Source organism: Bos grunniens, chromosome 7, assembly GCF_055505025.1.
Source record: "Bos grunniens cultivar Pamir isolate PY7600 chromosome 7, Bosgru_T2T1.0, whole genome shotgun sequence".
NCBI lineage: Eukaryota > Metazoa > Chordata > Mammalia > Artiodactyla > Bovidae > Bos > Bos grunniens.
In genome coordinates this window covers 16,710,069-16,818,837 of record NC_141171.1, presented here as the reverse complement: position 1 = coordinate 16,818,837, position 108,769 = coordinate 16,710,069, and the positions used below count along the sequence as shown (strand labels likewise).

Below are 108,769 nucleotides of genomic sequence, written 5' to 3'. Positions count from 1 at the left end.
TAATGTACTTCCCTGGTGGTCTAGATGTTAAGATCTGTTTGTGAATGCAGGGGACACGGGTTCAATCCCTGGCCCAGAAACTAAGAGCCCACATGCCACTGGACAACTAAGCCCACACACCACAACTGTTGAGCCCGAGTGCAGCAACTACTGAAACCCACACGCCCTAGAGCCCACGCTCCATAACAAGAGAAGCCACAGCAATGAGAAGCCCACGCACCGCAACTAGAGAGTAGCCCCCACTCGCCGCAACTAGAGAAAGCCTGCACGTAGCAACAAAGTCCTAGCACAGCCAAAAATAAAGTTATCTTTAAAAAAAAGAATTTCAAGATGGCAACCGCAAAGCGTGAAACAGCATGTGCTACCCCATGGATCAGATGTTGCCCCAGCTGGCTGCCTACATCTTGCGCCACCTGCAGCCAGCAGACCTCCCCGTGCAGCCAGGACTCCCTCGCTCTCTGTGCCCAGATGGGGAGAAACCTGCTCACAGCTGGTGTTCTCATCACCTGGAGGAATACAGTCCAGGTCTCTCTATGAAAACTCACACAGCATGCCCTTGCTGGCAGACGTAATTGGTACAATAAAAGGCAAGCTGGGTGGCGACAAACTTCTAAGGGCAGAATTCTGGTTTCCCTCCTGACAAGGTCTGGGTGTTGCAGGCACATGACTTGCCCTTTCTGGGGTCCCAACCCAAGGACCCCAAGGAGGGTCTTCCCTGCTGTGGTCACATGGAAAAGGGAGTGCGTCAGCCCCATCTGAGCCAGGACAAAGTTTGCTCCCCTCCCCCCATCACTTACCTCAAATCCCCCCTTACCCACGCTCCCACAGCTGAGTTAGGGGTCCCCACTGGACTCCTGGTCCTGAGACGGGGGGTAGTAGGACCTGCCACTGATGCCTCTGTGCCTACAGCTTGCTTATCTCAATATCCTTCTAACCATTCTTATATTCAATCCACACATATCCATCAGGTCAAACACTGCAGGACCACCCACACACAAGCAAAAAGCACAATATAGTCCATCCATATGATGGAATATTGTTGTTCTTCAGTTGCTCAGTCATGTCTGGCTCTTTGCGACCCCATGGACTGCAGCACACCAGGCTCCTCTGTCCTCCACTATCTCCTGGAGTTTGCTCATGTTCATGTCCACTGAGTGGGTGATGCAATCAAACCATCTCATCTCTGCTGCCCCCCTTCTCTTTTTGCCTTAGTCTTTCCCAGCATTCAGCCGTAAAAGGGAATGGGTCTCTGAGACACCTGAGACAACATGGATGAACCCAGAGAATATGATGATTGGAGAAAGAAGCCAGACGCAAAAGGCCACACAGTGTGTGATTCCATTGATAAGAAATGTCCGGAACAGGCAGATCCACAGAAAGTAGGTCAGTTATTGCCAGGGGCCTGGTGGGGTGGAGTGGGAATGAGACCTACTGCTTGCTGGGCATAGGGCTTCCTTTTGGGGTGAAGAAAATGTTTTGGAACTAGATGGAGGTGGTGGTTGCCGCAACCTTGTGAATACAGGGAAATCCACTGAGTTGTTCAATTTAAAATGGAGGGTTTTCTGGGACTTCCTAGCTCTTCAGTAGTTAGGACTCTGTTTTCATTGCCAAGGGCATGGGTTTCATCCCTGGTGGGGAAACTCAGATCCCACAAGCCACGCAACATGGCAAATAAAACAGAGTAAGGCAAAATAAAACTAAAATAAGGCAGAATAAAATAGGCTCAGCGGATAAAGAATACACCTGCAATGTAAGAGACACAGGAGACGCAGGTTCACTCTCTGGGTCGGGAAGATACCATGGAGAAGGAAATGGCAACCCACTCCAGTATTCTCGCCTGAAAAATCCCATCAACAGAAGAGCCTCCTGGGTTCATGGTGTCACAGAGTCAGACATGACTGAGTACATGAGCATCTTTTCACGTGACCATTGCCCATCTGTATGTCTTCTTTGGAAGCCTCTGTTTATTCTTAACAGGTAATGTTCACCATTCAAAGCATGCAATGTCCAAAGATGATTGAATGAAAACTCCCCCTCTCTCTGCTTTCCTTGCCACCCGGCTTTCCTCTCTTGAGCTGCCTGTGTGCGCAGGCACTTTCCAGTCAACTATGTGTTGATGTTGCATTTTAAATAGGTGGGTGGCCAAGCCACCAGGTCTGTGTTTTAAACCCACCAAAATGCTGAGAGGGGCGTGTTTTACTGCTTGTAGAGTGTCCTGCATTTCAGAAACTGCAAGCTTATTTAACAAGTGTTTTCAGCTTCATCCATGCTGTAGCATGTATCAGAACTTCATTCCTTTTGAAAGCTGAGTAATATTCCATCATACGGATGGATCACATTGTGTTTATCCACTCACCTGTTGATGGACACTTGCTTCTACCTTTGGGTGAAGAGGACTAATGCTGCTCTGAACATGGGTCTGCAAATACCTCTGGTTCCACTGGGTTTTGGTTTTTTTTTTGGTCTCTTTTTCCCTTTTCCCCTCTCCACCTCCCCTTCCTGGATCATGGTAACAAAAGAGGGATTGATAATGGTCCTTAAGATGGAAGAGACAGACCCTAGCATGATAAGGCCCAAGAAATATGCCAAAATCGCCCCGTTGTGACTTTCATTAGCCCCACACAATTTTGCCTTCATAGGTTCTATCCCCCATGGAAAAAGGAAAAAAAATATATGTTTTACAACACTGTTGGCATAAATATGACTGAAATTCCAGCTAGATTATATATTTTTTCTTCTTATTTTAAAAGAAAGCAAAACCTTTGCAAAAAGCCCCCAAGTATGGTAGGCCCTAGTCACCTGAGAGGAAGGTCACCCCTGCTAAGAGGTCAAGACTGGTTCTTTTTTCTTTTTTTCCTTTTGTTTACCCTGGAAGTGTATTTGGTTTTGGGTGGGGGTGGTTGTGTTTTTGTTTGTTTTTGTCCACACGGCATGCAGGATCTTAGTTCCCTGACCAGGGATGGAACCCACGCCCCCTGCACTGGGAGCATGGAGTCTTAACTGCTGGACCGTCTTGGAAGTCCCAGGGAAGTCCCAGGGACCATTTGGGAAGTCCCAGGGACCATTTGAGAAATCCCAGTTCTCGTTCTTTGAAAGGTCTGATTGCCTTATAAGCTCTGCATCTGCTACTTGACTGTTCCACCCACAGTCTACATGGAATCTGATTGGTGCAAATAATCATGAGAAGAGAAATGAGGTTCCAAAGAGAGAGGATGAAGGACCCTAAGGACCACTGGAGATGCTAGAAGCCCCTCCCGATCAACTACCTGCTGAGGGCCCTGCACAGCACAGCCAAAGGCTCCGCCCTGCACAGTGCCTGGAAGCTGACAGCCAGGTGTGCCCCTGCCCCCAACCTGCACCATAAAAGACAGGCTTCCGTGACCCGGAGTCCTGAGCGTTCTGACCCCTGGCTCTTCCACAGGTCCATCTGCTGGTCCCCCTGTTTGGGATGCTGTGGTCTCCTAGCGACCACAGTGGCCTCAGGATCTCTCCACAAAACAGAGCTGATCGGATGGCTCACACGGCACCCCGCCATGCCCTCTTTAAAACTCCCCAGTGCACCTACTTAGGCAACCCTCGTGATCTGGTCCCCACCTATCCTCTCCAGCCAGGCTCTCCTGCTCCCCCTGACATTTCCATGATCTGTCTCCAACCCCTGCTGGCACTGTCCCCACAGCAAGCTTTCCTGTCTAGCCGCTCCTTTATTTATTTATCTTGTTTTGGTTGAACCCGGTCTTTGTTGCGGCACTCAGGATCGCTAGTTGCAGCATCCGAACTCTTAGTCGTGGCGTGTGGCATCTAGTTCCCTGACCAAGGATCAACCCAGCACCCCCTGCGTTGGGAGTAGGGAGTCTTAGCCACTGGACCCCCAGGGAAGTCTCTAACTGCCCTTTATGGCTTCTTTCAAACACCTTCGACTTCCCCATCCCAGCCCTTGAGTGGATCAACTTCTGGAGGCCTTTGCTTCCTTGATAGAGAAGGGAATGATAGTGCCAGTTTCACAGATTTTAAGGAGGATTCAAATGCTACCTTACCGACAGCCCTTGCTTTTCACATCACCCAGCCTGGCCATGGCCGCCGGGTGGGGGTCTACACTGTGACCTGGGCCTGGGGCTTGGCCCTAACTCTCCAGCTAGATTCTCTCTGTAGACGTGGTTGATGTGGGTGCTTCCTGCCTGCCTGCGAGCTGTGGGCGCCTGTCTGTAGAGGACTAATGATAGCATCCGCCTTGGGGGCTTGTGGGCTGGCGCCAGATCAGAAGCTGCTTCCTGGAGCCTAGCGCGCTGTCTGGAACAGGGGAGGCGTGCCGTCAGTGCCAGCAGCTATTATTATTTCTGGGGAAGGAGAACAGGAGATGGAGAGGAGAGTCAGCCGGGTAGAGGGGGAGCAGAAGTGGGAAGAAGGCCAGACAGAAGGCAAACAGATGGCGCAGGTCCGTGGGCAGCAGGAGCTGGGCGTGGAATCTTAGATCCCGGGCCAGGGATGGAACTAGTGTCCCCTGCATTGCAAGGTGGCTTCTTAACCACTGGACCAGCAGGGACATTAAGAAACGTGTAAGTGCCCAGTACAGGACGATTAACTGTAGGCATTGAGCTGGCTGTATACCAGAGTTCTAGAATTCATGTATCTTGCTTATCTACACCCAGCCCCTGGCAACCACCCTTCTCTTTGTTAAGCCGTAACATTTTGGGTAATTTGTTGCAGAGCAGTAGATGAATAATACACAGAGTCCTTTCTGTGATCATCTTAGCGCCAACTCACCCTTCCTGGGGTCTCAGTGCACACAGGACGCAGTATGGGTTTTCTGGATGCTCCCCTCAGAGGGTGACTCCCCGGCGTCTTGGTCCCTGTTCCCTGGCTTCACCGTGGACCGCGCCGGTCGGCCTTAACACACACTCACCTGACAGCACTGGGAAAGTTTCCAGGCAGCCTGGGGTTTGCCTACCACCTGGGGGAACTGACTGTCTTAGTCAGCTGGGGCAGCTGTAACAAAATACCACCCACTGGTTGGCTTAGACAACAGACCACGATTTGCTGGTTTGCTTTGTAGGAACACGTAGATCAGGCACAATCACCAGTGACACACCAAGTTACAAGACAAGGCAGGCGACCCTGTAACCGAGGTCTACTCAAGGAGCTGAAATCACAAAGATCCCTTCCCTTTTACCTTTTCTGCCTTTGTTAACCTTATGCCTGGGCTACAGAAGACCTAAACAGACTTTTCTCCAAAGAAAACAAACAGATGCACATGAAAAGATGCTCAATATCGCTATTAAAGAAATGCAAAACAAAGCCACAATGAGGTACCACCTCATACTGGTCAGAATGGCCATCATTAGAAAGTCTACAAATAATAAATGCTGGAGAGGATGTGGAGAAAAAGTAGGTACAAATCTAAACGTTAGTAGGATTGTAAATCAGTGCAGTTACTATGGAAAAACTATAGAGATTCCTTAAGAAAACTAAAAATAGAGTAGCCATATATCCAGCAATCCCCATCCTGGGCATATATCCAGAAAAGACAAAAGCTCTAATTTGAAAATACACATGCATCCCAATGTTCAGAGCAGTACTATTTACAATAGCCAAGACATGGAAACAAGCTAAGTGCCCATCAACAGGTGAATGGAAAAAGAAGATATGTATAATAAGTAATGGAATATTAGTCATAAAAAGAGTGGGAATAATACCATTTGCAGCAACATGGATGGACCTGGAGAATAGCTTACTAAGTGAAGTAAGTCAGACAGAGAAAGACAAATACCATATGATACTACATATGTGGGATCTAAAAAACAGTACAAATGAACTTATTTACAAAACTGAAACAGACTCATCGACATAGAAAACAAACTTAACTTACCAAAGGGGATGCTGCTGCTGCCAAGTCGCTTCAGTCGTGTCCGACTCTGTGTGACCCCATAGACGGAAGCCCACCAGGCTCTGCCGTCCCTGGGATTCTCCAGGCAAGAACACTGGAGTGGGTTGCCATTTCCTTCTCCAATGCATGAAAGTGAAAAGTGAAAGGGAAGTCGCTCAGTCGTGTCCGACTCTTCGCAACCCCATGGACTGCAGTCTTCCAGGCTCCTCTGTCCATGGGATTTTCCAGGCAAGAGCACTGGGTGGGGGGATAAATTGGAAGTATTGACTTAATAGATACATACCACTATATAAAAACGGCTTCCCAGGTGGAGCTAGTGGTAGAGAATCTACCTGCCAATGCAAGAATTGTAAGAGATGTGGGTTCAATCCCTGGGTTGGAAAGATCCCCTGGAGAAGGAAATGGCACCCTACTCCAGTATTCTTTTTTTTTTTTTTTTCCATACACATAATGCTACTCCAGTATTCTTGCCTGGAAAATTCCATGGAGAGAGGAGCCTGGTGGGCTATAGTCCATGGGGTTACAAAGAGTCAGACACAACTGAGCATCTGAGAACATATATAGAATAAGTAAACAACAAGGGCCTACTGTATAGCACAGGGAACTATATTCAGTGTCTTGTACCAAACTATAATGGAAAAGAATTGTTAAAAAATAATTATATATATATGTATATAGTCGAATGAACTAACACAATATTGTAAATCAACTATCAGTTCTCAGATGCTCAGTTATATCCGAGTCTGTGACCCCATGGATTGTAGCCCATCAGGCTCCTCTGTTCATGGGATTTTCTAGGCAAGAATCCTGGACTGGGTTGCCATGCCTTCCTCCAGGGGGTCTTCCTGACCCAGGGCTTGAACCAGGATCTTTTATGTCTCCTGCATTGTCAGGCAGGTTCTTTACCTCTAGCACCACCTGGGAAACCCTCGCAGGTACATAGCACCTGCTAAAGCACCTGTGGCAAAACAGATGTAGGTAAAGGGTGTATGAGTGTTCATTATACTATTCTTGCAACTTTTTTGCAGCTTTGAATATTTTCAAAATGAAAAGGTAGGGAAAACATAAACCACCCTCACTCTACCCCATATGTACCTCCAGCTGTCATCATTTCACTTTCTAAGCACTGCAAAGATTCCTCAGAGGCATCTCTGTTCTCCTTCTCTATGTGCCTATTAAACATTTAATAACGGACTCTCCAAACATGCCAGAAAGTTCTCGATCTGTAGCGTTTGTCAATTCCTACGGCATAAATACCCCCACCAGGGCCAATTTCAGGCTACTAATGTGGTGCATTAGAGGCAGAATTGGTGGGGACTTCCCTGGTGGTCCAGTGGCAAAGACTCGGTGCTCCCAATGCTGGAAGCCCAGGTTCGATCCCAGATCAGGGAACTAGATCCCACATGTCGCAATGAAGACCTGGCTCAGCCAAATTAAATAAATAAAAATAAATAGGAAAAAGAATCCCTAACTCAGTGACCGAGATGAAGTGGACCTGTGACTTGTCTCCCATTTCCCTGTGTGGCACCCTGCAAATAAACCATTACTTTAGACAAAAAAAGACAGAATTAGTAAGAGGTATAGCATATCTAACATGGTATTTCCAGCCTACAGAAGAGACATATGTAAATAACTTCAGTAGCATAGACAGGGGCATAATAAGAAGTGTTGAGTTTTGAGAATTTATTACCATTATTTTAATATAATCCAGTTGATTGTAAGTTTATACAATCAATTTTAAAATAATGACTGTGTTTAATAACTAGCTCCAAAATTCCTAAAAATTTGACAATTGGCTCTTGCCAGGCAGTCCAAGCTGGTTCCAGCACACCTCTGTAAAAAAACGAAAGCTCAGCCAATTGAAATCTGGCTTCCACAGCCACCATTCAACCAAAATCTTCTAGTTTCTCTCCTCAGGGACCTCCATATTACAAAGTACAAGGGCCAATGGATACCATTCTGACCTGGTGTGCCTGGCCTGAGTTCTCTACTGCATTCAGCACCGCTTACTCCACCTGTCTTCTCCAAGCGACTCCAGGTCCTCTTATGACCTGTTGACCAGTCCTGCCCAGTCTCTTTTAAGGGCTCTTCTTCCTCCATCTGACTACAGGGTTTTGATGTGCCCACCTGACATATTCTCTCTGGGTGCCCTTGTCTAACTCCATGATTTCAACTACAACTAAGAAACCCTTAGACCTTCTTCTCAGCAGCAAACCTGTATATCCCAACCTCTTAACTAGTTTCAGTTCAGTTCAGTTGCTCAGTCGTGTCCGACTCTTTACGACCCCATGAATCGCAGCACGCCAGGCCTCCCTGTCCATCACCAACTCCCGGAGTGTTGTGTTTAACAACTCCCGGAGTTCACTCAAACTCATGTCCATGGAGTCGGTGATGCCATCCAGCCATCTCATCCTCTGTCGTCCCCTTTTCCTCCTGCCTCCAATCCCTCCCAGCGTCTGAGACTTTTCCAATGAGTCAACTCTTCGCATGAGTTTCAACTTTAGCATCATTCCTTCCAAAGAACACCCAGGGCTGATCTCCTTTAGAATGGACTGGTTGGATCTCCTTGCAGTCCAAGGGACTCTCAAGAGTCTTCTCCAACACCACAGTTCAAAAGCATCAATTCTTCGGCGCTCAGCTTTCTTCACAGTCCAACTCTCACATCCATACATGGCATTTCCAACAAAGCCAGAGTGGAAGCCCTCAACACTTCTTATCACCTCCAGGTGGCGCTCCTGAGGGACAGAGAACGCAGATGTGTCCAACTCTGAAGCCAGGGAGTGTATGCTGCCTCCCTTCCAAGTCCCATAGACCTTATCACAGTTTTAGTAATGGCAAAGGTTTCAATAGGGCAAAGGCAACATACATTATTAACTCTCCCCATGGTACCAGCGAGTACACCATGTGAAATGCTGGGCTGAATGAAACACAAACTGGAATCAAGACTGCCAGGAGAAATATCAACAGCCTTAGATATCTAGATGATACCTAATGGCAAAAAGCAAAGAGGAACTAAACAGCCTCTTCATGAAGGTGAAGGAAGAGAGTGAAAAAAACTGGCTTAAATTCAACACTCAAAATCTAAGATCATGGCATCCAGTCCTATCAATTCATGGCAAATAGATGGGGGAAAAGTGGAAACAGTGACTGATCTTTTCTAGGTCTCCAAAATCACTGCGGATGGTGACTGCAGCCATGAAATTAAAAGATGCTTGCTCCTTGGAAAAAAGGCTATGACACCCCTGTGCTGTGCCTAGTCAATCAGTTGTGTCCAACTGTTTGAGACCCCATGGACTGTAGCCCACCAAGCTCCTCTGTCCATGGGAATTCTCCAGGCAAGAGTACTGGACTGGGTTGCTGTGCCCTCTTTCAGGGGATTTTCCCAAGCCAGGGATTGAACCCAGGTCTCCTGTATTGCAGGTGGATTCTTTACCAACTGAGCTACCAAGGAAGCCTAGACAGCGTATTAAAAAGCAGAGACATTTTCCCCACAGAGGTCCATATAGTCAAAGCTATGGTTTTTCCAATAGTCATGTACAGATGTGAGAGTTGGACTATAAAGAAGGTTGTGCGCCAAAGAATTGATGCTTTTGAATTGTGTTGCAGGAGAACTCTTGAGAGTCCCTTGGACAGCATGGAGATCAAACCAGTCAGTCCTAAAGGAAATCAACCCTAAATATTCATTGGAAGGACTGATGCTGAAGCTGAAGCTCCAATATTTTGGCCACTTGACGCTAAGAGCTGACTCACTGGAAAAGACCCTCGTGGTGGGAAAAGTTGAGTGCAAGAGAAGGGGGCCGACAGAGGATTAGATGGTTGGATAGCATTATCAACAAATGGACAGGAGTTGGAGCAAACTCTGGGAAATAGTGAAGGGCAGGGAAGCCTGGCGTGCTGCAGCCCATAGGGTTAGGAAGAGTCGGATATGACTGAGAGGTTGAACAACAACGCTACCAACACACCATCTCTTCCCAGCTGCACGACCATGTCCAGGTACCGCCACTTGGTGGATTCTCTAAATGGAAAATAGCATCTGGGTGCTGATGTGACAGAGGCATGACCTTCTTCCGGTCCAGGTGTATCAATTTACACTAAATGGATGGAGGGAAGAGTGGCTCACACTCAGCCAGGTCTCAGCTTCCCGTTCCTTTTCTGGACCAAAACCAACAGGTGCCTCCCGAAAGTGCTGTACAAATGTGGGCTCATTCGCTCTTGCTCTTGAAGCAACTCACTTGCTCGTCTGTTAGTCAGTGTCAGTCACTGTCAGTGAGTCAGAGTCAGTGGCAAAGGGCAGGCCCATCGGTCAATCAGTCAGAACCCAGTTGAATCGGTTCTTATGGTAGGTCGCTCTGTACCGGTCTTTCCGGCCACGCGAACCCTGGGTTGTCTGTAGGAAAATCTTCGCTCGTGACAGACTCCACATCCTCAGGCTCCGCCTCTTCGCTTTCTTATCCAACCATAGGTCTCTGCCACACAGGAGTACACGCCCCCCAGGTCACATCCAGTCACAGGCCCCGCTCTTCCGAAACTCTGCCCTATCAGAGGCCTAGCTCTCCAGGACTCTCCCGCCCTCTGTGAGGCCACGCCCCCATTATGGACCTCCCTCCACGGCCCCTCCTTCCTTAGGAGTCCTGTCCAATGATACGCCCTTCCTTTCACAAACCCCGCCCCCAGGTCTTGCTTTTCCCAGGCCCAGACCCTACCAGGCAGACGCGGCGGATGACGGTATCGAGTCGCGCCCCGAGAAGGTCACACGGGATCCTCCAGCATGGCGGCGGCGGCGCTGCGGGCAGGCTGGTGCCGCTGCCCGCGGGTGAGCAGATATGCGGGGCCAGGAGGGCGGGACTAGGGAGCTCCGGACTGGCGACCTCCAGGATCTCGTTGTCCCGAGTTCTTTGACCTCTTTGCCCCCTTCCCTGGACTCCGCGAGAGACTCAGAGTTTGGTCACTGGGTCAGCCGAGGCTGGGGCGGGGGCCCGGTAACGTGGGGCCTGGAGCTAGGCCTGAGGGCGGGGGAGCCGAGACTGTCCGGCCGGGGGCAGTAATGCATGGAGCCGCCGGGGGCAGTAATGTATGATCGCCCCTCATTTCTGGCTGACCCCACGTGTACCGAAGAGTGAATGGTGACCGTGGCGCTCCATGGAGAAGCAGTGGCGAGGAAAAGGCAGAAAACCGTGACAGTCACGGCTCGGCTTAATACGCTTCGTCCGCAACCGGGAGCACTTTCCGTCTCTCCTCCTAATCCTCTGAAAGTACGGGAGGTAGTTGTCGCCCTGGCTGAGAATCTGGGCTCACAGATGCCTTGGGGGTCAAGGCGTATAAAGTGCATTGGGACAATAGTACTCACGTTGCTACTATTTGATGCTATCTCAACAGGTTAGGAAACTGGGAGCTCAGTCGTGCTAAGCAAGCTGCCCACAGTCTCAGAGCTAGCAGGGTGGTTGACCTGGCCCAAAGCTCAGGTCAGGAAGGAAAGTTATCTCACAGGAATCTGAGTGTCAGGAGAAACAAGGTGTTTCTGACTCAGGGCAGAGCTTTTCTTCTGGACTGATTGTCTTTTGAGTCAGGGTTTGAAGGCTGCGTGTACAGGTGTTTGATTTGGGCACAAGACAAAAGAGGAGCCACCTTCGGGTTCCGTCCTCCTGTGGGGTTTTCCTTCCCAATTAGAGAGTGATCCGCTTCAACTTCAGACTGCTGCTGACGTCGGTGGCTCTAGGATCAATGGCTGTAGGCATTTAAAAGAAGAAAACAACAAAGCAATTAAAACAAAAGTTTCGATAACTCACAGGAGTTACTCTTGAGTAGCTATAGGAGATCATGGCATCTGTGTAAGTCTGTATGTTGCTTAGAGTTCCTGGAGACAGGAAGCATGGAACAGGATGAGGAGAGGCGCAGGGATTGTAGAAATGGAAATGTGATTTTGTCAGGTCATTGACATCCATGTTACTGGCTCCATGCTGGGTGCTAGGATGCAGCATTGAACAGGACCTACATGGAGCTTCCCTCCTGGAGCTTAAGTTCATCATTTGGTCAGAGAAGAAATGCCTTTCACATGAGGTTAGCAGCATCTCTCTGCCCAGGTGACTCCCGTAAGTTGCTCTGCTCACATCCCAAGCCTGGATCAGGACATCGTAGGTTTATTGCAGGGTCGTGCCTGGGACAGTAAGTTATCAGTGTGTGCCTCTGAAAGCCCAGGCCTCTGGTCCTCCGAGGCCGCAGAAGTAGAGAAGGCTGGTTGCTACCAGCATCAAGGCTCCGCATGCCCATTCTCAGACTAAGGCCTTAAATCAGACTGGCACATTTAGCCTTTAGCGTTCTTCCACCATAGGTTGGCATAGGACCCATCTGGTTTCCCCTAGGTTCAGAGTCGGGACGGTACATGTAGGCCCTGCAGGTACAGTTCCAAGATTTTCTCTTTCTACCAGATTCCACTGGCTTCTCAGAATTTGAGAAGATGGTCGAGCATCAAGCATGCAGGTGGGATGGGATAAAAATCGTCAGATGAGTCTTAGCAATCTTTGCTCTTTTAGGTGGCCTATTTCATTCCTTCCTCATCACCCTCTGGTCTAAACGGATCTTTATCTCTTCTCCTTCGATTAGAGATGTGTTGGCAGCGGAGTCCATCTACTGTCCAGCCACAATCTAGTGCCACTGCCCCATGGTTCCTACCAGCTGCCCCGGCCTAGTGGAGAGCTGACCCTGGTGAGTGACTCAAGATGTGAGCCAGCTGGCTGGAAGGGGACATGTGAGGGTCAGGCATAGGTGACAGAAGAGGCCTGCAGGATGCTGCCCACACTGCTGGGGCCTCTGATGGGCAGGCCTTCTGGAGTCACAGAGCCCAGTGGGCCTGGTGCTTTTGGTATCTGGAAGTGCTCAGCACACTGTGGGTGGGGCTCCTGCCTCCCAGAGTGGACTGGGATCCCTGTAGCGGAGCTGAAATGCACCACCTACTGGGTCGTACGTCTGGGTCCTTCAAGCAAAGCTGGGCCTTGCTTCTGGGAGACGGCCCCATGGGCATTTGCATTCATAGAGTCACACATCTTCTGGAGCTGGGTTTCCCCAGGCTAGACCATCCTTACCTTTATTTTTTTTATTGTATTTATTTATAAAACTTTTACATTTATATTTTTATACAAAATTTCTGTAATTTTGTTTTTATGTAATTTTATTTATATAATGTTTTTATATTTTTATAAAATTTATATATATAATTTGCATAATTTTATTTATAGCTGTCCTGGGTCTTGGTTGCTATGCTTGGGGCTTTCTCTGGTTGCAGCGAGTGGGGGCTACTCTCCAGTTGCCGTGCGCGGGCTTCTCGTTGTGTCGGCTTTTCTCGTTGCAGAGCATAGCCTCTAGGGCTCGGAGGCTGCGGTAATTGTGGCACCAGGGTTTAGTTGCCCCACAGCAGGTGGGATCTTCCTGGATCAGGGATCGAATCCATGTCCCCTGCATTGGCAGGTGGATTCTAAACCACTGGAGCACCAGGGAAGCCCCGATATCTCTCTTACTCTTGACGTTGTTTGTCAGAAACAGCATTTTCTAGAGCTTTTGCCCTCCCCGTCACTCCTCCTCAACCATGCTTCTGCTGGTGTTTCACCGCCATGGGGAGGAAAGCCCCAAACCTCACACTGACTCCACTTCCACATCCTTGAGCAGCTCACACCCTCCCTTCCTTTTGAGTCTCAGCACAGCCCTCTAGTTACCTGTGCCAGCCTGTCTCCCCAGCCGTGTCCTGGGGCTGTTGTAGGTGTGGGACGTCTTTCCCATTAGTTGTCCACATCTCTGATCTGCCCTGCCCCCCACTACCACCCAGTCCCCAGTCCTGGGGTGAATGGTGGGGCTGCTGTGAGCTGATGCAGTCCCTGACACTCTTGGAACCTGGATTTCCCCTAGCGAAGGGCTGGCCGGGACCCATCTGGACCAGACAGCTGCCTGCCAGCACCAGGCCTGGCCACCCCACCTCTGGGGCAGCACCCAGATTTTCTGCCTCTTTTGCTGGGGCTTGATAGCAGCCAGGGGGGCTGTTGCCCCGAAACTGGTAGGGTGAGTCCCCAGGCCTGGTGGGGACCCCGCACACCCTCAGAAGTGGGAGCAACCAAGCACACGTGGCCATGTCCCCGTGACCTGAGTCACTCGCTCACAATCATTTCTGAAGCTTTCTCTTTCCTGAGCCTGTGAAGGAGGAGAAGCCAGGATCTAAACCCAGCTGTGTCTGACCCCAAAGCCCATGAATTGGGCAGGGCAGTGCATGGAGTGGGGCCGCATGTGGGATCTTCCTGGACCAGGGATCAAACCCATGTCCCCTGCACTGGCAGGCAGATTCTTATCTTCTGTGCCACCAGGGAAGTGGTGGCTTCATTTCTTTTTATTGCTGAATAATGTCTTGTTGTCTGGGTGCCCCACAGTTTATCACCTAATAGTTTTTTAGTGTGCCTCTTCTACTCTTCTGCAAAGAGAGAGCTCTTCATTGTTAAACCTGTATCAACAGAAAATAGAAAATTAAAAAAAAAAAAACATCCTTTGTCTCTTTCTACATTCTTTCTAGTCCAAATCCTATTCCTCTGGAAGCAGAAAAGGCTTTCTCTCTGGCTTGCTCGATAACATCAAACAGGAATTAGCCAAAAACAAAGAAATGAAAGAAAGTATAAAAAAGTTCCGAGATGAGGCCAAGAAGCTGGAAGAGTCAGATGCACTCCAGGAAGCCAGGAGGAAATACGTGAGTCCCCTTCGCGACTCGTCTCTGAACAGACTTATTGGCCAACCCAGTATGTTAATCACTGATTAACCTCTCTCACCTCTTACTTGCTCCCTGGAGCCAGGAATTCCTGTAGCACAGTGCCCTGGCTGTCAGGGTCCCTGATGATGGGGAGTAAGGGGGCCGGGGGAGCCACTCAGCCTGTCAGGTCTGTGGTGAGCCTGCAGCATCCTCTGCACACAGACCAGCACATGGGGGGCTTTCTGGACCTCCTGCGTCAGACTCTGCATTGTGGGGGAGGCTCAAGAGAGGGGGACATGTGTATACTTACGGCTGACTCGCACTGCTCTACAGGAGAAACCAACACAACATTGTAAAGCAGCCATCTCCAATTAAAAATAAATAAAAAAGGAAAAAAAAAAGAAGAATCTGCATCTCCATAGATCTCTCAGGCACTAGGTTTGAGATGTGTACTCCGGAGGACCTCTGAGTGAAATGGGTAGAAAGTGGGTTCCAGGGCTAGTGTAATTGTTACATGGTCATTTGGCCAAAAACTTGAATTTTTCCATTAGAGCGTACGGAAACACCCAAACAACTTTCAGCTGCCTGTGAATGGGCCTGTAGCCCTTTATCTGTCTGCCCGCGAGGGCTCTGTGAGCCCTGCCATCTCCCCTGTGGGCGGCTGAGCCTAGAGTGTGGGCGCTTGCCCCGGATGCCCCAGGTCCCTCGATGTTTTGCTGTGTTGACCCCCGATCCCGGGCTGCTGGCGCAGTGAGGCCTGTTCCCTCCGAGTCTCCGCTAAACTCTCTGTGGGGGATTCCACCCTATGGGAGAGCGCCCTTCCTTGTCATGAAGGAAGAGGAGTGGGCTGAGGGGCCACCTGGGGGCAGAGGAGGCTGAGGTTGAGGCAGGGTGCCTGGGTGGGGGCAGAGTGGGAACAGCACCCCACCACCACCGCCCTCAACATATCACTGATGAGCAGGTAGAAGAGTTCACCTGCTGCCACCCAGAGAGAGATTCGGGGCCTGGGGCTTTGTGCTCAGGAGGGTCCCTGTCCAGGATTCATGCCAGGCTGAGGGGCAGCCAGGGACCCTGGGCAGAAGGGAGGGACCCGTTGGGCAGGCTGAGGGGGAGGGGCAAGAGAAACAGAGGTGTCTGGGGAGGAAGGGACTGCTGAGAAAATGCTGCTTTGGACTGTGCATCACAACACAGAGACACAATGTCCTTCCCCCTAGAGAACCATTGAATCGGAAACCCTGCGGACAAGCGAGGTGATCAGGAAGAAGCTGGGGGAGATCACAGGCACCGTCAAGGAGGTAATGGCCTCAGGGCTCCCAGGGCCTCTTACCCGAGGCTGCAGGGCCTGTTTGTTCCCACCTCTGGCAGAGGAGTTGGGGGGCGGGGGCGGTGCTGGGAGCCTCAGGAGGAACTGGCAGCCAGCACTGTGTAGGCTGGGGTGGTGAGCAGCCTGTTCACTCCAGAAGCTTTCCAGAGTCCAGGATGCCCTCAGGAAGGAGGGCGACGTCAGACCAGCCCACTGGCCTGTAGTTCACTGGCCTGCTTAAGTTAGAAGCCTCTGTGCTACAATCAGGAGGGTCAAATGAGGATGTTTTTCTTCCCTCCTTAGGATAGGAGGGGAGTACTTTGCCTCCAAGGGTGGAGGTGGGAGTGACTTTCCTGGAGGGCTTTCTTCTTTGTTGCTTCTCTTTGGTTTTTCTGTTCTCCTGGGCTGGAGAGAGGGACCTGCCTGCTAAGTCACTTCAGTCTTGTGACCCATGGACTGTAGCCCTCTGTCCAGGCTCCCTGTCCATGGGATTCTCCAGGCAAGAATACTGGAGTGGGTGGCCATGCCCTTTTCCAGGGGATCCTTCCAACCCAGGGATCGAACTCGAGTCTCCTGCATCTCCAGGAGAGAGGGGCAGGGCTTTGAGGCCAGCCCAGCTCCATGTACACCTCCTCACCTTCTTCCTGCCTCCCTGCCACCTGTGGGTGCCACTCCTATGTATCCTGGGAGAACTGGGGCTCCTGTCTGCTCCGTGCCTGCAGCCCCAGGCCCAGTGCCCCAGAGGTCATAGGCACCCTTCTCGAGCATGCACATACCCGTCACAGCTCCATCAGCCAGACAAACTCAGGCTGCCTGCTCCCACCCCTCTTTGGCCTGGTTGACCCTTAGCCCTGGGGGAGCTCCTGCCAGCCCCCAGCCTGTGCCACATTGACACCTCCCCTTTCTCTGTCTCAGTAGAGTCTTGACGAAGTCAGTAAAAGTGACCTTGGCCGGAAAATCAAGGAAGGTGTGGAAGAAGCAGCCAAGACCGCCAAGCAGTCTGCCGAGTCAGTGTCCAAAGGCGGGGAGAGGCTTGGCCGGACTGCTGCCTTCAAAGCCCTCTCCCAGGTAAGCTGGGCTGCGCTCGTGCCTGTGGGCACTCTAGACTCTGTCCTGCTCCCAGCCCCCAGGAGCCGAGTTCCCATCTCTGGGCTCAGCCCCTCCCAGCTGGGTGGTCTTGGGCAAATTGTGGCCCCTAGGGAGCTACGGGTTACCAGACCAAGAGCTCCAGCCCGTAGTCAGTGGCTGACACCCTTAGGTCTGGCCCAGAACCCCGAGACTATCACTCCCGGTCACTTGAGGTCCTGAATTCCTTCTGTGAAGACCTTACCTCACACTGGGCCCTCTGCTGGCCACAGGGCCACAGGAGAGAAGGTCTGAGTTGCTGCTCTCAAAGGATCGCAGGGCAGGCATGGGGACAGGGAAGGGGCAGGCAGTCCTGAGTAACAACAGGAGCATCCGGGGGCTGCTCCAGGCCAGGGGAGCAGGCATAGCCAGCTCGGGGCACCGGGGCAAACTGGCTGTGACCAGAGCCACTGCAGGGGCCTGGGGGTCACACGGAAGAGTTCAGGTTTTATCCTGAAAGCACAGCCGCCAGCGAGGACTCGGGCAGCGGCTCAGAGGTGGCTGGAGAGTGTCTGGGGTGTTGGGGCCGGGAGGGAAATGGGTTCCAGAGGTTTGGGAAGTCGGGATCCACAGACTGGGTCAGCCTGGATAGGGGTCATGGGGCAGGGGCCACTCAGGATGCCCCTCCAGTTGCTGGTTTCTCCCCAGCTGAAGGGAGGTTTCCAGGGAGACGGGGAATCGACCTCAGAATGTGAGGGTCGTCTGGGGGCTGCTCTTAGAGCAGGGGTTGGTGGGGATCGGGGGGAGTCAGGGGCAGAAGTCAGATAGCCAGGGTCTTCTCCCGGCAGCGAGCGTCTGCCTCCCCCCCGAGGCTCCGACAAATCCTTGGCCTGAACCTGCAAGGCAGGTGACCTTGAGACCTGGAGCTAGGGTGGGTGTACAGCTTCTGGTCGGGGGTCGCCCAACTCCCACATGCCCGGCTGTGCTCTGCAGGGCGTGGAGTCTGTCAAGAAGGAGATCGATGAGAGTGTCCTGGGACAGACCGGGCCCTATCGGCGACCCGAGCGGCTCCGGAAAAGGAAGGAGTTTGCTGGAGAGAAATTCAAGGAAGAGAAAGTGTTTGAGGCCAATGAGTAGGTACCAGACCGGTCAGGGGCCTTCCTGCCCCTTCTCCACCTCCCTTTTTAGCCACCTGCAGTGTTGTCTGTCTCTGAGGACCACACAGGGTTCCGACCCGAGTCTGCTTGTGGGGTTTCTTTCTCCCCAGGGTTCCCTGGCTCCCTGAGAGAATGGAGGTGGGGAGGGATGGGCAGGGGAAATGAGAAGGCAGGAGGCCGGGAGGTGAGGCCAGGGTCATCACACTATCTGACTGGTCCCTCTCCCCGTGGGAGCGGCCCCCGCACTGCGCTCACTGGCTTCCCTGGTCTTCCCCAGAGAGGCACTGGGGGTCGTGCTGCACAAGGATTCCAAGTGGTACCAGCAGTGGAAGGACTTCAGGGACAACAATGTGGTATTCAATCGTGAGTGTCCCCATCTCAGAATGGCCCAACGGCAGGGCGGTGAGAGACACTCACTGAGCGCTCCCCGGGGGCGGACACCACACAGAGGAGGAGGCTGGGGTCTGAGGGGGCCAGGCACTGCAGCAGAGTCACCCAGCGTGTGAGCAGTGGAGTGTGGGCCTCAGGAGGCCCGAGGGGAAGCACCCAGTACATCTTGGGCGGCAGGGGCTCTGCCGTCGGGGCTGGGTCACCATCTTGACTAGAGCCAGCGTGGCTGTGGGGCAGGCAGGTATGAGTGTCCCCCACCCCCCCATCCCCACCCTGATGGTGCAGCTGTGGATTTGGCCCTTACACACCCCGCCTCACAAGCCAGGAACCAGCTCAAGGCCCAGCATGCTCTGCCCACTCTGGGGCACCTGGCTTCCCTCGCACTGACAGGGAGCCCTGTCCGTCATCCCATGGTGATTCCCAGAAGCCTGTGTTTCCTTTGCAGTGAAAGCAGCTGCCAATGGAGGTGGCCCCCCCACGGTTCACACAGCCCCCCAAGCTCATGGTGGCAGGGTCTCCACACCCCCACCCTGAGGTTGACCCACAGGCCCTGGTCTCTTGAGGAAGAAGCAGCCTCGGAGAGGCCCCCTCAGTTACCCAGTCTGCTCGGGGAGGGGGCTGTGATGGAGTGGGGGTGTCTTTCTGGAAGGGCCCTGACCCTACCCGCCACCTGCCACAGGGTTCTTTGAGATGAAGATGAAGTATGACGAGAGCGACAACGCCTTCATCCGGGCATCCCGTGTGCTAACAGACAAGATCACGGACTTGCTGGGTGAGTGGGCTGCCCCAAGACCATCCCCTCACCCTGAGCCAGCAAGGGGGCAGAGTCTCAGGCCCTCATTGCCCTGCCGGCTCGGCCATCCCAGGGGGCCTGTTCTCGAAGACAGAGATGTCAGAGGTGCTCACAGAGATCCTGCGTGTGGACCCCGCCTTTGACAAGGACCGCTTCCTGCAGCAGTGCGAGAACGACATCATCCCCAACGTCCTGGAGGTGGGTGTGCACCTGGCTAGGTGTTCTGCCTTTTCCCTGCCACGTCCCTGCCCCTCCATGGCCACAAGCCCTGGCTAGAGCCTGGGAGTCCTGCAGCCCAGTGCATACAGAGGCCTGTGGCGTGGCCTAGTGGGACTGCAGGGAGCGTCCCCCCACCTCCTGCCCCCCAGTCCTCTGTAAACATCTGATCCCTCCTCCTGGGGCCCTTCTCCCTCCTCCGTGTTCTCAGCTTCCTCAGGACACTCAGGGCAGGGCTGGGAGGAGGTGAAAAGGTAGCATCTCCCAAAAGCAGCAGCCCGAGCCCAGGCAGGATCCTCTGGGGTGAAGTCATCTCAGCCCCCACCCCCACCATGCTCTGTGGTTCCCCCACAGCGTCCCCCACCCCCCAGGACCCTCACCACATCCTGTTCCTGTGGCAGCTTCTCTCCTTGCACCCTGAGAGCCCTCCCCCACACTCCCCCTCTGCCCCCGCTCTGCCCCGTCCCTCCTGGGCCAGGCCATCTAGAGCTTTGTCCCCAGGGCAGGCAGGCTGCCCCTGCATGGCCACCTTGGCTCAGTTTCCAAGCTGGGACCAGACCTCCGACCACTGCCACCTTCCCCTTCCTGCAGACCCTGGGGACCCACTCTGGGCTGCCCCACTGTTAGCTGTGGGAGCTCCCCTCCCACTGCCCCAGCCTGGCCAGGTCTCCCCTCCCCAGACTTGGACCCCAGGGTGGGGCTGGGAGGCTGCAAGGAAAGGGTCTCCCTGGAGAACATTCTCCAGCAGTATCTCCCTGCCTCCAAAGCCCACTCATTCTCATACTTGATTTTTTGTCTTTCCCTTTTTAGGCCATGATTTCTGGGGAACTCGACATTCTCAAAGACTGGTGCTATGAAGCTGTGAGTGCTTGCTGGCTTTTTTTTTTTTCCTGTTTAGGCCTAAGAAGAAATAACAATTTGGAGGAGATCTGCTTGGGTGGCTCCATCCAGGAAGAGCTCGATGGGGATGGGGGTGTCGGGGCTGGGGGTGGCTGCAGGCTGGGGATCCAGGGGTCAGGGAAGTGGGTGGAAAGGGATACTGGAGAACCCTGGGGTGCATCAGATGTTCACTCTGTGCATGGGGGTCACAGGTGCTGGCCAGCAAGTGGGGTGTGAGGCCCCATGGCCCCCCTTCCCAAGGCCAGGGTTACATCACTGGGCTCATCCCTTGGGAATCAAGAGGGTGCTTTGGGGACACCAAAGCAGAGCTCCCACACAGGTGGCATTGGATGGATTCATTAGCTGTTTTTCTCATCACGAGATCCTCAAACATAGATCCAAGCAGACATTGATATATTTCTGCGTGGGTAAGAGCTGCGTGTCTTAAGGAGGCCTAGCTGGAGCTCCAACTCCAGGTCCCAGGCCACAGGAAGGGCTGGGCTGCGTGGTGACGGGTCAGGCGGCCTTGGGAGCACCCCATCTGCCCCGTCCCTTCCTGGCAGCCTGCTTGGCCCCACGGGGCCACCTTGCCCCATCCTTCTGGCTCCCTGACCTGTGTCTTCTGGGAGTTTGTTTTTCTTCACCCCCAGCTTCTTGATACTAAATAATCCAGAATCTCTTTTGGCTGATTCTCTGCTGTACCCAGCTCACGAACAAGTTGGGAAAAGCAGAGGAGAAGATGTCAGGTTTTCTTTTTAAATACTCCCCTGCACGGTGACTAATCCAGCAGGCGTTTATGAGTGGGTTGGTTTTTTTTTTTTTTTTAACTTTGGGACTGTTAAGATGTGACTGGTTATCTCTACCCGCGAGCTGCTGCTGGTGCCCCTAGAAACACAGCTGAAGTTGAAGCCACTCACCCCAGGGCGTTCTGAGAATGTCATCTTTAAGAAAGCACACCAGAACTCAGATTGGCACCTTTTTTTTTCTTTTCATTTGGTGGGTCCGTTAGTTGCATAAAAAGTGGGTGCTGTTGGAATGTCTTCCATTGAGATGCGAGATTGCCATATCCCAGGCTTGGGAGCAGGCACAAGAGGGCTATGGTGTCTTTGCCCCCATAGGAGAAACAGGCTGCCTGCGGCCGAAAGCCACCCACAGGCGCTGGTCAGGGAGAAGCAGGCAGACCCAGGCAGCTCACCTCAGCGCAGCCGTGGGGCAGGATGAATCCTAGAAAAAAGCGTTTGGTTCCAGGCCAGGATCCACAGGAGAATGTTCTGCATCAGCCAGAGAGGCCTCAACTTACCTCTCTGGGAGCATGTTCCTGTTTGCGTTCCAGGAGCATTCCCGACCTCACTGATTAATACCGCTTTCAATAGTGGTGATACGGTGTTGTCTTGGTAATGAGAGGGAAGTGTGTGACTCGCGCCAGCAAGAGGGTGGCACCAGCCTGCCTGATCCTGGCATCTGTCACTCCTGGCGCGAGAGCCCTTTTTGGGAGGTACACAAGCTGAAAGCTTGAAACCCTGCCTGTGAGCCCACTACTGGCCTGGGGTGTGTGGTGCCCCCGGCTCCTAGGTGCCTTGGCATGGCTTGCTCGAGGGTAACCGGTCCCATGGGCATGTTCGGCTTCTTGTTGCAGACCTACAGCCAACTGGCCCACCCAATCCAGCAGGCCAAGGCTCTGGGCCTCCAGTTCCACTCCCGCATCCTGGACATTGACCACATCGATGTGAGTGCCTCTTCCAGGGTGGGGGGGAGGGGCAGGGGTGCTTCTCTGAATTGTGCTCAGCTGGGAAGGGTGAGTTCCTTGTCCCTGGAGGAGTAGGGTCGCTTTCACTGAAGGGTTTCCATAGTCCTGGAGTTGGGAATTCTCAAGCAAGTGGTGGCCCAGGGGTGCTGCTGCCCAGATCCAGGGACTCCTGAGGCCAGGACTCTCACTGAGAAAGGTGGGGGCTCTTTTGGGACCACTCAGGCCCCCACTGGTCTCTCTGCCACGACTCTGTGGGGAGCCCACACCCATATGGAAGACGGGTGGCTCTGAGAGGCCTCTGTGTGTCCACAAAGCTTCAGTCCAGGGATCCTGTCCGATTCTGCTTACAGTTGGGAAGTTCCCACTGGAAACAGACCAGTGGGAGGCGGTAGGCCTGGGGTGCTGAAGCTCGGGTCTGCCCCTGGATGGGGGCTGCAAGGAAGGCACCAGGGACCACTCTCTGAGGCCCATCCACCTTGTCCCCACCCCCTGCAGCTGGCCATGGGCAAGATGATGGAGCAGGGGCCAGTGCTGATCATCACCTTCCAGGCCCAGATGGTGATGGTGATCAAGAACCCCAAAGGCGAAGTGGTCGAGGGTGACCCGGTAAGTGGGCAGGAAGGGAGGGGCAGGGCACACACTGAGTTCCCTGCAGTGCAGGGCACCAGGACGGCATGTTGCTCTGGGCCTGGTGGAGGTCAGAGGGCCACTGGTCTGTCTGGTTTGACCAAGTCCTGAGTCCCAGCCTCTGCCCCAGCCTTTACTCTGGATCCCAGACCCAGGCCAACACCCCAGACCCGCTCCCTGCTCCCTCCCAGCCCTGACCTGGCTGCAGCATCACCCTGCCCTCCTTCTGGTGTGGGTACCGGGTGCTCCCTGCCTCCAGCCCTCACCCTTCCCGGGTTCCGCAGGACAAGGTACTGCGAATGCTGTATGTGTGGGCTCTCTGCCGAGACCAGGACGAGCTGAACCCCTATGCAGCCTGGCGGCTCCTGGACATCTCAGCCTCCAGCACAGAGCAGGTCCTCTGAGCATGGCGGCCATGCCCGGGCCCTCCAGGGCTGACCCTCACTGTGGACATGCAGGGAACTGGCGTCCACCTGCAGCAGCCAGAGCTCTGGGGACAGGACTGTCAGCTCTGCCCCTGCTCTGCCAGGCCAGCTGCAACACCGGCTGGATGGGGCGGGGAGGGTAGGGGGCTGCATCGGCCCCCTGGTGGCTGCTGGCCTGCGGGCCTCAAACCAGGCACTCCCTCCCAGGACTGAGCAGTGGGGCCTGGGCCCACTGGCCACATCAGCCAGGCCATTTTAGCTCCTTTTTTTTTTTTTTAAACAGTGCCCTTGTTATCCTGTATATAAGTGGAGATTTGGAAATAATAAATCACCAAAGTGCAAGAGAACAATTTGGGTTGTCCAGGGTGTCTGTCACTGGGGTGGGGGAGCTGGGACTGAGGAGGAGGTGGCCAGCCCAGTGGTGATGAGGAGGCGGTCATGGTGACTAAAGAAGCTGCAACAGAAGAGGGGGTGGCTTTACCTGGGCAAGACCCTGCCCACCCTAGCTATGTGTGGGGGTGAGGGGGGACAATGACAAGGAAAGCTATGGAGGTTTTCGGTGACCTGGGTGGGGTCTCTTGAAGGTTGGGGTCCCTGGGGCCAGGGGACCTTTAGCGCTGGAATGAGTTTTGGGGGCACTGGGATCCTCCAAACAGGGAAACTGAGAGGTCAGTTGCAGAGGAGAATGGGAGTGTGGGAGCTGAAGTCGGGCTGGGAGGTTTAGGAGTACTGGTTGGGGTGGGAGGGTGAAGTCCTTGGTGCTCACGGTTCTTTGGGGCTGGTGGTCTATGCCTCGAGCGGCTCGGGGCGGGGCCGGGTTTTCCCGGTGGGCGGGGCGGGGTCGCGGGCGCGAGCGCCGCTCCCTGCGCAGCCTCCGCCCCCCGCGGCGGCCCCGCCCCCCCGTCGCCATGGGAACAGCCGCGGCGGCCCGGCTCGCGCGCTGCTCGCCTGCCTCGGTCTCCGCGGCTCCAGGGGCGGGTGGGGTGGGCAGAGCCGGGGTCGCCGCCGCGGAGAGGCCAAGAGCGGACAGGGTGCGGGTCCCGGAAGACAGCGAGGCTGCCGGGCGTTGGGTCCCGGTCCCGGTTCAGGCCAGGGTGAGGGGCGCGGCGGGACGGGGGTGGTGGGGGAGGGGGGTCCCCGGGACGCAAGAACAAAGGGAGTGGGGCGGGGGAGCCGGGTCTAGCCCCCGCCACCTCCCCAGACCGCGCGTTCGCACCTGTTGTGCGCGGACCGGCCGGGTCGGGGTTTTCTCTCCTTGTTCATAGCGTCCCCACCTGCGAGCACGCCCGGAGTTGGGTGCTCGCGGGCCGGGCATGGGCGTAGCCCCGGGACTGAGGCGCAGGCGGGGGCTGGGGCTCCGCAGGGAGTGGGGGGGCGGCGGCGGGAGGGGACGATGCGGGGGCGAGGGAGGTCGCAGCTTCATCCCCGCATCCCGGGCGGGCCTCTCCTCCCCAGGGCGCGCGGCGATGTGAGCCATGAGCGCGACGTGGACGCTGTCCCCCGAGCCGCTGCCACCGTCTACGGGGCCCCCGGTGGGTGCGGGCCTGGACGCGGAGCAGCGCACCGTGTTCGCCTTCGTGCTGTGCCTGCTCGTGGTGCTGGTGCTGCTGATGGTGCGCTGCGTGCGTATCCTGCTCGACCCCTACAGCCGCATGCCCGCCTCGTCCTGGACCGACCACAAGGAGGCGCTCGAGCGCGGGCAGTTCGACTACGCGCTGGTCTGAGCTGTGCGGCGCCCCTGGCCGGCCCTCGGCGGGGTCTCTCTCCCAGGGCAGATTTGACGAGGGGCGCCGCCAGGCCTGGACCGCGCTCGGGATCCTGCCCCGCGAGCCCGCAGCCCGAGTGGGGAGGGCATGAGAAGTCCAAGCCCTCCCCCCTCAGACCCCTCCCATCTTCCCTCCTGGCCAGGCCGGAGCCCCACTTCGTGCCTTTATCCTGCCCTGTCCCACCCCTCCGCCCCCAGCGTGTAGGTGTTTCTTTGCTGTTGTCCTGCCGCCTAGCAGCATGAGTGTCCTGTCCACTCCTGTATTCAGAGACCCCCGTATCCTTTCCCTTTCTCCTTGTTCTGTGACCATCCTCACTCCCCACCGCGCGCAACCCCGCCCGTAAGCGCTGAGCCCCTCCTCGGGCTCCGGCTTGCGAGGCAGGCTCTCCTGGGCTCACGGGGTGGGATACTGCAGACCAATATGCCCTGCGCGGCCTGCCCCGGAGACAGAGCCTGAAGAGCGACAATGGCTGCTGTATCCAGGATGGGTGGCTCCTTCCACGGGAGGAGAGGGCAGACAGGTTCCCTCGTGCCCCCAGCCCAGGCCCCAGTTCAGGTCAGCGCGCCCCTCCCTCTGTTACCACCTCCACCCTTCTTTGGCTCGCCTGCTACCTCCCCCTGATCCCTCTGCCACACCCCCTCCCCAGACCCTCCTCTGGCCTCTCACTCCTCCTTGCCTCTGAGCCCATGCTGTTAATAAAAGCTATTATTGAGCGCTTACTGCATGCCAAGCAGTGTGCTGAGGTAGAGACTCTGCACTTCGGCCTCTTGTATTTTCAGGATCTTGTTAGCATCGTCATTCTACAGGCCTGGGGACTCGGGTCCAGACAGGTTCAGTGACTTGCCAGAGCTAGAATCTGAACCCAGGGCTGACTTTTGCACACTCTTAAGAGCTGCCCAGGGCTGAGAAACACCCAGATGCATGCTCTGGGGAACTGAGGCTAACCGTCTCTAATTCCCCCCATTCTAGAAGGAGCCAGGACCACCCTTCCTTCCCTTAACTTGGGGCGACTTAGCCTGGTAGGGAGCTGGGATGGGGCACCCTCAGCCAGCCCTGGAGGTTGTCTCCGAGACCTGACGTGGCCTCCTGACACTGTGACCATACCTGCAGCCCCAGACCACTCTGACCTGATCCCTCCATCCCACCATCAACTTCAGAAACCTCAGGTCTGGTGTGGTGGGGCCGTGGTCACGGAGTGGGCTGGCTCCGTTCCACGACCCGCCTAGGAGAAGTGTTGTGCGCCCCGGGGGAGCCATGTGCAGTGTGTGTGGGGAGAAACTGAGCGTTGCTATAAAAGGAAGGTTGTGTGAATGCACAGGCTCCGTGAACAGAAATTTCGCCAGCTCTTAGAGGACTGGTAAGATCTGGGAGAAGGCGGTACTGTGGGAGGACACCTGGTGCCCCCGCCCAGCCCAAACCAGCCTGTCCCTGCCTCCGCACCTCCAGGGAGGCTGATGGAGGGGGCCGAGCAGGGAGAGAGGCCCGAGAGCACCCCTGGGAACATGAGGCCTTTGACAGCAGCTGGGAGCCCAGCCCCACCCTCTACCCAGCTCTGCTCCCTTCTCTGCTCCTCTGCTCCCCCTCCAGCTCTCCTTGCCTCCCCAAGGCCACCTCAGAGACTCACTCCCCTCCCTCCAACTTCCTGACACATGGGCAGCCCACCCCTCACCCTCCCCTAGCCGGGGACCTGACTCCCCCACCTCAGTCAGGCTCAGACCAAGACCCTCCAAACAATCACCAAGGGTTGCTTCACTGCCCACCGCACCCTCCTGCTTGGCATACCCCACTCAGACCCCAGGAACTCTAAGCTATGGTTCTCTAGCTCAGATTTTCCCTCCAGCATTTTGAGCCCTCTCCCACCTCTAACTCACAGGAGAAAGAGAGTCATTCAGGGGGGTTGACAAGAACTTTATTTACCGTTACAGGACAGGATACTGGGCTTTGGAAGGGATGAAGAACCAGTGGGGGAAATATTTGACGGCGGTGTTAGCCCAGCCAGTTCTATGGCTGAACCCCTCCTTGTACAGTTGGGCTTCGTCTATGAGACCCCCACTGTATCAAGCATGTTAAGGCCACTGCACATTGGCTCAGGGACCTTCCACCGTGGCAAGATCCTCATGACAATACAGGGCCAGACCAAGCAGGATTGAGAGTCTGGGGGCTCACCGAGGTCTGGCGTGTCCCCTGCCTGCCAGGCCTCTACCTTGCCACCTGGCGCAGAAGCTCCAAGGGTACCAGGAACGGGTTCAGGGGGCACACCCCAGCCGCTTGCCAAGAGGATATGGGCTGGCTGGAGCCAGCATTCTCAGGGGCCTGAGGGCTGGCCTGGCCAGTCTCCTCCTGACCCCTGGAACCTGCCCCGCTATCCTCAGTTCCCGACGCCAGGCCCCCACTGGCAAGGTCGCGCTGGGGGGCCGTCAGATGTCGGTACATACCCGACATGTGTTGAACCAGGGTGGCGCAGGGCAGACGGGACAACTCCTCAGGAAGCGCCATGAGCAGGTCAAGGACCACAGCGGACTCTGGTGAGGGATGGAAAGGGGATGAGTCGGGAGAGGGGTGCTGGCCACCAAAGAACCCACCCCCAGAGTGCCGGCCCTGCCCTCCTCACCAGCTGCGGAAAGCTCAGGGCCCTGGCCACCGCGGGAGACGGATGATAGGTACGTGTAGATCTTTTCGAAGTCCACAGAAAAGTCTCCCTCAGCAGACTGGCCAGCCAGGGACTCGGAGGATGCCTCAGGAGCAGGGCCTGGTGTCTTGGGAGTGGAGCCAGGAACCTCACCCCCTCCGGGGGCCTTGGGGGCGGGGCTGGAAGCCTCAGGACCCAGGTCCTCCTGTCCTCCAGGGGCTCTGAGGAGCAGTGGCTTTCCACAAGCCTGCGTGGGCTTGGAGGGCACTGAGTGCAGGAGGCTGACGGGCTCTGTGGCAGCGATGGCGAGCACCTGGCAGGCAGAGAAAGATCAGGGAAGGAAGGGCAGAAGTGTCCCCATGGGTTGCTCCCCTGCCCTGCAGGAGACAACCTTCAAATCCTCCCTCCCACCCTGAGGAAGGCTGAGAGGGTGGACATGGAGGCTAGGGTGACCAGTAACAGGCCAGAATCACAGAGCTGGCAAAGGGAAGGGATCCAGGTCCAGCGTAGACTCATATATACGATCCTGTCCTCCGGGACACCCCCATCCTGCCTGGGGGGGGATGGCTATACCTGTGAGAAAGCCACAGTAAGCGCCTCCTCCAGTGGGCCTGTTATCTTCTCAGCCAGATCCATCCACACCTGGGTGGAACAAGCAGAAGATACTTAGGGATCAATTCTCAGGAGTCCCCCATACCCTACCCCTCCCTGGAGCTCCCCTGTCCAGATTATCCCCCGGAACTCCCACCTCATTCCCCAGGGGCCAGCCCTGGGGAACCTTGCCCCATCTCACCTCGATGGGAGCTGGGGTCTGTGTTTCCCAACGCCTTGGACCCTTTGGGCCACCTGGATGTATCCTCTGAATGGCCTCCCGGGCCACTCGGCCCTTGAGCTGCCGGATAAAGTCCTGGATCTGCGAAGTAAGAAGAGGCCAAATGGACCTTCTAGAAGCCCAGGGCTAGGCAGTCCTGCCTGTTCCAGGGCTAGCCACTGCTCCCTAGCCTCCCACTGGCCAGGGGTTGAGGGTCATAGGGACTGTGCCCAGGGTTCTCGGGCCAAGGCCCTAGGCATGACCAGCTACCTGACAAAGATATAAGGCCCTGGCCGGTTCTGGCTCCTCCCCGCAGCCACAGCCCACATCCATGGTTAAGTACTATCCTAGTCACCTACCCGCTTCTTCCACTACGCTCTATTTCCCTGACTCTCACTTCTTGACTCCCATTTCAATCTCATTCATTCCCGTCCAGTCCCGCTGCGACCTGCCACCCATTCTGGGAAGTGAAGGAAAGTGTTCGTCGCTCAGTCGTTGCCGACTCTTAGCGACCCCATGGACTGCAGCCCTTCAGGCTCCTCTGTCCATGGAGTTCTCCGGGCAAGAATACTAGAGTGGGTAGCCATTCCCTTCTCCAGGGGATCTTCCCGACCCAGGGATCGAATCGGCACCGTCTGCATTGCAGGCAGATTTCTTCACCATTTGAGCCAGCAGGGAAGACCCATTCTGGGGCCTTCTTTCAAACTCGGAGCTCGCCCCGCCCCTAAATTTTGCCTTCGCTCCGCCTCTCAGACTTCGGCGACACGGCCTCCTCCTCGCCCCGCCCCTCGACTCACTCTGTCCCGCCCTCACCCCGCCCTCAGCTTCTCGCAGCCACACAAGGCCCAGCCTTGCACTAGTCCCGCCTTCTCCGGCGTTCTTCCGGTTCCTCAACCTCGGCCTCGTCCCCGCCTCACCCTCGACCGGCCCACTCCACGGCCCCGCCCCCAAGCCTCACTTTCGTTCAGCCCACCCTCAGGCCCCGCCCCTATGCCAGCCCCGGACACATCCTAGCCCCGCCTCCAGCCTTGCTCCCATCTCGGGACTCTTCTCACCTCCGTATTGCTCCGGCCCGGTAACTCTCGGGCCAGCTCGGCGGCGTCCAGCTCTGGTTGGCCCTGTCGCGCCTGCAGTAGTCGTAACAACTGCCGCTTCTCGCTGGCTCTCCAGGCCGCGGGGCCAGTCACCTCCACCAGATAGCGCCTCGGGATCGCTCGCCGCCGCTGCGGTGGCTTCATGCCGGTGAGCCGGGTGAGGGCCTCGGCGTCGTTCCGGAGTGTTTCCTTGGTGGGCGGGGTTACGGCGGCCTCTGGGTCCAAAAGACTCCGCGCGGAAGCAGACTTGGATGGGGGCGTGGCTCTGCGTTTGCAGGCCGTAAGGAACGGCCTACCCCGGAAGCGATGGGGACTGGTATCTAACTGAAGCTAAGGCAAACGAGACCCCACCGCCCGCATTCTCTCATTCGTGAACTGGAGCCGAGACCTTAGATCTCATCCCTTCCCTCCATTCCAGGAATAAGTCTTGTGAAACTCCTGTTATGTGCTTTGTAGCCAAGAACCTCAGCTGTGGGGTCGGATAGCCCAGATTGGTGATTTAAGTGATGTGGCCTTGCCGAGCCTGTTTCCTCAGCCGTAAAATGGAGCTAAAATCCCGCCTTTGTCTATGCTCTGAGGAGGGTGAGGTCAGGCAGGAGGGATTTAAGGACCTTAAGGCAAGACGGAGAGGAGCTTGGAGCAGAGACTTGAGCTCGAGGTCTTAGGAAGGGCAGGGTCCGGGCGGTGGGAGTGGAGCGCGGAGAGACTTTGAGAAGGCCGGTGAGCTGGCAGGTTTGGAGGAGGAGACGAGGCTATTTAAGCTGGTGGGATTGGGTGTTCCCTTTTGTTAGGGATAAAATGCCCGTGGGCGGTATCTGCACACGTGTATAAGGGCCTCAAAGCCCCGCCTCAAAGCCCCACCCCTCCAATCTGAACCTCTTCCTGCCCGGAATCCCCACCCCCGCTCCACGCACACGCGCACGCGCGGACTTCAGAAAGCCGCAGTCCAGACCAGAGGTTTATTTTGGGCCCAGGTGGGAGGGTGGGAGAAGCAAGGAGGGCGGGGCGCAGCGATCGTAGTCTCAACGAGTAACGTAGTCCCCCGAGGCGGGCCTGATACGAGGCCGTGGCTGGTTTGTCTTTGGACCCTGCTGGGGGCGCGCCATCTCTGGAAAGAGGCGACTCAGGCTGAGTGGGGAGAGGACACTAAGGCTGGTCACCCTCTTCTCAACCCATCGCCGGCCGCCCCATCATGGCTGGGTGAGAGAGGATGCTAAGTCTGAAACCCGAATTCTCTTTGCCTACTGCCTGTGTGAGGTGTTGAGAACCTTTCTTATGACACTAAAGCCGCAGTCGGCTACGGGTCACCCACTACCTGAGTTCGAATCCCAGTTCCACTAAATTTTTGTGACCTTTAGCAAGTCCATTTCAGAGAGTGCCTCATTTTCCTTTTAATATGGAGATAATAGTAGAAAGTTGTTACAAGGATTAATATGCGTTAATCATTTGGAACTCCGCCTGGCAGAAAGAACGGGCTATGAAGATCATTATCATCCCCTCCCTCCTCCATCTGTGCTAACCGGCCCCACGTTACACTCCCCCTCCTTCCTGCGCCCCAACACTTACCTGCCTCACTGGGGCCTCCTGGGCGGGCGGCCGCTGGGCGAGGCTCTCGGGGGCTGACCGGGGAGTTGGGGCGCTGGAGAAGAGAGGAAGCTGAGAAATAGGGGCTGCGGTGCGCAGGGCCGGAGCTAGGGCGACCCCTGGAGGCTGCTGCGGGCGTAGCGGAGGCCGGTCTAGGGATGTTCAGGGCTAAGCAGGCCGACGCGCTGGAATAGACTGGGGGCCAGGCGGAGATCCCGGAGGGTGGAGATTGGTACCTGAGTGCGCGCACACGAGGCTGAGGCCGGCGGCCACAGCGGCGCCCAGCGCGAAAGCGGCCAACACTAGCGCTACCACCGGCGCGGGCTCCAGGGCCTCCGGCGCCGGCGCGGGAGACTCGGGGCGCACAGCTCTGCCGGGGAAGCCCTTGGGTAGCCCTGTGAGAAGTACAACGCTAAGACTGGAATCAGGCCTCAGATGTCCTCCCCACCCCTCTTCTGGACCCCAGAGATCTCCCCGCTCACTGGGGGGCAGCCGTGGCACGGTCACCACGATGGGCTGCGTCAATGTGTGCAGGTGGGGGCTGTCAGCACCCAGGCTCTCATCGCTGCCACTGCCGGCGCCTGCGCACGCCTCATCCTGAGGCAGACACTGCAAGGAGAGGGGGCACAAGAGACGGGAATGTCAGGGGCCGGACTCCATGGACTGGGCCGCAGGCAGATCTAAGTGTCTAGCACTCTGTTGCAACCAGGGATCGCATCACTAGAACCCTGGAAATCTGGCCCCTTCGGAAGTCTCTGCCCCCAACCCCTGCCTGAGACCCAGTACCTACTCCCAGTTTCGAGATACCACCGCCCCCAGGTCCAAAAGCGCCCAGATGCCCAAACCCTAAGGAGTTTCTCCCTCGGATGTCAGAGGCACTCGCCCGACCCCTGATGGGCCCGGGAGCCCACGTTCCCGGTCCTGCGCTCCTGCGCCCGCGCACCGGGGACAGTGGAGGCAGCGTCAAAGGCGCAGGCGTCCAGCGGGCTTGGCGGAGGCGGCGGCGGCGGCAGCGACTCAGTTGGCAGTGCAGGAACTGCACAGAGGCGTTGAAGACCGGGCGCAGGCGGAAGCTGAAACGCGCAGGACGGGCGGCACCGAGGAGCGGCCGCGGTGGCGGGAAGGTGACCGAGGAGTCGGCGGAGCAGCCCCCGCGCAGCAGCGCCAGGGCGGGGCCCAGGGCCGGGCGCGAGGAAGGTGTTACGGAGCAGCCGTGCAGGGCCAGGCCCCAGCGTGGGGAGGGACGGGCCAGGGCCGCCTGGGGGGCGGGGTCGCCGTCAGGATCGGCAGCCCTCACCGGCCCTCACCCGGCCTCCGTGCGTCCCGCGTCTACCTGCACAAACACGCGGCTGTCCCCTGGGACCTCGAGCGGCCCCGCACGGCGCGGGAAGGCGTCCTCCGCGTCTGACAGCTCCAGAGTGAAAAGGGGTCGGCGCAGCCAGGGCCCGGGCGCCGCAGGGAACGGGGGCTCTGGCGGGGAGAAAGGGCGGCACAGGACAGGGAGGACGCGCTGTCTCTTGGTTCCCCCAGCCAACCTCCCCGCCTCCCCTGCCTTCTTTGGAAGACGGATGCGGTTGTGGAGGATTCACCTGCGCTCGGCTCTGTGCCTCATGCCTTCAGCCATAAAGCTGCCGTGATGTACCCCCTGGAGACCCCCAGGGCGTTCCAGCCCAGCCCCTGAGCCTGGACGCAAAGCTGCACCTTCCTGGGGAGGCACCCCTTTTCCCAGACCCCGTCTTCTTCACCTGCAGTGGGCAAAGGATCCCTGGCGGGGAAGGGGAGCTGAAGGGCGCCTGGCAGTGGATGGTCTGGGTGAGCGCAAAGGTCCTCCCCTACCCCCACCCACCCAGGACCAGGGACTGCTTTGGGGTCATAGCAGGGCTGTCTAAGGGGGACGATGCTGACCCCACCCTTTCCTTTCTACGAGTTGGGGAGAACAGCAAGGTGGTCTTCCTCCAGCCGTTTCGGCACCATGGAAGCCTAGCCTGGCCACCAGGGTCTGGGGCTTTTCCCCATGTCTGGTTCCTCACTTCTGGACTGAGGGCAGCAGCAGCAAAGGAAATAGGCACCGGGGAGCCCCTACTGGGGTGTGTGATCACCCTGCTACCCCCATCTGCCTTCAGGAGGCACTCAACTGTGTTCTCAAAGGATGGTATCTAAACGCGCACCGTTCCTAAGATCATTTGTACAGACCACTCCCCTCCCACAGCCCTTGGCCTCACCATGGCTGCTGGGGACTTTGAAGTTGGGGATCCAAGACAACCTGGAATGGGGGGTGGGGAGACCCCACCTTCCACCCTCCCACTCCCATTCCCCCAGGCAGGGTAGATGAGAGGCTGCTTGAGATAGGGCAGCACAGGAATGGGGGTGTGCTGGGCCATGTCCCCTTGCCTGTACATACCAGCTGGCTCGCTGGGCAAGGCGGTGGTCCCTGAGAGCAGGGCCAGCAGCAGGAGCACGGTGCTCAGCATGCTGGCCTGGCTGAGGTGACAGCGTACAGGGCTGGTGGCAGAGGCACCAGCCAGGCAGCACCCACACCCAGGAGGTGGGCAGGCGGCCCTGTCCTTGGCTGGGTGGCCACTTCCGGAGGCAAGGAGCGGGGGCGGCAGACGGTTGGGTCGACATCGGAGCTGGCGCCCAAGGCCTGCCAGGGATTAAGGGCTCTCCCACCGGACCTGTGGCTATCAGATTAGGGGGAGGTCCCACACACTGGACATTAAATATGCAGCAAGTCACTACAAACTACCCCTCTGGCCCCCAGCCCTGCCTCCCCTCACTGCATAGGCCTCCTCCACTTAGATGGCCCCCAGCCCACTTCCAAGGTCAGGCCTCAGGATCCCTTCCCCTTTTCCCACCTTGCTGCCAGGCTCAGGACACACGCCACAGACTCAGTGGAAGAAAAGGGAGGGGTTTTATTCTCAAGCGTCTAAGGATTTACAAACGAGGGCATTTTGTTTTAAAAAGGGATGGGGCAATACTGGCGGCCTGAGGAGCGGTGGTGGGCCGATGGGCTAGGCCAGGCCGCCCCAGGCCCCTGGCTGCCCACTCTGCCCTCTGCCTGGTTGAGAGGGGGTGGCTGGTGGCTGGTGACTGGGGGGCGGGGGAAGGGAGACATGGGAGAGGAAGAGGGGAAGGAGAGGCTCCCATTTAACACTGAAGGGGAAGGGGGACACAGGTGGACACTCACACACAAAACAGAAAATAAAGTTAAATAAAAGTTAAACCCAGGCAGCTGGCCTCAGGCCTGTGCGGGCCCTCGGGCTGGCCACGCAACCTTCCTGGCTACCCAGAAAGGCCCCTGGCAAGGGAGGGCGGAGGCCATGCCTACTGGCCCCACACCCTGCCCCCCTCCCCTCACAAAGGGGACAGGAGCAAGAAAAGGTGGCCACCCCCTGGGGCGGGGGACAAAGATGACTTTGAGTACTTTTTAAACATGCGGCGTTTTGTGACTATCCTAGTAGTAACTAGATTCGGTGAGATAAATGGAGGTACAGTGATGCCTAGTCTAGATTGCTTCAGCTACATCCAGCGAGGTTCCTCACCTTTGGTGTTGGTTGATTTTTGTGGTTTTTCTGGGGTTTTGTTTTTTCCTTTTTTTTTTTTTTCCTGTTAACGTTATTTTGTTCTACTGTCCACTTGATTCGCATGCATCACCACCAACAAGGAAACACAGTCCCTCTTGCTCTGGCTGCTTGCTGCCCAGGGCCCCATGGACGCCAGGGCCTCAGGGTGGGCTGGGGACTGGCCAGCTCCGGGTGAGTCGAGGGGCACTCGTGGGCCACTACGAGGGCGTGACTGCCTGCACACGCCCAGCCCTTGGCCTGCTCCCACCTCTGTCCCTGTCAACACATCCTCGAACCCCCACATCCAATCTGTGCACCCTCATCCCTGCCTCCCGGGGCCCCATGGACCCCCTCCTGTCACCCGTTCCCTCCGCCACCTCCCTGCCACACCAGCGCCGGCTGCCTTCCACCACGCCCCGCGCCTACTGTCCCTGAAGGCCACCCTGTGTGGCCACGGCCCCTTGGGCTTCCTCCATACCCCCTGAGGTCCTCCGCTCACCCCTGCAAACTTGGCCAGTCTCCAGCCCTGAGGGAGGAGCAACCCCCCACCCCCAGAGCCCACCTTTGGGACTAGTCTCTCCCGGGTGGTAGCATGAGCCCCCACGGCTCAGCCCCCAGCCCAGCCCCCCAGTACCCACAGCGGTTCGGGGGGCTGCCGCCACAAGCAGCTAAACACGACTTTGGTAAAAGTTTCTGAAGGTACCAACAAAGCCCATGAGAACAAGCTCTTCTCCTCCCCCCACCCCCAAACACCCCACCAAGTACAATAAAATACAATAAACTCCAAAAAGGACCCCCTGAGATCAAAGAGAGAGAGAGAGACCAGCCCGGGTCCGGCTGCAGTCACAATGTCCAGCCCGCCTGCCGGGGGAAGGGCGCCCGCCAACTGGCTCATCACTGGCCAGAGACCTAAGTGGACCCAGGGGTCCCCGCCAGGGGTGGCAGGGCCTGGGCCAGGAGAGAGGCAGAGGTGGGGAGGGAGACGGGGAAAGCCAGAGAGGTAGAGAGGGAAGTGGCAGAGAGGGAGATGGAGCCAGGGTGCATGTGTGCATGGAGGGGGCGGTGGGGACAGCGCGGTGTGGGAGGGTGCAGGGAATGGCGGCTCTCTCCCGACCCCTGGGGGCCGCCCCAGCCCAGAGGTTACAACTGAATAAATAGCGAGACTGCTCGCGGCCTGCTGTCTTCCGTTCACAGTGTCTGTCGGGGGGGGGGGACGTGTACGGCCGGCTGATCCCAGGACGGGAAAGGGCTGGGGCCTGGCAGGCCCATCTGTCCACGGCTGGTGGGCAGGGAGTCGGGGGTGGGTCGGCGCCCCCTACTATCTGTCCTCAGCCCTCGTTGGCCATCCGGGTCCCAAGGCTCCCCTGGTGGGCAGCTGGGGGACTGTGCAGGGAAGGGGGGGCCTGAGGCCGCGTCCCCCAGCGGGCCGGCCGCCACCGTGCGGCTACCTGAAGAAGGGCAGGTGGTGCTGGCTCAGGACCCCGCTTGTCCTCGGTGACTCGGTCTTCGCCATGACATCCTTGAACCAGGACGCCACATCCACCTCCAGCGTCTCGTAGCGCTTGATGAAGCTGTGTTCCTGGGGGCCCAAGCGGGTGGGGCTCAGGACCAGGGTGTCTGTTCCCTGGCCGCCTGGCCTCCAGTGGGGCAGGGGTTTTCGGATGGGGGCTGGGAGGGGTCCTGGGTACTCACAAGTAGCTTATTATACTTTGGTCTCTTCCTGTGATCTTTAGTAAGGCTAAAGAGAGACAGAGAAAGGAGAGAAATGAGAGCCGGGAGGAGGGGCCTGGCTGCCCACCCCACTGAATCAGGGCTGCTGGATCTGCAGGCCGGAGCCCATTTCCTCGCTCCCCCAAGCCTTGTGCTGACAGAGAGGCCAGGGTTGCACTCAGGCCCCTTATCTCTGACAAAAGCCTGACACACACAGTGAGACGCCCACGGGAGAAGTAGGTAGGTGGGGGGATAGGTAGATGGGTGGGCTTCCTACCCACTCCCACCCAGAAAGCTCCTGTGTGGACACCCTGCTCAATGGTGTGGGACCCTCTGAGCTCTCAGTCCTGGGACACCTGTGCTCATTCACAGTTCCCTGGTGAAGGCCAAGGACCACCTTGCCAAATACCCCAGGGCTAGGGGTTCCCTGTGGCTGAGTTTGGACGCAACTCTTAGCCCCTAGGGCTTGGGCTCTGGCTCCAGTCTGCAGCCCCCAACCCCCATCCCAAGGGGCCCTTTGCCCCACCCCAGTGGCCTAAGCTCAGGGTCACATCTGACCTCGCCCTGCCTTCCAGACTGGAGGGCAGGGCTGGGGGTGCTCACCAGTCTTTGACGAAGGACTGGAAGTCCCCCGAGAAGCCCATGTGTCCGGGCAGGAGCGGGGGCTCCTCTTGGAGGACTTTGGTGAGGACCTCAAAGTCTGTCTTGCAGTTCTTGTAGGGGAACTGTCCTGTCGCCAGCTCCACCTGGGAGAGAAACGGGCAGGGCTGGGCCGGCCAGGGAGGACAGGGCCCTGCCCTTTCTGCTGCCACTGCCTGCCTCCGGGCCCCGAGAAAACCCAGCCTCCAAAAGCCGGGGCCCCAACTCACCAAGGAGATGCCCAGGCTCCACACATCGGCCCGGATGTCGTAGTCGGGCTTGGTGGGATCCGGGGGGTCGATGCGCTCAGGCTGCCGGTGGGAGGTGGGAGAGGGTGATGGACGAGCCCTGGGGCCGGGGTGGGTGCACCACCCCTCCCGCCGGCACCCCCGGGCCCCCTACTTACTGCCATGTAGGCGGCACAGCCCGCACTCCGCGTTTTGGCTTTGGAGTCGACCAGGCGGCCGCTGATGCCGAAGTCACAGAGCTTGATCTGGCCCCGCTCGTCCAGCAGGATGTTGGAGGGCTTGACGTCACGGTGGATCACGCCATGCTTCTCCTTCAGGTAGTAGAGCGCCTTCACAATCTGCAGTGTGGGCAGCGGAGGACACCGATCGGTGACGTGGAGGCCGAGGCTGGGGGGCACCTGCCTGCCCACCTGCGCCCTCCAGGCCACTCACTGCCACCGTCATCTTGCCCAGGATCCGCTCGGGGATGGGGCCCTGCATCCGCTTCTTGAGCTTCTCCGCGCACGTGCCCATGAGCTCCATGGCGATGAAGACGTCCGTCTGCAGGGACAGCAGTGGCTGTACCCCTCTGCCCACCCGACAGGCTCAGGGCCCGGGGGAGGAGATGGGAGGATTGGGGGAAGCCCTCGTCTCACGTTGGTGATGAAAGTCCCGAAGCACTGCACAATGTAGGGGCAGTCGTGGCTCTTGAGCACCACGTCCAAATCCATGAGGATCCTCTTGTTCTCCTCCTTATTCCCCGAGCGCCGCATTTGCTGCATGGGACAGCCGAGGGCTCAGTGCTGAGCCTGGGGCACAGGGCCGCCATGGGACATGGAGGGGGTTGCGCTCCCATGGGCAGGGCGGGGTGGGCTCACCTTGACAGCGATGACGTGCCCCGTCTTCCGGAAGCGCATCTTCCACACCTGGCCGCAAGTGCCGCTGCCCATCTCCCCCAGGTTCTCCAGGTCATTGATCTCCGCCTGGTAGCGCTGGCAAGGAGAGTCAGGGCTGGGGATCCAGCGGGCCTCTGACCTCACCCCCGGCCCACATCTCCCAGCTGTGTCCCGCCCGCCCTCCCTGGGGCCGCCAAGGGAAGTGCGTTAGGTTACCTGGCCCCCGATGGTCAGGTAGCCCGTCTGTTTCATGATCTCCTGCAGCTTCTGGTCAATCTCGATGCTGAAGGGAGAGGGAGTGGGTGCCGGTGGAGGGGGGTCCTGACCAACGTGAGGTGACCCCAGCCCCCAACACGCAGGGGGTTCCACAGAGCTCACCAGCACCACCCTGAGGCTGGCCCTGCGCCCCCTGACCTCCTGACCATCCCCCAGGCGGCTCACCTCTCCATGCTGCGGGGTGTGAACAAGGTTGAAGGCAGCCCCAGCATGTGGCGGGGCCGGGCGGGGGGCGTGGGGTGCTGTGGGGAGCTCTCGGAGGACGGTGAGCGGCTGCCCCCATCGTTGGCCAGTGGGAGCTGCAGGGCTGGGGGGTGGTGAGAACCAGGGGTGGGGAGGGGGTTAGCTCCCGGCTGGCCCCAGCTGCAGGCCCTGGCGCCCCTATCCTTCCCTCCCCGGTATCCCTCAGGTGGGCCAGCACAGCCCCCAGCCCTGGCGGACAGGGAGTGCCCCGCTCCTAGACCACTCTCGGGGTGCTTTCTCCCAGCCCCCCTGACTGGGAAGAGCTTGCAGTGGGCTGGTGGGGGAAGAGTGGTCCCCAGAGGCTGAGGGTTCACCCCAAGTATTCCCTGATAGAGAAAGGAGGCCCTGAGGCTGCTAGTGGATCTCAGGCAGGTAGGCCGCCCCTACCCTGGGGCCCCTTCCTCCCCACTCTGCCCAGGAAGAGGCTCAGGGCCACCACCCCCACAAAGTGGCAATGCTAAACTGGGGAGAGAGTGGGTGAGGAACCCAGGCTTCCAGCTGCCTTGCCTGTTCTGTTTCAGGGTCAGGGAGGGCTGCCCTCTGGCCAGCAGACTCTGTGAGCCTCCGGCCCGGCCTGCAGAGGTGGGGCCAATGAGGCCAGGGCAGGAGCCCAGGCTGGACCTGTGTCCTTCAGGTGAAGGGAGCCAGGTGACCCAGCCCCTCCAGGGGCCGGCAGGGCTCCAGGGACAGGCCAGGCCAGGTGGGGAGGTTGGTTCTTTCCAGAAGCCTGCATGCGGACAGCTTGGGCATGCTACAGGCAGGCGGGCAGGCAGCGGGCAGGCAGCGGGCACCCCAGGATGGGCAGGCGGCGTTAGGGGATGGGGGGGTGGGAGACAGACAGATGGGAGCTGAGACTTGGGGCCCAGCTGCCCAGAAGAGGCGCTGCAGAGACAGGCCGGAGAGGGGCTAGGGACAGGAGAGCAGGCCCCTGATGGACAGAAGCCTCCTGGCCAGGCAGGCCACAGAGTGGGAGCAGAGGCCAGAGTGGCCCTGGAAAAGATGGACGGCCCTCCAGAGAACCCAGGAACCTCAGAGACCCCGGCACTTGGCCTCCAGAAGGGAGCCCCTGGCTGGGGAGGCCGAAGGCTACAAGCAGCCCCCAGGTCCACCTCCCCTTGGAGAGAGGGCTGGGAGCTGGGCCGGGGGGCGGAGCTTCTCCCCTGCAAGTTCTCCAGGCGCCCGGTGGCGTGGGCCCAGTGGCCAATGGGTACAGACAGATGCAGTGTGGCTCTTGGCGCCCAGGCACTTTTCGTGCCCTGCTGGCCTACGATCTTGGTCGCAGCCAAAGCGAGGAGCAGACCTATGAGGCTGGCCTGCCAGTCCCAGGAGGGCATGGCGAGAGTGATGGAAGAGCTCTGGGAGCCTGAGGACGTGGCTGAGCCCAGTCCCCTCCACTGGCCCAGAGGCCTCTCCTCCAGTGCCCTCCCTGCTCTACCACGGCCAGAAGTCTGGTCCTAAACCCTCCCTCTCTGGCTGGACACCCTCCAGGGCTCCCAAAGACCCTCAAGCTCTGGGACCCTGCATCCCTGGCAGGCTCCCTGGGTGAGGACCACGTCCCTCCCCTCCCCAGGCCTCTCTGTGCCCTGTCGCCCCCACCCCCAACCCCTCACACAGTCCACCGGGCCCTCTGAAGGCTCCCCCAGAGCCCGGGGCCAAGGCAGCTTGTGGGGGGAGAGAGGCTTCCAGCCGGTCCCACAAACTGAAACACGGCAGGTGTTTAAGAGGGGCCGGTGCAGGATGGCTAAGGGGGGTAAGGCCGGGGGAGGTATACAAAGGCCCTGAGAACAGAGATCACACAGGTGGTGCCGGGCCCACGGCAGGTCAGGAAGGCCAAATGAGAGCAAGAGACTGAAGGGGAGAGAAAAAAGAGGATGAATGAGCAAGGATGAGAGAAGACACAGGGCGGTGGGGTGGGGTGGAGCATGCAGCCTGCCAGGCTGTCAGTGAGCACACACACGTACACACACAGGACATGACACAAACCCACAAACACGTGCAGACAACACGCCACGGGACCCCCAATAGAGCCAACTCTCCCTCATGTTCTTACACACACACACACACGCCACAGGGCCCCCAACAGAGCCAACTCTCCCTCATGTTCTTACACACACACACACACACACACACTTCCCAACCCAGTCCTATTCCACACACAAGGATCAATGAGGCCAGCCGGCCCCCCCATCCCCCACCTTCCCCACAGGCACATCTGGCTGCCTCTTGGGCCCTGAGGGGCTGTTTCCTCTACTTCCACTCCTGTGCTCCCCACCTCCCAGGAGACTTTGCTCAAATGCCACCTTCTCCCCAGGCTTCCCGACCACCGCACCCCCCCCCCCATCCCCCAACCCTGCAGAATCCATGACCCTGCTTCACTGGGCCTTTCCTCCAAGGCACGGGGCCTCTTCCACTTCTCCCTGCCCGGAGGACCCCCCAACCCCCACGGCCTCCCACCCCCAGGGGAGCACCAGCCCCTGGAACAGACACGCTCAGTCCAGGCCTAGCACTGCTCAGCACAGGGTGGGGGGTGACATGGGTCCGCTGAGCTGATGAAGTGGATCGGCAGGTAGGGAGCCCAACCTTCCCTCCCTCCACTCACATACATGTACATGCACACGCACACACACACACACGCCTGCAGGCACACGCACGGACACTCGGGACCCCCTCAGCAGGCGACAGACTCCTGGCAGGTGAGGGAGTCTGTTTCCTCCTGTGGGGAGTCCAAACCTGAGCCCGAGAGGAACAGAGGAGCGGGAGGTGACAGGATACGGAGGAAGTGGCCGGGTGGGCCAGACACTGACCACGTGGCTGGAGAGAGTGAGGGTGGGATGGGGGGATGCACACGCACACACGGAGCATGAGGGGGTGGGGAGGAGGGATGGCATTCTGCGGCTGGGGCAGCGGTTAGGTCAATGGTGCAGAGATCCAAGCAGCGATGATAAAAAGGCTGGTACCTGCTCGTTGGGACGGGGCAGGAGCAGGGCTTAGAGTGATCACAATAACTGGATGGGGAAAAGGAAGAAAAAAAAAGAAAAACAACACCACGATAAATCACAACAGAAGCAACTGATTTGTCCAAAAGAAAGGAAAATCAAATCATAACAAGGAGGAAGGGGGAGGCACGCGGCACCAAAGTGCAGAGAACAACAGATGGGAGGGCTGAGAGGATGGGATGGAGCTGACAGACACAGGCGCCAGGAGGGGGCTCCCCGGGGCATGTTCTCCGTGGGCCTCCCTGTGCCTCCTGCCCATCTGGGACAGCCACCCCACCAGGCATCCCAGGCCCTGCCCAGGCCTGTCTCATCCACGCTGGGGCTGGAGGGGGAGCAGCACTGAAGAGCCTGGTGGGGACCCTCCAGTCCTGGCTGGGCTTCCTACCCCAGGCAGAGTCTAACACAGCACTGCTGCCTCAGGGTTCTTCCTGGGACCCTAGAGACCCCTCCCCACTCCAGTCAGGAACCCACACGGACCAAGGGCAGAAAAGGGAGGGTAGGGAGTGGGCCATACATGAGAATGGGGGGTGACGAGGGAGTGGTGGGAGTACCCAGATGAAGAGATATCTTCCCTACCTCTCAAGATGACCCGACAGGGAGCTACATAATCCACAAGAGTCATATCAGAGAGGTTAACAAGAAGGGGAATTTGCTGGGTCAAGAGGGACACAGAAAGCACGTGTGGGAGGGGACTTCCCTGGTGGTCCAGTGGTTTATATTCTGCACTTCCAATGCAGGCAGGGGGCACGGGTTCCATCCCTGGTTGTGGAACTAAGATCCCGAATACCACAAGAAGTGGCCAAAAAGTAATGTAAAGAAAAGAAAGTATGTGTGGGGAATGCTCTTCATCAGGTCAGTAGGAAGGGGGAAAATCTGACTCCCTGTGAGCTTCGAGGATATGGGGAAGGGTTCCGTAGGACGTTACGAGCAGACTAGATGTTGCATGGTGATCCCGGGCCAAGTGCGGGTGTTGAGGGGCAGCTCTTGACGCCAGAGGACAGGATTCCGGAGAGACAGGCACTGAGATCATGGGATCACAAAGTAGCGGTACGTGTACAGCCTGGGATGCCCAGATAGCCTCAGACTGGCCTCAGGTGTCCCTGGGCTATGTGTGGAAGGGGGAGTCACTTGATTCAAGATGACAACGTTGCCACGCTTGGAAGCTGCGTATTTATTTCTGGAGAATCCAGAAAGATGGTGGCAGTGAAACTAGTCCGCGGAGTATGAGGAGGGAGCCTGGCTTAGGTGGGTAAAAAGGTAGGTAGGAGGGAGCCTGCTGAACTAGTGACAAGATCCTGAAGCGGGGAGAAGGGAGCACTAGACACAATCACAGGGGCAGTTATATATGGTCCAGCGACGTCAGGTGTCCCCAGGTCAGCTGCACTTGTGTCAGCTGCTGAACCCGGCTGACAAGGACCAGGTGGCGGGGGAGGGGACCTCTTGACAGTCTCTGAGATGGCGACAGTGGAATCAGTTGGTGAAAAGGGATGTGTACACGTATACGGAGGAGCTGGATGTGGTCACGGCTGCATGGAGTAGGCGCACCAAGGCTTAGAGCAGGTGACAGAGGCTCCGAGGTTCCCGGTGATTGGGGGCGGGTCATCAGATGGAGGGCCTCGCCCTGGAGCCGGTAACTAGGTTCCCAGGCCCCATTAGGGGGAACCCCGAGGCAGGGTGAGGACTGACGGGGAGCTCACGGGCCCCACGCCCCCCGGGTCACCGTGACCCTCTCCCCGCGGGCCGACAGCGGGGAGCCGGGCGGAGAGGAGGAGCAAGAGCGCCCCGGAAGCGGGGGCGGGGCCTGGTGGCGGGGGCGGGGCCTCCCGCGGCGCGCGCCCCGCCCCGCCCGCCCCCTCCCCCACGCCGCCGTGCTTACTGGGCCTGGGCCGCTGGGGGCTGATATCCAGGTTGAGGTCGATCCTCCGCCGGGCCTCGCGGTTCTCCTGCTTTAGCTTTGCTTCCAGGCGGGACAGCTTCTGCTCCAGGGAGGACGCCGCCATCTTCCCCGCCGCCGCCGCCGCCGCGCACCGCCCGGCCGCCCGTCAGTCCGGCAGACAAACACCGCACTGCGCCTGCGCTTGGATGACCCCGCCGAGCCGCCGTCTCGCTCTGCAAGGCGCATGCCCGGGGCGCGCACCCGCCCTCCCCGCGTGCGAACCTCCGCGCGTGCGTGCTTCATCCCAGCCGGAGGGATGACGCCTCCTAGAGCTCGCGAGTAGCAGCGTACACATCCTCCCAGTGTGATGCGCATGTGCAAATCCCCTAGAACTCCGGCAGGAGGCGCTGTTTGAAAACCCACTCACCATTCCGTTAAGAGCGGTGGGCGGAGAAAGCAGTGCGCAGGCGTACAGAAGGTGAGACGGAGGGGGTGGGTACGCGCGTGCCGTCTGCTGCGCATGCGCACTCTTGGTTTCTCGCTCTTTTTTTATTTTTTTAAATTTACTGCCGCTGTCCCCGGTGGTCGCCAGGCTGTATCCTCAGCCTCGTTCTTTCTCTTCCCGGCCGGCCCTAGCTGGCACCCACGCCTTCCAAAACTGTCTTTCTCATCTCGGACAGTGCTTCGTTACGGTCCCTGTAGTGCTTAATTGCTGCCTACTCACCATAATTAGGCACCTGTGGGAAGCCCTTTCCATTTCAGCGGGGTCAGGGTTGGCCACGAGGACTTGAAGGATGGGCGGGGTAGGGTTTGGGCCACTGTCTGGACGGTGAGAATCTAGCGGCGTGATCCCTGCCCTCAGCGACGTGGGGCCAAGGTCAAGGATAGAGAGTTCCAAGTCAGATTGGCTGTGGGAAATTTGAAGGCATCCCTCATCTGTTTAGCTCCTGGACAATGCAGAAGTTAGGACCTGGGGTTTGGTTCCTCCACCTGATGCCTTCACCACCTACACATTTTCTTCAGCTGGTCTGAAGAGTGCTGGGAAAATGTCCCCATCTGGAACCCTGGGGCGCCCAGGTAAGCAGCTTGCTTCTGCTCTCTGGTGCCTGGAGGAGGCTCACATGTTGGAGACACCATGGAGGTGGTGAAGCCCAGGAGGTCAGGGTTGGGCAGGCTGTGCCAAGGCCCTGCCCACTCTAGCATGAGAAAACTGATTGGTGTTGAAGGTTTCTGATGACTCTCCTGGTGACAACTTACAGGTGAAGCAGATCCAAAACTGTGGAGCCATGAGAATAACGGAATGTAAAGGACAGGCACTTCTACGGGAAAAGGCTATGTAGACGACCACCTGATGTCTCCTGGTTAACTAAGGTCTCTCTCTGCCTCTGCTCCCAGGGAAGAGGCTTATAGCCTTGATTCTGGAACCTGACTCTTGCCACTTGCCTGTACTTGGTCTGGTGAAATAGAAGCCTTAGACAACGGCAGGAGTGGACACAAGGGATCAAACTTATTCTCAGACTTCCCTGATGGCCCAGTGGTTAAGAATCCACCTGCCAAAGCAGGGGACTTGGGTTCGATTCCTGTCTGGGGAGATTCCACATGCCACGGAGCCACTAAGACCTTGTGCCGCAACTACTGAGCCTGTGCTCTGCAAAAGAGAAGTGACCACAATGAGAAACCCATGCACCACAGCTAGAGAAAGCCTGAGTGCAACGAGGAAGGCCCAGCTCAGCCAAAAAATTTATATATGGTTCTCATAGTGTTATTTATTAAGCACCCACTGATAAACACTCCCTCACATAGGGAACATTGAAAGACAAAGTCCCAGCCTACAGAAAAATGTACCTCCCCTGCAGGTGTTCCAATCCTTAGCACATCCATGAATAGCCCCCTGGGGGGTCTGGGGGAATGTTGATTGCTTGAAGTTGTCTGCAGAGCTTTTAACTTATGTGAACATGAGCATTTTCCTAAGGAAGGAGGTGCCCAGCTTTCATCAGATTTCTCAAAGCATCTAGAGATCTAAAACCAAGTTCAGAATCCCTGCTGTTAACACCCAGATATCTACTCTGTAGGTCAGCATTTCCCAACATTCAGGCCTGGGATGGTCCAAATCAGAATTACCTGGGGTGATTCTGTTTACCAGCAAGTTCCTGGCCTCCAGCCAACATCCTGAGTCAGCCTTTCAAGGGTGGGGCCTCGGATGTTTTGTTTTGGAGATGTTGATTTCAGCCAAATATGAGAACCATTGCTTTCTGAGTTCAGGTGTCCATAGCAAGCAACTTATAAATAGGGGATTAATATCAAAATTGGCGGGGGAGGTTGGTCCCTTGTGTCTGTGTCCCCTCGTTGGGAGAAAACCCCAGATGTAAGCTGTTTTGGTCAGGGGAGAGGGTTGAAATCCCACTAGGATGAGCCTCCCCCACCCCACCCCCCATCTGCGGTACTGTGGCTGCTGTCTGGGGGATGGCAGCATCTCTGGCCCAGGGCTAGGGGCAGGTCAGCCAAGCCAAAAACACGGGTGTGGTTTTGGTCTGAGAGTCTTCTGACTGAGTTAATCTCTCCAGGATGTTCCACCCCAAATCCACAGCCTCCCAGACAAACCAGTCCCAGGATCTTGCCTGGGCTCCATCAAACTGACATGTTTGTTCCTTGTCTCCTGGCTGGGGCCCACTTGGCCACCTCCCTCGAAGATAATGGTAGAGATTCCGGGGCGGTAGCATCCAGGAGGCGTTGACCTCAACCTGTCCTCCCTCCCCGGCTTCACTCCGCCTCCATCCGGTCCCGTACCTCGGCCGGAAGCCCATCATAAAGGGTGTCCTCCACCAGGAGCCCCGACTTCTTGAGCCCCCCACAGTTGCCGAGCTCTTCCGGCAGTGCTTCCAGCCGGTTGCCCTTGAGCTCCAGGCGGCTGAGGGCCCTGAGGGCCCCCACCTGGGGCGCAAGCTGGCTCAGGTGGTTGTAACCTAGGAGCAGCGTCCGCAGCTTGCGGCAGAAGAAGAGCTCATCGGGTAGAAACTCCAGGGCATTGTAGGAGAGAGCCAAGTGCTGAAGATTCTGCAGGAGACCCAGCTCGGCTGGCAGGGAATGCAGCCCATTGTGCGAAACGTCCAGCAGGCGGAGGCTGGAGCACATGCCAAGCTGGGTGGGCAGCGTCTCCAGCTTGTTGTGGCTCAGATAGAGCTGCTCGAGGCCCCGGAGCTTCCGCACATGCTCGGGGACATAGGCAATCTGGTTGTGCCACAGTCGGAGTGTGAGCAGCTTGCGGCAGTGCTGGAAGCTGAGGATCTCCTCGATGGAACGCAGGTGGTTGTCCCGGAGGTCAAGCTCCTGCAGCGCGCCTAGGCTGAAGACAGCGTGGGGGATGCGCTCCAGTCCGCAGGCCACCAGCTCCAGCTCCCGCAGCGCTGCCAGCTTCTTGAGGCTGTTCAGTGCCAACAGACGTGCCCCGTCGTTGTGCAGGCTGAGCCGCTGCAGGTGGCCGGCCACATCAGTCACACTGGCGGGAACCTTGCCAGCGTTGCTCCGCAGAGACAGCACCTTCAGCTGCTTCAGCTCCCGGAGGCTCTCGAGGGTGGCCGCCCGGGCCAGCTCTGGGGGAAAGAGCCCCTCTAGATGCAGCTCCTCCAGACCACGCAACCCAAACACCCAGAGGGGCACCTCCCGCAGCTCCTCGCACTTGATTCGGATGACCTTCAGGCGGTCCCGCAGGAAGATCTGCGAGGAGAATGGAAGCCTGGCGGGCGAGTGGAGCAGGCTCAGCTCCTGCAAGTGCACCAGCTGCGAGAGGCCCGGGGGGAAGGTGATGTCGCCAATGGCCTCCAGCCGCAGCGCTTCCACCTCGCTGAGCTCGAAGACCGTGTCCGGCAGCCCCGGGAGCATGCAGAGGGCCAGTTCCAGCCGGCCCCGGGCGTTGCGCTGCAGCTTCTGTCGCAGCTTCTCGGCAGTCCACTCGTGGTTGAGGTTGAGCTGCTTCAGGCGGCTCTCGCTGACCTCAGAGAGGAAGACAGCAAAGCGCTTGGAGTAGAGCGAGTCGTACTGGTCGATGAGGTGCAGCATAAAGGCGAAGTCGTTCTTGACATCGGGGATGTCGCCCATGCCAGTTTCCTCCCGCACTGACCGGAAGGAGTACTCCTTGAGGGGCCGGTGGAAGAGCCAGTAGAGGGTATAGAGACAGGTGATCCCGTAGACGCACACGAAGGAGATGTAGCAGAAAGCCAGCTTGGAGAAGAGGTGGGCCTTGGTGTGGTTGCAGCAGAAGCTGGCGTAGCCCGTCACCTCCGAGGTCTCCACCCTGCAGGCCACCAGGAAGCTGATCTTTCCCACGTAGACCAGGTTGTAGACCAGGATGGCCAAGAATTTGCAGACCTTGAGCACCATCTGCCGGATGTACATGGTGTACAGGATGTCGCCCTCCTCCACGTGCACGCGGAATTTCTTGACCTTTTCAAACAGGGCTTTGGCCTGCTCTCCCTCCTTCTTGTCCAGCAGGGTGACAGCAGGGGGCTCTGTCACCACCTTCTCGGGCTCTGGCAATACCTTCTCCTTCTCGCCCTCCCCTGCCTTCCCCGGCCCTGCAGTTGTGGTCACGGTCACTGTCGCCCGCCCAGCTGTGGTGGCAGCAGGGCCCTTGTGGTTCTCCCCGGAGACCTCGGACAGCGCCCGAGTAGTCCATGGCGAGTCAAAACACTTGCCCAGAATGGAGATGAAGTGCTCGATCTTGGAGCTGGTGCCGGGGAACTTGAACCAGAAGCTGGTGCAGACCATGAAGATGAGCGTGTGGATGACAACCAAGTAGGGAAAGTACTTGGCATACCAGTGGAGGGCCGTCTCGTAGCAGAGCTGGTTGATGAAGCTGTACTGCTGTAGGTCCAGGTTGTTCTTGAGGCCGCTCAACTCCCGAAGGTCCCCCATGGGCTCTGAGATCCCCCGCGGCAGCAGCTGTTGGCATGGGGCTTCAGATAAATTCTCCCGGGGTTCATGACTGGGCAGACAGATGATCTTGTCCTGCGTCACCTGGGGATGGGGGAGAGGGTATGAAAGAGGGTGAAGGATCTGGGGCGGCCTGGGAAGTTATAGAGAGAGGAAGCAGGCTGCAAGCAGGAGAGGTCTGTGTTGATCCCCAGCTGTCCTAAGCTGGCTGTAACTTTGGAAGAGTCACTAAACCTTTGAGCATGGGACTTTGTCTGGAAATAAAAGAGCTGGGTTGATTTGTGTTCCTCGAAAATATGTTAAAGACTTAGGGACTTCCCTGCTGGCCCAGTGGCTAAGACTGGGCAGGAGGCCTGGGTTTGATCCCTGGTCAGGGAACTAGATCCCACATGCCACACCTAAGGGTTCATGCTCCAACTTAAAAAAAAAAAAAGATCTTCCAGGATGCAAGTAAAAATGCCACATGAGGCAACTAAGAACTGGTGCAGGCAAATAAATATTAAACAAACAAAAAAGATGTTGAAGTCCTAAGCCCCAAATACCTAACCTGTGATTGATGCCTTGTCTGGAAATAGTGTTTGCAGAGCAGATGTAATCAAGTTAAGATGGAGAAATTTGGACACACACACACACTCACACTGAGGGAAAATGCTGTGAAGATACAGGGAGAATGTCCTCTATCAACCAAGGAATGCCTGAGGCCACCAGAGTCTAGCCAAGAGGCACAGCCTTCGAAAGAAACCAGCCCTGTCAACACTTTGATTTCGGATGTCCAGTCTCTAGAACTATGATAGGATAAAGGAAGACTTCCGGAATCTCCCAGACCCCGCCCCTAGGAGGCCACGCCCCATCCAGGCCACACCCCGCCCCGCCCCTTACCTGGAGGGTGCAGCCGAAGACCCCGATCATGAGCATGGCCACGGTGAGGTACTCGGCCAGCACGTCCCACCAAGGTTTGAGCACCTTGAAGGCGGGTTGCTGCTCCGTGAACTGCTTGAACTCCGCCACCGGAATCATCCTTCCTATGAGGAGAGCAGGAAGCGGAGGGTGCAGAGAGAGACCCTCAGGAAAGGATGCCTTGTGAGCCAGGCCCCCAGAAGAGCCAGAAACACGCCTCTGCTCCCCGTATCCGCGTTCCGCCCCGCGGAACTCCGGCAGAACCCACAGCTGTACGCTCCCTTCCCCTCCCCCGCCCCCTAGACCTCACCTCCCTCCTGGAGCCAAGCGCCTAAGACTGAACGCTTGGCTTAAGGTGGTAAGTACTTACTGCTCGGTAAGTCCTCACCACCTCTGTTCCCAGGGACCCCTGCCCCGATGGGACTGGGCTTGCCCACTCAGAGTTCAGGAGAGGCATTCCACGAGGCCGCTGCTCCACCACTCGTCGGTGTGGCCTTTTTCCCGAGCCCAGGCATCTCCCACCCTTGACGCCAGTCCCAAACACTTCGCTCTGCTTCCTTGACTCCAGACACCCGGTACCCAGGCGGCCAGCCCCGGATCCCTCCGTCACTGGACCACAGAGAGTCCCGAGACTCGGGACTTCCGGGGCGTGGACCCCCACCCCCTTCAGGGGCGCTCCGGGCACCACCTCCAACCTCCAACCGGAAAAGCCGGCTGGAGCCTGGCTCTGGTTACGGGCCCCAGGGGCAGGGAGTGGCGGAGCTGAAGGCTTGGCCGCCCTGGGGGGTGGGGGGTGGCAGTGACGAGGACACCTGGGTTTCTGGTGGGGCCAGTGTTTAGGATCTGCTGCGGAAAACCGATACCCGAAAGGCAAGGGCTGAGGGGCAAAGAATCAGGAAATGGAAAACTCACAGGGAGAGAACCAGGGTGACACCTACGACTACAACGTCTAGGACAGGGCTGGGCTGCCAGGCTCCTGGGCGGCTAGCCTACTCTGTCTGTCCCTGGGTTTCATTTTAGACCAAGGTATCATTATTTCAGATACAGACAGCCAGGCGCAAGTCACTCGGGGGCGTGGATCACAAGCTGGTACAGCACCCTCCCAGACAGGCAGCCCTGGAGCCTCTCTTCCCAGGTCTAGAAGGAGAAAGAAAGGGAGGCAGCAAGGCCCTCACTGTCTCCGAGGGGGCTCCTAGGCCGGTCCGTCCCCCCTCCCCAGCACCCATGCTCCCCAATATAAAGCCCCTGTTTCTCATCCTTCTCATGCTTCCCAGATGGCAAGTGGTCAAGAACCCGCTTGCCGATGCAGGAGATGCAAGAGACGTGGGTTTGATCCCTGAGTGGGGAAGATCCCCTGGAGGAGGAAATGGCTACCCACTTCATTATTCTTGCCTGGAGAATCCCATGGACAGTGGAGCCTGGGGGGCTATAGTCCATGGGGTCGCAAAGAATCGGACATGACTGAGCACCGACGCCTGTTTCTCATGTAGGTTTCCTGGGCCCTGTGGTCCTTATCCTCATAGCTTGTCACTGGCTGGGCAAGGAAGGGAGACGTCTGGGTCTTCTGATCATCCTCCAGTCTCCCACCCATCTCCTGTGGGGGCAGGGCCTGGCCTCTGTCCCACACCTCAGCCAATCGCTCTGATACCTCCGTGCCTCCCTCTTTGGTCCCCATAACCCTGGAAGGCCTTCCATTACTACTGAATGAGGACAAGGTGGAAGTGGGCGGGGCTATAGGATGCAGGCCCCGCCCAGCAGGCTGAAGTCAGGGCAGTCCGCCACACCACTTAATCCCACCAGGGATGGCACGCAAAGGGACACACCTGCCTACACCCGGTCTCCAGGGGCCCCTGACTCAGGCCCTGACTCACCCAGCACCAGGCACACACAAGGGGGTACATAGAACACAGGATCCCTCACCCAGTGACCCAGCCCTTGCGCTCAGTTTCACAACCTGTCCTCAACAACAAGCCTAGTAAAGGTGCCCCCCCATCCCCCACCCCCACCCCTCAGTGCATCACAGGCTTCAGACACCAGGGAATCTGATAGAAACACACCCAGGGCAACTCCACAGCCCCCAGGGGCCAATTGCAGCCACCAAGTGGGACAACCCTGGGGGCATTCTAGTGTGTACACACCAGTGCACGTGTGTACAAGCTGAAGGGAGATTCAGGACCAGAGACACAGCCATATACTCTCTCTCTTCCAGTTCTGGCCACCCACTATTCTCCCTGCCCTGGCCACCTGCCCCTGCATGGGACACTGCTTCAATTAAGAATGGTGACTCTTAGCAGAAATGCCACACAGACAGGCAGGGAGGATCAACTTCCTGCCCCCGAGGCCCTGCCACCCTTCAGGACATATCTCACAATTGTGGAAGCTCTGCCATTGGCCATCCCAGACCCACAATCAAAAGCAAGAAGGCAGAGACACCCAGGGTCCCCAACGGATGGGTCAGAGGCTCCCACGGAGCAAGGTGTATACACAGCAGCCCCAAAGGCAGACATGGGGTTATCATTATCTGTCTCCATGACTCAATCTTGATTGTTTGGAACCTGCCATTAAGTTTCCCCAGACACAAGACTGGCCCCCCTTTGTCTGAACCAGGCCGGTGGGAGGGCTAGGGGGGAAAGCATCATGAGGGTGTGGGGACAGAGAACTTAAGGCCACCAAATGCTTTCAGTGTCTTGTTTGATCCCAATTCTGGGAGCACGGATGTGGAGACCCTTATTTCCCAGACTCGGGGAAGTGAAATAACTCATTCAAGGTGTCCCAGCTTGTGACAAGCAGCATTTGAGGGAGACCCCCTGAGTCTTGTCCGTCTGATCACAGGCACTCTGTTCCAGGTTGAGCAAGAACATCTCACTGAGATGAAGCATCTTTGCCAGGGAGCCTCAGAAGGGGGCTCCTTCCGGTAGAGAAGAGATGGCGGGAGGATGGCTGCTCTGCCTACCAGGCTAAGTTGTCTTTGTCAGCCTCTGAACGGGAAATTGCCCCCTAGGTAGCCTTAGCTCCGCCTACCCATGCCTCACCCTTGCTTCTCTCTCAGGCCTCCACCTTGCCTCTAAACATTGGCAGCGGGTGCCCCTGATCCCCCCACCCTCCATTTCCACCCACCACCCAAGCTAAGCGGCAAAGAAGAAAGAGTGACAGTTGTCAGCCCCGAAACGGGCCTTGGAGGGCACTCGGTTTAACCTTTGACTTTTACACGAGGGAGAAATTATGGTCGGGGGTGGGGGGAGCAGTAGCAGCAGAGCCAGTTCTGGGCCTTAGGCCTGGGGAGTCCCAACCTAGTATTTTTCCAAGCTGCCTTTCCAGAACTGGGGGTTCTGGGGAGTCTTTAGGTTCAAGGGACCCGGAAGGGACAGCCTGGGGAGGCCCCCACGTGTTAGGGCTCTGGGAGGTGAGGGACTCGTTGGGATGAGCTGTCACTGGCAAGAGGAGAGGGGAACAAGGTATCAAGATGCCCAGGGTGGACTCTAGCTGTTCGATCTTCACTCTGTCCTTGGTCAGGCCTGCCGGGCTCCCTGGATAGACGCCCTTGGGCTGGCCAGGGCCGGGCCTCTCTCTGCACCGCCCCCTCTCACCACCCCCCGCCCCCACCCCCCAACGCCCAGCTCCTTCTGTGCCCCAGACGGCTTAGGGCTCAGGTCGCAGGGCCAGCCGCACCTCGGGCGGTCCTCCTGTGGGCCAGGTCCTCACCCCGCCACCCGGTCCCCAAGCGCGGAGAGCCATCTACTCACCTCACGGGCCAGACGCTGTTTCCAACTCCTGTGTCCCGGGGAACTGAGCGGCCGGGACTCCCGCGGAGTTCGCGGGCCGGACTGGGTGAGTCAGGGCGGGCGGGACCGGAGCCGCGGGCTGCCCTGCCCCGTCCCGCCCACCAGCCGTCTCGGTCCCGCCTCCCTTCGGACGCTCCCGGACTCCCGGTACCGCCGGAGAGCCGGAGGTAGGCGATTCTAACCCTGGAGTCCCCGGGAGGGGGAGGAGCTCGTCGGAGGAGCAGGAACGGTAGAATTCTGCGCTCCGCTGCAGTGGGGCGGAGCTGACATGGGGGACACTGAGAGGGGCTGAAGGCGTTGGACGCCCAAAGCCAACCTGAGAGTACTTTTCTAGGAGCTAAGCTATATAGACCAGTCAGGAACAGGTGGAAGCCCTCCTCCTCCCTTCACTTCCAGGTGCAGCTACTTGGCTTTGAAACTCAAACAGGGAATCAGTGATCGGGGGCCCAAGGGAGGGCGGGGCGCTTTCTCCTTCCTGCTCTGACCACCCAACCAAGGGAGGCTCTTCACTGGGGAGGAGACAGAGTCCGGGGTCAGAGGGCTCTGGGAGCCAAGGATGGAATCCAATCTGGGAGGTCTGCTTCTCAAAGGGAGACCTTGCTGCCCCAACCCCCACGATTTCCTCCCCACTTTGGGAGGCCTGCCCTAGATCTCAGACAAGACTTTTACCTTGATCTGCTCTGTCTGCTAGACTCAAGGGAGAGGAGACCTGAGAAGATGGGAGAGTGATACCCCATCTTTCATGGGGAAAAGAAGCCCACAAGTTCACCAGATTAGAGATACTCTGAAACCTCGAGGGTTGGGACCCCCTAAGCTTAGGTTCCTCTGTGAAATCTGGCAATGGGCGTGACCCCCTTGCAGAAGTCCCTGTTGGCTTGGCCATGGGCCACCCAAAGATTAATCTTTGCGTGGACAAGATAAGTGAGGCTATCTTCTCTCTCTCTCTCAGAGCTTCTGCTCTATTGGTGTGTGTGTGTGTGTGTGTGTGTGTGTGTGTCTGTGTCTGTGTGTGGATGGGGGTGGGGACAGGGAGAGGGTAAGGATGTGTATAATTAAGGAACAAGATAATGTCAATTTGTGACAAATGATTGTGTATATAGGGGCTTCCCAGGTGGTGCAGTCATAAAGAATCTGCCTGCCAGTGCAGGAGATGCAGGTATGATCCCTGGGTGGGGAAGGACCCTTGTAGAAGGAAATGGCAACCCTCTCCAGTATTCTTGCCTGGATAATCCCATGAACAGAAGAGTCTGGCGGACTACAGCCCATGGTGTCTCAAAGAGTCAGACATGACTGAGCGATTGAGCATACACTTATGCTGTGTATATAGCAAAACAGGGTGAGGTGAAGTGGTAGCAAAGGGGCCTTTTGAGATGAATAGTTTCTCCTTTTCCTCCTAGCCTCTGGAGTAGCTCCTTGAGATCCATGTCCTGAGGGTTTGTTCTCAGCTATATGCTGGGATGCGTGTCTTGTTACACACTGCTTTACACTCTTGTGCAATAGTCTCTGCAGTCATCGGAACTGAAGCCCCATGAGCCCTAGACACATATCTTTTCTGACACTTCAGATGGTGCCTGGCACACAGTGGGCATTCAGTAAATGATGGATGGATGCTTAGTTCAGGCTCTTCTTGATGCAGACCCTGAGGCAAGGAATTAGATGGCAATAGTTTCTCTGGAAGGTGAACTCAGGAAGCATTAATGGTGAGCCAGTGGGGAAGAGAAGGAAGCCAGTAAGCCAGTAAGTGTTAATGAGGGTAGCTCTGGCAGATGCACCTCCAAGGTGTACCCACCCAAGTGGCGGAGGAGTGGAAGTATTGTTGCACCAGCTTCTGTCTGTTGTGGCTGAGGGCTTCTCTGGAGACGGGAGTGGAGGGACTCCATGCCTTGGGACTCCTGACTTTCCCTGCACGTGGGGACTGGGTGCTCAGAGGATATGGGAGGGACTGTACGGGATCTGTCACAGGTACAAATGCTTGAGTGGGATGTCTTAGCCATATGACATCATGCAATGCTTCCCAGCGGTCCTCCAGAAAGATCCCCTACTTTACATTCCCATTAGTAGTTCATGAGTTTCCCCACATGCACACTATCCAGGGTTTTAAACGATTGTGGTAACGTACACACACATAATTTGCCATCCTAACTATTTTTAAGGGTACAGCTCACTGGCATTAAGGGCTTCCCTGGTGGCTCAGAGGTAGAGAATCTGCCTGCAATGCAGATTGATCCCTGCAATTCAGGTTTGATCCCTGGGTCAGGAAGATCCTCTGGAGAAGGAAATGACAACCCACTCCAATATTTTTGCCTGGAGAATCCCATGGACAAGAGGAGCCTGGAGGGCTATAGTCCTTGGGGTCACCAAAGAGTCAGACATGACTGAGCAACCAATACTCTCACTTCAGTGGCATTAAGTAATTTCACAGTGTTGGGCAACCATCCCCACCATCCATCTTCAGAACTTTTTTTATTTTGCAAAAACTGAAACTCTGTCCTCATGGAACACAAATTCACTATTCCTCTCCCCCAGCCCCTGGCACTCAGCATTATACCGTCCATCTCAATGAATCTGAATCCTCTGGGGGCCTCATATTAGTGGGTCCAGTGGCTATGCTGCTGCTGCTGCTGCTAAGTCTCGTCAGTCGTGTCTGACTCTGTGCGACCCCACAGATGGAAGCCCGCCAGGCTCCCCCGTCCCTGGGATTCTCCAGGCAAGAACACTGGAGTGGGCTGCCATTTCCTTCTCCAATGCATGAAAGTGAAAAGTGAAAGTAAAGTCACTCAGTCGTGTCCGGCTCCCAGCGACCCCATGGACTGCAGCCTACCAGGCTCCTCTGTCCGTGGGATTTTCCAGGCAAGAGTACTGGAGTGGGTGCCATTGCCTTCTCTGCACAGTGGCTATATCGTTTTACATTCCCACTAATGGTACACACGTGTTCTTATTTCTCCATATTCTCACCAGTACTTGATTGTTTATAACCAGTTTTAAGGTTTTGTGAACCTGAGGTAGCTATCTATTGCTGTGTAACAAACTGCCCCAAACCCTAGCTCCTTAAGACAGCAAGAATTTACTGTCTGACAGTTTCTCAGGACTTCCCTGGTGGCTCAGCAATAAAGAATCTACCTGCAATGCAGGAGACAGAGGAGAAAAAGGGTTCTATCTCTGGGTTGGGAAGATCCCCAGAGGAAGAAATGGCCACTCACTCCAGTATTCTTCCCTAGGAAATCCCATGGACAGAAATCTGGTGGGCTATAGTCCATAGGATCACTGAGGAACCTGAGCACACATGCAGTTTCTCAGGGTCAGGAATCAGTTAGAGTGGCTATTCAAGTTTCCCTTCCCTGGACCCCAACAACCATTGAGTTGCTTTCTGTCACTGTCTATAGATTAGCTTGCAATTTCCAGAAGGTTGTATGAATGGGACCACGCAGGGCATTCTCAAGTTCTCTGTATGAACAAATGTGATGGGGAGGAGGTGGGGCAGAGGGAGCTGGTTCTTTGGGATGGGATAGTGGGTAGCTAAGAGTCTGGAGAGATTAGGCTTGGGAGCAGAGAGCCCAGTGTTTCTGTGGGGTCGATGTGGTCTTTTATTTTTTAATTAATTGATTTGGCTGCACTGGGTCTCAGCTGCAGCACACAGGATCTTCATTCAGTCTGTGTTGCGACACACGGGATCTTTAGTTGCAGCAGGCAAACTCGCAGCATGTGGGGTCTAGTTCCCTGTGTTGGGAGGGTAGCCACTGAACCACCAGGGAAGTCCCCAATGTGGTTTTGAGTATAAGCAGAGGTGCAAGAGGGTGCTTGGCACTGTCCCCCAGCTCAGGGAGGTGGAAGATGGCCATGTCCCTCTTCATGCTTCCATCCCCTCCATGCCACAATCCCCGATCAAGGTACTCCAGGTGGCCCCTGTACCAGTTGGCAAGTCACCAAAATGACACCCCTACTACCTCAGGCTGGGCTGGGAAACCTCGAACGGGATTTCTTCAGCTCCTTCATGCACTGGTTTTGACACCTCCAGCGCCCCCCCCCCCCCACGCCTCCAATAATCTCAACTCCCCAAAGCCTGGCTCTATCCGGAAGCCTTTGCTGACTTGACTTTATGTGACCTGGGAGGGTGTGGAGAGTGGGGCTGCGCTGCCCTGTAGAAGGTTGGGTCACTTCTCACCAGCCTCGGTCTCTCTCTCCCCCTCGTTCTTTTTTCCTCTCTTCCCCCAAATCGGGGTCTACCCCTACTTTCCCAGGGCTTCATTCTCCCACCAGTCCCCCGAGCTCAACGAGATAGGAGGTTTCCTTAGGTCTGTGAAAAAGCTTAGGGTAAAAGAGTGGTGGAAGCCCCAGGAAACCTGGGTCCGGGGGCAGCCTCTGCGGTCGCGAAGGCGAAGACTGGGCCAGGGACATCGAGAGGCCGGATTGGCGAACTGGGCTCGAGGGGCGATGGTCCCGCCCCCCTCCCTGGTTGCCAGGGCCCAGCCTATCCGCGGTCAGGCGGGCCTCGGGTCTCCAGGTGGTTGGGTGGGGGCCTGGGCAGGTGTGTGTGTGGCAGCGGGTGGGGAAGAGGGGGTTAGACTGGATCGCAGACCCCAAGGGATTACCCCCTCCCCGAAGCCCCTCCGGTTGGGTGTCTGAGGTCCTCAGGCGCAGCCGCAGAGAAGCCGCCTGTGCCTCCCACGCGCTCCCCCCTCCCCACTCAATTCCGCGCGCTCCCGCCTGCGCCTTCCCGGTCTGCATCCAGCGCACGCGCCCCCTTCTCCCCCGCCCGCCGCCAAGGGCCGGGCCCGCCTCACTGCGCCGCCGCCCGCCGCCCCCTCCCCTCGCCTGCCCTCTGCTCGCCGCAGCCACCGCCGCGGCGCTCCCACCCGGCCGCACCCAAGGCGACCCAGCGTGGAGCGGAGGGAGACCGAAGCCCAAGGTGAGCAGTGGCGCGAGCAGGTGGAAGGGCGGCGCGGACCAGGGCCCAGCTGGCGCAGGCGGACGGGCTCAGAACGCGGCTCTTTGTCTCCCAAGCCCCTGCGCGGGCTGCCGGGACCGCTCCTCCTCCCGGCAGGTGCCGGCATCTCTCCCGGAGGCCCGGGACTGCTCTGGGGGCTGGCGAGGGGACCCGGGTGTATGCTCATCCCTTCATTTGGAACCAGTGGCAGGCCCCCTGGTCCAACGCTGGTGGTCAAGGCCCTGAAGGGGCGAGGGGTAGGTGGGTTGATCTCTAGTCCTGAGAGGGAGCAGAGGCAGGTGTGGCCTGGAGGAAAGGCGATAAGGACGAGACTTGGGGACCACCGTGAGCAGCTGCGCTGGTGAGTGGTGGGTGGGTGGAAGGAAGTGGATCCAAGCAGAGATTTGGGCGCCCATGGGTGGTGACGCAGGAGAAGGAGCAGAGAGGTGCCAGGACCCAGAGCCTTGCAGGCAGCATAGCGGTCCAGGATCTGGGATGCTGATTAATCTGTTTCTTCGTCAGGTGCTGGATGGACAAGAGGGACAAGTCCAGGGCAGCGGCCGCCGGTCGCCCGCCCGCTTCTCGCCCTCCAGGCCTTCAGATCCCCAAGCCCGCAGGGTCTCCACGACCCCCTCCTCCAGTAACCAGCGCGGCTCTCCGAGTTCTGGGAGCAGCAGCAGCCGCAGGGCGAGGGCCCCTGGCAGAGAGAACCGGGGGTATCCGGGGAACCGCTCTCCCGGAGGTTACTCCCCAGTTGGGGCCAACGCGGAGCGCTGGGACGGGCCCCCGGAGCCCAGGTACTTCAACCTCTTTCCCTGATTCTGACCCCATCTTGCCTCCCCTCCTCTGAGGCACCAGCATCCCCTTGATTTCTGGGGCACCTGCGTTGACTCGGCCTTCTCCTCACAGCCTCCAGGCCCCCAGCGGCTGGGAGAGGGGAGCGGGCCCCTGCCAGGACCCCAGGCTCAGGCTGTATCTCTAGCCCCGGGCATGCCAGCGCGCCCACCAGGTAACACACCCGCCCCCACCCCCCTAGTCCCTTAGGCAAGAGTTAGTGTCTCCATCTGGAAGCCTTTAATTAAAGTGTGTGGGAGCACTTGCTGGTCACTGGGCACAAATTGGTGAAAGCTGTTATTGGGTGGCAGAGAGAGCATATGCCCCATTTTACAGATGGGGAAATGTAGACTTGGGAGAGGAAACAGGAACTGGAGCTCTGCCCTGATCGCAGCCCCTCCTGTCCTCAGACCAGGCCCTCTTGGGCAGAAGGGGCTCCGTCCCCCAGCTGAGGAACCTGCGGCCAGAGGAAAAGCCACAGATTCACCCAGAAGGAGCACCCTGAGTACCGGGGCCCGGAGAGGTATGTGACCTGGGGGAGGAACCGGCGGGGTTCCTGAGCTGTGAAGTATTGGTGACCTTTGGCCTTCTGTTTTGTCCCCAGATTCTTCTGGGTCTACCCCAGCCATCCCCTCCCCGGTCAATTCCCGTCGGCCCCGGGCTGCGGGCGCTGAGGTGGGTGTGCCCCGGGCAGCTCCAAGTGCCCGGCTCCGGCCCCCAACGACTGAGGCTTCCAGGAAGTCAGTGAGCAGCGCCCCAGAGCGCAGCGCGGCGGAGCCGAGCCCTGCCGCCAGGAGGCGACCCAGCGCCGGCGGGAGCCTCCAGAGGCCAACCTCGCGCCCCCTGGGCTCTAGCATCACCCCTCTATCCTCCCCAGTCCGCTCTGGAGCCTCCCCGGCTGGAACACCCCGGGCTCTTGTTGTTCAGCCCAAGTCGAAAGGACTGCAGGCCCTTCGCGCCCCTCAGGCCACATCCCCCAGGAAGGGCACAGCCCCAGTGAGGGGCCTTTCTCCTCCTCTGGCCACATCCTCTCTTCCTTGTCCTACCGCACCGCCTCCGTGTGTCCCAGCCACTACCTCTCGGGACGCGCTCCCTCCTTCTCCACCGACCACGCCCCCTTCTCAGGCCCTCAGCCGGCCTTTGACCACGCCCCATTCACTAGCCCCTCCCTCTTCTTCGGCTCCACCCTCTCTGCTGACCCTCCCCTCTCCGCCGGCCACACCTCCTTTGCAGGCTCCGGCCACACCTCCTTTGCAGGCTCCACCCACACACCTGGGTACATCCTTTCCGGAGGGGTCCGCCTCTCCCTTGGCCATGGCCCCTCTTCTGGCATCAGTCCCTCCAGTTTCACCCGCTCTGCATAGTGTACTCCCCACCGAGGCGTCTTTCACTTTACCTCCTTTTCCAGCTCTCCCCTCTCCCTTAGCCACACCACATTCGGCAGGTCCTCTACCACCAGCCGCTGCCCCCCTACAAGCCCCTCTGTCTCAAGCAGCATCTGTGAGGAACCTGCCCTCTCCCCTAGCCACACCCCCTCCTCAGGCTCCTTCCGCTCTGGCCACGCCCCCTCCGCAGGCCAGTCCTCTGTCTCCACCTTTTCAGGCCACGCCTTGTACACTGGACACACCTCCCACACCCACTCCACAGGCCTCACCGTCTCAGACCACACTCTCTTTGCAGGGTTCTCCCCGTTCAGAGTCTCCCTCTCCCCTGGTCAGGCCTCTACTACAGACTCCACCTCCTCTGGCTACTTCCCCTCGACAGGCCACTCCTATACAGGCCCCATCTCTAGCCTCACCACCTTTGCGGGCGACCCCTCCTCCGCTGGCCGTGCCTCATCCGCTCTCTCCACCTTCTCTGACCACGCCTTCTTTACAGGCCACTCCCCCTCAGAGCCTGCCTCCTCTGCTGGCTTCACCTTCTTTGGTCTCACCTCCTTTGCAGGCCCTATCCTCTCCTCCCCTTGCTTCATCTCCTCTGCATGGTCCTCCCTCTCTTCGGGCTCTGCCCCCACAGAGGGGTCCACCTTCTCTGGCCTCGCCTCCTCTTCAGGCTCCCCCTTCTCCCCCTGCTTCACCCTCTCTCCAAGACTCTTCCTCTCCCCTGGCCACACCCCCTCCGCGGGCTCTACCTTCCCTGAGCACGCCCCCTTTACAGGCCACTCCTCCTCCTCAAAGCCTGCCTCCTCTGCAGGCTCCACCTTCTCTGGCCTTGCCCCCTCTTCAGGCCCCTTCTCCCCGAGCTTCACCCCCTCTGCAAGACTCTCCCTCTCCCCTGGCCACACCCCCTCCGCGGGATCCGCCTTCTTTGAGCACGCCCCCCTTACAGGCCACTCCTCCTCAGAGCCTGCCTCCTCTCCAGGCTCCACCTTCTCTGTCCTCGCTCCCTCTGCAGGCTGGTCCCTCTCCCTCTGCTTCACCCCCTCTGCAAGACCCTCCCTCTCCTCTGATCACGCCCCCACCACGTGCTCCACCTTCCCTGGCCTTGCCGACTTTGCAGACCCCTCCCTCTCCCCCTGCCTCACCTCCTCAGCAGGCCCCACGCCGCCCTCCAACCCCGGGTCCCGATGCCCCCATCTCGGGCCCACGGCTGACCCTGGCGCTGGCCCCAGGCCCACCGCCGCCGCCGTCGCGCAGCCCATCCAGTACGCTGAGTGGCCCGGACCTGGCGGGCCACAGCAGCAGCGCCACCAGCACGCCCGAGGAGCTACGCGGCTACGACAGTGGGCCCGAGGGCGGTGCCGCAGCCTCTCCGCCTGCTGATGCCGAGCTCGCCGCCTGCCACCCGGCAGCTTGGAGCCGAGGTTCCGCGCCGCCTCTGGCCATCCGCAGCACCCCAGGTAAGCAGTCCTCGCGAGGTCTGGGATGTGAGAGGGCAGGGTCGGAGGCTCGGCTCGGGGGTAGGACAGTTGGGTTTGAGGGCGGAGCTGAAGGGAGGGGCGGAGTCTCGTGGCGGGGTTGCGGCTTCCCGCTCTCTCTGGGCATCCCGGCCCCTCTCCCCGCAGGAGCTCCCCTGCCTTGGTCTCCTGCATCCGGATCGGGCTCTGCTGATGGCTTGTGCACCATCTACGAGGCTGAAGGTCCCGAGTCGGCGAGCCCCGCCACAGACGCGCTGGATCCCGGGCCCGGGCCCGGCGCGGGAGGTGGGAAAGCGGCGGCTGGAGTTGCGGCTGGTGCGGCTTCTCGTGGCGCGAAGCCGGCGCGCTTGGGAGAGCTGCCGCTGGGAGCGCTGCAGGCGAGCGTCGTGCAGCACCTGCTGAGCCGGACGCTGCTGCTAGCTGCGACCGAGGAGGCCGCGGGAGGCAGCGGTGGTCCAGGGGGCGCCGGGGGTGGAGGCAGCGCGGGCGGCGCCCGCACTGCGCTGAGCGACGCCGAACTGGGTCGCTGGGCCGAACTGTTGTCTCCACTGGACGAGTCCCGCGCCAGCATCACCTCAGTCACTAGCTTCTCCCCGGATGACGTGGCTTCCCCGCAGGGTGACTGGACCGTGGTAGAGGTGGAGACCTTCCACTGAGCCCCACCCTGTCCCCGCCCGCCCACTCCACCCCTGCCTTAGGATTTGCCCCTCAGGTTACACTTCAAAGGTCTTAGATCTCCTCCTCCCTTCCTCCAGGAGCCCGGCTTCCCGTGAATTGGTCTCAGTCCCTTTAGAGCCCTAGAATTTTGGTCCAGGCTTGTGACCCATTGGAGAAGGCAATGGCACCCCACTCCAGTACTCTTGCCTGGAAAATCCCATGGACGGAGGAGCCTGGTAGGCTGCAGTCCATGGGGTTGCTAAGAGTCAGACACGACTGAGCGACTTGACTTCACTCTTGCGACCCAACCACACCTTTGGCCAAGGCCCTCCCCTTGAACCCCTCGCCTTTGGCCTAGAACGCACTCCTGCACCCCTCGAGCCCCGTACCTTCCTCGGCCTAGGCTCTTCCCGGTGTCCAGTGTATTGTCTACCACGCAGCCCGAGTTTGCAATAAAGCAGAGACCGAGGCCTGTTTACTTTCCTCTTTGCAGTCGAGGGCTGGGGGCCTCCTGGGCGCATCCAACTGCAGGGCGGCGCGAGGGGCCAGGTGGGCCTTGGGGCTGTGCACAGCAGGTTGTAGCTCTGGTTGAAGGCTTTCCCCAAAGTTCCTCCACTGAGGGTAGGGGCGTACAAGGAGGGGCTGGTGGAATCAGGAAATGCTGAGAGTCCCGTGGTCCAGCGCCGCGCACCCACCAGCGTGCATTAATGTAGGCATTCTTATGCCCAACTTTTCATGGAAATATCAAGTGCAGGAGGGGCCCAGGTGGGACTGCGCGACCAAGTGAATGAACGAGGTGTGCGCGGTGTGGCCAGTTGACTAAGCTCTTCCCATACTCTGCCACAGACAGGAGCAGGCACTCCTTGGGGGGTCAGGGAAGACACTTGGGGAGGGATTGCTTGAATCTCAGGAGAGGGCGCAAGCCACTTCCTGAGGTTCTTCCTCACAGTGTGCACCCCTTTACTTTCCACGCCCTGGGGTGTTGGAGACAGGGGAGGCCTGAGACTGATGGCCATCTCGGGTCCCTCCAGGGCCTCCCAAGAGGGCACACTGCCCTCTGCTTACCAAGGAGGCTGCAGTGCAAAAGGCAGGCCCACAGCTGAGCCCTGGGCTTGGGAAGGGGAGTCACTGCCTCCTGGGTGGACCGCACTGAGCAGCACAGGGAAGGAGCAGCCTCTCCAAGGCTGGTGGGAGATCTGGGCATGCTTCCATTGCCCACTCCTCTCCAGGAGCCCTCACCATGCCCCTCTGGGCCTGCTTCCCAGCCATGGGCCTCGCCTTTCATCTCAACTTAGGGTGTCCCCCCAAGCCCTCTAGCCGGGCATCCTTGCCTGTGCACCAGTGTCGAGGGTCCTTGCCAGAGCCAACCACTGCCTTTGCTTATCTCCCCGAGTCAGAATTCCTTGCCCTTCCTCCCAGAGTCCAGTCATCCTGACTCTAGCTCCTTTAAGCCACAGCCCAGGCCCTCTTTCTTCCCAAGTACCCGTGCAGGAAATGGATCCCCTAGGCCTTTCCTCCCCAAGAGTGTCCTGCTTTACACCCAAAATGATGGCAGCCCGAGGGGAACCACAGTCCTCAGGACAGGTAGATGGACAGAGAAGGACCCCCTGTGGGGCTATTTCTCTGTCTATAGACCCAGTCCCTGAAGCTGGGTTCCTGCTGGTCCCCACTCCAGAAGCAACTGCCTCCCAACCTAGGATCTGAAGAGAAATTGGCCCAGTCTTGATGGGATACTGTCACCTCCATCCCTGGGAGCCAATCAGTTAAGGTGACAAACTACAGAGCTTCCTTTTCTAAGCTGGGCCCTGGTGAGGACCCGGGTGTCCTTGTTTCCAGATGCTGAGACAATCCCGAGGGTAGGGGCTGACTCGTGACATGTTGGGTAGCTGAGACCCCAAGGCCAGCCCTCGAGAAGGAGCAGGGCAGAGCCCCAGTTCTCCCAACTTCCTGCCCCATCCTGGGAGCTAACCGGGTGGAGTTACTTGGTGGGAGCAGGAGAGGCAGGCAGCAACGGTCAAGGTCTCAGTGTTCAAACTGTGTGGTGGGGATGATGATGGGTCCACAGGAGCTGTGGTGTGAGAAGGGCTCAGCTGTCCTGGTGCATGACAGGTGTCCTGCTCGCTGCTCCGCAGGTATCATGCAGCAGAGCAGGGCACACTTTGTGGGTCCACACCGGGCGTAGAGGTCAGGGCCAGGCTGGTATCTGGCTGGACCCAGTTAAATGTCTCCCCCAGGAAGCCTTCTTTGCCATCCCTGGATCTGACTCCCTGTGCTAGCTGGGACTACGCCTCAGCTCTGTGGGCAATCCTACAAAAGACCTGCCTTTCTGGGTCTTCTTTCCCCAGGGCAGTCCCCACTGCCTGGCTCAGTTTTGTCTCTGTGCTGACCCCCAAGACTGTAGTCCCTCTGATGGTGCCCCTCTCACCTAAGCCCTCCATGGCTCCCCAGTACCCTCAGTTCAAAGTGCAAAGTCTTTCTTCTCCTGACTTGAAAACCCCCTTCCCAGTCTGGCCATGCCCACTTTCTCCTGTTCCTTCTTCACAGATCTCACATGTCTCCTGCTGATCCCTCCACATCTCACCCTTATGCTTCTGCCCTTGGAGATGCACTCCCCCCACCCCCACCTCCTCCAAGAAACCTTCCCTGATCTCCCTACACATTCATCTAGGCACTCACCATTCTTAGCGCAGACTTATCCCTCACCGCGCCCCCCCAGTGTCTGTCTCCTCCACTGCACTTGGGACCCCTCAGAACCAGACTCAGAGCAGAAAACCCTAAAGGCCTCAGGAAGTACATGCCGAATGGAGGAAACTAGATCCTGAATCCTCCTGAGGCCCCAAGCCCAAGCCCCTTCATTCTTCATGACTCTGAAGGGAGGCCCTGGCTGAATTGCCCTGGTGGAAAATCATGGCCCACTCTCCCCATGTCCAGAGCCATCCTCCTGAAAATGCCTGCTCTAAGGGTGCATCTGACCTGTTCCTCCAATACCAACCTATCTCTTCCTACCCCCACACTTAATGTTCACATGCACGGTGTGAACTTTGCTCTTCCACTCTGCACCCCGTCCTGGGCAGCCTCTTTGGGCCCCTGCTGGCCTGCTGTGACCTGTGCCTCTGGTTCTCTTAGACAGTGGGAGGCTCCCAAGGGCATAGACAGCCTCCTCCCTTCCCCGCTGCTTCACAAGGGGCCAGGGACCCCCAGGCCTGCCCCGCTCAGCGCCCCTTGTCGTGACTGTGTAAATACACTTTATTTTCCATCTTTCCCGCCTGGGCGACATGTGGAGTGTGAACAGGCAGTGTGCAAAATGGTGGTGGGCAGTGCGGGGGGCATGTGGGTGAGCCCCTGGGATGCCCACCCTGGTCCCCAGGCTTTGTAACACTGAGTGGGCGACCGGGAAGGGGGGACTGAGCATGGATCCCCACCCCAGGAAGCGCCAGGGGGACTCTTTGTGATGCTGTTCTAGGCTCCAGGAGCACCGAGAAGGTCAGCCCGGGGGTCATGAGGTCCCGGGGGGGTCGGGTCTGGGGGCATCGTTGGACTTTGGCACCGTTCTTGGCTCTGACTCAGCAGAGACCACGGGACCACTGTGAGCAGGTAGGGGGGGCACTCAGCCAGGAGGCCTCCTCCCCTGGGGCTGGATGGTGGGGCTAGGGATACAGAGGAGGAAGGGACTTGGAGGCTGGGGACCCCCTGGAGAGGAGGCTAGCCTGCATGAGGAGCCCCTCTCCCCCCGTCACTGGCCAAGCTGGGGTGATGGGACTGCCACAGAGGAAGAGGTGGGGTGCTGGGGAAGGGGAGGTGTCTCCACTTCCTTACAGCTGCTCTGGCCCCTAGGAAGTAGGGACAGATACTGCCCAGGCCCTGGCTGGTTCCAGTTGGCCACTCACACCCTGGCAGCCCTGCACTCAGTAGGAGGGACTTTGGTTTCTGTTGCAGGGGCCACAATGCCTGCAACCAGGCAGGGAAGCCCTGCCTGGCCATCTGTCTCCAGAGGCCAAGGATCCCCAGGGCCTTCATGGGTGGTAAAGTCCGGCCTACAGGGGCACCTTCCTCCTCAGGCCTGCCCCAGAGCCTGGGCCCTTCCCAGCAGGGCCGCTCTTGTCCCAGGAGGAGGCCGGCTAGGAGGGGCAGCTTCCGTTGGTGCAGTCCTGGGACCCTTGGGTCGTCCTGGCCCTGGCTGTTAAGAGGGGCAGACCTTCCAGGTAAATGGGCCGAGAAGGGAACAGACCAAGATGGGTAAACACTGCTGGGGAGGGTGGGCCTGCCAGGGCACTGTGAGGATCCCCAGCCTCCGGCCCTGCCCTCTGTGCCCGGTTGTGCGCTGGGCCTGGCCCTCTGGGTGGGTGAAACTGCCGAGGGCGTGGAGTCTGTGAAAAGCTGGCGCCGACGCAGGAGCGGGCTGGCGGCGGCCTACCCCCTTACCCCCGCGCCCTGGCTCCGAGCACGCGTGGCACGGCCTCAGTTGTCCAGGCCCTGGCTGTAGGGCGCGGCCAGCTCATCGGCGTCGCTGTCGGAGCTGCCCTCACTGTCCTTGGCCGGCCGCTCCAGCCGGCGGAAGAAGCGCGCGTCGCGCGGGGACAGCGGGTAGAGCGCGTCCTGCAGCGCGGCGCCAACGCCCACGCCCACGCCCAGCAGCTCCTCGTCGGACGACGGTAGCGAGTCCTCGTCCAGGTGCCGCGCCAGGCCCAGCCCGTCGAAGGCCAGCGGGTCCTCAAAGGGCGGCGGGCCCTTCAGCAGCCGCACCTGGGGCGGGGGGTTGGGGTGAGGTGGGACCCGCGCGCTGGAGGCGTGCATCGATGTCCCCATGGATGGAGTCCGGCCGCCGGGCCCTCCTCCTCTCCCGCTCCCCGAAACGCCGACGCCCGGCCCATCACTGGTCGCGGCCACCAGGGCTCTCACGCCCCGCCCGCGCTCACCTCGGCCTTCAGCTCCTCGATCTGGTCCTTGAGCTCGCGGATGTACTGCGACGAGTCCGAGTGGTTCAGCTGGCCCTGGATGCGGCCCTCCTCTCTCTGAGGGCGGGCCGTGCCAGTCAGCACGGGGTCCGGTCCCCGAGCCAGTCCGCAGCGCGCCCCGCCCTGGCCTCACCGCTCACCTGGATCTCCAGCTCCGCAATGCGCTGCCGCATCTCGGCCACCGCCGCCATGCTGTCCGCCTCCCGCAGGCGCACGGCCATCACCTCCTCCTTGCTCTGGGGGCGGGGGTGGGGGAAAAGGGGTCAAGGGGCGCGGCAGGGCTTAGGGGATGGGGGGAGTGGGGGTGCGGGCACCTTGCACTCAGCCTCAGCCTGCTTGCGGCGGCTCTCGCTGAGCTGCGTCTGCAGCCCCTTGTTCTGTGCCGCCAGGTACTGTAGCTTCTCTTGCAGCGCCGCGCGCTCAGCCTCCACACGGTTCAGCAGGTTGCGGTGGATGTGGTCCTGGGGGCGGATGGGCGGGGGTCAAGGCCTTGCCGAGGGCCCGACCCCGGGCGCCGGATTCCCTCCCTGGGCCGGCCTCGGCCCACCTGCGTCTCGAGCTCCACTACGCGCTGCCGCAGCTCTCGACCCTCGGCCAGCGCCTGGGCCTCTCGCAGCCGCACGCTCATCAGCTCGTCCTGCAGCTCGCCCAGGACCAGCTTCCGCGGGGACTCCTTCCAGCGGCCACCGCGGGACAGGTGGGCCTGCGGGGAGAGGTCGGCGGTCGGCCTGCGCCCGGGGCCCAAGGCCGCTTCGACCCCCTGGAACGAGGCCCGCCCTCACCTGCCAGGTGTCCGAGAGCTCCTGCAGCTGCAGCTTCAGCTCCCGTGCCGAGGCCATTGCCTCACCCTCCCGAACCTTGAGCGCCTTCAGCTCCTCCTGAAGCCGAGCCACGTTGTTCTCGTCGGGCAGCGAGTTGTTCCTCTGCGGGGAGAGGAGCGCTCAGAGCTGCCCGCAGGCCTCACTCCCCCACCCCCTCTCCTCTGGGCTTCACCACTGGCAGCCGGGCTGGGAGAGGGTGCACCCTGGACGCCCGGATGCCCAGGGGAATGAGGAGGAGGCCCCAGGGGAGGAGACCCCACCCTCGCAGCCCCTGCTGGAAATCCTGGTCTGTAAAGCCGGCTGTAGTAACAGCACCTGCTCTCTCAGGGGGCTGGTCCAGGGCAACCCCCACACCACACGTGATTGTTGATAACACCAGGAGGGCAGCGAGGCCAGGTGCTCCTCACCTGGGAATCTGAGATCCTCGCCCTCCCAGCCCAGACCTGGCCCAGCAGAAGCTGAGCAGATGGCAGGTTTCGGCTTTGTCCCTGGGGACAGAGGGCCGGCCTAGGCCCTATCCTGGCCTCCCAAGGGCTCAGAGATGAGATTTGTGCTCCAGCCTCTTGGACCAAAAGCCAACTCGCTGCAGGAGGTTCTCGCTGCCTCTTGTCTGGGAGTTGGGGGGAGGGTGGTGGAACTTCTGGGCCCACATTTCCCTCTGATGTAGAGAGGAGAGAGGAAAGCCCAGTCTGGGTGGTGGGTCAACAGGGACTGTGAGGCCAATGGCCCCATGCAAGGCTGTGGCAGAGACACCCCACCTAGGAGGACACCCCAAACTGCAGCTTGAAGCTGGGGGGGGCGTGGCTTCTGCTAGTGGGTGAGTACTGCCCTCTGGTGGCCAGGGCATTTCCCTTCTGGCGGCTCAAGGGAATTGAGACAATAACCAGGGTAGAAGGAACTGGGAAGGTACCAAGAGGCCTGGTGCTCCCTGCAGGGCTGCAGGTGGGAGAAGGCGGCCCCCTGGGTGGTGGGGCTGTGGAGGGGAGCAGCCTTGATGGGCCTGCGCCTTCCCTTCCCCCTGGAGCTCAGGGCCTGAGGGGGACATACACAGGCAGGATGGGCTGTCCAGGGGGCCCATGACAGCTACTGTGCTGCTGGCCTGATGTCTGGCATATGAGGGCAGGCGTGGCTCTCACGGAGTCGTGCTGCTGCTGTGTGTGTGTGTGTTCGTGTGTGTGTGTGTGTGCGCGCCTCCGGGGCTTGAGTGGTACATACCGTGCTGTGGAGACTATGGGGGAGGAGGCAGGGGAAGGGCTCTGACTCCAGGGCCTGGCCCTCAGGTCCCTGGGGCTGCCCCCCTTATCCTTGGCAAGGGCCCGGTGGTCACCTCCCAGGGGCGCCCTTACTGCCCCGTCTCCAGGGTGCCCCCAGCGGCCACCCAGTCGCACCTTCTCCATGTCCAGAACCTTGTCCTGCATCTCCCGAAGGGCCCCCAGGGTCTCGGTCTCCCGAAGCCGTGACTGCTCCAGCTCCGTCTCCAGGTGGGCCACAAAGTCCTCGGTGAGGCGCGGGTTATCCTGGGGGCAGGCAGAGGGCTGTGCTGGGCGACAGGCTGTGGCCAGAGGTGGGCAGCTTTCCTGCCAGCCAGGTGAGGGCCCAGGCCTGGTCCCACCTCTTCCACCCCCATGGCCAGGAGTGGGGGCTTAGGTTGTGGGTGGAGAGGAGGGCAAGGAGAAAGCCCATATCCCCTGGAAGGGCAGAACACCACGGGGGCCCTGATGCTTTGTCTTGGGGTCCTGGGGACACCACACATGGCCTCAGGAGGCCCCCTGAGGTACACCAATGATTGGTTCACAGGATCACTGGGGTGAGTATGCAGAACGAGTTCTCTGGGCGCTGCTTCCTGCTGTGTGGTCTGTGGCCTGACCACACCATGGGGGTTGTGAGGGGCAGATGGGGAAAGAGTTGGCTGAGACCACTTTCTTGGTCAGTGTCCAGGGGCTTCTCAGAGGTACCTGGGAGTCCCAGGGGTGATGGGTGGGCCCCCTACAGAAGACCTCGACAGTGAGGGAGGAAGCCCCTGGGGTCGGAGCACAGCCTGCATCTTGCTGCCTGGGTGGCCTGGCAGGGCAGTTCTCTGGCAAGTTGCCCCAGCCACCCTGCTCCTCAGCTGCCCCACCCCCTGCTTCCCCACTGACCAGGTCTTATTTATGGGGCCCTCCTGCCTAACTGCCCAGGTCTGCTTGCTACCCTTGACCACTGGGGGTCTCTGAAGTCCAGGGGTGTGGGTGGCTCTCTCTCGGCCCAGATGGGCTCTGGGCCCCGTGGCAGCTCTGCCCAGCTGCATCTCTTCCAGGGGCCCCACCAGCATCTCCCACACTCCCTCCCGGCCTCCCTCTGCCTTGCAGTGACCTCCCTGCCTCACCCAGCTCTGCAGCAGGCCTAAGGGCAGGAGCCCCGAGGGGGCAGGTGAATGTCTCTCCAACTGGCCTGATGGAGGGCATTGTGCCATGGGTAGGGTTAGCCCAGCCTCAGCTTCCCCACTGGCCTGGCTGCTTTAAAGCCAGGTGGGGCTACAGCACTTGAACTTGAGCCAGAGGTGGATGCGGGTCAGCAATAGTGAAGTTCTGCCCCTCTGTCCCCAGGAGCAGAGGGTCAACACGTAGGGGAGGGATTCTCCTCAGCCAATGACCATTCCTTCTCTTCACCCTTTCTCAAGCACCCTGTGGTTTCTCCACATCAGGGACCCTCACCTCACTGCCAGGCCCTGCTGGTTCAGCCCTGGGGTATGGGGAGCCGACAGCGCCCTTCCCTGCCCCTCAGGGCCTGTGCTCAGTCATACCTGCTGAGTTTGGAGGCCACAGCTGCCAGTGTGTTACCACATCAGGAAGGCAGCTGCTGGGTGTGGCTGGAGGAGAGTTCTGGAAGCCTTCTTTGGGAGAAGTGGACTCTGCCATGCTTCAGCTCATGGGCTCTCCACCACCCACCTGAGTTCATGACTCCAAAACAGACTTGGGCTGCCCCCACCTCATCTCCAACCCATTAGCTCAGGGTGGCGGGCACAGACCAGACCCTCTTCTGAGGGCAAGGTGTTGGGCACTGGAGGGGGTTACCCTCCCTCACCCCAGCTCCTACCATGCATGGCTGCCTACCCACCCCCTGAGGAAGCCCTGAAACTGAGCTCCCCTCCCGAGTGTATGATTAACCTCTCTATCCCCCAAAACTTTATTGCCTTTCCTGTGCCTCCCTTGAGTTTCAAAGAAAATGGCGGGCTGAAACCAAGCAGGATCCCGTGGGCCCTCCTGGGTACAAAAGCCCTTCCGTGTCCCTGTTTCTTGTTTGTAGAAAAAGGCTGTAGTCTCCAAGACCTCTGCTGAGTTCCAGAAAGCAGCCTCAGGCAGTAAATGATAAGGATCATAGAGTCCCAGGATGCCTAGGCCCTCCTGAAGGAGTAGAGATAACTACTTGACATGGGTCTTTGAGTTCTTCTGCAGAAATTAAGAGCCCCAGCCAGGTGGAGCATGGTGACTACACACTGACCACCAGCACCAGACCCCAGACTGGTTGTAGCAAGAGGGTTGATGATGACTGAGGTTCCCTAAACATGACCCTGTTTCCTCACCACCAACCAATCAGAAGAAGGTCCACGAGCTGACCCTGTGTCCTTGGACCCTTTCCTCTGGCACTGTCTTAAAAAAAGACCCTGCCTAGAGGCTTCCCTGGGGGTCCAGTGGCTAAGACTCCACATTCCCAATGCAGGGGGCTTGGGTTTGATCGCTGGTTGGGGACCCAGATGCCACATTCCACAACTAAGAGTTCACATGCTGCAACTAGAGATCCCACGTGCTGCAGTGAAGACGGAAGGTCCCGAGTGCCACTACCAAGACCTGATTCAGCCAGATAAACAAATGAAAATACTAAAAAATCCCCTGCTGAAAAGGCATCAGGGACTTTCTGGGTTCTTTTGAGCATGAGCTGCCCTTTCTCCTTGTTTGCAGAAGATGCTGTGGTTTCCTTCACCACAAGCCGTGTTGGTAGCTGGTTTTGCTGCATGTCAGATGAGTGGACCTAGGTTTGGTTTGGTAACAGCCCAACAGCCCTTCAGACCCTGGGGAGACATCAAGGCTCCCCCAAGGAATCACAGCTCTATCAGTGGAGGGCGGGGTCCCTGCAGGGACAGTTGGGGGATGGGTGGAGGCTGACTGTCTTGCCCTCAGTGTGGTAATATGGTAGGCCGGATGCCCCACTGCGGGGTGGGAAAGGGAAACCACAGGATCGCCCCGGGTGTGGGGCTGGAGGAGACTCTGGGTCCCCTGTCCCCAAGGAAGGAACAGGAGGGCCAGGGCTGATTGGGGCCAGGTGCCCCAGAGCTCTGCAGGCAGCCAGGCATAGGGCGTGGCCTGGCCCTGGGCCCCGCCCACCGGCCTGGTACCTGCTGCTCCTGCAGCTGCCGTATGGTGCTCTGCGCCTTCTGCAGGTCTTCGGCTGCCGAGCTACACTGCTGCCTCACCACAGCCAGTTCCCGCTTGATGACGTAGTTCTCCTCTGCCTCCTGTGCGCGTGTCACCTGCCCCTGAGGACAGCGAGGATGAGGTGCCGTGACTCTCTGCTCACACCCCCAGCTCTGCCTGGGGCCTGCCAGTGGGGAGGCCCAGAGAGGGTGGAGGCGGGGTGGGAGGAGGAGGACCTCCCACACTCAAGAGCCTGGGATGGGGTGCCCCCTAGGGCCTGGGGATGTTGGGGGGGCAGGCAGGAACAGGAACCAGGAGGAACCTGGAGGAACAGACCCACCCGGGACCCAGGCTCTGGCTTGCAGCATCTGTCCCAGGTAAGGAGAAATAAGTCCTTGTCCACTTAGGGTGGACAGCACAGCAGAGGCCAGGCTCTGCTGGGAATGATGGGGATCTGGGGACAGCCGAGGGCCAGGGGGCTCAGGACGGGCTCCTGGGGGCCAGGCTGGGGGGTACACCTCTCCCCCAATCTTCTTCAGTCCTGGCCCCCAGAGTTCCACCTGCCCAAGACTAAGACTCCCCAGCCTCATCCCCTCAACCCCCAATTTAGGCCCCCCATTCCAGGCTCAGAGCCACCAGGTGGTGAGGCAGGAGCTTCCAGAGAAAGCCATTCAGGATAAGGCAGCAGCAGAAGCAGGTGAGTGAGAGAAGAGGACAGGCCTTGCAGGTTGGAGCAGAGAAGAGCGTGAGGGGCCATAAGGGGTAGGGGAGTGTGTGTGTGTGTGTGTGTGTGTTGGGGTGGCTCAGCTGTGCACACACCAACCAGGGCCTGTTGCTAATGTAGCCTCAGGGTCCCCACCCTTATCCCTACCAGGGTCCCCTGGAGAGAGGAAACCTGTGCATTGCGTGCACGCTCACACGCGCCCACAGGCACCAGGCCTTCACACGCATGCCCCCTCCCCCAGAGGGAAGCCTCTGTCTCCTGGAGAAGCGGTCCCCAGCCGCCCCCATGCACAGCGCCAGGTCTGCCCCCTCCCCCCTCCTCCCCCAAGGGATGGCAGCGGCCAGGGCAGAGGTGTCTGGTGGTCATGTGTGGGCACTGGGAAGAAGTGGGAGAGGGAGAGGAAAAGCTACAGTACCTGTATTAACCTATCAGCCAGAGCAGCGCTCTCCTACCCGGCGGAGGGGTTCCGAGCGACAGGGGGAGGAGGCAGAGCGGAAGGCGCGGGGACAGGAGAGGGGAGACAGACAAGAACCACATGTCACTAACGCGGTGGGCTATCTCTAGAAGCGGGAGAGAGGAGTGAGACCGGAGAACCAGAGAACCAGCAGGAGAGGGCCGGGAGGAAGACCAAAGCCAGAGCAAGCTCCGTCCTGGGGAGGAGTCTGTGTGTGAATAGGGGGTGGGGGCAGGGTCACCCATGGGAGCTGCGGGGCTGGGGCCTCACCTGAAGAGGGTTGGCGGGGGAGCCCTGGGCCCCGTGAGTGCAGTTTTAATTTGGAGGCAGAACAAGACTCAAGGCTTTGGGCCAAGGACAAATTCCACCTGCGGTCAGTAGTGGGTCAAGTGAGACTGAGCAGGGAGCTGGAAGTTGAGAGCCCCCGTCTCTACTCTCATATTTAAAAACAGGTTGGGGGCAAGGGTCAAGGCTATGGCACCCCCTCCATGGTGCACAGCCACCCTCTTCTCCTTTCTTTTGTATAAGCAGCCCACACCCAGGCAGCCCGGGAGGGCGCCAGACCCAAATGGATTTCTGTGTTTGCAGTTAATGGGGTTATAACTCAGTCCCCCTTCAGGCAAAGCTTCCCCTTGGTCCCCAATTTACACAGCAGCCGAAGTCTCAGGGAAACACATGGTGGGGCCCGTGGGATTTATGGTGGGAGTTTAGGGTGGGGTCGCGCCTGGGGCGGGAGGCTGGCTGGCCGGCCCTCTGGCTGCTAGGTCCTGCTCAGGACTGGGAGGGTTTGGTGCTACAGGCTGGCGGCTGCACCCCTCACCTTTTCCAGGGTCTCGATCCGCTGCTTCAGGAGCCGGTTCTCCGTCCGAAGCCTCTGTAGTGGGGGGAAGAGGGAAGAGTGCGTCAGAGCCCCATGTCCTGCTCCTGTGCACCCAGAAGTCTGTCCCCTTGGAGCCAGGCCATCTTCAGGCAGGAGGGCACCAGCGTTTAATGGTCCAAGTTAGTGATTCCATAAAACAGTCAAGGCCAGTTCTCATTTGGAATGGCCCACTAGGTATTTAAAAAAAAAAACAAACAAATCTTGGTTCAGGAAAACCAATGTGATGGCTTGGGTGGATATGCACTGTGTGAGGGGGTATGGAGGGGGCAGTCAGCACCCGTGTCCTCCTGTGGAGTCGCCTTGGGCCTGTCAAGGGCAGAGCCTTCTGTGTTCTGGGGGAAGCTGCTGGCAGACAGTCCCCACCCCTCACGGCTTGGATTTGAGCCCCAGGGCTTAGAGGACAGACTTGGAGTCTAGGTCCAGGAAAGGAAAGGGGTCTTGCGAACGTGCGTGCTGTTGATGACTACATTTCTGCGTCCCTTTGAGAACCAGCTGCGCCCGACAGTTGTCACCGTTGCCCCCACCCCCTCTAATTTTCAAGGCAGTCTTCCTTCCGCCTTCCATGCTGTGCTGGTGGTTTTGGTGGGGGTACTCGTGGTTGTAGGTTTCCCCGCAGCCTTCTGGGAAGCGGGGGAGGTTGACATCCGCCTCACCCCTAGTTTCTACCCCCGAGTCCTTTAAGCAGTGGGTACAGAAATCGTTTCCATCAGCAGGTCAGCGAGAGTCCTGCTTCCCTGTGTATCACACAGGACATTCTTCCGGAGAGAAGAAGGTGATGGAAACATGCAGAACACACCCTGGAAGCAGCTATGTCAGAGAGGATCACAGACTTGATTGATGGGCGCTGACTCATGTCAAGAGAAACTGAGTTGGAGGCAGGCAGGGTCTTGCCGGAGGCTCCTGGCTTGCCGGAGTCAGAGCTGTTGCAGGCCTGGGTCTCTGTCCGTCACAGGAATCCAGAACCAGAGTCCTGACCCCTGACCCCTGGGTTCTGTCTACTTTCTGGCCTCAACGCACGGATGGCCAAGCTCAGCCCTCCTTGGAGGAGCTGAGTGTGCTGACCACACCTCACCTTGCTCCTCTTCCTCCCAGGAGAAAACCCGATAGGGTGTGAACAAGGACTGTGGGGGCCTACGTACTAATCACAGTACTGAAAAGTTTTTTGTTCTGTATTTTTGATACTTTGATATCCTGCTGCCTTGCTAATCCCGGTGATACTGTTGCTCCTAGGACTAGTTAATTCCTAGGGACAGTAGACAGCATGCCTGCTGGTCTGCCTTCTACACACTAAGCGGTCACACCCCTGCCTACCTCCCTTACCTCTCACACACAAACCATTATTTCCCATGCCCTCAATTGTCCCAGGACAGGTGGTGACCACTCCTATAGGCCAGAGCCCTGGAAATTATTCAAACCAGCCAATCTTGACTCTCTTGAACCTGCCTACACACCCTCTTGAACCCTGACCCAACCCTTCCCATGGAAATCCCAGCACGGGCTCTGGCCCAGGCTTTTCTCCTGCCCTGCCCTGATGCTTCCCCATGTGGCCCTGCACACACAGCAGAGGTGCGCCCCTCTGGGAACTGTGAGTAACAAACTGTCCTTCTAAAGGCGGTTGTCTGTGTTTGTCTCCTCACTGTACTTGATGAAAACAAATCTCAGGTTTGCTTTAAAACAGGCAAAAGGTGAAACAGCACAGGGCAGGGACAAGGGAGAAGGCATCTGTCCTGCCCTGCCCTTGGGGGTGCTCAGGCTTGTCTTGTGGGACATTTCCAGGCTGGACATGTGGTCTGAGGGTCTGCTGCATCCCTCCCTACTGCTGAGCCCTCCTGGCCACCAGGTGAGAGCATGCCCTTGTCTGCATGAGCAAGACACATGTACATGTTTGGACTGGTGCATCAGTAATGCTGCCATTCCTGAGAAAGGGAGATGCTTAAAAGTTTAGGACACAGAATTGTTTCTCAGAAAACCTACCAACAGGGCCAGGACAATAAGGTCCTCTTTCCCCACTCAGATATGGGCAGCAGGTAACCTGGATTATAATCTAGGTTCTGTTTCTGTCTTTTGAGAGGAAGCTGGGATGATGGTGGTGGTTCAAAATAATAATTTGAACAGTAGAGCAAGTGTCATCCCCATTTTGCAGAAGGGGACACTGAGGCTCAGAGAGGTGCATTCACGTTCCTGGCAGGTCACCCAGCTGGTTTGTAGTAGAGCTGAGATTTGAACTCTGGTCTGTGGGATGCCAGGCCCAGGCACTGTGGGAATCTGTCCCTGAAGAAGACAGAGCCAGGCTGTGTTGGGGTTTGCATCTGTGTCTGACCCCCACCCCCACTGGACTGGGGGCCCTCAGTCTCTGCCATGATTCTGGCACATAGTAGATGCCTGCTAGATCCCTGTGGAGAGATAACCAAGATCACATCTGGAGGGTTGAAAGCAGAGGGAAGGAGATGGAAGGGAGTCTGTGTATAGAGGCTCTGCATGCCCAGGAAAGCCCCTCTGATATTGTGACCTACCAGGAATATATATTTGGTCTTCATCTCTGGTCCTGGCACAGCACTCCTAAAACCCTGGGAATTTTCTTAGAAAGGAATCAAAGTGTCACTTGTTATGTTAATGAGGTGACTTTTGGAAATCCCCCAGGTCACCTAAGCATGGGGCTGGTAGCCAGGTGACCAGATCCTGTGATGAGAGGGTTGGAACTTTCTGCCTGACCTCAGGGAAGGGAGAGGGCTGGGAGTTGAATCTCCGGGCCCAGGGAACTGTCCACCTGTTAAACCATGTCCCCAGTTCAGGGGGTGGGGGTGGCTCTCACTCTGTGTGGCCTGGTGGTGAGTGAAAGGGCAGCTGGGCCAAGGGATCACCCCTTGAGGCCATGGGACACCCTGCTGTGTGGCCCATGCTGGGTGGGGCCACCCTCATCAGGGGGCTTCCGGGGCATCCTGCCCCAGCCTGGCCCATCCCACCTGAACTCACCTTGATCTCAATCTGCTCCTCCATCTCCTTGCTCTTCATGGCCGCATACTCCTTCTCCAGCCTGCAGAGAGAGGGGAGGGCCGATGTGCTCACTGTCCCACTCTCAGGGATCCCCCTACTGCCTGCACCCCGGATGCCCGCTACTGACCTCTTCATCTTCTTGGGGTTGTACTTGACCTGGTAAGCCTTGAGGATCAGCTTATCTGGACAGCTGTCGAACTGATGGGGGATCACCCTCTGGAAGTACTGTGGGGACATGGGTGGTCACTGACATGTGGGCCCTGACCACCTGGGGCCACCCAAGCCCGTGGGAGGCCCTGCTTCCCTGGAGGAGGGGCCTGGGCATGCCAGAAGTGTCAGCCAGAGCCCGTTGGCCTGGGGCCTTGCATGGCCTGGCCCTCTGTGGGCGCTCCATCAGTGTATGTGGATCAAATGAGCAAGTATGAGAAGCAGGAATTGTGAGAAGGAGCTGCCTGTGGCCAGGACTTCTGTCTGCAGGAGAAGCAGGGTTCGGGAGCTCCTGAGGGGGAAGGCTGGGGTGGGGTCTGAGAAGAGGGGCCTTCATGGCGGGGGCAGGGGGAGCCATGCCGCTGACCCAGGGCAGTGAAAAGAGATGGAAGAGGTTGAAGGATCAGGGTGGCAGGGAGGAAGCTGAAAGAAGGAGCCCTTGGGGGCCTGCCTGCTCGCCCAGGGCCCCTGGGGCCTCCACGCAGAGTTTAAGCGCACGCTGCCGGTGGACATAGCTTTCTGTGGCTTGGGACTGGGCTGGGCTCCACAGCCCAGCTGGCCCCCTCTGGCAGCTGCGGACAATGGGTGCCCGTGTTCGTGAACACAACTGTGGCCTTTGTGCATTCTTCCCCAAACCACCAGCTGGAGAACACTGGGAGGGGGCAGGGGCCTGCATGATGGGGACATGGCAGTGAGAAGCAGGCTGGCCTCTCTCCGCAGGCAGGGCAGCTAGCCGGGGCAGGCAAGGGGAGGGTCAGCCCCAGACCCTCACTCCCTCCTGGGCCCTCGTCTGACCTAGTTGCTGGGGCTGAAACCACACCCAAGGCCTCCAGGTGTGGGCAGTATTGCTATTTGTCACATTAGGCTCTAGGGGACCTGGAGCTGGGGGCAGGTGAAGGGGGGTGGACTTCCGGGCTTGGCATTCTTCTCTCCCTGCTGCCAGGCTGCTGGCCCTGGCCCAACTCTGGCAGAGCTGGGGGCTCCTCAGGCACTGCCCCCGCCTCAGCCCTGGCCCTTCAGGGAGATCTTAGGGGGCAGAGATGATGGGAAAGGATCAGGGCACTCAGGAAGTCCAGGGTCTCCCCATCTTTCAGGAAGGGTTCACTTGCCCAGGTGCCCCTGCTGGGGGCAAACCCACCACCCTGGACCCCTGCCCACCTGGGACATCCCCTCCATGTCCAGCTGCATCAGCTCCGTCTGGTTCACCTGCAGCAGGGCGAGGCCCACCCGGAAGATGATCTCCAGGCCCTGCAAAGGCAGCGGGGGCAGTGCATCTCCAGTTCTGCTTTCCCAGGGGCCTCTGAGCCCTCCCTGAGCCCTGGGATCATTTCCAGTGGGGACCTGAGTCACTCCATCCAGAGTGCCCAGGAGAAGAAGGGGTCCTTACCTCGTACATGAAGATGTCAAAGACACGGGTGGCAACGGGCAGTGGGAAAGTGGTGAGGAAGAGTGTGAGGAACCAGGACGAGGCATACATGGACGTGTGGAAGCTCTGGGAGCGGAAGTGGGTGTTCAGGTCCGGGAGCTGCTCCTGGGGTCAGGGAGGAGGCCAGACACCATGAGGAGGGCGCTGGGCACAGCAGTCCACACCCTCAGGTTCTCTCTACCCGGAAGTGCCTGCATCTTCAGGGAGCCTTCCCTGACTTACCCTGGGCAGCCCCCCTGCCACACTGTCCCTGGGTGGGGCAGAAGCACCCCAGAGCTCTGAGCAGCACGAGGGGGGACCCAGGCAGGGACAGCAGGCGGCCCAGCTGCCCGGGGAGGCTCACCACCACCCCCAACAATGCTCTACATTTTGTGCCCAGACATGCTTAAGGGATGTTTGATTGGCCTGAACTTTAAACAGCTGGAAAGTGACAGAAACTGGGGAAACTGAGGCTGGAGATGTTAGGAGGCCCTGCTGGTCCTTCACAGGAAGAACGGACCCTTGGCTGTCCCCTGGCCTGCCCTGGGCCTCCTCTGGACTCAGGGACTCTCTGGTGGTGGCCAGCTACTTTGCCATGGGAGCTCTCGGCTCTTTCTCTGTGGCCCTGGGCCACCTGCTGGCTGGCATTTCCGGTCCCCTTGACCGACAGCACCTCCTGGTCCTCCAGGCCTGAGGAGCGGGCTTTCACAACCAGAGGCATCCTGCCCACTGGTGCCCAGCCACACAGCCCCACCTGCAACCGGCTTCCGGAGCAGGCCAGAGTGCGTGTGTGTGTGTGTGTGTGTGTGTGTGTGTGTGTGTACACCGGTGCTGTCTGCCAGCCAGGAGCGGGCCCTGCGGGGGCTACTATTTATAAATAGGCGGCTACAGCTCTCTAGTAATCAGCAAAGGCAGGCAGACAACACTTTCCCCCTTCCACCACACTGGGGAGCAGATAGAAAGGGACAGTGTGGGGGTGTGTCTGAGGCAGGCCAACCTCTCCATCCTGGCCTGAATGACTCTGGGAACCCTGAGTTCTGAGAAGCCCCCACTGTAAGGACTGGCCCCTGAAGCATCCTTCAGGCAGTGCTCCACAGCCCCCTGGGGAGTAGGACCCCTTTCTGCCCTGGTATGTCTGGGTGGGTTCTCAGGCCTGGAATTTTCAGTCGAAGAGACTCCCTGGGAGGGCCAAGGTCAGCACCCGTGAGTGTGGGCTGGCAGGGTATGGGGGGGCAGAGTGGGTAGGCATGACCACCTGGGCCTGCTCACCTGTAGCATGTATTCAAATTGGTAGATGCAGAGCCCCAGCTCGGCCATGCTGGGCTTGAAGAGCTCTCGTAGGCGGTACTCCTGCATCAGCCGCACGAACACACAGAAGGCCTCCTCCTCGGGCATCTGGGGGCAGGGGGTGTCTGTGAGTGGGGGTAGCATGGGAGGGGGTGCCCGCTGCTCTTCTCCTGACTTTGCTTGTTTCTGCTGTTTACTTTGACTGAACACAGACGGTGCCAGGCTGCCTGGACCCCCATGGCAAACCTCCGGTCAATAAAGTCCCCGTTTCACTGATGGGAAGCATCTAGAGGCTGAAGTCGCGAGCCCAAGGCCGCCTGGCAAGAAACAGTGGAGCTGGGACTTGAACCCCAGAGCCCACGGTGGAGGCAGCCTCTCGTCCAGTCCCCACCATTCTCCCCTCCTGAGCCTGCCAGAGCCTCCACAGGAAACCCCTAGCCCCATAAACACTGCACTGGCCAAACCAAGTCTCCCACCTGGGTTCCTCATCTGACCCTGGCAGGTGACCGAGCAGGATGGGATAGTGGTCAGGACCAGCTGCCAGCCTTCTGTGCTTGGTTGGGAGACTGTCAGAGGTCACAGGCGGGCAGGGGGAAGCTCTGACCCCAGGCCTACACTGATGGAGGGAACACTTGCTTCTGTCCACCTCCAGGGGACCGACAGAGTGGGCTGGGCTAGCCCAGGCCACCTACCTGCATGAGCAGCAGGCCCACGATGAAGGCACTGCCCTGGCAGTAGCCCACCTCCCGGTCCACCAGCGAGTAGGCCTGCACGGGAACGCACGGGAGTCAGGGCGGGGTCCCACCGGGCTGGCAACCACAGGGCATCTCTCCAGGGCCAGGGCTCACCTTCATGACATTGAAGAGGACCTCCTGGCCTAGGCTGTCCTGGCCCTTGAAGAACTCGTGCTCTGGGTAGGTGCGGGCGATGTCCCTGCGGATGAGCTTCTCGCAGGGGGACGACATCTTGAGCAGCTCTGAGTACTGGTTCTTAACCGGCATGTCTGTGGCACTGCACAGGAGCTGCCAGACGATGGCCCGGAAGTGGTGTGGGATGCCCTTGCGGATCAGCTCCTGGAGACCGGTCAGAGGGGGAGCGGAAGACCGGGCTGGATCCAGTCCCAGAGTGGCCTCCCCAGGGCCGTCCAGCCGGGCCTTGGAGATGGGGCCTGTCCACGCCTCCCCGGAGGCCCAGAGAGCTTGGCTAAGCCACCTCATGGCACAGAGTGCCACAGTGCTCCAGCCTGTCACGGAGCACACGGGTGGGAAGCAGGTGGGGGTGTCTGGGAGGCCAGCCCCGCCCACTCTCCCTCCTCCCCACCCTCCACCAGGCACACCTCCAGCCCTGGACCTTGCCCACCCCCAGCCACTGACCAGCCTGCCCCGGGCCCACAGTCCCCCCACCTTCAGCAGCTTCTCCTTCCGGCGTCGCCACTCCTCCCACTCGTTGGCGATCCGGCCCCACAGAATCCACGTGTCCTCCTCCAAGTGGCTCAGGTTGGAGGAGGCTGAGGAGCTGGACACCAGCGAGGAGCCACTGTTCCGCCGGGAGCCATTCATGGAGCGCATGGACTTGGAGTCGGCCTCCAGCAGCCTAGGTGGGCAGGCAGGGGGTGAGGGGTGGCTGCAGGTACTTCCAGCCCCAGCCCTTGGACCCCAGAGAGCCCAGCCCCTCCTCCCTAGGGTCCCAGATTGGGTCTTAGTTGTTCTTCCTGCATGGCACTTGCTGTGTGACCTTGGCTGGTGCCCTAACCTCTCTGAGCCCTGGTTTTGATCCTGGGTCCCTGGAGAGGCTGCCATGCATGTGTCCCACTTTGTGCCCTGGGCTGAGAAGCTTGGGGATCAGCTCATTTAGTCCCGAGGGGCAGGCTTTGTTAAGATGTGTTTACAGATGAGGTACAGAGAGGGTGAGTGGCTAGCTGGGGGCCCACGGCTCACAAGAGGCTGCATTAACCAGCTGTTTCTGATGCTCTGACATCTGGGGCCTCCCTGACCCTGGAGGGACAGCCCCTCCCGGGCCTAGCAGATCGGCAGAAATGGTTACAGACTTGCTTGTCAGTGCACCTATCATATGCAAACCAACCAATCCAGAGTCCACAAACCAACCACCTCTGTTAGGTGCTAGCACTCAGGGCCACTGTCCTCTGCCCTAATTACCCAGGGCCGGATACTAGACTAATAGGCCCAGATCCTGCGCCCCAGCTTGCTGAAGTTACTCAGACTAGCCAGTCCTAACCCTGATTACACTGCCTCACCACTCCTGGCGGAAACCACAATAAAAGCTCTCACCTACATTTTTCTCATTCCCTCTGCCTCCTGACTGGTCCTGGTGCTTCCCCGGGTGGCCCTACAGGGTTCATGGTGTGCTGTGCCCCTCCTCTTGGAATCTGTGAGTAACAAACTGTCTTTTTTTTTGGCCTCACCACATGGCATGCAGGATCTTAGTTCCCCAACCAGGGATTGAACATTCTAAATGCTGACCAGGGAAGTCCCCAGACTTCCTGGGGTCATCTCCTGATCTGCTGGCCTCGACTTCCTGGCATAATAATAAAACCCACACTTTAAAACAGGGGCTGAGCCAGAGAAGAAGGTTGGGAAGGGCCAGTTCCAGAGTCAGAAGCTTTACGCTTTCCTTCAACAAAGGCCTGAAAGTGCAGGCGGGGCTCACTGGGCCCTGATCCCATGATCTTCTCATCTGAATGGGAGAACGTCTGTTGGGAGGTGATGGCAAATGCTAGCCTCAGTGGAAGTGTTACTTGGCCTAGGGCTCTGAGTGCAGGGGGCACCCAGGAGCTTCCGTTTGGGGCCCAGGCTGTACCCTGGGGCCCCACCTGGTCCCCCAGGGACCAACTCACCGGTTCTGCTCTTCAAGCTTGGCCAGCAGCTCCAGCTCATCGGGGCTGAGGTTCTCGGAGTCAGAGGTGGGGGAGCAGGTGGGGGCTGACAGGGCCTCCTGGGATGAGGAGTCGGGGCTCAGAGTGGGGCTCGCCATGGCGGTCAGGCTCCTCAGCTGTGAGCAGGGTCAGGTCACAGAACTGTCTGGGGACCAGAGACGCGTGGTCAGCACTGGGAGGGGTGCCCGCCCTGTCCTGCTGGCTCTGGACCAGTGAGCCTGCTGATCACCTGAGACATCTCCTCACCCCAGGCTTCCCACCTTGGGTCTGTCCACTTGGTCACCCCTTGTCCCAGGCACCCCGGTCCAGTTGCTAGCTCCTTCTGCTCCAGGTGCTGGCTACTAGGCTCCCCACTTTTATGGTGCAGACGCCAGCGAGGAGTAAGGAGGGCCACGGCCAGGGCCTGTGCTATTCTGCTCTCCCTGGGCATGGACACCAACTCTCAGCGGACACCCCTGAGTCTTCAGCAGGGCCAGGGGCCAAGGCTGCTTGTTACTCAGGGCCCCTGCCAGGACCTGCAGACGTCCCTGCTCTGGTGCCTGTTCTAGTCAGCCTTGGTCCCTGTCCCCAGCTGTGGTCTGACCTGAGAGCCCTGCCTCAGCATCCGACCTGCCCTGTCTCATCAACCAGAGTGGGCTGCTGGCACAGCCAGAAAGCAATTATTCTCTACTGTTAATTGTCTGGTGCTGCCAATGGCCGGAAGAGCCAACTCTTCCTGGGCTGGGAAGCCAGGGGCACGTCCAAGTGCTGGGAATCTGTGCTCTGGCGGCCGCAGAGCGAGGCACAGGCTCTGGTCAGTGTCCTGATCTTGGCCTGCCATGTACCAGGTTGATGCTGGCCCATCTCTGCTGTTCCGCCTGTGGAGGGTGTGATCCCACCCTCCTGGGAGCTTCAGGGACACTGGCATCTCCCCTCTGCCAGCCCCAGGAGAGGTGGCTCAGCACTATGCCAAAAACAGAGGCTCTGGACTCAAATGGACCAGCGTCTGAAGTGAGGCTCCCTTGGACCCCAGTGAGGGTTCAGACAGCTCAACCACAGAGGGGCTCTTGGCCAGTTTCTGGAGAAGGGGCATCTTGTCCCCTAGGTGGCAGCAGGACAGTGACAGGACAAAAACATAGCTGCCTGGCACCCTCAGGGCACTGGGCACCTTCCCACAGCCCAAGTTCAGCCCCCTACCAACACCTGCAAGCCCACAGGTCGGTGGGACTTGACCCTGGCCATGCACTTGATTCTAGTCTCCTTTCCCAGGGCTGTCATGGGGTGGAAGAGGGACACCATTTTTCTTTCACCTCGTAGGGGTGCCCAGAACTCTCTCACCCCAGGACTCTGTGGCTCCCCAGGGAACTGGTTCTCCCTCTGGCCCCCGAGGGCCCCCCGAGTTGGGTGGGCACCAAGGGCTCTAGCTTTAGTGAGCAGTACAAACTTGAGGTGATGGCTCCCCTCAGAACCGGAAGAACTTTTCCTCCCATTGCCTGGCCCGGGGACCACCTGCCTTGAAGACCAAGCCACACACACCTCCAAGCCAGGAGCTGATCATTCCTGAGAGAGGGACCGTGGGGGCCGCTTGGGGCTTCCCGCAGAGTCAGTCTGTGGCTGCGGGACAGAGATGGGCTGCGGACAAGAAGTGCTGACTTGGAAGGCTCTCTGTGGGCAGGCAGGGGCAGGAAAGGCTGTGTGGGTTTCCTGACATCAGGACTGGGGTGGGAGAGGAGAGGTGGAGAGAAGGATCAGAGCCCTGGAAGCACAGCTGGATTTGAGGAGGCATGTGGGGCTCGGGGACAAAGGCCACATGTGGCTGGGGCTGGGGCCCACTGTTTCCCTGCTGTGCCCAGGGGAACCCTAATCTCAGAAGTGCATTGCCTTCCCCCACCCTACCCCCACTACCCAACACCCTGGCCTGAAAAGAGCCCAGTGGTTCAGCTCTGGGTTTCTGATGAAAAGAAACAACTCGGGCCATCTGCTCGCAGAGTTTGCTCAGATACTTATCACATATTAATGTGTATTTCACACAAGAAATAAACCTGATCCCATACCCAGTGCTGAAATGTGCGGTCTGAGAGGTGGGATCTTCCAATCCCTCAGGCACTTTCTCTTGACTCACCCCCAACTCTTTAAACACTGTGCAGCCTGAAAGCTGATGCACGCACATTACTTCACACTCACACACTCACATTTACCCACACTTCACACCCCACACACTCAGATCTATTCCCACTCACAAACCATCTCACATATCAATACACGGATACACTAATACACAGTCTTGCATGCTCATGCACACATGCTCTGATACACACACAATCGCACGCCTACACACTCAGATACACATTCACACGCTATCTTACACCCACACACCCCTTTGCCCACACACGCACACATACACACTCACACACACCCTTCCTGCACTGATCAAGGCTCCCCATGCCTGAATCCAGTAGACAGGAATGGATGCGGGCTCTCTGCCCTCGGAGCTCTGTGAGGAGGCCTGTCTCCCACCCCCCTCTATTCCGAGCACCTGGACTCTTATTGGCTCAGCCTCTCCTCCCCTGGCACTTACTGGGTGTTGTCTGAGGGCCTGCACTGTCCTAGGGACAGGGATGTGGAGTGGAAAGGTGAATGAGCCCCCACCTCCTCAGGGCATATGCAGCCGTCCCACCCTTTGCTGGCTGGGCACAGAGACAGAGAGACAAGGCAGGTCCCCTCGAGTGCTGAGGAGCCACTAGCTTCTGAGATCCACACACAGACCGTCCAGGTCTGGGGTCCCAGCCTCTCAAGAGCTTCAACTTCAATGCCCTTTGTTTCTGCTCCACTGTGGCCACCCAAAGCAGGGTCCCGGCCTAAAGAGTGGGTGGTGGGCCACCTAACACAGCCTCTGCTGGCACCACTACCCTCCATGCCCCCAAACGCTGGCTGCATGGCTTTGGAGGCTGAGCCAAGCCAGAGGAGTGGGAGGAGATTGCTGGTGAGCTGGGGCCAGGGGTGGGGTGGGGCTGGTACAAAAAGGTCCAGATGCCAGGGTCCCTCTACCTCTCTTTTCTCCTCCTTTGCAGGAGCGTTTGGACACTGACAACCGTGCTTCTTCCTCCCGATACTTTTTTTTTTCTGTTAATATAATTTTTTCCCATGCCATGTGACTTGTGGGATCTTAGTTCCCTGACCAGGGATGGAACCCGTGCCCACTATACTAGGAGCTTGGAGTCTTAACCACTGGGCCACCAGGGAAATCCCCTACACTTTCTCCTTCTCAAAGTCCACTCCCATATAGTTTTGAGACACTGGGCTCCTTGGCCTCCTAGGGCTCCCCCTCTGTCTCAGCCCAGCGAGAGGCCCCTTCTTCCACAGGCCTTGCCTTGGCCCTTATCCCTTCAGGCCCTTGGTGGTGGTGTTTTCAGGACTTAAATGAACAGAAAGGCTTGTCTGTGATTGTGACGCCCATGTCCCTAGCTTTTCCCTTCTTTTTCCTCACCTCACCGAGGTGAGGACTGAAGACTGCTGGGCAAAGAGAGACACAGCCCCCTGCCCGCCCAGAGCATGTGGAACAGGGAGGAGAAGAGACTTAGAAATGATCACCTGAGCTTACTATGACTGATTGAGAGAAACCCATGGAATAAAAGATGAGGCACAGTGGAAATTAAAAGACTCTTTCTCCTTGGAAGGAAAGTTATGACAAACCTAGACAGCATAAAAAGCAAAGATATCATATTGCCCACAAAGGTGCGCCTAGTCAAAGCTATGGTTTTTCCAGTAGTCATGGATGGATGTGAGAGTTGGACCATAACAAAGGCTGAGCACTGAAGAATTGGTGCTTTCAAATTGTGGTGCTGGAGAAGACTCTTGAGAGTCCCTTGGACTGTAAGGAGATCAAACCAGTTAATCCTAAAGGAAATCAACCCTGAATATTTATTGGAAGGACTGATGCTGAAGCTGAAGCTCCAATACTTTGGCCACCTGATGCAAAGAGTTGACTCATTGGAAAAGACCCTGATGCTGGGAAAGATTGAGGGCAGGAGGAGAAGGGGACAACAGAGGATGAGATGGTTGGATTGCATCACCGACTCAATGGACATGAGTTTGAGCAAACTCTGGGAGACAGTGAAAGACAGCGGAGCCTAGTGTGCTGCAGTCCTTGGGGTAGCAAAGATTAGGACATGATTTAGCGACTGAACAACAAGAGTGGAAAACAGTCTGGCAGTTCTTCAGAAAGGTAGACAGTTACCAATATGGGACTTTCCTGGTGGTCCAGTGACTAAGACTCCATGCTCCCAGTGCAGGGGACTGGGGTTTGGTCCCGATTTGGGGAACTAGATCCCACATGCTGCAACTAAAGATCCTTTATGATGCAACTGAAAAGATCCTGTGTGCTGCAACTAAGGCCCACCCAGTGCAGTCAAATAAATAAATAGGCTGTCTCTTAAAAAAAAAAAAAAGTGTTAGCAATATGACCCAGCAATTCCACTTCTAGGAATTCTACCCAAGAGAACGGAAAATATACATCCACATGAAAACCTGTATACAATTGTTCACAATAGCCAGAAAGTGGAAACAACCCAAATGTCCATTGGTGGATGAATGGGTAAGTGAAATGTGGTCTATCTATATGACGGAATAGTATTCACCCATAAAAAGGAACAGACTTTTTCTGGTGAACTCTTTCCTGGTAAATCCCCCCACCCCACCGCCCCCAGTATGCAGGCTCACTTTTCTCCCCTCTCTCTGAAAATATCTAACCGTACACCCCAGCCCAACACACACTTTTGGGTTTCTTTTGGCAGCACTGGATCTTTGCTGTGGCACATGAGTTTCTCTAGTTGAGGCTGACAGGCTCAGTAGCTGCAGCGCACGGGCTTACCTGCACCAGGCATGTGGGATCTTAGTTCCCCCACCAGGGATTGAACCCACATCCCCTGCACTGGGAGGCAGATTCTGAACCACTGCAGTACCAGGGAAGTCCCCCAAGACACATTCTACAGCAATTCTTTGTATATCCACCGGCCTGCCCTACTGGGTCATAAACGTACTGGGGGCAAAAGCTTGTCTTCTTAATGTTTTAATCCAAGCCTCTAATGCAGCATCTGGCCGTTAGCAGGTACTCCATGTCTTTGCTGGATGAATCAAGAGAAAAGTCCCTCTGTCACTCAGCCAGGTGATCAAGGTCAACAGGATTAGTGATAAGTCACGTGGAGAGCATGTGCACTTAATATGCTGACATGAGAAGGGCCCTTCATCTCTGTGTTTTCCTCCCCAAGACTATGAGAAAATCATGTGACCAGTCCAGAGTAAGAGATGCTTTAGAGCATTGCTGACTAGTCCTCCTGAACTGTCAAAGTCATCAAAGACAAGGAAAGCCTAAGCAAGCTGTCCCAGATAAGAGAAGTTTCAGGAGATGTGATGACAAAATGTCCTGTGGGATCCAGGATGTGGTCCTAAGACAGAAAAAGGGAAAAGCTAAGGAAATCTGAATAAAATACGGACTTTAGTCAATCATGTGTGTGCCCAGGCGCTCAGTCGTGTCTGACTCTTTGTGACCCCATGGACTGCAGCCCTCCAGGCTCCTCTGTCCATTTTTCAGGCAAGAACACTAAGAGTAGGTTGCCAGTTTCCTACTCCAGGGAAAGTTTTGGGCTCAGGGATAGAAAACTGCATTTCTTGAATCTCCTGCATTTGCAGGTGAATTCTTTACCATGTTACCATCTAGTTAATTATAATGTATCAATATTGGTCCAACAACACAAGAGAAGACTCTATACATGGACATCGAGATGACTGACACCGAAATCAGACTGATTATATTCTTTACAGCCAAAGATGGAAAAGCTCTATACAGTCAGCAAAAACAAGACTGGGAGCTGACTGTGGCTCAGATCATGAACTCCTTATTGCCAAATTCAGACTTAAATTGAAGAAAGTAGAGAAAACCACAAGACTATCCAGGTATGACCTAAATCAAATCCCTTACGATTATACAGTGGAAATAAGAAACAGATTTAAGGGACTAGATCTGATAGACAGAGTGCCTGATGAACTATGGATGGAGGTTCGTGACATTGTACAGAAGACAGGGATCAACACCATCCCCAAGAAAAAGAAATGCAAAAAGAAAAATGGCTGCCTGAGGAGGCCTTACAAATAGCTGTGAAAAGAAGAAGCCAAAAACAAAGGAGAAAAGGAAAGATATACCCATTTGAATGCAGAGTTCCAAAGAATAGCAAGGAGAGATAAGAAAGCCTTCATCAGTGATCAGTGCAAAGAAATACAGGAAAACAATAGAATGGGAAAGACTAGAGATCTCTTCAAGAAAATTAGAGATACCAAGGAAACATTTCATGCAAAGATGGGCACAATAAAGGACAGAAATGGTATGGACCTAACAGAGCAGAAGATATTAAGAAGAGGTGGCAAGAATACACAGAAAAACTGTACAAAAAAGATCTTCATGACCCAAATAATCACAATGGTGTGATCACTCACTCAGAGCCAGACATCCTGGAATGTGAAGTCAAGTGGGCCCTAGGAAGCATCACTAGGAACAAAGCTAGTAGAGGTGATGGAATTCCAGTTGAGCTATTTCAAATCCTAAAAGATGATGCTGTTAAAGTGCTGCACTCAATATGCCAGCAAATTTGGAAAACTCAGCAGCGGCCACAGGACTGGAAAAGGTCCGTTTTCATTCCAATCCCAAAGAAAGGCAATGCCAAAGAATGCCCAAACTACCACACAATTGCACTCATCTCACACACTAGTAAAGTGATGCTCAAAATTCTCCAAGCCAGGCTTCAGCAATACATGAACCATGAACTTCCTGATGTTCAAGCTGGTTTTAGAAAAGGCAGAGGAACCAGAGATCAAATTGTCAACATCCGCTGGATCATCAAAAAAGCAAGAGAGTTCCAGAAAAACATCTATTTCTGCTTTATTGACTATGCCAAAGCCTTTGACTGTGTGGATCACAATAAACTGTGGAAAATTCTTCAAGAGATGGGAATACCAGACCACCTGACCTGCCTATTGAGAAATCTGTATGCAGGTCAGGAAGCAACAGTTAGAACTGGACATGGAACAACAGACTGGTTCCAGATAGGAAAAGGAGTACATCAAGCCTGTATATTGTCACCCTGCTTATTTAACTTATATGCAGAGTACATCATGAGAAATGCTGGGCTGGATGAAGCATAAGCTGGACTCAAGATTTCCAGGAGAAATATCAATAACCTCAGATATGCAGATGACACCACCCTTATGGCAGAAAGTGAAGAACTAAAGAGCCTCTTGATGAAAGTGAAAGAGAGTGAATAAGTTGGCTTAAAGCTCAACATTCAGAAAACGAAGATCATGGCATCTGGTCCCATCACTTCATGGCAAATAGATGGAGAAACAGTGGTAACAGTGACTGACTTTATTTTTTAGGGCTCCAAAATCACTGCAGATGGTGACTGCAGCCATGAAATTAAAAGACGCTTACTCCTTGGAAGGAAAGTTATGATCAACCTAGATAGCATATTAAAAAACAGAGACATTACTTTGCCAACAAAAGTCTGTCTAATCAGGCTATGGTTTTTCCAGCAGTCAGGTATGGATGTGAGAGTTGGACTGTAAAGAAAGCTGAGCACCGAAGAATTGATGCTTTTGAACTGTGGTGTTGGAGAAGACTCCTGAGAGTCCCTTGGACTGCAAGGAGATCCAACCAGTCTATCCTAAAGGAAATCAGTCCTTAGTGTTCATTGAAAGCACTGATGTTGAAGCTGAAACTCCAATACTTTGGTGACCTGATGCAAAGAGCTGACTCATTTGAAAAGATTGAAGGCAGGAGGAAAAGGGGATGACAGAGGATGAGATGGTTGGATGGCATCACAGACTCGATGGATATGAGTTTGAGTAGACTCCGGGAGTTGGTGATGAACAGGGAGGCCTGGCGTGCTGTGGTCCATGGGGTCACGAAGAGTCAGACACAACTGAGCAAGTGAACTGAACTGAATACTGGTCCATTCATTATAACAAACATAGCAGATAACGTTACTAATGCGGAAACTGGGTGTGGGTGTGGGCTCTGTGTGAGCACTTTGTGCTCTCTTAATTTCTCTGTAAATCTAAAACTGTTTTGAAAACGAAGTCTACTTTATTTTAAAATTTTATTATTTTTTGACTGTACCATGAGGCATGTGGGATCTTAGTTTCCAGACTAGGGATACAACTAGTGCCTCCTCCACTACAACTAGTGGAATTGTGGAGTCTTAACCACTGGACCAACCAGGGAAGTCCCTAAAGCCTATTTAAAAATTTTTTAAAAAGAGAGAGAGAAGGTTCTGTACCAGGGTAGACAGAAAAGTCCAGGACAGTGGTAATAAGTGAGAGGCCCCCTTGTGGGTAGAGTGTCACTCACAGGGTCTCCAGATGAGGCGCTAGGGGAAGGATTTACACTTGGAATTTCTTTTTTAAAATACTGAGTGACTCAAGTACTTTTTTTTTTTTTAAATCACTTCATTTTGTTCTTTCATGCCACGCCACATGGCTTGAGGGATCTTAGTTCCCTGACCAGGGATCGAACCTGAGCCCTCAGCACTGAAAGCACGGAGTCTTAACCACCGGACCACCAGAGAATTCCCTTCACTTGGATTTCTGACTCTAGAGTCTTGACCCCAAGCTGATCTGCTGAGCTGCCACTCTCTGCATACTTTAGAAATAACTCACGTAAAACATGGAGTGCAGTGGGCACTCTGTAAATGAGTTACCCTTTTTCACCCGGGAGAGTGAGTGTGTGTGCTCCATCATTCTGAGGCAGGAAAAAAGACCCCATAGTCCCTTTAATTCTGTTTCCCTACCTGCTCTGCCTCTGGCCCCCAGCCCCCACCCCAGCTTCTTACCTCTGCAGTCCCCAGCCTTTTTGGCACCAGAGACTGATTTCATGGAAGACAGTGTTTCCATGGACCGGGGGTTCGGGGGGATGGTTTCAAGATGATTCAAGCACAGTACACTTATCATGCACTTTATTTCTAATCTAATGCTGCCACTGATTTGACAGGAAGTACTGGTCCCTGGCCTGGAGGTCCCCTGCTCTACCTCTAATGATTATAGGGACATAGAACCATTTCTGAACCTGAAGTCTTCAAAGATACCTGACTCCATCTACCCAGCCTGATGGACTGTCAGGTGGGCCACACAGACCACCCTGACTCTGATGTCTTGGGCTCTTTTCCCTTGGCAATGGGGTGGGCATTTGATGGGCGAGCTGCCCCTTGGGTAACAAGGATGGCTGCTGGAATCCAGGGGTCACTGCCAGCCCTCCTCTCATCCCCAGTTCTAGCCTCTCCTCTGTGCCACACAGAATGTTTCCATGTCCATGTACCTCCCACCCCAGTCATGTGTGTAGATAACGATCCCAGGTCTCCTGGTCTCCAAGGAGAACTTTGGGGCCAGAAGCCTGGGTTCAAATCCCTCTTCTCCCAGTTTCTTGCTTTCTGATCTGGGTATGATGCACTTTATGCCAATTTCCTCATCTGAAAACATGGCTGATGATAGTACCGACTTCATGGGTTTTGTTGGGAGGAATGTACAAGCTAAAACCTGTCAAGTGCCTAGGAGGGGAACTGGCCTGTAATATTCTCTTGGCTGGAAAGTTCCATGAGGGCAGGGGCTGACCTGCCCACTACTGGATCCCCAGCATCCAGTGGACCATCAGGCATCTGACATTTGTGGACTGAAGAAACAAACTTCTCCTCCTCAGCAGGCCCATCCCTTCTGTGGTGGCTCTGTTTAAATGTTAAATGCAGTAAAACTATAATCATCTTTATTAGTAGTAACAGCAGCAGCAATAAACAACCTCAGGCTAAAATCTGAGGGGCAGATGACCATTATGACCATTGGAATCTCTTCTGACCTAAAAAACCCCCAAAACTTTACTATCCTTCATGTTAGCAGCTAATACTTCCTGCCACTGTCACAAGTTCCTTCCAGGCAAATCCTTCATTTCTCTATATTTCAGTGTCCCTGAGGATGACAAAGAAAACAATTTAAAGCCCCCAGAAGCCCTCCAGGGACAAGTGAGTAAGAGAAATGGCATCCTGTGCAGGTTCTTGGCTCTTCAAGTCAAGATGGTAGCTTTCCTGCTGTGAAGGCTGGCTAGGCTGGGGGCTGGGGTGGGGTGCATCTTCCCTGTCTTAGGGGGCTCTCCAAGTAGATGGACACAACCTCTTTCTGCAGAAGAGATCCAGGCCCTCTTGCAGAAGTGAGTGAATAGGGAGGATGCTCAGCTCCTGAAATCAACCAAGTGTTTACTGAACATCTTCTGCATGCCCTGTTCTCGCCTTGGACTCAGCCATGAACAGACATGTGCCTTGCCCTTGTGGGACTTGTGGACTGGAAAACAGCCGCCAATGAAACAATCTCATGGAGGCATCCCTGGAGGTCCGGTGGTTAAGACTCTATGTGTCCAATGCAGAAGGCATGGGTTTGATCCCTGGTTGGGGAACTAAGTTCCCACATGCCGCATGGCACAGCCAAAAGATTAAAGAAAAAGAAAAGAAATTATCTCACCAACACATCATGATGAGAAATGAAATAGAAGTGCAGGTGAACTGTGCCAGTGAGGTCCTTGAGATCTCCCTGGAGGGCCCAATCTCTTCCTTGGCTCTGGCAGTCAGCTCTCCTAACTCACCTCCCCTTTGCCCTGTGTTCGGCTTCTACAGCATGTGTGCTGTAGACATCCCTGGGCAGGGTAGGGTTGACTGCTGTTCCAAGTTCAGTTCCAAATACTGACCCCTTTGACCAGGGAGGGTCCCCCAGTATGTGCCCCGTGGACTGCATGCAGGACATGAAGGTGTATAGGATGAAACCCACCCAGGAGGCGCACCTCCCTGTACTCGCCACGCTTGCTCCTGCTGCCCAGGCCTTGGGCCAAGCGTTCGGGCTGCCTGAATGCCCCTCCCAGCCACGCCTGCCTGGAGAACCAGAGAGCTCCTCTCCCAACTCATACGTCATCCCTGCTCCCCCTTCCCTGATGCCTCTGGGATGCGCCGGGCCCTTCCCTCTGCTCCCAGCACATGCCATCCATTAATCTGTCTCCTGCTTCCACAGGGGATGTGGTGGTCAGGGCAGGGGCTGGAATGCCGCTTCTTCTGGGTGGTTTGGGGGGATTAAGTGAGATGATATGTAAATGGGGCTGGCACCAGGCATGGCACATGGCACAGCCTGATTGGCATGAGCTACTGGTTTCAGCTCTGGCCTCCTGAAATAGAGAGGGGCTTTAGACACAGGGCATGGGCCACACCTGACATTCCTTCACACCCTAACCCCTGGCTCAATTCCCAGTTCACTGTTGGGGGCCTCACCTGGAACAACCAGCACCTGTATTCTGCAAGGGGAAACTGAGATCAGGATCCTCTGTGCCCCCTATACCCTATGTCAACAGCACAGACACAAAGACCCACCCCGGACCCCAGACCAGGGTAAAAGGGCTCACCAGCCCTCCTTGGGAGCCTTCTCGTTTTTTCCTGAGGAGCTCACAGTCTGTCCTGGGAGGCTCCTGACTCCAGTGCATCAGCACAAAGTCTCCCCCTCCCCAGCAAGGCTGTGGAGTTTGCTTCCTGTGTGCCTTGTGACCTTCAGGAGTCTCCGCTTCTCTCCTCCCTTCAGCACGTGGACAGAACAAACCTCGCTCTGCCCCACGTCAGAGGGCTCCATGGGGCGTGGGCATTGCCAGCCAGTGGGCCTCCGACTGCCCTCTGTCCCTCTGGGAGGTTCCTGTGTGACCACAAATCCCATAACAGACTGTCTCTCAGCCCTAAGCATAGCCCAGCCATGGAAGGACAGCCACTATTCACCGAGGCATCAGCGAATTACAACCAGGGGACCGAGAAGGCCAGTGACTCTACTAGCACCACAGACCCCTTGGATCCCTCTTCCACATGGTGCCCAGGGAGACACTGAGGGACACATCCTAATCTCGCTGGCTCCCCTGAAGTCCCAGTCTTGGTCGTGGGATTTCTCTCCCCATTTTCCAGATGAGTAAGTCAAGGCCTCAAGCCAAGATGCAGTTTTCCCCAGAGCCACCCAGAAACCACTGGTGAATGTCCACAGAGAAGCTGGGCTTATTTCTCTGGGGTTTTCCAGGCAGGCTCAGGTCAGATGAAGGAGACAGCAGGCAGCACTGGACTGATCCAGATTCCCCTTGGGGGGGACCTGGGGCTCCTCCTCAACCCTGTGGTCCTGGACACGCTGTCTCCCCAGTTCTCTGATCTGCACCGCTCTGTGACTTCCCCCTTCCTGTGCCAGGGCCGGACCACCTGTGGGAGACCGCTGAAGCCCAGGGGAACCCACAGGTTGGACACGACGGGGTGGGCTGTGGGTCAGCCAGCCAGGGCCAGCTGGGCTGAAAGAGCCAGAGCACCTAGAAAGACATGTGGACACAGGTCCCCCAGCTCCATCCCAGTCAGGCCAAGGTGGGGGAAAAAAACAACAAAAACCAAGCCGACTCCTCACTCGTGTTCCACACAAGCCTCTTCAGCACATTTTTCCATCTGAAAATATTCCTTAACAAAGAGCTGCCTGCTTCTGGCAGGCCCAAACCCAGCCCCACCGGGTCCCAAATGCCAGGGTGGGTGGAAGCTGTTTCATTTTCTCATGACACACTGGCCATGGGGGAAGGAATTCCTGGGTCAGTCAGGGGCGGCACCTGGGTAGCTGCTGCCATCTGAGGCCAGCAGGCGTGATGGGGTCAGGATGCTGGTCCTACCAGTCTGGTCAGACTTCAGGACTGGGGCCAGGGGCAGCCGGCAACCCCATCCTCTGCCACGGGTGGCATCAATCAGGGGGCAGGCACTGGGTCTTTGGGGGAGACTGGGGTAGGGGAGAGAAAGAGGGAGCACCCTTTCCTCTGAAGGGGTAAAAAATAGGGAGAGATGGATGAATGGGAAGAGGTCTGGGGCAGGTGTCCACAGGGATGCTGGGAGATTCTGGGTCACTCCGCCACCTGCAAGGCCCCAGTGGGGGCACCAGTTCAGGCAGGCTGGTGTGGACGGAAAGGCTGGCCACCTGGGGCAGGGCAGGCAGCTGACATCCGAGTCTCTGCCTGAGCTGGGAGCTGGTGGCGGCTTCCAGGAGGACTTGGGCAGATGAATTCCAAGGAGGAGTGCTAAAGTGCTGAGGAGGTGTGTGTGTGTGTGTGTGTGTGTGCGTGCGTGCGTGCATGCACATGTGTGTATGGGAAGTAAGTGTGTGTGTGTGTGTGCGTGCACAAGCATGCACGTGTGTGTGTATGGGAGGCAAGTGTGTGTGTGTGCACGCGCATGCACATGTGTGTGTGTGTATGGGAGGCAAGTGTGTGTGTGTGTTGTGTGTGTGTGTGTGTGTGTGTATGGGAGGCAAGTTGGGGGGGTTCCCAACTGCCTGGGTCTGTGTTGAAGGTCTTAAGTGTTTCTGTGTGTGTTGGGGATCCAAGAGTCAGACTCTGTGTGTGTGTGTTTGTGTGAAGGGCTCCTGAATGTCTGTGTATGAGGGGTCCAGTCTGTCTATCACACCCACCATGGGCCCCTCATACTCATATTAGTATGAGCTGTTGAGGATTCACAGCTTTCCCTCTGTTGGCTCTCAGGTGTGTGTGTGTATGTGTGTGTGTGTCTGTGCAAGTGAGTGGGGCCCTCAGAGGGGTGGGTGTCACTGGTTGGGGAGGGGGTTCAGACTATCTGTTGGGCTGTCCCGAGCACAAGGTGAGGGTGGATTTTCAGGAAGCTGGAATCGAGGGGAATCAGGATCAGGGGTGTGTGTGGGGAGTATCCCAGGAGTGGTTTTCAGGGGTGCCCTTGGGCATGGGGCTTCTGGGGGTGGGAGATGGGCCAGCAGGCTGAAGTGAGGCTTGTGGGCAGGAATCCAGATTTACAGAGGCTGAGGAGGGGTCAGACTGGAGGGGTATGGCTCTAAGGCTGGTATCTAAGGGGGTGGGGGCAGGTCTGGGCCCAGGGATGGGATACGAAGTGAGGAGAGGGACGGCGTGACCAGGGGTCTACAGATGAAAGGAGTCTTGGGGGATCCGGAGAGAGAGAGGACGTGGGTCCTGGGCTTGCGGCGGTGGGGGGGGTGGCGCTTGTAGGGGGCGGGTCTGTGGGGTGGTGACTGGGGGAGCCTTGAAGGGCCTGGAAAGGGGTCCTGAGGGTCAGTAAAGAGGGTGAGCGGGGGTCACGGGCCTGAGTGGGGGCTCCCGGGAAGGGGGCGGTGTTGGGGGGGAGGGCACCTGGAAGGGTCCTGGGAGGGGCCCAGAGGGGTCGGGAAGCTCCAGGAACGAGGATGTGCAGGGGCCAGGGCCCGAGGTTGACGGCCTGTGTCCGTGCTGGGAGTGCCGAGGGCTCCCGGGGCGGGTGCCGGGGCAAGAGGCCCGGAGTCCCGGTCTTGCCCGGCCCCCATGGGCCGCAACGCGGAGCCGCGGGCCTGAGAAGGCGCCCGGGAGGCCCGGCCCGCGCCGCCTACCTACCTGTAAAGAGCGCGCCATCGCCATGCCGAGTGTCGCCGTCCCGGGCCGCGCCGCCGGATCCCCGCCGTGTCGCTCGCCCCGCAGCCCCGGCCCGGCCCGGCCCCCTCAGCCGCCCCCCGGGACCGCGGTCGCCGCCGGCTCCGCCGCTGCCATTTCACCCGCTGACAGGAGCCGCTGCCCCGCCCCCGAGGCCCAGTCAGCCAATTCACCGCCCCCAGCCGTTCTGGCTCCGCCCACTGTCAAGGAGTGATGGCGTGTTTGGCCAATCTGTGGTCATACCGTAAGGCGGGCCCTGGCTACGGCCAGAAGGTTGCCGCCTTTAAGGAGAGAAGCGAATTGAAGTTAGGGAAGCAGTGAAGGACGGGTAGTTTTGCCTATCGAAATGTGGCGCCCTGTTGATCAACACTTGGCAGGACCAATAGCGAGGAGAGAGGGGTGTGTCTCTGAGGAAAGACTGCGTCCCTGAGGAACCGCAGACAGAGGCAGGCGAGCGTTTGGCGCTAAGCCCCGCCCACAGCCGGGCTTTTTGCCCAATAACGAGGCGTCCTGGGTCGTCCATTATTATCTGTCCCTCAAACCTCGGCCATGGCAACTGTTGGGCCGCTATAAAGAAAATTGACATCTAGCGAGCCAATGACACTGAAGGAGGGCGGTGAAGTAACGCTTTCTGGCCAATGAGATTGCGATATTGTTGTGCAGTTGCCCTCCCGGGCGGTGGGACTTAAGGCCTGAATGAAAGGCCTGAATGAAATAGGGGCGGGGCTGAGAGGGGCGTGGCCTAGATCAGCCCTGGGACAGGGGCTGAGCAGGTAGAGGCTAAAGGGTTGGGTCTGAGAAGGGGCGTTACCAGAAGTCCCTGCGGCTGAGGGACAGCATCTTCACACTGCCCAATTTGTGTTGGGGGCGGGGCTTTGGGGGGGTTGGGGTGTCACACCGGGGACTCAGGGCCTGCTCTAGTCTAGGCCAGGTTAAATTTCTTCTCTTAAGTGTCTAATGTTCCTCCATCAAACTCTGAGCATGCCGTTATCACTGCTTACATGACTCCCACACCCCCCACACCTCTTAGACACACGGGGACAGGGTGGGAGTGATGCAGGGCCTAGGTCAGGTTTCCTCCCGCGGTCCCCAGCATTGCTGAGTAGGGGCCCGGCACATAGGACTGCTTATAAAATATTTGATAAATGAATGAATGGCGGGCCCAAGATGATTAACAGGGAAGGGACGGGTGGAAGGAGCATTCAGGCTGGGGAGTTACTGACAGGGGGCAAGACTTAGCAAAAAGGACACGCTTACACCCCAAGATGCAGGGAAGGGTCCTGGAGGGGCTGGGGCAGGGAAGAAGGACCCTGTCACAGAAGATAGGGTGACATCGTCAGCTCAGAATGGGAGCTGAAAATGGAAAGAGACAGAAAAGGGAACGGGAAGCCTGGGACCCAAGATGGGCCATGTCAGGACCTACTGAGGTCTGAGATCTCAGTCTTCTAAATAGTAGGTAGGGGGTACCTTCTGGTTTGGGGAGCAGTGAACGACATCGGGCCACGCTCCCTGCCCCTGTCATTTGTCTCCGCCTCTGTCTACACTCTGTCTAATCTACATTTTGCCTGCCTTCTCTCTCTTTGTCTCTGTCCCCGCTCTGAATCTGTCTACACCCTCTCTGCCACTGTCTATATTCCCTCATTGGGTGTCTTCTCTCTCCCCCTCTCTCTTACTATCTATTGTACATTGCATCTATTAAAATTCTGGAACTGTTCAGAAAAGCTTTGAAGCATATTTCTAAAAACTCAATGGTAAAAATAATTATAATGAATTCCTTCTCCTGCACATGCCCATATTCCCCCATACTTCTCTCTTTTTTTTTAAAGAACATATTTTTGATTCCCTGGCAGTCCAATGGTTAGGACTCCGTGCTTTCACTGTCGAGGGCCTGGGATTTGATTCCAGATTGGGGAACTAAGATCCTGCATGCCACATGGCCAAAAAAAGCATATCTTTGCCTTACCGCTCCTTTTAGGGAGGAGGATCTTATTGCCTGGGCCAGGGTTGAAGCCATGCTCCTTGAAGTGGAAGGGTGGAGCCTTAACCACTGGACCACCAGGGAAGTCTCTATTTGCTCCCTTCCTTTAAGATTTATGTGCTAGACATTTCAGTTCTGACATAGTCACAAGGTGGCCTTGTATTTGCAGAATATGAAGCTGAAGTGAACCTCATGGACATTGTCCATTGATTCCTAGCAGACTTAAGAGGTGGGGGGAGGATCCCTGTGGACATAGTTAGATACGGAATGTGCGTCTGTGCTCAGTTGCTCAGTTGTGTCCGACTCTTTGCAATCCCATGGACTGTAGCCTACCAGGCTCCTCTGTCCGTGGGATTCTTCAGGCAAGAATGCTGGAGTGGGTTGCCTTTCCTCCTCCAGGGGATCTTCCCAAGTCAGGGATGGAAACTGCATCTCCTGCATTGGCACGTGGATTCTTTACCACTGTGCCACCTGGGAAGCACTAGGTGAGCCCTAGAGATAGAACACATGGTCTCAAGTCAGGAGGGCAAGAATAATACCCAGGATGTGGTGAGGGCCACGTAACCAGCAAGGGATAATCTCTGAGTTGGCTTCCCATGGTCTCCCAGTGTGGAGGAGTGAGGACAAATCTTGGGGTTCACCCCCAGAAAAGAACAGTTTAGTGTGACCTACAACTTCCAAGGAACAAAATACCTGGACTGTTGGGAGGTGGGAGACAGGGGTCTGCAGAGACACAGACCTGGGTGGGGTCCAGGGAAGCCCAGAAAGACGTAAGGACTGGATTGTTTCTGGGAATTTGCCTAGGAGATAATTGGTGTCTGGGGAATAAAATTAAATGCCAGAAAGATGCCCAGGGCTTCTGACCCTCTCTTGCTCACCCTGCCATGCTCACACAAAGGATGGTTTTATTCTGGGGACACTTTGATTCCATTTTTAAAAGCTCAGTGAGAAAAAAAAAAATCCAACACATTCTGTTGGAAAAGATTTTGAACCCTAAGCTGCATCTGGCCAACTAGATTCCTGGATAACTTTGCTTTTATTCAGTGCACTTAAAACTGCCCCCAATTTTTTTTCAGTGTTTACTTTTATTTGATTGAAATCATTTTTATCAGGAACATTTTTTCCATGTGATCTTTGCAGTAAACATTTGATTCATTGGGTTCTTTTTGTCCAATTTTTTTTTTTTTTTTTTTACCAACTGTCAATTCTCCCTCTGTGATTTTTTCAGTGGGGGGGAGGTGGTTATCATTTCTTCAGAGTCAAATTTTGCATCTTTCAACTTATTAAGTTACTTTTCTCTCAGTATTTAGTGGATAAGAAGTTTTAGCACAAAAAAATTTGTTTTGAGATTAAGATTTTAACTCAAAATTTGTTTGTTGTGAATATTGATCACCGTGGGCTCAGACTTGATACTTTGTCTTATAAAGAGCAAACGGGGATAATACATATAGCTCCTCCTATGAAGAAGTGGAGTCTGTTTTCCCATCACTTGAATCTGAGCTGGTTTTGTTACTTGTTCTGACCAACAGAATACATCAGAGGTGATGTTGGGCTAGTTAGTTCTGAGCCTAGAACTTAAGAGACATGGCAGCTTCTTCTCCTTTTTTTTTTTTAGAATATTTGATTGTGGTAAAATATATGTAACCTAACATTTGCCATTTTAAATGTACAATCCAGTGGCATTAGGTGCATTCACAATGCTGTGCAATCATTACTACCTACTTCCAAAACTTTTTCATCATTCCCATGTAGAAACTCCATCCCTATTTTAAAACTCCCCATTACTCACCCCCTACCCTGCCCAGACCCTGGTAACCTCTATTTCACTTTTGTCTCTATGAATTTATTCTAGGCATTTCATCTAAGTGGAATCGTACAATATTTGTCCTTTTGTGTTTGGTTTATTTCAGTTAGCAAATATTTTCAGGTTCATTCATGTTGTGTTAAAACTTCTGTCCTTTTTATTAAAATGTAGGTCATATTCTGATGTTTGCATAAACTGTATTTTGCTTATCCACTCATCTGTGAATGGACACTTGAGTCGTTTCCACCTTTTGGCTGCTGTGAATAATGCTGCTATGAACACAGGTATACAAGTGTCTATTTCAGTCCCTGTTTTCAATTATTTTGATATATACCCAGGAGTAGACTCTCGAGAGGCCCTTGGACTGCAAGGCAATCAAACCAGTCAATCCTAAAGGAAATCAATCCTGAATGTTCATTTGAAGGACAGACACTGAAGCTAAAGCTCCAATACTTTGGCCACCTGATGCAAAGAGCTGACTCATTAGAAAAGACCCTGATGCTGGGGAAAATTGAGGGCAGAAGGAGAAGGGGACAACAGAGGACAAGATGGTTGGATAGCATCACTGATTCAATGGACGTGAGTTTGAGCAAACTCTGGGAGATGGTGAAGGACAGGGAAGCCTGGTATGCTGCAGTCCATGGGGTTGCAGACAGTCAGACACGACTGAGTGACTGAACAACAACAGGAGTGAAATTGCTGGACCATATGACAATTCTATGTTTGACTTTTTGAGGAGCAACCAAAGTGTTTTCTACAGTGGCTGCACCATTTTAAATCCCCAGCAGCAAAGTCTGAGGGTTTCAATTTCTCTACCTTCTTACCAATATTTATTAATTTTTTAAAAAAATTATAGTTATTCTAGTAGGTGTGAATTGTTATCTTATTGTGGCTTTGACTTGCACTTACCTAATGACAAATAATATTGAGTATCCTTTTACGTGCTTATTGGCCATTTGTACATCATCTTGGGGTAAATGTCTATTCAAGTATTTTGCCCATTTTTTAACTGAATTGTATGTTTTTGTTGTTATTGAGGTGCAGATTTTCTTTATATGTTCTGGATATCAAGCCCTTATCAGATATACGATTTACAAGTATTTTCTCTCACTCAGTAGGTTGTTTTCGCCTTCTTGAAGATGTCCTTTAATGCATGAAAGTTTTAAATTTTGATGAAGTCCAGTTTATCTATTTTTTTGGTCACCTGTGCTTTGCATGTCATGTCTAAAAATCTATTGCCAAATTCAATGTCATACAGGTTTACCCTTATGCTTTCTTTTAAGAGTTTAATAGTTTTAGCTCTTATATTTAGGCTGTTGTTCCACGTTGAGTTAATGTTTATGTGCAATGTGATCCAAGTGTCCAATTTCATTCATTTGCTTGTGGAAATCCGGTTGCCTCAGTACTATTTGTTGAAGATACTATTTTTCCCCCTTTGAATGGACTTGGCACCATTGTGAAAAATCAACTGGCCATTGATGTATGGGTTTATTTCTGGACATTTAATTCTTTTCCATTGGTAATACATCTTTTCTTGGGTCAGAACTACACTGTTTTGAACTGTTTTGTTACCATAGATTTGCATTGTTTAAAATCAGAATGTATGAGTCCTCCAGCTTGATATTTAAGGTAGTTATTTTGTTACTGAAATATAACTGTTCTACAATGGTTGTGGGCTTCCCTAATAGCTCAGTTGGTAAAGAACCCACCTGCAATGCAGGAGACCCCGGTACAATTCCTGGGTCCAGAAGATCCCCTGGAGAAGGGATAGGCTACCTATTCCAGTATACTTGGGCTTCCCTTGTGGCTCAACTGGTAAAGAACCCGCCTGCAATGCAGGAGACCCCGGTTCAATCCCTGGGTCAGGAAAATCCACTGGAGAAGGGAAAGGCTACCCATTCCCATATTTTGACCTGGAGAATTCCATGGACTATATATATATAGTTCATGCGGTTGCAAAGAGTTGGACACAACTGAGTGACTTTCACTTTCACATATTTTTGGTCTTCCCTGATAGCTCAGTTGGTAAAGAATCCGCCTGCAATGTAGGAGACTCCAGTTTGATTCCTGGGTAAGGAAGATCTGCTGGAGAAAGGATAGGCTTCCTGCTCCAGTATTCTTGGGTTTAGCTTTGTGGAACAAAGTGCCATTTCCTATTCCTACATATACATACATCCCTTCCCTGTTGAATCTCCCTCCAACTCCCCATCCCACCCCCCAAGTCATCAAGAAAGATCCTAGGCAAGGGATCCACTAAGTCATGGCTAGATTCCTGACTCACAAAAACCTGGAATAATAAATGTGTGTTAATCCACTCAGTTTGTAGCAATTAGTTATACAATGATAGATAACTTTTATATAGAGGAGCCAGAGTTGAAACAAACAAATCAAAGAACAATTTGGAAATAGATCATAGAATGACACAAGATATCTGAAAGGATCCAAGAAGAAGAGGTTTGAAAACTGAGCAGACTAAACATCATAGGAGACACTAAAAAGGAAGATGATTAAAGACCAAGTACCTGAAACAGCATCAGGATAAGGTGGTTTTATAGCCTCACCCTGGTCTCCCTATACGGAGAAGGCGATGGCACCCCACTCCAGTACTCTCATTTGGTGTTTAAAACCAGTTTGGGCATTCTTGCTTTTTTTGTGACACCACACAGAATGTGGGATCTTAGTTTCCTGACCAAGGATCAAACCCATGCCCCCTGCACTGGAAAAGTGTGTGTGTGTGTGTGTGTGTGTGTGTGTTTGCACAGGTGTGCGTGTCCTCAGTCTTTATGATGCCATGGACTGTAGCCCGCCAGGCTCCTCTGTCCATGGGATTCTCCAGGCAAGAATACTGGAGCAGAGTGCCATTTCCTATTATTTCAGGGGACCTTCCTGACCTAGGGATTGTACTCGTGTCTCTTGCATCTCCTGCATTAGCAGACATATTCTTTACCACTAGTGCCAGGAGGGAGGTCCCTGGGCTGGAAGCGTGAAGTCTGGACCACCAGGGAAGTCCCTGGGCTTTCACTTTTGACCTATTGGATCTTGGGTGATTTCTTACTACGCTCTGGCCCTGGTGTCTCCCTCTGACTTTGCTGCCCTCTACAACCTCAGGCTGGCTGCAATCCTGGAGAAACTGGACAATTAGTCCATCCCTGGCATTCTTCCTTTCTTGTCCTCCCAACAGAAGAAGAGGATTTGGATAGCAAAGATTCATCAATGACAGGCAAGTTGCAAGGTCAGGCGAAAGAAGAGGAAGGGTGATGGAGCAGGAGCAGCCCAGGAGGAAGAAGGAGACACCGAAGGTGAGGCTATCAGAGGAGTCCCAGGAAAGTGGAGTTCAGGCAGGAAGGAAGAAGTGGCCACCTCTATCACAGGGGGGACCAAGACAAAAATGGGTCTGCTGTTTTTCTCAAAGGAAAGGTAGATACCGTCACTGGTGATTTGGGGAGGGGGTGAAGGCAGGAATGAAAACACCTCTTCTAAGAAGTGTGATGATACCCAGAGGTTTTCCCCCAAAGATGGAGGAAGCGTGGTCCTGTTCCCGGAATTCCTGTTCCAAGACGTGGGGCACAATTTACCCACATGACCAGGAGTGGAGCTGTTGAGGCTGGAGGAACAGCTGACTCAGGACATTTTACTGCAGGGCAGAATTTGTGGTGGGGCATGCCTTCCTTCCTGGGGCTTTAGAGGAGCTAAGGCTCAAGGTGAGGAAACAAGCAAACTGGAGGACTGTGATGTCACTCTAAAGAGCAAGTAAGACATTGAGAGACGAAGGAAGGGCGGGATGCCAGGCAAAAGGACCAGCCAACGCGAAGTCAAGGAGGCAGGAAGGTGTCTGTTCTGTTAACCTATGTCGAAGCCTTCTTGACCACTGGGTGGCGCTGTCCAGCCTGGAGAGAAACCCAATAGGTCTTCTCCTGGTCTAGGATGTTAGCTGAGGTTCTGGAATTCTGGTGCTGGCAAGTTTCTGTAAGGCCAGCCCAGCCCATTGAGCCCTATTTCAATGACACCTCTAAAGCAGCAGGTGGCACTCGTCTGAGAGTTGTGGAGGAAGGTGGGGTCTAACCTGGGGCAAGTCTTTGGGGAAATCTTCCTGCTGTCAGGTGAGACCTTCTAAGGGATGACAGAGTCTGCTCCTCACCTGGTTTTGGATGGGGCTCCGAGTGGGTGGGAAAGGAAGGCTTCCTGGAGGAGGTGGTATTAAAAGATGTGATTTGTCAGTGGAAGAGAGAGGTGAGATTCTGGGTGGGAATGGAGGACTGGGCAGTTACACATGTCTGGGCGGTAAAGATGAAATAGGCAATAGAATGAGACATTTCTTCACTCATCTCATCTGTTTACTAGACATTTGTCGAACACCTGCTTTGATTCCAAGGACACGGTCTTCTGTGGAACTCACAATCTGGAGGGGGACACAGATCTGAAAGCACAGAACTTTTGTGAGATACCTGAAAAAGGGGTTGGGATTGCCCAGAAGAGGCACCTGACCCAGCCTGGAGGGAACCTTGGACAGCGTTTGTGATAGAATAAGAAATATATCTGGACTTCCCTGGTGGTCCAGTGGTTAAGAATCCATCTGCCAATACAGAGGTCACGAGTTCAATCTCTGGTCAGGGAACTAAGATCCCACATGCTTGGGGTGCAACTAAGCCCGAGGGCCTCAACTACTGAGCCCGCTGCCACAACTAAGACCCAACACAGCCAAAAATAAAGGTACGTGCATAAATAACTGGAGCTTCCCAGGTGGTGCTAGTGGACCTGCCTGCCAGTGTAGGAGACGTAAGAAACGTGGGTTTGATCCTTGGGATGGGAAAATCCCCTGGAGGAGAGCATGGCAGCCCACTCCAGAATTCTTGCCTGGAGAATCCCATGGACAGAGGAGCCTGGTGGGTTACAGTCTATGCGGTCACAAAGAGTCGGATATGACTTAGCAACTTAGCATGCACGCACAGAAATAAATATTTAAAAAATAATAAGACAATAGACCAAAAGTGGAGTTACTTATGGTAAGTCTCATGACACATAACTCAGTCTTTTCTTTCTCTTTCCTTTTTAAAATTTTTTTTAAATTATGAAGGTGTGATAACACATTTACAGGAGACTTGGAAAATACAGAACAGTTACATATACCTGGTGGTGGTGGTTTAGTCACTCAATTGTGTCCAATTCTTGCAACTCCATGGACTGTAACATGCCAGGCTCCTCTGTCCATCGGATTTCCCAGGCAAGAATACTGCAGTGGGTTGCCACTTCCTTCTCCAATTGTTCCACCATATATTACAAATTTTTAAAGTAGATAAGTTAAGATTTTTAGCTGGAGTTTCAATATCAAACTCTCAAAAATTAATAGAATGAATATACAAAAAAGTAGACGGATATAGGAGACCTGAAAAGCACTATGAACCAATCCAACATAATTAAAATTTATACAATTTTCACACAACAGTAGGATACAAATTCTATTCAAGTTCCCATAGACTATAAACTAGGAGACACTGGAACATATCTAGGGACATAAAACCAGGTGCAAAAATTTCGTGGTCTAAAGGTATTGAAACCATACAGAGTCTGTTCTTTTATCATTGTGGAATTATGTCAGAAATCAATGTCAAAAATATTTTAAAATAACCCACATATTTTCAAGTGCAATGTGACATTTATTAATACCAAGGGAGATCTTTGACTTAGCCAGTGAAAGCCTCAGTAAAGCTTAACTCAGCCTTCATGACAGTTTCAGCTGTTTCAGAAATGAAATCTTAAACCAGCCAATCAGGAATCATCTGATAGACCCCTGCCATCCCTCTATTGGAAAGTAACTTTGCAATGACCCACCCACTTTTTTTCAGGTACAACTTCCTTGACCCTGCTCCTGTCTGCCTAGAAAACCTCTAGCCTTGTACAGCCCTTCAGAGCTCCTTTCTGTCTGCTAAACTGGATGCTGCCTGATTCATGCATCATTGGATAAAGCCAACGAGATCTTTAACATATACGCAGTTGCTTTTTTTTTTTTTAAACAGATCTCATTTGGTCTCCAGGTGGATGGTGTCAGAACTGCCTTCAGTCTGCAGGACATCCCACTGGAGTCCAGTGAGACTTGGAGAATGGCTCGAGGATGCTGGAAAATACTCTAGAGCTTTCTTAAGATCATGTTCTAGGGGAAAGGTTACATCCTGAAGGACTGATTTTTCAAGAGGAGATGGGACAGGGTGGTTGGAGAATGGGTGTTTTCTGTTAGGGCAATCAGCATGTGCAGAGGCTGGGAAGTGAAAGAGAATGTGGCTTCCTAGAGGAACAGAAAGTTTTTCAGCAGGCATCTGCAGCCCCAGGAGAGAAAAACGGGGTGGCCAGTTCAGGATCCCATCACAAAATATTGAACCCCAGGCAGTGTGTGTGTGTTGCTCAGTTGTGTCTGACTCTTTGTGACCCCATGGACTGCAGCCCTCCAAGCTCTTCTGTCCATGGGATTTTCCAGGCAAGAATACTGGAGTGGGTTGCCATTTCCTTCTCCAGGGGATCTTCCCAACCCATGGATCGAACCTGGGTCTCGTGCATTACAGGCAGATTCTTTACCAGCTGAGCCACCAAGGAAGCCCTACAAGGCAGAGAGGTTTGTAATGAATGTAGTAGGAACAGCCCATCCAATAGAGTGTCTTGTCTCACCTTTCTGAGAGGCTGGTGTTCCAACTCTGCTGATGTGTCTTTGGATATGAGAAAGCCACCACCTTCCAAACTGTGTCTCTAGCTCTGAGGCCATGAGTGGTGTGTCTCCTCAACTCCTGAGCCTCAGTTTTCCCCATATGAGAAATGGGGACACAGATCATCTTAGTCCATTCAGACTGCTATAACAGAATACCATAGACTTCTAAGGGCTTAAGCAACCAACATTTATTTCTCAGAGTTCTGAAGGCTGGAAATCTAAGATCAACATGTGAGGGGACTGCCCTGGGAGTCCAGTGGTTAAGAATTCACCTTTCAATGTAGGGGACAGGGGGTTCGATCCCTGGTCAGGGAACTAAGATCCCACATGCCATGGAGCAACTAAGACTGAGCTTGGAAACTAAGTTAGAAAAAGCCTGCCCAATACAACAAAGAGCCC

At 56.5% G+C, this 108,769-nt stretch overlaps 8 protein-coding genes and 1 long non-coding RNA gene across 29 annotated transcripts; 4 read left to right on the top strand and 5 right to left on the bottom strand.

The window, feature by feature from the left end:
• Nucleotides 1–10,631: 10,631 nt before the first annotated feature.
• On the top strand, nt 10,632–23,552 carry TIMM44 (translocase of inner mitochondrial membrane 44). The gene is made up of 13 exons (XM_086409622.1): nt 10,632–10,694; nt 12,482–12,583; nt 14,430–14,600; nt 15,815–15,895; nt 16,822–16,971; nt 17,962–18,101; nt 18,403–18,488; nt 19,195–19,287; nt 19,382–19,506; nt 20,335–20,385; nt 22,040–22,129; nt 22,646–22,756; nt 23,062–23,552. The coding sequence occupies exons 1-13, from the start codon at nt 10,650–10,652 to the stop codon at nt 23,179–23,181; spliced, it is 1,365 nt and encodes a 454-aa protein (XP_086265748.1). The 5' UTR covers nt 10,632–10,649; the 3' UTR covers nt 23,182–23,552.
• CTXN1 (cortexin 1) lies at nt 22,646–25,714 on the top strand. 2 transcript variants are annotated; one of them, XM_086409657.1, is made up of 2 exons: nt 22,646–22,756; nt 24,658–25,714. In XM_086409657.1, the coding sequence occupies exon 2, from the start codon at nt 24,678–24,680 to the stop codon at nt 24,924–24,926; it is 249 nt and encodes an 82-aa protein (XP_086265783.1). In that variant the 5' UTR covers nt 22,646–22,756; nt 24,658–24,677; the 3' UTR covers nt 24,927–25,714. The 2 variants fall into 2 exon arrangements, with proteins under 2 accessions (XP_086265783.1, XP_086265782.1); XM_086409656.1 differs by lacking the exon at nt 22,646–22,756 and adding an exon at nt 24,105–24,296.
• A 1,141-nt stretch (nt 25,715–26,855) lies between these two features.
• On the bottom strand, nt 26,856–29,701 carry SNAPC2 (small nuclear RNA activating complex polypeptide 2). The gene is made up of 5 exons (XM_086409625.1): nt 29,464–29,701; nt 28,391–28,510; nt 28,171–28,239; nt 27,580–27,910; nt 26,856–27,490 (listed from the first exon to the last, which is right to left on the bottom strand). The coding sequence occupies exons 1-5, from the start codon at nt 29,644–29,646 to the stop codon at nt 27,168–27,170; spliced, it is 1,026 nt and encodes a 341-aa protein (XP_086265751.1). The 5' UTR covers nt 29,647–29,701; the 3' UTR covers nt 26,856–27,167.
• TGFBR3L (transforming growth factor beta receptor 3 like) lies at nt 29,418–33,982 on the bottom strand. 6 transcript variants are annotated; one of them, XM_086409632.1, is made up of 7 exons: nt 33,488–33,982; nt 32,420–32,556; nt 32,030–32,344; nt 31,569–31,695; nt 31,323–31,481; nt 31,069–31,141; nt 30,448–30,630 (listed from the first exon to the last, which is right to left on the bottom strand). In XM_086409632.1, the coding sequence occupies exons 1-6, from the start codon at nt 33,555–33,557 to the stop codon at nt 31,074–31,076; spliced, it is 876 nt and encodes a 291-aa protein (XP_086265758.1). In that variant the 5' UTR covers nt 33,558–33,982; the 3' UTR covers nt 30,448–30,630; nt 31,069–31,073. The 6 variants fall into 6 exon arrangements, with proteins under 6 accessions (XP_086265756.1, XP_086265758.1, XP_086265757.1 ...); XM_086409631.1 differs by having other exon boundaries at nt 30,448–30,610; XM_086409630.1 differs by lacking the exon at nt 30,448–30,630 and adding an exon at nt 29,418–30,227 and having other exon boundaries at nt 31,323–31,695.
• MAP2K7 (mitogen-activated protein kinase kinase 7) lies at nt 33,979–43,706 on the bottom strand. 2 transcript variants are annotated; one of them, XM_086409623.1, is made up of 12 exons: nt 43,513–43,706; nt 41,598–41,645; nt 38,563–38,704; nt 38,338–38,404; nt 38,104–38,217; nt 37,882–38,001; nt 37,679–37,786; nt 37,405–37,584; nt 37,229–37,309; nt 36,963–37,105; nt 36,342–36,387; nt 33,979–36,228 (listed from the first exon to the last, which is right to left on the bottom strand). In XM_086409623.1, the coding sequence occupies exons 1-12, from the start codon at nt 43,634–43,636 to the stop codon at nt 36,094–36,096; spliced, it is 1,308 nt and encodes a 435-aa protein (XP_086265749.1). In that variant the 5' UTR covers nt 43,637–43,706; the 3' UTR covers nt 33,979–36,093. The 2 variants fall into 2 exon arrangements, with proteins under 2 accessions (XP_086265749.1, XP_086265750.1); XM_086409624.1 differs by lacking the exon at nt 41,598–41,645.
• Nucleotides 43,707–44,034: 328 nt separating this feature from the next.
• Nucleotides 44,035–45,265, top strand: LOC147368664 (uncharacterized). Its single transcript, XR_015166738.1, has 2 exons — nt 44,035–44,589; nt 44,772–45,265. It is a non-coding gene; the product is annotated as an uncharacterized LOC147368664 (long non-coding RNA).
• Nucleotides 45,259–53,222, bottom strand: LRRC8E (leucine rich repeat containing 8 VRAC subunit E). 2 transcript variants are annotated; one of them, XM_086409621.1, is made up of 3 exons: nt 53,082–53,222; nt 49,321–49,463; nt 45,259–48,525 (listed from the first exon to the last, which is right to left on the bottom strand). In XM_086409621.1, exons 2-3 carry the CDS (start codon nt 49,456–49,458, stop codon nt 46,273–46,275), a joined length of 2,391 nt encoding a protein of 796 aa, XP_086265747.1. In that variant the 5' UTR covers nt 49,459–49,463; nt 53,082–53,222; the 3' UTR covers nt 45,259–46,272. The 2 variants fall into 2 exon arrangements, with proteins under 2 accessions (XP_086265747.1, XP_086265746.1); XM_086409620.1 differs by lacking the exon at nt 53,082–53,222 and adding an exon at nt 49,709–49,992.
• Nucleotides 49,454–62,861, top strand: PRR36 (proline rich 36). Of its 5 annotated transcripts, none has more exons than XM_086409605.1 (6): nt 49,454–49,696; nt 58,567–58,841; nt 58,954–59,053; nt 59,289–59,401; nt 59,483–61,717; nt 61,883–62,861. In XM_086409605.1, exons 2-6 carry the CDS (start codon nt 58,574–58,576, stop codon nt 62,389–62,391), a joined length of 3,225 nt encoding a protein of 1,074 aa, XP_086265731.1. In that variant the 5' UTR covers nt 49,454–49,696; nt 58,567–58,573; the 3' UTR covers nt 62,392–62,861. The 5 variants fall into 5 exon arrangements, with proteins under 5 accessions (XP_086265731.1, XP_086265730.1, XP_086265732.1 ...); XM_086409604.1 differs by lacking the exon at nt 49,454–49,696 and adding an exon at nt 53,032–53,166; XM_086409606.1 differs by lacking the exon at nt 49,454–49,696 and adding an exon at nt 53,175–53,287.
• A 2,759-nt stretch (nt 62,862–65,620) lies between these two features.
• On the bottom strand, nt 65,621–98,039 carry EVI5L (ecotropic viral integration site 5 like). Of its 9 annotated transcripts, none has more exons than XM_086409610.1 (20): nt 97,859–98,023; nt 83,365–83,548; nt 81,914–82,103; nt 81,359–81,583; nt 81,203–81,277; nt 80,493–80,618; nt 79,206–79,349; nt 78,977–79,066; nt 77,739–77,836; nt 77,591–77,651; nt 74,558–74,611; nt 73,699–73,731; nt 72,541–72,681; nt 69,557–69,685; nt 68,130–68,270; nt 67,895–68,050; nt 67,662–67,808; nt 67,488–67,583; nt 67,309–67,404; nt 65,621–67,135 (listed from the first exon to the last, which is right to left on the bottom strand). In XM_086409610.1, exons 2-20 carry the CDS (start codon nt 83,499–83,501, stop codon nt 66,851–66,853), a joined length of 2,424 nt encoding a protein of 807 aa, XP_086265736.1. In that variant the 5' UTR covers nt 83,502–83,548; nt 97,859–98,023; the 3' UTR covers nt 65,621–66,850. The 9 variants fall into 9 exon arrangements, with proteins under 9 accessions (XP_086265736.1, XP_086265738.1, XP_086265737.1 ...); XM_086409612.1 differs by having other exon boundaries at nt 83,365–83,544; nt 97,859–97,996; XM_086409611.1 differs by lacking the exon at nt 97,859–98,023 and adding an exon at nt 84,919–85,055.
• Between the last annotated feature and the right edge of the window lie 10,730 nt (nt 98,040–108,769).

Coding starts and splice junctions, on each gene's coding strand:
- SNAPC2 (XM_086409625.1), bottom strand. CDS start 29,646: ATGAAGCCACCGCAGCGGCGGCGAGCGATCCCGAGGCGCTATCTGGTG. Junction 28,511..29,463: donor CGGGCCGGAGCAATACGGAG/GTGAGAAGAGTC, acceptor CTTACTTCGCAG/ATCCAGGACTTTATCCGGCA. Junction 27,491..27,579: donor CCCTGAGCTTTCCGCAGCTG/GTGAGGAGGGCA, acceptor ATCCCTCACCAG/AGTCCGCTGTGGTCCTTGAC.
- LRRC8E (XM_086409621.1), bottom strand. CDS start 49,458: ATGATTCCGGTGGCGGAGTTCAAGCAGTTCACGGAGCAGCAACCCGCC. Junction 48,526..49,320: donor TCTTCGGCTGCACCCTCCAG/GTAAGGGGCGGG, acceptor CCCCATCCCCAG/GTGACGCAGGACAAGATCAT.
- PRR36 (XM_086409607.1), top strand. CDS start 58,224: ATGCTCATCCCTTCATTTGGAACCAGTGGCAGGCCCCCTGGTCCAACG. Junction 59,054..59,288: donor CATGCCAGCGCGCCCACCAG/GTAACACACCCG, acceptor TCCTGTCCTCAG/ACCAGGCCCTCTTGGGCAGA. Junction 61,718..61,882: donor GGCCATCCGCAGCACCCCAG/GTAAGCAGTCCT, acceptor CTCTCCCCGCAG/GAGCTCCCCTGCCTTGGTCT.
- MAP2K7 (XM_086409623.1), bottom strand. CDS start 43,636: ATGGCGGCGTCCTCCCTGGAGCAGAAGCTGTCCCGCCTGGAAGCAAAG. Junction 37,310..37,404: donor GCTGTGCCGCCTACATGGCA/GTAAGTAGGGGG, acceptor TCCCACCGGCAG/CCTGAGCGCATCGACCCCCC. Junction 36,388..36,962: donor CAGTCCTTCGTCAAAGACTG/GTGAGCACCCCC, acceptor GTCTCTCTTTAG/CCTTACTAAAGATCACAGGA.
- TIMM44 (XM_086409622.1), top strand. CDS start 10,650: ATGGCGGCGGCGGCGCTGCGGGCAGGCTGGTGCCGCTGCCCGCGG. Junction 18,489..19,194: donor CAACAATGTGGTATTCAATC/GTGAGTGTCCCC, acceptor CACCTGCCACAG/GGTTCTTTGAGATGAAGATG. Junction 19,288..19,381: donor CAAGATCACGGACTTGCTGG/GTGAGTGGGCTG, acceptor CGGCCATCCCAG/GGGGCCTGTTCTCGAAGACA.
- EVI5L (XM_086409610.1), bottom strand. CDS start 83,501: ATGGCGAGCCCCACTCTGAGCCCCGACTCCTCATCCCAGGAGGCCCTG. Junction 68,051..68,129: donor AGCTCTCGGACACCTGGCAG/GTGAGGGCGGGC, acceptor CTCTCCCCGCAG/GCCCACCTGTCCCGCGGTGG. Junction 67,405..67,487: donor TTGCGGAGCTGGAGATCCAG/GTGAGCGGTGAG, acceptor GCCCGCCCTCAG/AGAGAGGAGGGCCGCATCCA.
- TGFBR3L (XM_086409630.1), bottom strand. CDS start 33,557: ATGCTGAGCACCGTGCTCCTGCTGCTGGCCCTGCTCTCAGGGACCACC. Junction 32,345..32,419: donor ACAGCCGCGTGTTTGTGCAG/GTAGACGCGGGA, acceptor CCCGCCCCCCAG/GCGGCCCTGGCCCGTCCCTC. Junction 31,696..32,029: donor CGCTGCCTCCACTGTCCCCG/GTGCGCGGGCGC, acceptor CTCTCCTTGCAG/TGTCTGCCTCAGGATGAGGC.
- CTXN1 (XM_086409657.1), top strand. CDS start 24,678: ATGAGCGCGACGTGGACGCTGTCCCCCGAGCCGCTGCCACCGTCTACG.